The sequence below is a fragment of the Chenopodium quinoa genome, unplaced genomic scaffold (assembly GCF_001683475.1).
Source record: "Chenopodium quinoa cultivar QQ74 unplaced genomic scaffold, ASM168347v1, whole genome shotgun sequence".
NCBI classification, from domain to species: Eukaryota; Viridiplantae; Streptophyta; class Magnoliopsida; order Caryophyllales; family Amaranthaceae; genus Chenopodium; species Chenopodium quinoa.
In genome coordinates, this window is record NW_018743850.1 from 677,230 (window position 1) to 814,270 (window position 137,041).

General features: G+C 35.0%; 20 protein-coding genes and 3 pseudogenes across 25 annotated transcripts in view; 14 read left to right on the forward strand and 9 right to left on the reverse strand.

The window, feature by feature from the left end:
• The first annotated feature begins 4,565 nt into the window (after positions 1–4,565).
• LOC110685807 (laccase-11-like) lies at positions 4,566–7,439 on the forward strand. The gene is made up of 6 exons (XM_021862335.1): positions 4,566–4,764; positions 4,915–5,066; positions 5,261–5,505; positions 5,632–5,760; positions 5,861–6,790; positions 7,007–7,439. Exons 1-6 carry the CDS (start codon positions 4,651–4,653, stop codon positions 7,135–7,137), a joined length of 1,701 nt encoding a protein of 566 aa, XP_021718027.1. The 5' UTR covers positions 4,566–4,650; the 3' UTR covers positions 7,138–7,439.
• A 727-nt stretch (positions 7,440–8,166) lies between these two features.
• LOC110685808 (putative glucose-6-phosphate 1-epimerase) lies at positions 8,167–11,599 on the forward strand. Its single transcript, XM_021862336.1, has 10 exons — positions 8,167–8,352; positions 8,501–8,622; positions 8,774–8,891; positions 9,013–9,064; positions 9,526–9,663; positions 9,892–9,990; positions 10,332–10,429; positions 10,844–10,951; positions 11,032–11,113; positions 11,328–11,599. The coding sequence occupies exons 1-10, from the start codon at positions 8,276–8,278 to the stop codon at positions 11,391–11,393; spliced, it is 960 nt and encodes a 319-aa protein (XP_021718028.1). The 5' UTR covers positions 8,167–8,275; the 3' UTR covers positions 11,394–11,599.
• Positions 11,600–11,830: 231 nt separating this feature from the next.
• Positions 11,831–17,470, reverse strand: LOC110685809 (annotated as a pseudogene).
• A 4,215-nt stretch (positions 17,471–21,685) lies between these two features.
• Positions 21,686–23,583, reverse strand: LOC110685810 (peroxidase 27-like). The gene is made up of 4 exons (XM_021862337.1): positions 23,282–23,583; positions 22,931–23,116; positions 22,659–22,824; positions 21,686–22,499 (listed from the first exon to the last, which is right to left on the reverse strand). Exons 1-4 carry the CDS (start codon positions 23,489–23,491, stop codon positions 22,093–22,095), a joined length of 969 nt encoding a protein of 322 aa, XP_021718029.1. The 5' UTR covers positions 23,492–23,583; the 3' UTR covers positions 21,686–22,092.
• Positions 23,584–26,543: 2,960 nt separating this feature from the next.
• Positions 26,544–30,682, reverse strand: LOC110685812 (annotated as a pseudogene).
• A 153-nt stretch (positions 30,683–30,835) lies between these two features.
• LOC110685605 (transcription factor bHLH18-like) lies at positions 30,836–34,499 on the reverse strand. The gene is made up of 3 exons (XM_021862153.1): positions 34,371–34,499; positions 32,598–33,050; positions 30,836–32,269 (listed from the first exon to the last, which is right to left on the reverse strand). The coding sequence occupies exons 1-3, from the start codon at positions 34,401–34,403 to the stop codon at positions 32,186–32,188; spliced, it is 570 nt and encodes a 189-aa protein (XP_021717845.1). The 5' UTR covers positions 34,404–34,499; the 3' UTR covers positions 30,836–32,185.
• A 2,988-nt stretch (positions 34,500–37,487) lies between these two features.
• Positions 37,488–41,851, reverse strand: LOC110685813 (probable E3 ubiquitin-protein ligase BAH1-like 1). Its single transcript, XM_021862338.1, has 7 exons — positions 41,627–41,851; positions 40,595–40,750; positions 40,011–40,261; positions 39,474–39,731; positions 39,025–39,162; positions 38,661–38,719; positions 37,488–38,577 (listed from the first exon to the last, which is right to left on the reverse strand). Exons 2-7 carry the CDS (start codon positions 40,743–40,745, stop codon positions 38,478–38,480), a joined length of 957 nt encoding a protein of 318 aa, XP_021718030.1. The 5' UTR covers positions 40,746–40,750; positions 41,627–41,851; the 3' UTR covers positions 37,488–38,477.
• A 656-nt stretch (positions 41,852–42,507) lies between these two features.
• Positions 42,508–45,797, forward strand: LOC110685814 (pheophytinase, chloroplastic-like). Of its 2 annotated transcripts, none has more exons than XM_021862340.1 (7): positions 42,508–42,904; positions 43,009–43,113; positions 43,840–43,978; positions 44,475–44,645; positions 44,777–45,014; positions 45,111–45,202; positions 45,407–45,797. In XM_021862340.1, the coding sequence occupies exons 1-7, from the start codon at positions 42,790–42,792 to the stop codon at positions 45,693–45,695; spliced, it is 1,149 nt and encodes a 382-aa protein (XP_021718032.1). In that variant the 5' UTR covers positions 42,508–42,789; the 3' UTR covers positions 45,696–45,797. The 2 variants fall into 2 exon arrangements, with proteins under 2 accessions (XP_021718032.1, XP_021718031.1); XM_021862339.1 differs by having other exon boundaries at positions 42,511–42,904; positions 43,006–43,113.
• Positions 45,798–45,941: 144 nt separating this feature from the next.
• On the reverse strand, positions 45,942–48,622 carry LOC110686247 (ankyrin repeat-containing protein BDA1-like). Its single transcript, XM_021862867.1, has 2 exons — positions 46,927–48,622; positions 45,942–46,829 (listed from the first exon to the last, which is right to left on the reverse strand). The coding sequence occupies exons 1-2, from the start codon at positions 47,614–47,616 to the stop codon at positions 46,116–46,118; spliced, it is 1,404 nt and encodes a 467-aa protein (XP_021718559.1). The 5' UTR covers positions 47,617–48,622; the 3' UTR covers positions 45,942–46,115.
• Positions 48,623–49,238: 616 nt separating this feature from the next.
• LOC110685815 (ankyrin repeat-containing protein BDA1-like) lies at positions 49,239–52,615 on the reverse strand. 2 transcript variants are annotated; one of them, XM_021862341.1, is made up of 4 exons: positions 52,458–52,615; positions 52,230–52,334; positions 50,553–51,124; positions 49,239–50,107 (listed from the first exon to the last, which is right to left on the reverse strand). In XM_021862341.1, exons 3-4 carry the CDS (start codon positions 51,120–51,122, stop codon positions 49,436–49,438), a joined length of 1,242 nt encoding a protein of 413 aa, XP_021718033.1. In that variant the 5' UTR covers positions 51,123–51,124; positions 52,230–52,334; positions 52,458–52,615; the 3' UTR covers positions 49,239–49,435. The 2 variants fall into 2 exon arrangements, with proteins under 2 accessions (XP_021718033.1, XP_021718034.1); XM_021862342.1 differs by lacking the exons at positions 52,230–52,334; positions 52,458–52,615 and having other exon boundaries at positions 50,553–52,065.
• A 186-nt stretch (positions 52,616–52,801) lies between these two features.
• LOC110685816 (protein RER1D-like) lies at positions 52,802–56,287 on the reverse strand. The gene is made up of 4 exons (XM_021862343.1): positions 56,117–56,287; positions 54,826–55,222; positions 53,201–53,381; positions 52,802–53,020 (listed from the first exon to the last, which is right to left on the reverse strand). The coding sequence occupies exons 2-4, from the start codon at positions 55,191–55,193 to the stop codon at positions 52,964–52,966; spliced, it is 606 nt and encodes a 201-aa protein (XP_021718035.1). The 5' UTR covers positions 55,194–55,222; positions 56,117–56,287; the 3' UTR covers positions 52,802–52,963.
• Positions 56,288–62,818: 6,531 nt separating this feature from the next.
• On the forward strand, positions 62,819–66,975 carry LOC110685822 (annotated as a pseudogene).
• Positions 66,976–67,606: 631 nt separating this feature from the next.
• On the forward strand, positions 67,607–72,546 carry LOC110685820 (gamma carbonic anhydrase 1, mitochondrial-like). Its single transcript, XM_021862347.1, has 5 exons — positions 67,607–67,956; positions 69,122–69,265; positions 70,428–70,553; positions 70,638–70,789; positions 71,895–72,546. Exons 1-5 carry the CDS (start codon positions 67,842–67,844, stop codon positions 72,174–72,176), a joined length of 819 nt encoding a protein of 272 aa, XP_021718039.1. The 5' UTR covers positions 67,607–67,841; the 3' UTR covers positions 72,177–72,546.
• Positions 72,547–72,857: 311 nt separating this feature from the next.
• LOC110685821 (gamma carbonic anhydrase 1, mitochondrial-like) lies at positions 72,858–78,177 on the forward strand. The gene is made up of 5 exons (XM_021862349.1): positions 72,858–73,209; positions 74,698–74,841; positions 76,245–76,370; positions 76,453–76,604; positions 77,373–78,177. The coding sequence occupies exons 1-5, from the start codon at positions 73,095–73,097 to the stop codon at positions 77,625–77,627; spliced, it is 792 nt and encodes a 263-aa protein (XP_021718041.1). The 5' UTR covers positions 72,858–73,094; the 3' UTR covers positions 77,628–78,177.
• Positions 78,178–79,237: 1,060 nt separating this feature from the next.
• Positions 79,238–82,864, forward strand: LOC110685819 (uncharacterized sugar kinase slr0537-like). Of its 2 annotated transcripts, none has more exons than XM_021862345.1 (8): positions 79,238–79,614; positions 80,018–80,281; positions 80,377–80,448; positions 80,611–80,649; positions 81,197–81,304; positions 81,426–81,523; positions 82,062–82,200; positions 82,342–82,864. In XM_021862345.1, the coding sequence occupies exons 1-8, from the start codon at positions 79,441–79,443 to the stop codon at positions 82,588–82,590; spliced, it is 1,143 nt and encodes a 380-aa protein (XP_021718037.1). In that variant the 5' UTR covers positions 79,238–79,440; the 3' UTR covers positions 82,591–82,864. The 2 variants fall into 2 exon arrangements, with proteins under 2 accessions (XP_021718037.1, XP_021718038.1); XM_021862346.1 differs by having other exon boundaries at positions 79,247–79,614; positions 82,062–82,173.
• An 88-nt stretch (positions 82,865–82,952) lies between these two features.
• Positions 82,953–86,153, forward strand: LOC110685818 (cytochrome P450 71D8-like). Its single transcript, XM_021862344.1, has 3 exons — positions 82,953–84,543; positions 84,938–85,277; positions 85,373–86,153. The coding sequence occupies exons 1-3, from the start codon at positions 83,981–83,983 to the stop codon at positions 85,994–85,996; spliced, it is 1,527 nt and encodes a 508-aa protein (XP_021718036.1). The 5' UTR covers positions 82,953–83,980; the 3' UTR covers positions 85,997–86,153.
• Positions 86,154–96,838: 10,685 nt separating this feature from the next.
• LOC110685823 (auxilin-like protein 1) lies at positions 96,839–106,150 on the forward strand. Its single transcript, XM_021862350.1, has 7 exons — positions 96,839–97,991; positions 99,408–102,831; positions 102,933–103,022; positions 103,097–103,162; positions 103,260–103,349; positions 104,193–104,369; positions 104,832–106,150. Exons 1-7 carry the CDS (start codon positions 97,534–97,536, stop codon positions 104,865–104,867), a joined length of 4,341 nt encoding a protein of 1,446 aa, XP_021718042.1. The 5' UTR covers positions 96,839–97,533; the 3' UTR covers positions 104,868–106,150.
• A 1,154-nt stretch (positions 106,151–107,304) lies between these two features.
• Positions 107,305–108,982, forward strand: LOC110685827. Its single transcript, XM_021862355.1, has 2 exons — positions 107,305–107,992; positions 108,619–108,982. The coding sequence occupies exon 1, from the start codon at positions 107,413–107,415 to the stop codon at positions 107,962–107,964; it is 552 nt and encodes a 183-aa protein (XP_021718047.1). The 5' UTR covers positions 107,305–107,412; the 3' UTR covers positions 107,965–107,992; positions 108,619–108,982.
• On the forward strand, positions 108,619–114,774 carry LOC110685824. 3 transcript variants are annotated; one of them, XM_021862352.1, is made up of 4 exons: positions 108,619–108,680; positions 111,039–112,986; positions 113,072–113,215; positions 113,380–114,523. In XM_021862352.1, exons 2-4 carry the CDS (start codon positions 111,040–111,042, stop codon positions 114,400–114,402), a joined length of 3,114 nt encoding a protein of 1,037 aa, XP_021718044.1. In that variant the 5' UTR covers positions 108,619–108,680; position 111,039; the 3' UTR covers positions 114,403–114,523. The 3 variants fall into 3 exon arrangements, with proteins under 3 accessions (XP_021718044.1, XP_021718045.1, XP_021718043.1); XM_021862353.1 differs by lacking the exon at positions 108,619–108,680 and adding an exon at positions 109,057–110,734 and having other exon boundaries at positions 114,344–114,774; XM_021862351.1 differs by lacking the exon at positions 108,619–108,680 and adding an exon at positions 109,057–110,734.
• Positions 114,775–116,012: 1,238 nt separating this feature from the next.
• Positions 116,013–120,308, forward strand: LOC110685825. Its single transcript, XM_021862354.1, has 4 exons — positions 116,013–116,856; positions 116,971–117,686; positions 118,581–119,021; positions 119,955–120,308. Exons 2-4 carry the CDS (start codon positions 116,987–116,989, stop codon positions 120,143–120,145), a joined length of 1,332 nt encoding a protein of 443 aa, XP_021718046.1. The 5' UTR covers positions 116,013–116,856; positions 116,971–116,986; the 3' UTR covers positions 120,146–120,308.
• A 399-nt stretch (positions 120,309–120,707) lies between these two features.
• On the reverse strand, positions 120,708–124,828 carry LOC110685828. The gene is made up of 3 exons (XM_021862356.1): positions 124,790–124,828; positions 122,188–122,232; positions 120,708–121,521 (listed from the first exon to the last, which is right to left on the reverse strand). The coding sequence occupies exon 3, from the start codon at positions 121,243–121,245 to the stop codon at positions 120,856–120,858; it is 390 nt and encodes a 129-aa protein (XP_021718048.1). The 5' UTR covers positions 121,246–121,521; positions 122,188–122,232; positions 124,790–124,828; the 3' UTR covers positions 120,708–120,855.
• A 1,569-nt stretch (positions 124,829–126,397) lies between these two features.
• LOC110685829 (GTPase Era-like) lies at positions 126,398–131,886 on the forward strand. The gene is made up of 9 exons (XM_021862357.1): positions 126,398–126,824; positions 127,576–127,721; positions 128,425–128,565; positions 128,645–128,755; positions 129,644–129,769; positions 129,968–130,066; positions 130,146–130,247; positions 130,814–130,894; positions 131,439–131,886. Exons 1-9 carry the CDS (start codon positions 126,488–126,490, stop codon positions 131,523–131,525), a joined length of 1,230 nt encoding a protein of 409 aa, XP_021718049.1. The 5' UTR covers positions 126,398–126,487; the 3' UTR covers positions 131,526–131,886.
• Positions 131,887–133,805: 1,919 nt separating this feature from the next.
• The window catches only part of LOC110685830 (mannan endo-1,4-beta-mannosidase 7), a 3,690-nt gene continuing 454 nt past the window's right edge, over positions 133,806–137,041 (forward strand). Inside the window, exons 1-5 of the mRNA XM_021862359.1 lie at positions 133,806–134,442; positions 134,733–134,927; positions 135,014–135,136; positions 136,306–136,508; positions 136,591–137,041. The exon at positions 136,591–137,041 is cut by the window's right edge and continues 454 nt beyond it. Of these exons, the coding sequence (XP_021718051.1) occupies positions 134,101–134,442; positions 134,733–134,927; positions 135,014–135,136; positions 136,306–136,508; positions 136,591–137,014 (1,287 nt within the window). The 5' untranslated portion in view covers positions 133,806–134,100 and the 3' untranslated portion in view covers positions 137,015–137,041. The remainder of the gene's footprint in view (positions 134,443–134,732; positions 134,928–135,013; positions 135,137–136,305; positions 136,509–136,590) is intronic.

Sequence of the window (137,041 nt, forward strand, 5' to 3'; positions counted from 1 at the left end):
GGCAAAACTTTTAGTGGAGTTTAATTAAGTTTGGGTGGGTTTAATTAAGTGGGAAAAAGGAGGGAAAGAAGTGTTCTCTTTTTTTTTTTTTTTTTTTTTTTTTGGGGTGGGCTAAAGTGAGTGGGAAAAAGATGGAAAATTTAGGGTCCCCTTTTATGAGTGGGAAAAATGTGAAAAAGTGAGTATAATTAAAAGATTTTAAACAAAGTTAAAAAATAAAAGTAAAGGTAAGGTGGTCTCTTTACTCTTTAAAATTTACTAAAAGAGGAAAGAAAAAAAAAATCACATAATAAAGAGCACCCATTTTTGACAAATGTTGCAGATAATTGTGGACGGAGAGAGTATATAGATATACGTCATTAATCATAAATTCATAGTCAATAAACCAAGACCTCATTAGAAAACGGTGGCTTAAAAATATTGGTGTTATTCATATGATTACAAATCATGACAAAAAGTAACGGTCAGATTTGCTTTTAAGACATTGAGTTGTTCATTGACTACAGTATTAGCATGGGTGTGAATGCATTCAATCCAACCCCGTTTTTCATTTACTTAATTAAATTGGTTGATTACAAATCATGACAAAAAGTAACGGTCAGATTTGCTTTTAAGACATTGAGTTGTTCATTGACTACAGTATTAGCATGGGTGTGAATGCATTCAATCCAACCCCGTTTTTCATTTACTTAATTAAATTGGTTGATTATTTATAACCTCTTTTTATTTTGACAATTATAAAATGTTTTTTTTTTTTTTTCCTGCAATAAAATATTTAAAAATTTTATTTGACTTTCTTTTAATACGTAAGTACTGAGTTGACTTAAAAAAAAAATGTGACTTTTCTTATAAGAATGAATCATATATTCATAATCCAATAAAAAAAAGCAATTATATATGGTATACAAGTAATTGTCAATAGATGCATTGGATTGAGGTAATTTTTCCAATTTGTTAGGATAATAAAGTGTTTGGTTTAAATTTTGATATAAGAGAAATTAACTCTTCGTGTACTTGAAGTTTTCAATTTTACTTGGTATTACATTTTTTAATTTTTTTTTAAACAGCTGATCATTTACACTATTCCACGATACTCAAGGATCCATGTTCAAAAATATAAATGACATTTAAAATTTGGTTGTGAGTTTATATTTCAAGGCATGCTAGTGTTTATAATAAACATTTTTATTAAATGATCATGATTAAATCAAATTGCATACTTAACTTTTATAGGGCTCATCATCAAAAGGTAAGAGAAATGTAAATAAAGTAGAAAAAAAAGTTATGAAGTCTTTTTTAAAGCATGTATTCCCTCTTATCTACGGAATGATTTTTACTAAAGAGGTTTTATTTTATTTACAATATTGTCAATTTTTATATCCACAAATTCATTATTACTCCCCTTTGTTCATTAAAAAGACACAATTAGTAAAGACTTTGGATAAACTTTTGACGATTATGGAAATCTAATAGCACTTTTATTAAATTCATACAATAGCTTTAATAAGTTTAGCTTGTTTTATTATATGTTTAACCATTTATATGATTTTTCTAATTGTATTTTTTCTTAAAATATGATGGCAACATGAAAATTCTATTAGTACGTAGAACCGCACAAGAAGTAGGTAATTTTTCCCAGTTATAAAAGCTTTTCATGTTTTAACTTAATTTCCATATGACTTATGAGACAATCATCGTCCAAAACTACTCATTCTAGGTTTTCTAAAAGTTCTTATTTTGCTTTATTTTTTAAGAAAATAATCACCGTTCAAATAAGAAGAGCTTATAAAAACAAAAGAGTAGTTTAAATAAGTTTATCGGGAAGGAGGAAGTACCGGAAAACGAGTAGGCCCCCTTGATTAGGTAATCCGTGCCAAGATGCAACAAAAAAGGGGCAAAGAAGGACTAAGATGGGATGACTGCCCACATGCAATGTTAAAATCCATTTGCATAGAAAATACCAACCATATATAGAGCCTCAAATCCAACCAAACTCTCTATATAGAGTCATACAGATGGATCAGTTGAAGTGAATTGAAGTAGGTGGTTAGTTAATCTTGTCTTCCCATGTTTTTATCACAAACATGATAATGATCTGGACTATCTCATCATAATATATGAGGATTATGAGGTGATCAATATTTATACTCTATGATAAATGGTTAATAATTGATATGTCACGTTATATAGTCATGTTTTTTTATAACTTTTCATTAAAGAATTGCCTCGACATTTTTGGTAATCTTTACTTTTTCCGGAAAGATTTGTACTTGGCTGGAGAAGCTAGAGTGTCAGAGGGTATTCAGAAGGAAAAAAAGGGCTAAATGTATAATCTTTAGTCCATGCATGTATATCAATATATTTATGCAATAGAAGTCAAAATAATAAAGATATCCACGATCGAATGTCCGCATGTATTGCAAGTTGTTGTAGGATTTGTCAACTTTTTTTTTTTCTTCTTTTTTTTTTTTTTAAAAAAAAAGGAAAGGATCAGTCAACTATATATATATATAATGTGTATGAGTAAAAATCTTTTATGATACTTGCTCTTATAAACCAACAATGACCAAATCGTAGTCATAAGATAATTTGGCTAAGGTCGGCTAGCAAGAAAAGTCCATGAAAAGTAAATACCTATATACGATCTTTGTTATTATATATACCATTTATACAGATTTATAAAAACTTCATATTTTTCTTTTCGCAATTTGCATTATATATATGACTAAAATTCTTATTTTATTTTACAATTAGTTGTTTCAGATGGGCCTCGATTGCATGATCCTAGTTAGTACCTATTCTCAATAAATCACTAATACAGTACGTTAAGACAATATAAATTACAAATGAGTGTGAGGAATTTGAACATGTAACATATTGTATACAAACCTCAATTGTAACCCGTAGGCTCAAATGGACTCAATGAGTAATCCTTTAGCCCAATTCTGCTATACAGTTATACTCCTACAATCCTACTTGTTATTTCTTCTTAAAATGATTGGAATGACATGCAAGATGCAACTATGCAAGGTGGCGCGGTATGGCGGAAAAGTGTAAGGCAAATGGGCTAAGAACTTCAACTAACCAACAAAATGAAGTATGATTTTTGGGCCTACCAAAATGTGTGTGGGCTAAAATTTTAATTACACGTGAGTCTGTACATTTTCTGGGGATTTATAGGCCATACATTATCCAAACCCCCATACTGAGCATATGCATAAAAAAAATAAAGTTTAATTAACAATGTTTAGACATTAAAGAATTCAATGTTTATTCTAATTTTAGAAAATTTAAACTTCAATCTTGTTTCGAATTCTATTTTTGCAAAGCTTTTATTTTATTTTTTAAAAAAATATTTAATAAATTGAGAGCTGCTGCAACTTAAAGTTATTTCACTGATTACCACACTTCATAAACACAACATACAAACAAATTAAACAAAGATAACTTTGTCATTTCCAACTAATCTAATTATTTCTGTAATTGGACTTCCTAAGATAAGGAACAATAAATTTCAAACCTTAAACTAAACACAAATTCTTATATGCGACCATCATGGGGATTATTTCGTGACTGTTATAGGGGTTACTCGATCAATGTAAGAGTTACTTTGATCCTGTACAAGCGGCCACATAGTGTGGCCAGCCACACATAAAACACGCTATAAACTAAAATGTCAAAGTAACGTATGTATAGATGTGTAAAGCATAAAAAATGTCTAAAATAACTACTAATCACAAAAAGAGAACAACAATAATTATTGGTTCACACTATGTACTTTTTAATTAACATTCGTCTTCAACAAGGTTGATTCGAGCTCCTATCTACATAGACTCCTAATACAAGAACCTTATAGTAGGGCATCGTTTGATATAGTGTCCATAGAAAGTTAAGTAAAAAAAACACTAAGTCATCGACATCGACATTTTTATTTATTGTCCAAGTATGAGACCTATAATAACATCCTATATTCCTATTACCATTTCTATATACTTGTGTGTTTAGTATTTGAGTGCTTGAATAATATAGCTGGTACAGTACACTTTACAAAAGTTGCTCATAATTGGTCAGAAGGAGCTTTCATTACAGAAATAATATTAGTGTGTAAATAATCTTATACCACATAAGTAAACTTTTTCAGCCAATGGTATTGTCAACATTAACAAAATAACAAGCTAAATATCCCTTCTCCTTAAAGCCTAAGTTCTAAGGGACCAAAAGTAAGGTGGGTTGGCCCTTAGTTTCTCTCGATCATTTTACTTTTAATATATATGATTTTTTATTTGTTCATATTAATTTCTTTACCTTCAAATATACTATTGTAAATTAAATAAAAACATAATATTTTTTTTTTGACATATATCTATTGTAGGAAAAACTTGATTTAGGGTTCATGTTATCTCAGCCTCTAAGTCAGTCAATCACCTGCCAATACAATGCAAGTCATTTTCTGTATAATTTACAACTAACTGATTTATTTGTTCTACCACCCTACATACGTATAACGTATTACATATGTAAATATTCTTACATCTATATATTACAATCATTCCTTCACCTTTCTCACCAACTAACATCATCCAAAATCTCTCTATTTCTCACATTTCTAACAAGAATATATATATCAAGGAGCTTTTCGGCTCCATAAAGATGGTGGCCTCGAGCTTGAGCAATTTTCACCATGCTTACAATTGTCTCATTTTCATTTTCCTATCTACATTCTTTCTCCCATCAGAAGCAGCTGTGAAGAACTATCAATTTGACGTGGGTTTATAATTTAAACGTCTCACCACTTTCTTAATTCATATAGCTTCCTTAATTAGTGTTGCATTTAAATTAAATTGCATGTACTACATAAGATGCATGCATGATTTAATAAAATCAGATTTTAACATTTGATTTTATTGATTTCAGATACAAGTGACGAATGTAAGCAGGCTATGTCATGCAAAGCCTATAGTAACCGTGAATGGAATGTATCCTGGACCAACTATTTATGCTAGAGAAGGGGATAGAGTTGTGATTAACGTTACTAATCATGCAAAATATAACATGTCTATCCATTGGTGAGATTTTTTTTCTATTACTCGATCTTTTATTAGTTTAATTACGCTTGCTAGCAGTCGTTGACGTTTTTCGAAACTAATAACGCTTATATAGTCTATAATAAACTTTAGATGGTTTTAATATACTCCGATCGATCTTCATTTCTTTAATTTGTTATATTTGAAATAATGTTTTCGTTGGGCAAAAATTGTAGGCATGGGCTGAAACAATATCGAAATGGTTGGGCAGATGGACCAGCATACGTAACACAATGTCCAATTCAGACGGGGACTAGCTATGTCTATGACTTCAACGTTACAGGACAAAGAGGAACCCTATGGTGGCATGCACATATTTCATGGCTAAGGGCGACAGTTTATGGTGCCATTGTCATCATGCCAAAAGAAGGGACTTCATACCCCTTTCCTCAACCTCACTTAGAAGAAAACCTTATTTTAGGTGAAGTAAACACTCAAATAACTTCTAATTAATCATAATTATTTATCGTGCATTTTGTTGATTTAGTGAGTGGTTGTGCACTTTGTGCATTTTGTTGATTTAGTGAGTGGTTGTGCACTTGTGCAGGGGAATGGTGGAACACTGATGTTGAGACGCTTGTTAAACAAGGCAATCAACTTGGTTTGCCGCCGAACATGTCGGATGCTCACACTATCAATGGAAAACCAGGACCCTTGTTCCCTTGCTTGGAGAAACGTAAGACTTCTTACACAACATAATTACATGTTAGGCTTGTTATCATACAACATTAATTAGCTGACATCTTTATTTTAATTAAATTTGGTTTGTTTTGTAGACACTTATGCAATGGAGGTTGAACAAGGAAAGACATACCTCCTTCGGATCATCAATGCTGCACTCAACGACGAGCTATTCTTTGGCATAGCAGGCCACTCCATGACCGTGGTAGAAATAGACGCGGTCTATGTTAAACCATTCGCAACTAGTTCCATCCTCATAGCTCCAGGCCAAACCACTAACGTGTTGGTCCGAGCAGATCAACCCCCTAGCCGTTACTTTATGGCCACTAGAACCTTCATGGACGTACCCATCCCCGTAGACAACAAGACAGCCACCGCGATTTTCCAATACAAAGGCGTCCCTAACACCATCATCCCTTCTTTACCTCAACTTCCCGCACCAAATGACACTTCATACGCGCTATCCTACAACAGGAAGCTTAGAAGCCTAAACACTCCTCAATTTCCTGCCAAGGTACCTTTGAAAGTTGACCGAAAATTGTTCTTCACTATTGGATTAGGGGCGAACCCATGCCCTACCTGCGTGAACGGGACTCGTTTTACGGCCTCATTGAACAACATCACCTTTGTCATGCCAAAAACCGCGCTGTTACAAGCACATTACTTCAACATGTCTGGGGTGTTTAAGACTGACTTCCCGGACAAGCCTCCTAAACCTTTTAACTACACCGGGGCTCCATTGACAGCTAACCTTAGGACGGTACAATCAACAATGCCGCGGCTTAGCAAGATTGCTTTCAACTCCACGGTTGAGCTGGTTTTGCAGGACACCAATTTGCTTTCCGTAGAGTCTCATCCTTTCCATCTACATGGCTACAACTTTTTCGTGGTCGGTACTGGGGTTGGTAACTTTGATCCCATTAAGGACCCGGCTAAATTTAACTTGGTTGATCCTCCTGAGAGGAATACCGTAGGAGTTCCCACCGGAGGTTGGACCGCTATCAGATTCAGAGCCGATAACCCAGGTAATTTAATACTAACATTGTCAAATGCCTTATGATAGAATATGTAACATCTACGTACACATTTTGTTACATAAATTATACGTGACATTGACTAGCTAGGGTGTGTTATAGTCTAACATTAACATTGCACTTAATATATACACATTACTTGTACTTTGTATATATTTTGAGGTGCTACAAAATATTTGCTAAGCTAATAATTGATTATGGTTGCAGGAGTATGGTTTATGCATTGTCATTTGGAGCTTCATACGGGTTGGGGATTAAAGATCGCGTTCGTGGTTGAAGATGGACCCGGGCCCGAGTATTCTGTGTTGCCTCCACCTAAGGATCTTCCACAATGCTAATAACTCTCAAGTATAAAACCATGAAAATTGCCTTCTTTTTAATTGTTCCCTGGTCGTAACTTGTAAGAGTTGCAGCAGGGGTGGTTGAGATTTGAGCTTTGAGGAAAAATTATTGCATTGTTTGATGAGCATCGTTAACGAAAATTGTAATTTGTAGCATACTCTCAAGTAGTCAAGTGTAATACAGATTTTCAGCAAAACGTTTGGATATGATGATTGTTGGTTTATCCTATAGTTGTTCACTTGTCTTATTCCACAACATTTACCAACTCAATGTGAAAATAATATACATTGTTGTCTCATTGTATGTCTTTATATCTCATATGTTAACTTATAATCAAGCATAAGATTCAGATATCCTTGATAATCCAATAAGCTAGAATTTTGATTATTTTTTAAAAGTTGCTAAACATTATTATAGGTGACGACTAACTATACTATCTTAGTAAAAGACTTGGAACTACTCCCTACAGGTTAGGTTTGGAATGGAATACTACTCCGTATCAATTTACTTCTGTACCACAATACTGACTTTTTTACACCTAAAGTTAGTATTGTATTATCCAACGATGTGATATGTGTTTAGTAGTAGTAGATGATACCTTCCACGAATATGGTATATCCGAATCTATATTTGCAATAGGATAGGAGACAAGTTATTTGTCCACTCTTATATCGGACAAGAAGACAAGAAGTAGTTCTGTACATATGTGTGTCCAAAAAATCAAAACATCACCCAAAAAGAAAAAAAAATTGGAGAAGTTATGGTTTAATGAAAGCTTAATTATTTTTACAATGTGTTTTGTGTGTGGCTAGTCACACCATGTAGTCAATTGTAAAACAACAAAGTAATCCATATAACACTAATTGAGTTATCTCTATAACACTGACTGAATAACCCTTTTAACACTAACAAAGTAACCCTAATAATGACTGGCTACACGAATAAAAGTTGGTGTTGATTTTATACCTAAAAAGAATTAAGATAACCTTAGTTAATTACAGATAATATAGTGTCCGAAAGGCAATACAAGTATACAACTGAAAATTGACTCGTCGTGTATGTGCAGGGGCACACAATATTAAACTCAAAATCTTTACAAACGCATACTGTCCACCATTAATTCTTTTATCGAAGATGGCATCAATTTCAATGGCAGCTTCATTATCCTCTGTTACCAACCTCAAGCTCCATTGTTGTCCCAATTACAATCGGTAATCCTCTTACCTTTCCCTCTCAATTGCTCTAATCAATCAATAGAATCAAATAAATGGTCTGATTAATTGATTAAATCAGCTGAAAAAGTTTTAAATTGATGTAAGATTGAGTACTAATTTCTTTGGGATTTGCATTTTGGTGAAGATTTTCAACTGTGAGTATGAGAGTATCAGCAAGTATTGATGGAGCAGCTATTTCCACTCAAGGAATTAAGCTTACTGAAGGATTGGGCAATCTCCCCAAGGTTGTTCTCACTTCTCCTCATGGTAGGTCCACTAATATCGATTACACTGATTTACGCGTGATTTTGTTATTTATTCCGAAATTTATACAAAACCCTTTTGTTGTTGCTGCTGCTGTGGTAGTATACTAGTAGTAGAATATTAATACTGTGATTGTTTGATGAATGGGGTTAAGGCAGTGAAGCTGAAGTATACTTGTTTGGAGGTTGTGTGACTTCATGGAGAATTCCAAATGGCAAAGACCTTCTTTTTGTCAGGCCTGATGCTGTGTTCAATGGCCAGAAACCCATCAGGTTTCTCTCTTCTAAACCCAGCCCCGCCTGGTGATTTAAGGGTCTTTGAATGGCTGAATGCGGAGTACTTTGTTATGTATGCTGTATGATTACTGATATAATCTTTGATTTTGCATGGTAGTGGAGGAATCCCACATTGTTTTCCTCAGTTTGGACCTGGAAAAATACAGCAGGTATGATTGTTACTGCTTCTGCAATGCTTTTCATCATTTCCTTTTAAAAAGCATGGATTTAAGTACTGATTTTGATGTTAATTTATAATATGTTACCCCTGATATGTTATTACGTAGTATAACATTTGAAATTTTGGGTTGATAGAGTGATGCACTAAGAAATGTAAACGCTTTCTGTGTGAATTAAACATCTGGTTTTTGACAGAAATAACTTAGAATTTAGCCTAATAGTTTGGGACTGTCTAAATAGAGATTTTGCCCCTATTTTTGGCAATGGAAGGAGTTATGTTATGCCTTTTTTTTTTTTGCATTTTGCTAGTCATCCTCACGACCAACAACTTGTGTGTTGTTAACCGAATAATCATGAATTATTAACAAATCATCTTTGTTGTTGTTACTTTTGCTTTGTTCTATCATCTAGAAACTTCTTCATTATGCTGCTTTCATTTATCATTCCGCAGCATGGTTTTGCAAGGAATATGAACTGGTCGGTTGTTGATTCTGAAAGTATCGAAGGAAAACCTGTTCTGACTTTAGAACTGAAGGATACTCCTTACAGCCGGGCAATGTGGGATTACAGCTTCCAAGCTTTGTATAAGGTTAGCTGCCTTGCTTTGCTTAGTATTAGGTGAAAGAAAGAATAACAAAATGACTCAAGGATATTAGAGATTTCTATTCCTTTTCCTATTTTAGATCTCTTTTTGGTATCTTGTGTAAATCATAATTCAATTTGAATAATGCTTGTACCTATCTTTAAGTAAAAGTTAACCTTCAATGCTGTGATTTTAAGATTAGCTTAATGTTTGCGTTTCTCTTGCATATTTCAGATCATTTTGGATTCCAACAGCCTTTCAACAGAGTTGACTGTCACTAATACAGACAAAAAGGCCTTTTCTTTTAGCACTGCTTTGCATACGTACTTTCGGGTGAGTATATTACTTACGTTTTGAACTCTAAAATTATTTTTCAAAATCAAATTAGTTTGCACTTTCCTCAATGGAAGATTGAGAATGGATAAGCTTTAAGAGTAATCAAATTAGTTTGCATTTGGAGCCTTTTGAATGCTGTAAAGTATTTTGGATATAGTGCTTTTCAATAAAAGGATGATGGTCATAAATTACTAAAATGTTAGTACTCCCTATTATAAATCATCAAAAAGCTATTTTCAAATTTTCTCAATCTTATGTCTTCGGGCCTTCCAAACTTGCTCTGAAGTTAAAATGAAGAACTTCATCAGAAATTCAGATCTGCCTTGGTTATTGTGCAGGGTTTGATCAATGGGGTGGCAGTTACAGGTCTGAAAGGTTGCAAAACACTCAGCAAAGAATTAGATCCTAAAAATCCTCAAGAGGGTACAGAGGAGAGGTACATATCGTAATCAAATTATGCCAAGTGGGTTATCTATGGTCAGTTTTAGCTGGAAGATTTTAACATTGATTCAAGTGGCTGCCAAATAACGTAGACAGATTAATGTTACAATTATAAGCTGGTGCATATCTTCTCTAATTATTCTATCTCTCAACATACATATTTTTATGTAATATTTATTTTTGGTCATGATTCCACTCGAAATAGTAATTTGCATAACAACTTTATATTAGAATGTACAAGGAATGCAGTATATTTTTTTAATTTTTTTTATTATTATTTTTATTTTTTTTTCTGACAGAAGTGGTGTAGAAATGAACAATACTTTTCAGTGTTACATAGGTCAAAAGCTTTAGATTTTGCTTTGCATCTTAGTCATATGGTCAATTGACTCTTATATTGACATTTCAGGGATGTGGTCATATTTCCCGGATTTGTGGACTGTGTATATCTTGATGCACCAAATGAATTACTCCTCGAAAATGGCTTGGGGGACATAATATTTGTCAAGAATACCAAGTACAGTCTTATTTCTTATAAATCTGTTAGTCTTGACTTCCTGGGTTCATCATTCCTCACACCTAGTTAAACCTATGCAGTTGGTCAGATGCGGTTTTGTGGAATCCACATCTGCAGATGGAGGCTAGTTACAAAGATTTCGTTTGTGTTGAGAATGCCAAGGTAATTTCCTAGTTATTTTTAATGTAAACATCAGGATGACGATGTATCTGAGCTATATGCTTCTATCTGTAGTGTAGTTTTTTTCATTCATCATATGAACTCTGAAATTGTTTGTTGAGCCAATTCCTGATAATGGGATCTATGTTTTTGCTACTAGATCATCTTAGCGAGTATTCAAGTCATTATCTTATTTATGGGTCATTCTGTAATGCAGATTACTGAAGTCCAGTTACAGCCTGAGCAATCTTGGACAGCAACACAGCAACTTAGTGTTGCTTGAGATGATTTTTGCGGCATCACATTTAAGGATTAGGCGTTTCCCTTGTCAACGTCTTAGAAATACTTTTCATAGAGTTGGCAGCTTGTCATTTGAACAATCAAAATAAATTTTGTATATTGCTCAGAAATCTTCCATAAATATTTTGTATTTAGTGGATGTAACATATAACTGTTCAATCGGCAATCTAGCAATTCCAAAATTATCTACTGTCACTCTGTGAGACTAATTGTTTATGCTGAAGAAATTCCATGACAACTACTGTCAGACATTGCTATTCACCTTTATACTCCAGTACCAGATTTTGGGTCTCTTAATATGTGGTACAGTTGTATAAGACGTATAAAGGCTTTGATTCACGCTATATAATAAGGCAAAAGTTCTGGAAAATGATTGAATTCGACATAATAAAGTTCAATAATCAGAAACACGCGAAGAACTAAAAGCAGAAATTATACTTTTATTAGTGCTATATCATTGAAATCTTGTATCTAATGAACTAAAAGAATTGACAAATTAGGTAAGTAGCCAACTAAAAGAGCTCAGAAAAGCTCAAAAAAACCCCATAAACTGCATTTACATAGGCAAATCTAAACCCCAATTAACCTAAACACATGATTTATTCCTATCTCAGAGCAATTAAGGAGATGAAACACACCAACAAGATGATGAATCCTACAGCCCAAACCCAATGCACCCAATTCCTGTTTTTCTTCTTCATCTGCTTAGCATAGTACAGACTGTTAGTCCCTCCACTGATATATTCTCCTGCATTCACCACATTCTGCTCAATGTCATTGATTTGTTCCCCTTGTTTCTCGATCAAAACCGCCATATCGAGAAATACTTGATGCAGTTTATTCAAGCTTCTTTGTATATCCTTTACAACCTCATATCTTTCCTTTTCCTCCATGTCTGCCCCTCCCACTCGCCCCTCGAAAACCTCAATTTTCAGACTGCCAGATAGCAGTTTCTCCACAGCTTCTTCACTAGGTGCCTCTCCTGTAGCATTATAGTACTTCCTCCTTAGGTCATCCCTATGATCATTCATGATTGTTTCCCTTAACCCTGTAAAATCAAATATCATATCCTTGAATTTGATCCTCAACCCATTAGTCACTGCCACCCTAGTACGATCCACAGTGCTTCCTTCACGAAACGAAACCGATACTGTTCGATTGCTTAAATTTGAGTTGTCAAGGGACTCGAGGCGGGACTTGAGAGACTTAACCTTTCGAAGAATGGCAATGGTGTCGGAATCCATTCGATCTCGAAACCCTCGGAGGAGTTTAGTACTGTGAGTGGTCTTGAATTCTTGATGGAGAGACTCAAGTTCATGAAGAAGATTACTGATTTCCTCCATTTGGGATTTGATTAAATCGATTTCTTTGAAGAAAGCAGAGAGATTTTCTTGATCAATTGGGTTTAATTCCTTCCATGTTTCTGCATCAGAAAGCTCTGTTTCAAGGTCTGTTTGAACTTGCTTCTTCAAATCAACATAACTTAAGAACGATTTCGTCATCAAATCATTCATTTTTGAAACAATTCTGAAAATACACCTGCCAATTCAACACAGAATTATCAGAATTCAACAAATTTCATCAATTAAAGGAAAATCAGAGCATAGTTTTGTGATTATGTAATAATCAAATATAAACTCAAATGGGGTTACTGAATTTTATTCAAATTCTTTATTAAGAATACATAACAAAAACCAAATGAGAAATTTCATAAATTAATACCAAGATTCTGATTAATTTCAATAATAAACGTAAATATGATAAATAACAACTTAATTGTAGAAAATTACAGATATTTATTATACACCCAAATAACAATTTCAAAAATAAATTCATAAACAACTAATTTGAAGGGAAAATATGATTACCTTGCTGAAGATTGAAGAAGAACGCCTTTTTTTTTTTTTTTTTTTTAATGTGTTCTTCAAGAAGAAAAAAAGGGGTTTTTTTTTTCTCTCACTAAAATCTCTCTCTCAACAAAAATTGGGGAATTTTTTATTGTTTGAAGATGAATGATGATTAGAAGAGGAGAGATAAAAAGGGTTTAGAAGTGAAATTTTTGTGAGGGAGAAATGGAGAAAAAAGCTGTTAATGAGGGAGTTGGTTGTTTTTTGGGAGGGGTTTTTTTTGAATTTTAAATAGTGAGCCGTTAACATTTTCATAACTGCTTAGAGGCGGTGTCGCTTAAAACGGTGTCGTTTGATGGTAAAATAGATTGAAACGACAAACACTTAAAAAAGAATTTAGCCCAAGGATACCAAAATTTAAAAGAAAAAAAAAATATAGTTGTTATACTAGTAGAGTCTAGAGTATGAGATTAGAGTCATATGAAACTCGTAAAATTGCGAACTATTAAGAGTGTGTGGTATAGACTTTATAGTACATAGTTCGAAAATGTTTCATGGGTGATAATTTTATTTATTACAAGTGTTATGGAAGGTTATAAATGTAGCTAGAAGACTTGTTAGAAAATTTTCAAGGTAACTCTGCACAATGTAAATTTTCTTGTACAATGCACATCTTCAATGTCTAGTTATGAATTGAAACCATGAACTCTAACAAAAATGTAACAATGGGTAACCACAACGCAAATTGTCACACAAATGTTAATTCTGAGATATCATGTATGCAAATTTCTTGTACATGTGTATATGCCTATATGGAGTATATCTTTTCACTATGGTGATTTGGAATCCAAAGGAAGAAATTTCAGGCTTCTTGCTGAATTCCTAATTTCTCTGCCTCAAGCTTTCTTAAGGTTGTCGAACTCAGCTTATCATCACTTGTTGCGTCAAATACTAAGTCTACAACTTCAATCTGCATTTAATATATAATGCAAGCTTCAGACCAACACAAGAATATGGAAGCAATTTTTTTTATTTTTTTATTTTTTATTTTTATAAAAAAAAGGCTCAGCTTACAGAAAACTAAAAATAGAAAATGTTTGCAAGTTAATGATCAGACCTTTAGTTCTGACAGTCCCTTCTCAACTCTCTTTCGATTGACTGACAATCCTCCGGCATACGTCTCCTTACTGCCAGGAAAGCAGAAGCATAATCAGTCAGGTGTGTATTATGACTAGGATTGTGACTGAGTATCATATAAGTTATGTTTTAATCAAGATCATGAAGTCAAGACTGATGGCACAAAGATATCCTTATCAGAATCCAGCAAAAGACAAGCAATTTTAGCTGCTTCAATGCAGAGTAAACCTTCCCATTACAATACTAAGGTAATGGTAAATACCTAAATATGTATTACTCCTACTAGATGCTTCACATGAAGTATGTGCCAGAGGAAAAGAGCACAACAAGAATCAGAACAGCCAAGCTGTCATAACAAGGGATATGTGGAAATCAGTGGAATAAAGGGCTGCGCTTAAGAATAAAAGGCTGCTAGCAAGTACAATCCTTTTTTTTATTTTAAATAAAATGCTCTATTTCCTGCACCTAAATCCACATAACATACCTGACTACAATGGCCTCCAAATTTTCATCAGTAATAGAAGGACCATAAGGATCTACAATGGGTTCCACTTGAACAGTGAGCTCTGGTTTGATGGACTGCAGAAAAGAGAACACACAAAAAAAAAAGATAATTCTGATTAATAATGTGAGAAAATGGAGAATTGCGTGGTCATATGCAAATAACCAAAGATACAAAACAAAGCCAGATGGACTTCTATAGCCAAAAAAGACTCATAAGTTCTATCAAAACAAGATTGAATTTCAAAATTTTATCAAGGTACTAGTTCTTTCAAGCAATTATATGTTTCAAAATGTCATCAAGCTACTAATTCTTTCGTTGTTTCAAGCAATTATATATTGTATAAATGAGTTTTGCAGAAATTAAGTAGAGCAACAGTACTAGCATGATGCCACAGAGGTTATGCAGATAATTTCCAAGAGATATGAGCCTTTGTACTTGATGATTACAAAATGTGCACCTTAATATAATCTTGGACGTTCTGCATCCTTTTCTCGATAGGTTCTATCAATTCTGCATACTGCAATAAATTCCAATAATGGATAGAAAATATCAGAAAAAAATAGTAAAAAAAAAAACATGGATAATTCAAATTCCATTTCAGCAGCTTTCATTTCACTTGCCTGCTGCACAATTTACAGTCATTAATTAGAATAAGTTTGATGGAAACATAAGATTTGACAAGCTAATAAAAAAGACAGGACACTTGGTGATTCTCATTTGTTATTGCTCCCTTCGTCAATTACAAAGACAATCATGTTATCTGATATCTCCTCATTATGGCCAAGTAAACTTTGGTTTTCAAGATACTAAACTTATAGTGGTTTTCCAGATAGTAAACTTAATAAATGAGGCAGCAAAAGAAAAAAATTAAAAATATTTTCAGATGCATAAACATATCTCCTCATGTAGGGATTTGGGGTTGGGGTTGGTCGGGTGGAGGGGTTCACCTGCTTTTTAGCCAGCATAGGGCCATCACAAACTCCAATCACAACACGATCTCTAGCAAGATCAGCTGCAGCCTAAATTAACAATGCTCTGTCAGAAATGTTTCAGCATCCAAGTCAAATCAATCAGAAACATGTATGTCATTTAAAAACAGAATATGCAGAAGCAACAAAGCAAAAGAGGTGGTTATCTTATCTTAGTAATATCCCCCAGTAACAAGAGTTTACACATAAAATGACCACAAGGAGGTTCTTGTCACTCCGCTTTTTCCCAATACTATAATTTCCACTCTCACTGCAGTCCTTTTCTTTTCCTCCCTTTCTAGGTAAGCCAAGGTCATCGTTTCATTTGTTATCGTTGCCGTTATTTTTGTTACTTTATCTGTTCAATTACTTCATCTTTGCTTGCGTAATTCAATCTGACTGTTTCTATCATTTGATTAAGTGTACCTCTGATGAAGCATTTACAAGACCCTGACTATTGACAATAATTGTATGTTTTCCTGCTAATTATTTACCTAGATAATCAGTTTTTGCCTTTTTGGTGATATACTGCTGACTATATTGAGAAAAAAGCATCGTCCCTTGGATTAGAAACGCCTTTTCTACAAACAACACGCACAGCAGACTGGTAAGTTTGCATTATTTTAACCAGGCTCACAATCTACTCTGTGTTAAACTGGTTCTTCATGACTTTAAGATGTATTTCAACTTCATATTAGTTTTTGATTGCCTAAGGTCTGCAAGACTCTTACTTTTAAGTACTTTAATCATCTGCAAGACTCTTACTTTTAAGTACTTTAGTTTTTGATTGACTGTTGTTCGTCATTTTATGTGTAAACTCTTGTTATTGGGGGATATTACTAAGAAACAATAATTCAAGGAAATGTAAACCCAAATCCAAATTAGTCATTAGATTAGAGGACTACAGAAACTACATATCAGAGCCTACAAATTGTTGATCAAGTTCATGAAACAAATTCGGCAATATCAAGGTAAATATATAGCAACGTATCCCAGAAACTAATTACCAAATATTCCCAAAACAGCAGCTCCTTTAAGACCAAAAATAGCAACTTATCCCAATTGACCGATTACAGTTGAACCCCACAACCCAAAATCCTTTATTTACTACTAATATTAAATGGAGTAATAAATTGAAGATAAAAAAAGGAGGAATTAAATTAAAGGGTAGGAAAAGATAGAACCTTGAGAAAAAGGCGGTGACCATCGTGCAAACGGTCGAAAGTGCCGCCAAGAACAACACCCGAAGATGAATTTGGAGAAGAGAGATTCGAATTCAAAGGTTGTTGAGCATGGCTTTTTTCTTCAATTTCAATTGGATTAGTAGTTGGCATTGTCAATTTGTTTTTCCCGTGAAATTTTAGATCCTGTATTGCTCGATGTGATGGAAATTGGTTGAATGAGAGGAGAGAAAAAGGTTGCTGAAAATTTGGTGTTGGAGATATTTAACGAGGGTCGAGGTATATCAGTATTGGTAAACATAACAAGCTAAAGAACAAAGGTAAGTTACACGGAGCCAACAAAAGTGAGTATTTTCTCCGTATTAACGACCAGGTTCACTTGGTTTAAAACACCATTATACGAAGTACTACGTTTCCCAAGATAATATTTTCCAAGAAGAAAGGTGAAATTCGAACGAAAATTGGTTAATAATTTAATATGACCCACTATGACGTCAAATTGGAGAGTTGGACAAAAGTGGTGGGAGTTTTTTTGGTTTTAAGAAAATTAGGTGCTAATATACAAAAAAAAAATAAAAACCTTGAGGTATTATTGTACAAAATGTGAACAACACATGATTGTACTTTTCAAATTTTCCATAATAATATATGATTATAGTGGTAATTGAAGTAAAGTAACTAAGTAAGGGTTACTCAACAAATTTTACTATAAAAGGAATTTTTTTTTTTTTTTTTTTTTTGTATCACACACTCCCAACGTCCCTAAATGTTTGTCACTATTTTCATTTTAGGTGCCCCTAAATGTTTGCCACATTTCATATTTTCATAATTATTAAGATACATAAAAAGACTTTTATATCCTCATTTTTTTCCTTATTAAGTACTCTTCCTATTTTACCATAATATTTGTCATAAAAATTGTGCCAACTTTTAACTAATTTAATTTTTTACACTCTTGGATCTCTCAATTTCTCTTTTCCATGTACTTTAATTACTTTTTAAATTGGGAATTTTTTTTCCCATGCACTTTTATTACTTTATTGGTTGAGAATTTCGCTTTCCTATATACTTTCATTATTCCACATTCTCCACCTTAATTCTCGTGAATTTTCATCAAAAGTGACAAACATTTTGGGACGGAGGAAGTAACAAAATAAAAAACGGAGGTAGTACATCACAGAACTTCATAATCCTCAATCAATTTAGTTGAAAACAATAAACATTGAGAATTTAAGTATTGTACGCATTTATAACAAATTTAGGATAGAGTTAATAATATTAAGGCTAGTATATTATTTATCAAATCAATAGGTAGAGTATTTATACAAAACTTATACTACCTCCGCCTCATATTATAGTTTCTGTTTCTATTTTTGGATCGGATAGTATGTAAAAACCATTATGCCCTCATATTTTTTAACTTTATTTATTGAACTTCTTAATTCACCCTTAAATTATCCACTTGCCTTCTACTTTTTTCCATTTTCTCTCTCTAACTTTTGTCTATCATTGAACTTTTTACTTTTTCCCCCTTGTATTATCCACTTGCCTTGTACTTTTGTCTAACATTTTTTTTACTTTTAATGTATTTCATCCACTTTGTCCTTCCATTTCTTAAATACCGTGAAAAAACACAAACATGAACTATATATTGGGATGGAGGGAGTACTCAATAGTAAACTATTATGGATCTTGCTAACGAACGCCTCTAGGGAGTTGGATAAACATTTAAATCATTTTTAAAAGTGATATTAATTTGGGAATACATGCCAAAGTCATGTGTCAATCGGTGTAATTAATTAATATTCATTTTAATTTGATATTTCCAATTTTAGTTATCTTATCCAACTCCCTCGGGACGTTCGTCAACTTTTACTAACTATTATATCATAAAGATATACTAGATTAGCTCCCGTGCGATGCATGGATATAATGAAAAAAAGAGGCTATATAAAACAATACTTCGTAAAAAAAAGCATACAATAATGTTTCATTGGATAACGGGTTGTCAAAAGGTTTTTTAAAAAAAAAAAATTGTGAAAAGCTTAATGTATTGTATTCTGTATTAAAGTATTTTTCATTCAATATTTAGTTTTTTCCGGAAAAAAATATGGAAGAGAAAAAAAAAGTTTAGGCGGGAAAAAATTAAAAGGGAAGCTGGCACGTGTACAATTTGTGAAAATGAATGATGTCAGCAGTTTTTATTTTAGTATTAGTTATAGATTCACTAAATATTATCTTAACATAAATAATCCTAAATATATTATTAACCAGTACAAAAAATATATATTCCGACTATTGATTATCTCATATCTTTAACAATTTATCATTTACATAACATTCAATAATCAATAACCATTGCCACACAATCCATATCATAAACACATTCATAAGATATGCTCATAGACACATTTCTCAAATTTAATCGTGGATGTTAACAATAGATGTTACCTCAAACCATAGAGAGAGAAATTGAATATTCATTTCTTCTTCTACTCTCGACGGACTGTTCTTCTCGAGCTTCCAAGTTCCAAGAATCGCTTACTCTTATAATTGGAAAATTTGCCAAATTTAAATCACGTATTATTGACTAATCGAGTTAATACTATATATAGCTCTTTAAAACCTTAATCGTTCTTAGATTATAATGTTGTTTTGTACCTTAAAAACTTGCTCCATAGTAAAATATTTGCATCAAAAATATTTTATCTTTTAGTATATCTTTTAGTATATCCTTTAATAAGCTTATATTTTTACAAAATACCACATATCATTCATTGATAAAAATTGTAAATATAAATAAACAAAAAAAAAAAAAAGAAATTAGCTAAAAATAACAAAAATGTACGAAGTGACCAAGTAAGCTTAGAGTTTTTGGAAAATCATAAAATTCACTTAAATTAGTCATATTATTAGCAAAACATTTGAGTACTCTTGAGAAATAAATTCCACTGTATTCTTAATCTCAAATACTCATTAAAGAAAGCATAATATTAGATGGTTAAAAACACAATGTAAATGATACTTTATAAATCCAATAACAATAATACGATAGATAAAGTAAATTCAAATCATTATAAATTCAACGTCTTACGCGTTACGCCCCTCCTCATTACCATCACGCATTTCTCCACTAAAATCAACAATAACATCATATTTGTACCACAACAGTTAGAGAAATAAAGAGAGATTGAGATGGTCAAATTCTAGATCCTTTGGTAGTTTGGTGTCCATTCTCATATCCACAAGAAGAAAAACCACCATAGACAACCACTAAACTACCTCTATCCAGTGCTACAAACAACAAGACACATGGCCCAAATAACTTAGTTAACCGGTTTTATCAGGTTGCGGATCAATATGAGACGTAGCCATGTATAGTTTGGATTATAATGAGATAATTCTTAGTTGGGATTAATATGGGAAGAATGATCATAGTTTGGATTATTCATGTGAATTTTTCCAAAAACAAAACAAAAACTTTGGTCTTGTGTTTAAGGAAGCGAGGAAAGGAAGATGAAGGGCGGCGAGTGGTTGAAGACGGCGGCGCCACGGTGGTTTGCCGGAAGAAAGGGAAGATTTGGGGTGTTCAGATTGAGGCTTAATTTATAAGGGATTAATTGCTGCAATGTTATGGGTAAGATTGCAATTGAAATGGATGAAGTTGAAGATAAAAATCATGTTATTTAAAAGCTTGGATTGGTTGACAATGGAGGTGCATCTTGTGGTTGGGAAGAACTTGATGATGGTGTATGAATTCATGATTTTTACACGTTGATGAATGCAATTGAACAGTAACTTTGTAGTTTGAGGCTGGTATATTTGGGGAATATGCATTGACTTGAGTTAAGGAATATTGACCCAAGTAATTAGCTTAATGAATAAAGTTTAGAAAACATATTTTGATTATTTAAAACCACTTTTAAATTAAAACTACTGTTTGAACCTGGGCGATAGTTGTAAAAAAAAAAAAATAAAAAAAAAAAAAGAACCTGGGCGATGTCCCAAATTATTGCATTAACGCATAATTTAAACTCTTATATGTATTTAATTTTTTGAAAGAATAACATGTAATATGACAACTGTTTAACAATTAACACTTTAGTAATCAAACTTTGATTTGTTAATATGCATTTTTTTTGTTTTTGTTTTTTTTGGTGTTTAGAGAGCCACAAGGGCGGGTGATGAAAATTGATCCCACCATCTCCTGAAACCAAGAGGAAGCTCTAACTACTTGAGCTATCCCTCACTCTCATTTGCATAATTTATTTAATAGTTCACTCCATTTCTTTCTTCTTAATATCCTATGGGCACTTAACGTTAGGGAATTAAAAACCTAGTGTACTCTTTGATTAAATTAACAAGTACATTAGGGACATTTCCATGCCTCTATATGGATAAACAATGCATGTTCAATTATTAGTGACTTGCGTATACAACATGTCTGTAACAATCACTTTGACTTTTCTTCGTTCAACTTGTGACATGTTTTCTTTACAATTGCAATTTGCAAATCACTTACTTTTGCTCGAAGACTGAAATTAATAACTCTCAAATAACCATTGCCCCACAATCCATATCGTAAGGGAGTCTTTAGACCATGTGCTACTTTACATTCTTTAAAACAAAATTGCAAATTACATAAATGAAATAATATAATTTTTCATTGATGGAAGAGAAGCATCAGTACATAAACAAAAATAAAAGCTCAGTAATGGAAAATTACACACTCATTAAAATCAATCTTATGAAAGATTGTCCTATAAAACGGAAAAAATATAAGTGGTTTTAAACAGCATAATATACGTTGTTTATGCCATCAATTACTTCAACCTCCCCACTTGACCTAGACACAAATTCTCACTTAAACACTTGTGAAATACAAGTATGTTTTTTACCAACACAATACTTCAGGTATGTACATACACTTGTGTAAAATCTTCTTGTTTATTCATGCAAATTATATACCCAAATGAACCCAATTCAATCAATAAATATGAGGAGAATTTTGTTCCACGGTATGTCACGTGCTTTTGATCATGAATCAGTTAATCTTTGAACAAACTTTCCTTATTTGACCAGCATTACCTGTAAGAACACCAATTCTACCCATATTTACCATGGACACCCCAAAGTCTTTGAAGAAACTTTGTTGGTTACCACCTTTGTGATTTAATACATAAGCTTTAGTCTCAGCATTGTTTAGTAATGCAGCATCAGATTGAAACAATCCTCTGTTCCTAGACACTTGCGCGTAGTAATCCTCGTCGAATTTCTTGGAACTTCCAGGATCCATTTGTACGAATACATCAGGACCATTTAAGGTACATATCTTCTTTAATGTAGCGACGTAATGGGAATTCATGGATGGATCGACATCACCTTTACCGGTGAAGTTGTAGAGCCGGTTTTTGAATGCAGAACAATGACCTATGCCTATTGTGTGCGCGCCTGAACAATTACATATTCAATTGAGTTATTACAACATACAGAGTACTACCTTTATTAGAATGCTGATTGTAAAGTTTAATTTGTAGAATGAAGGAAGTTTTTGACACCAAAATGTAAATAAAAGAAATAAAAGCATCGTTGTTTAATGTGTTTACATACCTGATAAGACAACAAGATCCTTTACACTCAGTCCTTTTTGCCTAAAGACTCTCACCAAAGCGTTAATATTGTCAGAAGGTGGCGGCAAATTAGTTAGAGCATCATTAAGCAAAGAAACTACACCATCTCGTCTTCCTAGCTCAACATTCCATGAAAATCCACCGGTCTACAAAGGCAAACGATAAGAATAATTTAGTGCCAAATTACAATTTAAAATCGAATAATAATTTAGAGATTTGTTTATTAATTATTTAATATGAAGTGATATACACCTGAACCACGACGTCTCTAGATACCATGGCTATTATATCAGCACATGAAACAACTCCAGGACAATGCATTTCCAATGCGTTCTTGACTCTATCTATGATTTCATATCCTCTAAGAGTTTGATTTGGAATTGCATCTTTCTCAGCTTGCTTTGTAGGAGAATTTAGCAAGACAGAAGCATCACAACCCTGTGAATCAAATATAATAATAAGAAAATGATTAGTATGGTTGTAACTTATAAGTCGTATCTGTGTTATATAGAGTATAAAAGATTTAATTTGAAAAGAACATAGCCTAATTTACGGAAAAAAAAAAGAAAAAAAAACAAAGAGTAAAATATTATTATTACTCACCCTAACAAAACAATCATGAAAGAACATTCTCAACAAGGGGCCAGAAAGAGAAGGAGCAACAGCTAGAGTTTGTTTGACAACATTCATTGTTATGGACTCGGCTTCAGGACATGAACGCCCATAATACCCCACTGCTAGGCCGTCACCATTAACACTCAATACAAGAGGAAGAAGAAGAGCTAAGAAAAACATAAATTTTGGAGTAGCCATTATAGATCGATCTCTTAATTAATTAGCTAGTTTAGTATAAAAGAAGGAATAAATGAGGTTATTATTAATTAGAGTTGCTAAGATGAGTATTGTAAGGATAATATGAGGTTCATTATATAGTGACTAGTTTACGTACGAATTATGCCGCCACTAATTAACTTGCCAAATATTGCCAACCAAGAGGCTGCTGTACGTTGTTCCAATTTTGCATGCATCCAAAACCAAAGCCTTTTGTTTGCACGTTTGTAGTTAGTTTTTTTTTTGGTTGGTGCTAACAATTATTATATCGGTTAAATAAAACTTGACAAAGTAACACTTAGACTATGTATTAATAATTACCTAGCTAGCTATATAATATGGCTGCTTGACTACTTATTATTTGCGAGGAAGCTAAGGTTGAATAATCTCCTTTTTAAAAAAAATTAAATTTAACAAATAAAATAAAACATTATTAATCTTAATTTATATAATACGGGACTATGGAACATACATAATATACGCAAGATGCAAGCATTTACTTAGGTAGTTTGGGCTAGTTGGTGATGATATACAATAATACAAGTATGTATAACGAACTTTCGTGGTGTATAGCTATATGATAAAACAATGTTTAATTATAATAAAATCTATAGTTGTATGAAGTGTTCCTATTATGTAAGTACGTAGTAATATTTAATGTCTAGTTACAATTCATGTATGTACGAGTATATATATATATATATATGATATGTATGATTAATAAAAATTTATTTTAAATGAAGGTCAACTTGACAAATACATGCCAAGGTACAAGATGATTTGATACCAATCGAGCATATAAGTAGATGCATATGATATGGATACCATCAAGTTTGGATGAATCTCATTTATATCACCACCTTAATTTAATTCTGTCATATTATAACTCATATATATGGTACTGTATAGTGTATATAGAACATCAAATTTTTAATATCCCCTCCAAAAATAATGCAATACAATTTAATTATCGTTCTAGCTTAAAGTAAAAGATTAATTCGTACTCCATCTATTTTTTTTTTTTTTATAACTATTGATCCTCTTTAACTTGTATATTGTTTAGATTAATACAATTTTGAACATTAATATCTTTACTTTTTTTTCAAGTGATGAGAATTGTATAAAGTTGAAATATTGAAAGAAAAATGAGATATATCTAGCCTTTAGCTGCATGTAAGGATCAAAATTAAATTGTTTAAAATAAGTTAAACATTAGGTACATCATATCGATCGAATCGACACGTTAATTTATTATGCATTTCTAATTAAATTATTAATACGGGGTAATATAGTTTATATATCGGATATACGTAAAAATCTTGAAATAAATTCAATAGCATTTTACGAAACAATATTATTTTTATGTATTACGTAATAGTAGAAAATCTAATATTAAAATAAGACATGCAAATAATGTAAATATCAAAATAGATCAATTATAAAAATTAAAATTAAAAAAAAAATGTAGGCGAGTAATTGAACTTTTTAGTTGACTGCCTCAAAAAATCGAATAAAATCGAAACACCAATATAATCATCAGTGAATGAGACAACATCTAATCATGACTATCATACGGCGTATACTATATTAAGTCAATACGTATTATCGTTAGTTAGGTCTAACAGACGAATTATTGGTTAAAATTGAGGAATCTTCATGGTTTATACAAATTATTATTTATTTTTACGGTGAATAATTATTAGTTAGTTACGGTGAATAATCTTCATGATTTAATACGTCTTAACGATGACATAACTTATTAATCAACAAACATGGACAAGATGAGATGGGCATGCAAGAGAACAACTAAGACTATTATTTTTTATAATTATTTTTAGGGGCATGGCATTTATTGCCATGCAATGACATTCTAACAAACATGACATAATATAATTTAAGGTCAAGTCTTTCTTTTGTCAGCTGGTATGTTGAATGTTCTCTCATCTACTTATCTTAATTAATCATCATTTTGTACTTTTGATATTTTTTTTAAAAAAAATATATGGTTGTATGCAAAAGTACCAAAAAAAAATCCGACAAATTAGAGAACATGGATATGTGATACAACTAGCCTAGGTTATAATCATGCAACTTGTATTGCTATCATAGGTGGCTCCCTATGAGAGTGAGGGATATAGCTCTCCTTTCAGTTCTAAGAGATCTTGAAATTGATTCTCATTACCTGCACTTGTGGCTCTCTATTATAAAAGGAATAAAAATACTTCATATATTGGATCCACTTCCATCTAGTTTCTTTGCCAAATAAGAGTCTCAAATCCTCAATTTGACGGTCAAATCTATAGTAATATATAAAGGGAAAGGGGTTATGGGTGATAAATTTTATTTTCCCAAATTACCCCTTTCACCTTTTATTTTGTTTTTTATTTAAAAAAGAAAAACTACCATCCTTATTTTTTTTATTACAATAAAATAAATATATTTTAGGAACAAAAGGAGAATAGAGCCGTATAGAGATATTATATTGCACACACAATGTGCATGTATCTCCTAGCTTGTATGTATAATGAGCCAATGAGGGGAAAAAAAAGTTTTAACCGTTTTCGTTTTTTATTTATTTGTTGTAGTAAATGCCATGTACTTGTATGTATCTAAAATACAAGCTTACAATAGTACAACACCGCAGACTCAGAGAGGTTACTATTTAGGTTAGGGGCTTAACCTAGTGTTTTCTTGAAAAGAATTTCCTTTTTTAATGTGAAATCCAATATTTCTACTTATAAATCTTTGCTTGGTTGATTTATACTTGTATAATTGTATAAAGGAGTAAGTTGAAAATCATATGATTTCCTTCAAAAACAAATAATACGGAGAGCAAGTTGTACAATATTTCACATCTTGTTGTGAAGTAAGAATTTTCGCAAATTTCCAATACTAGAATGGATTGCATTGCAAAATGCTGATAGTTATACCACAAAGAAAGCAACAGTGATGGTTTCCAACTATTGCAATTTGCAAGAATGGTGTCTAATTATTCAATTAATTGATTAATAAAGACTAATTGCAATAAGCCAATAAGTGTTCTGGCTTCAACAAAGTTGAAAAAACAAGCACAAAGCTAATCAATTAATTGTCTAATAACTCAACTATAAAATTAAATTGTTACTCGTACAAGGTAATGCCCTTTTATAGGCTACAAAACTAGAAAAAATAGTAACCTTATCTACTTCTTTTATGTAAATAGGAAGCTTTAAAAAAAAAAAAAAAAAAACTCCCATAACTTTCTCAATGAGAGTAGAAAACACTCTGGCAAGTTTTCCAAAACACATCTTACTGAAAAAAGACAATTTTCGTTACATGTAAGACTGCACTTTTAAAAATAATTAATACCATGTAAATATGTAATCATCCTAATAAAGCAATAATGATGGATAAGGAAACGCAACAGAAACTACATCTACTTAATTGAAATGTGTTTTTAAAAAAACTGTTAACCTGAGAGGTATATACATCAGGAAATGCCCTGTAATGATCTACATGAGGTGAAGATCCAAAATTATAGGACCAGACATCTCTTCCCTTCAACTTTTGTTGTTCGATAAAAGACTCTACAGATCGATATGGTATAACTTTATCTGCTGTACTGTACAGATAAAGCTGAGGACACGGTGGCTGATTTTCTGAAAGATGATGTATGATCTCCATCAATCTCCTATTGAAGAAACAAAATAGCATATTCATTAAGGGTGGTTCAAAGTTATGTAACAAGAGGTATGAAACAAGTTGAACAGAATACTTACTGGTTCACAGCAGGCAACTTAAAAAGGAAGGAAAACATTCTCTCCAAAACTGCAAATACTAAAGCCTCAACTATGAGAGGGTCTTTTTCCTGCACGTTTGACTTGTTTTTATCAGTACTTGGTTCTACATTCTTAGACGATGGAACCACCACAGTATTCCGTTTCTTCAACAGAGCAGCAGTAAAACCAGCTGCCCAAACCTGAAAGATATGTGAGAATATGTGAGTCCTAAAAACGCCTTCAAGAATGTCTATATAGTTCATCCTTCCCATGCATTTTACTTTTCCAAGGGTTTTTTTTTTTCTTATAGGATCTCACTGGAATTAACTCTTCAGTCAAGATGTAATATTCTTTCTTAAGAATAAAAATAACAAGAGTAATAGGGAATTACAAAGTGAGGGGTGAGCCCCACTATCTACCTATAACATCTAAAATATTTGGTCATGATGTATTCTCTAACTTAAAAACCAAAAGAACAAGAGTGATAAGAATAACAATATGAGGGGTGAGACTCACTATATCCCTACCACATACAAAGTTCTACGAAGTATGTATAACACTTCTTAAATATGCCATACTTTCTCTGGAAAAAAGTAATGAAATAGAGCTCAAATTCTCATTACCAGTTGAGACAGAACAGTAAAGTCTCACCTATGGCAGGAAACCTTATAGGAGACAATCACTCAAGCCATCTGGGGCACAATCTGTCAACAAATAAAAATACTTTTAAAGATGGTATACAAGTCTAGACCCTATTGTCCTAGAGACTGGGATAGTGGGAGCATTTCATGTTTATTTTTGAAATGGAATCTTGCAACAAGAAAACACATTAGTAAGCATGTAGGCTAGTGTCATCCTGAATATGCCAGCTTGCTAAGCCATCCAAGATCACTTTGGTCCAGGCTCAATTTACGCCCAACATGGCTGCCTCTAAAAATCATAAAAATAGCTTAGCTTCAACAGATGCGAGGCAATCAACCAGCTGGCCAGTTGTGCGCCAGTGAGCCACTGTGGAAACTATAAACTTGTCAGACCATCCTCAGATATCCAAGGCCAAGAAAAGAAGATACATTGCTTACAATCAAAGTCTTAATGAACTCCAGAGGCACTCCATAAAGCTCTAAAAATTCTTGGCATGTCCCAAATTATGCCAAGTCTAAGACACATAGGTGAAAATTCCCCACAAACATCAGCCTTCTTTACCCGTTTAGTGCAACTTAAAGAGATTTAGGGCTTCACAGAGTTGTTCATGAACCTTGAATCTTCATGACAGCACTATCCAAAATGCAAGCCCAATCCCAATCTAGGGATGCAAAAGTTGCCACAACAAGAGAAGAACCTTAAGTAATCCTTATATGCACACCAAACTATTCCGTGGAAGACAGCAAAGACATACTACAGATCAAAAATTTAAAAAAAAAAAAAAAAAAAAAAAAAAAAAAAAAAAAGGGGTTTGCAAATCAAAGAGATTTCATCACCTCTAAAGTCTAAAATCAATAGAATTGACAACAAAACATCAAGCATCTCATAACAAGCTGAGAAGCAACACAATTACCTTAGGGTTAAGTTCAGGGTCCCCTCCAGAATCAACAATACATCCTTTTATCCTTTCTATAAGGTACGGCCTATCCTGCAGATGAACGAGAATCGATCCATATGTACAAAAACAACAGAATAACACCAAATCATTATCACCATACATTACTTGTACACATGCAAATGGCCACCACTAACGATTAGAGACAGGGAGCTCCCATAACAACCAAAATTTTTGCACCCTCAGTAAAAACCCACGACATAAGAGCTCTTGCTGATACAAATAGCCCACCAACTCTATGTCTCATACAAAGATCAAAGCACAATCAATTAGCCAATGGCTAGTCAAAATTCACAAATGCACTCTAGAGTCGAGGCACGATAATCAAAACTAAATCAACAAAACTAAATACCACCCTTAACCACGTATTGCACCTATTGCCATCATCCAATTCATCAAAAATAACACTCCTACTTCAAAATAACTGCCTTTATAAATTATGCACACAATTATACATGGTAAGTGATTGCAATAATTGCATTAGTATTCTAAACTAAAAAAATTAGACAAATTTCATCCTTAACCATACAATGCACCTAATCCCAACCATCCAATTCATCAAAAAAAAAAAGAAAAAAAAAAACACTCCCTCTACTTCAAAATAACCATATTTATATACAATGCATACAAATTTAAGTAAAGGCAATTGTGCATTAGTATTCTAAACTAATAATTTAGAAAATTAACCACATTTCAATAATCAAAGCAAAATTTACACATACAAATAAAATTGGTAATTAGGAAAATGTAGAATAAACCTACACAAGCCAACCAGTAGTACTGAATGTGTGAAAGATCAAGCGTCGTTCTCGGCCTTCCGCATTCGACAACCACGAAACGAGCTCATCTGCCAACTCTCGAATCCGATTCTCAACCTTCTTCCCCAAATCAAACCAAAGCACGTCTTTCACAGGAACAACAAATGTAATTGCATCAACCCCTCTTGAAGTATACATTTCCGCTTACCTCCTCAAATGCTTCGGCGTCGCTCCTAACCACCCTAGTATCACCGCCGCAACCTCGGGTTTCCCACCGGCGGCGGGAACTCCGGCGACCGGCGCCGATGCTTTGTGCCAGTGGAAGAAACCGCCATTGTTAAGGTGGTAATTGGGTTGAAATTGTGAATTGGAGGAGGAAGAGGAGAGAGAAAGGAAGAACCCTAATTGGGAAGAATTGGGGAAATTGAGGGGATTGAAAATGGGGTTTTTGAAGGGATTTGAGGAGAGAGAATTGTGAAATTGAGATTTGAGAGTGGGAGAAAGAGAGTGTGATTTGGGGTTGAATTTAAGGGAAATTTGACGATTTAGATTGAGATTGAAATTGCGATAACTAGGGTTTAGAATTCGTAATGGTGCTTCCATTGATTTCTGCATCAATTTGGTTGAAGATTTTTGGATTTTAATGTTTAAAGATTGAATATAATAAGGGGCCATTTGGCTGGGGGTCGTCGATTTCCATTCCCTTTGTTGTTGTTTGTTAGGCTATTTTTTCGATTCCTTTTACCCCCTTCATTCCTCCAAATCCCTTCAAGTTCATTCCTCCAAATCCCTTCAAGTTCATTCCTCACTCCCCCAAGGTATTTCCATTCCATTCCTTGGCCACCACCACACCACCACCCTCCTACCTACCCACATCACCGGAAATTGCACCACCGCACCATCACCTACCCTTCGCCGCACCTCCCCCACCCCTCGCCGACCATCCCCTCAACTCCCTCGAAAATCATCGGTCATCCCCTCAACTCCCTCCAAAAAATTCCCTAATCCCAGTCATCCCCACGTCGCACCAGTCACCACCCCTTCCTCACCCTTCGCCGGAACTCGCCACCCCTCCCTAACCCTTCGCCGCACCCGAAACTACCTTCCCTCCCCGGAAAACCTTCCCCACACCCATGCATAACCCTAGAAAACCCTTATGCATGGTGTGGGGAAGGTTTTCCGTGGAGGGAAGGTAGTTTCGAGGGGCGGGGAAGGGTTAGGGAGGTGCGGCGAGTTCCGGCGACGGGTTAGGGAAGAGCGGTGACTAGTGAGACGGGAATGGGGTGGCTGGAAAAGTGGGAAAGTGAAGAAAGAGTGGGTGTGGTGGTGGTGGTGGTGGTGGTGTAGTGGTTTCAGGGTGCGGCGAAGGGTTAGGGAGGGGCGGCGAGTTCCGGCGACGGGTTAGGTAAGGGCGGAGACTGGTGCGACGGGAATGGGGTGGCTGGAAAAAGTGAGAAAGTGAAGAAAGAGGGGTTGTGTGGGTGTGGTGGTGCTGGTGTAGTGGTGGTAGTGATTCCCATTGTTTTTTTTACAACAAACAACATATTACATTTGAGGGATTTTCATTCCATTTCATTTCTTTCATTCCCTTTGTTCATTCCATTCCGTTTACCCTGTACAAACCAAACAGCCCCTAAGTATTTACTACAGTAGTCTGCTAGTAAGTGAATCAGTTAGGCGAGTTAGCAGTGTTCCTCGAAAATCTCATACGGAGTAATAGAAAATTACAAGGCCAAAATTAGAAACTTTTTTTTTTTTTTTAAAACTCGTAATCCGTAATACTACAATGGTAGTTCGAGAGTGATTAACTCATACTAGGTGCATAAAATCTCATTGCACTCCATTTTATTCTTCTTCATTTCTTAAATACGTAGTAACTTTTAGAGAAGAAAGAAGTAGTTATTACAGCACACAAATTTGAAAGTTAAAAAAAAAAAAAAAAAATCTTAGTAATTGACATAAGCAGAACTAGTTAGGAATGGCAATCCTGTTCGGATCTGCCCCAATTTGAGGAAAAAAGTAATCCGACTCCGATTCTGTTAAAATAATCTAACTCTGAGTCGAAGGAAGGTCGGAGTCGGATCCTACAGATAATCCGAATCCAACAAATGTCCGACTTCGAAGGATCTTAGATTTGGGTGTGGGTAGTGGCAGCAATGGGTGTGAGTTGCAAAGGTCCAAATAGCCCAATTTCTCAAAGTATATTGAATAACCGAAAAAAACTCGGAGTCGGAGTTGGAGGTTGGATATTGAAGTCGGAGTCAAATTTAGCCTTCGACTTCTTGTAGGGTTAGAGTCGGATTTAGCATGAACCGCTCCGAGTCCGACCCGTTGTCATTCCTAGATCTAGTAAGAGGGGTCAGATAACACGTGCCCCTTCACTTTATTAAAATTGTTATTTAAAAAAAATGAAAGAGAAAAAAAAAAAAAAACCTAATTACAAAATTAAAACGTGATATTCATTGTACATCCGATAGTGAAAATTCATTGTACCAATTCATTGTACATCCGATAGTGAAATTCATTGTATGCATGACGCGGTTAGTGACTAAAACGTGGCTAGTTAACCGTCACGTACGGGTTCACGGAGAGTGGTGCAAAGAGTTTTAACAAAATCTTTCACATTCTTGTTGAAATTCCTCCCCATCTGCATAAAATAAAGGGTTTATTACTTAACTTCATCATGTGTTATTAGAATAAAATATGAAACAACAAGTAACATATGAAACAACAACATTTCTTTGAAAATTCTACAGTAATCATTGATCTTTTAGAATTCACAGCAATTACAATATAATTAACTCTAGTTTTTTGTTCACGCATTAGAAGCTAAACTCTTTTTTTTTTTGTTGTTGATAGGTAGAAGCTAAATTTTATAAAGTGATTTGATCTTACAAAAATTCACTAAATCTATATAATTATTAATAAATGTATGCATATATAAGGTCTTTGAATATAAATTATAGTAATGTTACCTGTGCAACTATGGTAATGATGGCCAATCTCTCAAAGGGTGTAACATTAGAATATGTAATACTTATATCATGTTTGTACAACTCTGCATATAATTTGGGTAAAGTCCATTTTTGTTTTGCACAACATACTTTTACGAGTAGCGTCTCGCCCAATTTCTTAACTTCGATTTCTGGCAGTGATGAAAGATTGATAGTGTCTTTCTCATCGTTGTTACTATCACCAATATTGGAGTTACAACCACCACTCCCATCGGCACAATTGTCACCCATGGCAGAGGAAGAATCATTATCATTATCGTTGTCGACTGTAATTTTATGGGCTCTTACCATAACAACCATGGACTCTATAACCTTCTTTTCATCTGCCTTTTCTTCAAGTACCTTCACTTTCTCTTGAAGTTGCTTCACATATTTGATTGTCTCTGTTAAGACTGTTATTTTATCAACCTGCGTCTATGACACTAACTAATTAATTATGCAGAGTGTTATTAACAATATATCGCATAGAGATTCTTTAACAGTAACTCAAGTATCTTAATCTTGTCATATATTGTGTCAAAAAAATAAAAAATCTTCCCGTAAATGGATTTTTTAGTGGATGCACACAACTAATTAAAATGGCAGTATGACAAGTTGTGCTGACATGAAAAAGACACAGCACAACAAAGGTGCAAGGTAGGCAAAACATAAGCTTATAAGCATCATATGGATTTTCAATGGATGCATACAACTAACTATATAAGATGGCAATAGGACAAGTTGCGCTGACATGAAAAAGACACGACACAACAAAGTTGCAAGGTAGGCACAACATAAGTTCGTAAGCATCATATATACAGGTTCATGGCACATTAGCTTCGGCGATATGTAAGTCATCTACCGTTTCTTATTAATTTCAATTCAACAATTGAATTTTTTATGTATCACAAGTAATACCTCTATGTAGCAATTAATAAGAAACGAAGGTAGTATTTGAAAATTTCATCACAATACATCCCTAGTGGCCTAGCCATGCCAGCGTTTCCGGCCCACAACCATGTTTACATGCAACTAACGCTTTAAAATACTAATAAAAATGTTCTCATACACTACGTATGCAGTACCTGTGTTTTTAAGTTTATTCTAATGCATCGTAAGTACATAATTAGAGATATTAATGATCGAAAACTACATTTTGAAAACCACAAACGGGGCCTATATTTCTAAAAATTGCTCTTATATCATCTTTATAAGGAATTGATTAGAATTTCACTATAATCACATTAAGAAATAATTACCTTCTTAAGTCCGGGAACAAGGGTGGAAAGAGATATGAACATCTGAGTGATTAATTCACGGCGCTTCCTTTCGGCTATAATATGATCTTATTTTGTTCTATTGCTCAGTAGTTTAGACGTGCTAAATATTGACACTAAATAGAAATTGTAACTTTTTATGTTCAACCAATTGAAACGAATGTCAAATCTTCAAACTCTACACAAACATTACATATTTAGAAATTGTTGTACAAACTTATATTACTATGTACTTATTAATTAGTAGTTTAGACGTACTAAATATTAACAATGAATAGACGTACAATGCAATTTTTTATGTTCAACCAAATAAAACAACGGCCAAAATTTTAAATTCTACACAAACATTACGCATATAGACATTATTGCACAAACTTAAATTATTATAGACTTATTAGTTACCAGATGTTATTACGTCATCATATATAGAAAAATTATGTCCAAAAAATTTGATGGAGTTAATAAAGTATTTTCTTACCAATTCAGCTAGCCATGCTTCCATAGGAGTCATCCCTCAATTTTTCTGTTCAAAAAAGAACTAAGAAAAATAAAGAGTACTAGAGTAGTTGATTGTACGAGTTTTTTTTTTGGAGAGTTGAGACTTGTGCAGTTGTGCCAACTGCCAAGGTTTTAGAAACCAGACAATATATATAGTGACTTAGCGAAGATCTCAACCTCAAGTGTTTCTTTCACATTTTTTCTTGATATTGTTGGTGAATTACGTTGATTTTTATTGATAAATCATCATTAAATCAAAGTATTCCATCGAATAAATCCGTGATTTGTTTCTAAGAAAAATACTCCGGAGTACAATAATCATTTGCTTTATATAGTAAGTTTTTAAATGATAGACTGCAGTCACTTGACATTATAATCTGTTGTGAAATATACAATAAATTAGTCAAATGATGTCAGTTCACTTTATAATTAAATTCTCTCCCTCTCATTGTTCAAAAAAAAAAAATCTCTCCCTCATAAATGATTTTATTTTTTTAGTACCATACAACTATACAAGTAACCAATTTATATATATTACCGACATTATAAGGATGAACTAACATAGTTTTATGTACCAATTCCTCATACTCCCTTTGTTCCTAGATAATTGACACGTACATTAGACTTTATTTCACTATTCATATACTAATTTTGACCATTATTTTTCAGTTAACGTATAAAAATAAATTTTATCATGAAACATATTGTTAAATAGATATTAATATACAGTTTTAGAATATTAACTTTTTTATATTTTTACTAACATTAATTATATAGATCTAAGGTTAAAGTTATGCGTTACTATGTGTCAAATTTAAATATGTAAATTATTTTAAAACAGAGGGAGTAACCTTCTCATAATTACTCATCAACAAAGCCAATTAACATTAATGTTTTTTTTTTTTTTTTTTTTTTTGGTAATTGTATACAAGTATATTATTAATTTATTAGAAATTGCCCAATGGAATTGTGACCCGTTCCCTGTGAAATGAGAACTACCCAAAAATGTCGCTTTCCTTTAATTTTTTAATTTTTTTATTTTTATTTTTAAATATGCATATGCGTATCATGTTGCATCGTTTGATTCGTTTCCTTCCTCACCTTCTGTGTGGTTATGCTCTTTTGTAGTCCTCGTATACAACACAAGTATGTTTATCTTTCAATCTTCATATCTTGCCAAAAAATTATTCTTACAACATTTATTATTAAAAAAGTTATATAAATATGTTTTTTGCCTATTTTTAGATAGTTACAGTGAAGTTATTTTTTGGATACTCGTTCGTTTTTCAGTTGTTTTTTTAAAAGCTTTATGCACTTTTTGCTTTTCTATTTGTGTAAACATTCGATTCATCATCTTACCTTACTCTGTGAAACTCTATTATACTTTGTAATTGTTCCCTATATGACAACCTTTTTATTCCACAATTATTTCAATTTCAAGTCTGAAAATTTATTTCAAGTTAAAGTAGCAAAGGATAATCGAGGCAGCAAGGGTGAAAATGAGAATGAAATGGAAAAGGAATGTTATTACCTCATTTGAGCAAAAGAGCAACAAGAAAGTGCAAAAGAGCAACAAGAAGCTCTTGTGTACATGAAAGTGCAAAAGAGCAACAAGAAGCTAAGGTGCAAGAAGAAGCTATCTTGGCAAAGGGTTCAAGTCTTCATTTGTCGATCACCTCCAAGAATTGATTGAATAAGGTCAAGAGAACACGATGTTCTAACGTACTTTCGACTATTAAGTTGTATGTCAATCAAAAAGATCGAAAAGAAGGAGTTTAACGATCATAGTGTTAAAAGGACGTGATGAGTTGTTCGCTATACATTATCAGATCCCCTCATCCATCCAAGGAAGTTTGCTCTAACAATTCCATATCATGTTAGTTTCCTAGTTCCTAATTCTGTTGCATATATAAAAGCTTAAATAAGTCATTTAATGGTAGTCCCATCAAAAGGCCGTGGGCCTTTAAGTAGTGGATACTGGATAGTATGCATTCTTGTGTTTGTTTTCTTTTTACGTAGCGTCAAAAGAATTAAAATATCTTTGTAAATCTCACGTTTTTTATCTGTCAAACGACAACTACAGTACTACACAGCTGACAGTAATGTAACTAAAACTAACCTCTTAAAATAGGTATGGAGTAGAAATTTAAGGAACTTTTGTCACAATTTTAGTATTCCGTACAATTTTTCATCGTATAAAATTTTGTTACGAATCTTTTAACAATTTTTGGTTGATCCGTAGAGGACCTAGAGGTAGCTGCCAAATTATGCCTGACTGAGTGGGCTCGTATAAAACAAAACTGAAATTTATACAATGTGGGTAAATATATATAAGTACATTAAATTAATGCCTCAATTTCTTAAAGGTAATGTCTAACCAAAGTCCTCCAGCCTCATAAATATGTGGGCATTCATCATGTGTCATCAAATGACGTTATCATAAATAATTATAGTACTCTTTTCGTTTTATATTGATTAGGCTGTTTTTGATGCGGTTTGAGATTCAAACCGCACAATTACGATTTGCATTTTTTCAAACCGCACTTGGTGCACTTTGCGATTTATTCATATTTTTAAAAAAATTTAAATTTTTTTATAAAAAGACTTTTATTTTACTTTGGGATTATAAACATATAATTCAAGTATTTAAACTTTTTTTAAACTTTTAATTAGCTAGTAGTAAAAGATTACATCATATTTTAAGTTATTAGGTTAGAACCCGTGTGATGCATGGTTTATATAAAAATTATTTTTATAATTTGTACATTTTAAAAAAAATGGATAAATATAATAAGAATTATGCACCTTGTACAAAAATATTTGTAAATTTAAAATTTTAGATTTTCATCAAAATTATGATATAATACATGTTCAACGTCGCTTAATACATATTTCAATGTAGGAGTCCATTTATAAGTGTGCTATTTACAATTGTTTCATTTTTTTTAGAATAAATTGATAGATTGTATTTGTAATGTAGAAGCTTTTTATATTCAAATTTCAAAATTGTTTAATATACATGGTAGTTTCACAAAAAAAAAAAAAAAAAAAAAAAGATGACATCATCCTTGCATTTAGGCGGGAAAATTTATTATGAGAATGACATGTGGACAGTGATGACATCAGCAACGTTTTGTTTTAGTAATAGTTAATAGATTTTATATATTCTTTAACAGAAATAGTATAAAAATGGTTTAACGGTTTACGATTTGACGGTATAAACCGCATCAAAGTATGGTTTGCGGTGCGTTTTAATCTAATTTTTTTTAAACCGCACCAAACTGCAAAACCGTGATTTGGTTAGTTTTATAAATCGCACCACAATTTTCAAAATGCAAACCCACCAAACTGCAAGCGCACTCTGAACAACCCTAATGTTGATACTCTTAATTGGAATGTTTTGGTCAAAGAGTGTAGTAGAACTTTGATCTTAAGCTCTCATCAATGTAGCATTATAATAATAGTACTCTTTCCGTTTTATATTGATGTGCTTAATTGGAATGTTTTGGTCTAAGAGCGTAGTAGAACTTTGATTTTTTTTTTTTTTTTTTTGTATGGTAGAACTTTCATCTTAAGCACTCATCAATGTATAACAAAAAGTATAGTCATGTATTTGGTCCATTTGGCGATCATGTACGTATGACTCGGAGAAGCTCCAAAACCTAACAACAGGGTGGAGAGGAAGATCGGTAGGCCCAGACGCATGGCCAAGCATGGGAGGCGGTTAAAATCAAACCTAAATCCTTTTACAATAGCAGTGTAAGCACCATTTGATCCCACAACAGCAACACAAGATTCATAAGGTTATTGGTATTTTCTCAAGTATTAAAAACAAAGATAGATACATATGATGCCATATTGCCATGTATATTTAACCAATTACAATTAAGTTAGCTAACAAAATGACATCTATGGTTATAGACATATAGTGTTATATACTTATGTGAAATGATCATATATACCATTATTACATTTACATTAGTTACAAAAAATCAGACTCTTCGAGCTAATGTTTGCAAAAATCGATCTTGTCCCAACATACACTTGCACTAGAAAGAGGGCAATTATAACAACAAAGCTCAAACTGTCATGAGAGACCATTCACTTGTGACTGCCAATGTTCCTTCACCAGCCGAAGCCTCTCTACTCTCTCTGACTCAAGCCGCTTTTCCCAATACTCAGGACACCTGCGCGTTAATAGTAATTGTCAGGATACTGTGAGTTTATATACTTCATTTTCCGAAGAGGATGCTTGGGACAATAAACACACCTTTTGCTTAACAGAATGTTTAATTCGTCCAAGCGGATGGCATTACCATACACCCTAGCCTGAATAAACATGGAAGATGATCCGAATGATAAGTTTATTAGTGATGCCACTAAAGTTAAGAATTGCCAGTCACTGTTAATTACTTTGCTCATAAAGTTATAGCAATCTATCAATTTAAGTAGTAATGATTATCTATCTGTTTTACTTATTAATATGATTACATGAAAGGTCAAATTCAATCATTAACTACCTTAAAATTATGAGTATAATGCCATGAAAGCTAAGCTTACTGCATTTTAAATTTTATGGAATTATGTTTTGTGATTATATATAGACCCAAATGCACGTTTGCAAAAGTGGTTACCTCTCGACATAGAGGACACTTCTGCTTTGGAGTAGCTGCCTTCAAGCCATCGACTATAGTCACTGAAGCAGCAGAGCAAGCACACATATAGCATAAGATATGTCCACATCTAAGAGCCACCGCATCAAAGACTATATCCTGTTCATGTCTTAACATGTCAGTCATAAGAATATTAGATACAACAATGTACAAATCTGCTAGGACAATGCAAACAATTACTACTCTATGCAATTCATACCAACTTTTGTTCTATATTACAAACCAAAAAACATTTAACAAGGTATTATAACACAAGAGGATGGTTTATAGATCGAGAATCATCCTATATTCAATATTCCTATGGCTTCTGATCATTTGGATTCCAGCAAGAAAACTTAAAGTCATAGACACTAGTTTTATTAGCATGCATCCATTATAACTAAGAAAGTTACAAGCTAAGATTGACATACCAAACAAATAGGACAGATCAAATTGACATCAACCCAGAAGGAATCAAAAAGTCCACAACTCATCGAAGGGATTTCATTGTTAAACATGAGGGCTAAATCTTCAAACAGCGACGCATCTGGGCTTGTATCTTTGAATTTTCTATCCCTCAAGTTGATCAGGAAAGACATGAGCTCATGGAACCAAGGAGATTGAAGGATCATGATGTGTTTAACCTGGGAACCTGATTTGAATTCCCGGCCTTTTTCACTCTTATGAACCTTACCAACCAACAAATCACTTGTAAGAAAACAATATATTATGCATGTACTATAGTGCTACTCCATGGACAAAACTCAAAAAAAGTCTTAACTACGTAATTGCCTAACAATTAGGCAACTAACATGGGGTGAAATGTTGATACTCCGTAGCTCCCAACCCAAGTCTAACTGAGAGTATTTCATACATTTTGCCTCATGTTTGTTGCCTAGTACTAGTTAGAATAAACATTTTCTACTCCATCTTACTAATATGCAAACTGCAAAGTATTTAGAATATACCTTGTCATACTTTTTAAGGATTTTCCTAAATGCAATGGCATTAACCATTGCATAAATAAGCAGTTCTTGACCCTCTTTCATCAAAACATGATCTTTTCGCCCATTTCCTGAGCAGTCAAAACAAGAGTACCTCCAAATGCCCCATGGGCATGACAATGGTGGGTCAAGCAACTTCCGAGCCTCTTTGTCAAAACAATCAACCACAGCTGACATTTCGTCAAAGAGGGAAGGGAAAAAAATCCCGTCACACACTGCAAGAAAGTGAAGGATTAGGGTAAACAAATAGAGAATAATGCTTCCAGATTAGAATAGGACCAAAACTAGAACTGCTTCCACATATACTAAATTTAGTCACTTTCATTATTTTTTTTTTTTTTCTGCCTATATCTTAGACATAAATTTTATGGTACTTCTACACTAAGAAAGGTGCTTGGTACAATAAGGTTACTTTGTTCAGTTTGTTGCAAAAATATGAGCTGAGTTTTATAAGCGATCTAATGATTATACCAGACACCCGTCTAGGCCATCTTATCTTAAATTCGGACTAAATTTAAGCCTTTAATTCTTTCTTCCCTATTACTTACCTGAACAATCAAGAGGACTAACAGCCTCATCTTGGGACTTCATATGATTCCTGCACTGGTTAATATTTTTCTTTAGCCTTCTGTATCCAATCCCGGGAAGGGTCTTCCCCAATTGCTTCATGTATTTTTCATAACTCTTGCAAAATTTCATCCTCCCTAATATAAATCCAGCAATCCAAGAAAAAAAATTTATCAAGCTTGTCGATCATTAAGAAAACAAAAGGCAAAAAAACAGGCAACAACTGCTGGATCACTCTAGCACAGACCGAAAACAGTTAAACTGATTATCACAAACTTGACAAAAATATATTAAAAAAATTAATAATAATTCAGGCTGAAATTCATAATAAATTTTCAAAAAGGGTCTCTATATATAGTGTAGAAACTTGTTCTAAAACAATAAATTAATGAAAATTATATACTTTACACCCAAGTTCATGCCCATGTTATCTCTAAAGCATGCTTTTACTCATCGTTTCTCGTTGTCTCATGAGTCATGACCAAATCAGAGATGAAACCTTGTAAGATTCTTGTGAATATTGTGATGTTCATATACAGGGTCAACGGCTATAAGCTGTATCAAATGCTAACTGATTCATCTTACTTGCATTTCTCTCTTCCATCCTTTTACGCCCTCCGCTTTATATTAATTATCGTTTATTGTTTAAGGTTATACACAAGTCGAGTTTTTCTGTACACTAAACCTAACACAAGATTAGTCCATTAATTTATACAGTGTTCTAAACAACAAATTAAAAATTGTGAAAAATTAGAATTCTAGTTTCCCTTTTCAAATTGAATCAAGTTATTCAAGTAAATGTCAAAGCAAGTTGGTTCTAACGAATTTGGGACTAACCATATTATTCCTCAATCGAAGGATTCGGAGCTCTTATCTAGTTCTCTCTTCATTTTTGTGGGGAGAAAGGTAATAGAAATTGATTTTTTATTTAAAAAATTTATAGAATTGAATTGAATGAATGAGTATAAAATTGAATGAATTTGAAATGAAATGAAATTAAACAGAAAACTTACAGGTTTTAATTTTGAGAACCAGTCCAATGCCATGGTGGTTTCTCCGGGGACATATTCTTTCCTATTTTCCTTCATCTTTTGCTTTAAAGTTACTTTCTTTTTATTTATTTTTTGGGAAAGAAGTTACTTTTTTTTTAGGCTTCAACTGCTTCACATACATTTCACACAATTTTATTATTTTAATATTTGTAACATTAAGATGATAATTTTATTATTTTTTTAAAAAATACATTAAAATAATAATTTTATTATTCCACAATTTTATTATTTTAATACATTTTTTTTAAAGGATTTTTTTTATTATTATTTTAATATTTGTAACATTAAAATAATAATTTTATTATTTTACATACGTTTCACACAATTTTATTATTTTATAATTTTATTATTTTAAAAAAATAAATTTAAAAAAACTCATGTAAATTTTATAACATTCTTAATGAGTAATTTATGCAATTTTAATTAATTAGATATGTTAATGATTAAATTGTGTGTTAACAAGCTTCAAAATTATAAAGGTAAGAAGGCTAAAAACAAGTGAGATACTTCCTTGGTTTGTGATGTTCTAAATAATTTGTCCAATATTTTCCACATTTTGTACGGAGTATTTAAGGTTTCCTAATTTAGTTTTTTTTCTATACAAGACAACACTTAAATTATAATGTAAAATTGAAAAAGTAAGAAAATTCCTCTACTCTTAAGCATATATGGTATAATGAGTAAACAAGATCTCTCCTACCATTTTCAGTTTCCACTAAAACTAACTTGTCCCGATTTAGTTTTTTTTTACACAAGTCAACACTTAAATTTATAAGGGAAAATCGAAAAAGTAAAGTTATTCTGCTACTCATAAGTACAAAACGAGATCCATAACCTTGGTTTCTTAGCTCTAACCCAAAGTTTAGACACAAAGGTGAAAATGGTAGATATTTTGCTAAAAATTGGCAAGAATTGGCTTACATTTGGCCACGCCTAAAAATTTCCCTCCAACCTCTATCCACATAAATAGTTAATCAAACCCAGAAAATTAATAAATAAATAAAATTGGTGCTAATATAAACTTCAACAGAACTTTTCCCCAGCAAAAATTATACCAATTGAAATAGATTTTACAGAAAAAAATAGTTTTCCTTAACTTGTTAGTATTCATACCTGGGTTTTCAATGTTGTCTTCTTCATCATGCCTTACATCATCAACTCCTGCATTCAAACTCAATAAACATCAATTATTTCTTCATTCTAGGGGCTTTTCTGCTCCTTTAAGATTCTGTCACCCAGGTATGCTTAATTCAATTCCTACTTACAAATGTTGATTTATTATTTATTTTTTTGAAAAAAGTTATAATTCTTATTTTTATTTTTTTTTACTGGGTTTAAAGAAGGGAGCAAATACCAAATTAGTAGGAGGGGTATTGCTTTGAGAGGAATTGTAGCTGCTGGAATCACAGCCATGGAGTCGGCTTCCCTTGCTATAAAACCTGTACAAGGTACTCCACTCGTACCCTTTAATTTATACTCTCTCCGTTTCGAAATAATGGTTACACTTTACTTTTTCATCAAAAGTAGGAGAATGTTGACAAATAGAGAGAGAATTGAAAAAGGTGTAATCTTGAAAGAAAATGCAATACATGTAGCTAAGAAATTAAGTTGAAGTAATATGTATAAAAAGAGAATGGAAATGCATAAATGTAAATCATATGTTATTGAAGATAGATTAATCATAGTCCATGATCTGAGTTATAAGAACATTAGGCAAAAACAATTATATCTCATTAAAGAGATTTTAGATGTGTATGGATACTTCTAAAAATCCAAATTCTGTAAAATCTTGGTTATTAGACTGTAAGTGAGCAAGATATACCATGATTACCAAGTATTGAAGGCAATTTGTATGTGTGCGCGCGATTGTATTATTGTATATTGTTTGAGATTTACCTGTCATATATATGTTGTGTACTTTTGTATAAGTTAGTATATGAGTTGACACTTTAATTGAGATTCCAATGAATGCAGCCACTTTGTCACAAAGGCAAGAATGTGTAATGGCATGCTATTTTCATGCTACAAATGACATCTTTGCAGTTGAATTATAAATTTGGGGTTAAATTTTTCGTTTCTCCCAGTGTTCATTTAGATCAACATTAGTTTTCTTTTTGTTTTTCGGAGGGTATGAAAGTGATAAAATGTTTTATGAAGATTCATTGTCTTTCCAGGGCTGGAAATACTGACATACAAGCCAGAAGGATATAATTTTTGGAATTGGAGAGGTCACAAAATACATTATGTGGAGCAAGGAGAGGGTCCCCCAATTGTTCTTGTACATGGCTTTGGTGCCTCTGCATTTCATTGGAGGTTTGTTGTTTGTTTGATCTTAGTGTTTAAGCCATATTAAACTCTTTAATAGCTCTGAACTTCTGAAGTCAATGTCTGACACTGAATAATTTGTAAGCTTTGTCCAAAATAAATTTCACAAATTCCCCCATCATGAATCTTGTAGTCTTGTAAGGTGTTGATTTGGTGTACACTTGAAGGTTAAAACTTTAGACGGTTGTGTGTATCGTGAGCTTGTGACCAATGTTAGCAGGGCTTGGGTATTGGTGTCAGACATTGATTCATGTCGTCCAAGTGTGAAACTTGGCTATTATTTGATAAATTTCCATGGTTTGGTTTGTCCTTATTTATGTTGAAGTCTTTAGGATCCGACGAACACATAAGATTATTACATGAGAATGCTAAAATCTACCAATGGATCATATATGGGATCTGTTGTTGAACAAGCTAGTGAGACCTTGCTTCCATTACAAATGTAACAGCAATAAGTGTGTATGATCTCTTCTTTCATGTGCAGATACAACGTACCTGAGTTGGCCAAAAAGTATAAAGTCTATGCAATAGATTTGCTTGGGTTTGGATGGAGTGAGAAAGCAATCATTGACTATGATGCTATTATTTGGAGAGACCAAGTGGTTGATTTTATCAACGAAATTGTCAAGGAACCTGCTGTTCTGGTAGGGAACAGGTAACTGGTGGATTAATAGGTTTTTTTTTTCCTTTTAATTCTGAATGTAGCTCTTCAGAAACTTTACATGTAAAGCAAAGCGCTTCTGATTTCCTATTTCTTCTGTTTTGCAACACGCGGTCTTTCCACAGCCTTGGAGGCTTTACTGTACTGGCATCAGCAGCTAGCTTGCCTGAAAAAGTTAATGGAGTTGTACTTTTAAACTCTGCTGGGCAGTTTGGAGATCCAAATGCCAAAACTGAAGAATCTGAGGCGAATATCTTGGAGAAGCTTATAAAGCCTTTCAAAGAAATTTTTCAGCGTGTTTTTCTTGGATTTTTATTCTGGCAGGCAAAACAGCCAGCTCGCGTTGAATCAGTGCTTAAAAGTGTTAGTTGCTAACCTTGTAAACTCAAAGCTACTTTCAAGATTTCAAGCACTCTTTTACTATACTGAAGTAGTCGATTTTGGATCACTATTGTGTAGGTGTACATAAATAGCTCTAACGTGGATGACTACCTCGTGGAGTCCATTACCCAACCAGCATCAGACCCTAAAGCTGGAGAGGTTTATTACAGGTATGCATGCTGTCATGCTCTGATGTATTCCCTTTCATAATTTCACTGTAATTATTTCATAATAACTATGTACCTAAACAGCCTGTCCAACACCAACCCCCTAATTCCCCTAGTAATTGGCTATCCAAATAATGGAGCGTCAAACTCCTTCATTTTGAGCTTGTGAGAATAGAATTGCTTCTTATTTTGGTGCTTTGGTGATAGATTGATGTCTCGGTTCATGTCAAACCAGAGAAAGTACACACTTGACAGCCTCTTAAGCCAATTGTCTTGCCCGTTATTACTGCTCTGGGGAGACCTCGACCCCTGGGTTGGTCCTACCAAGGCCATGAAGATCAAGGAATTTTATCCCAATACAACAGTTGTAAATCTTCAAGCTGGACATTGCCCTCATGATGAAGTCCCTGAGCTCGTCAACACAGCTTTATTGGATTGGTTGTCGAGTTTAAACCTCGAAAAATCACCGTTGTCAACCCCTGTAAATGTATCATGACATTTTGATACGAGTATATAGTTTGTACATTTGTATCAACTCTCTAAGTGTAAGTATACTGTAAATTTTAATTAAATCGTTAAAAAAAAGTTATTGCTTTGACCTCCAAAATTTCAAGCCAACTACGGAGTAAGATCATTTGAGGATCCCTAACTAAATAGGTAATGATGAAATATCAGGATATCCTGCTCACAAGGTCGCAAGGGCATATTTCAATTCGAGTTTTTGATAAGATCATGTAATTATGAAAAGCTTTGCAAGTATTACTTCCTGTATTCAAAAGACAAGTTTTCAAGAATTTCTTAGTACAATACAACAATATACAACAAACAGGATGGGTTCCAAATATCTACTACTACAATGAAATATGAATAACATTATGATTTCTTGTCTCATTTGCAGCACCCCACTTCAACATTCTCACCGAAATTTTCGAAATATGCCCCTGATACGTTTGAAAACTTCATATTTTCGGAGCAAACCACAGCATACAGGGACCGCAGTAGGCAACACAGAAGTGAACACGTTTGAGAAAACTCTGGCACCCTTGGGTGAAGTAGCAGTTACAGCAACATTAAATGTTATGTAAAGCGCTAAGAGACATATTTGAAGCTCTGTCTGTAAGGGGAATTTCGCCGTTAATTTAGCTATCATGTAAGCAGAGACATTAAATCCAATAGAATTGCAAGAAACTAACAAGATGAATGAAGTTAAGTCATGGGTGCCCAAGACAGAAGTCCCGGCAAGATGGCCTTGACTATCATCCTGCCATACACTACCAGGAGGGCTGATACCAACTTGGTATGTTGCTGTTGCTACCAACACAGCTATAACTAGGAGTGCACTTCGTACATCACTTGGTGAATCTCTTCCACTGTGAAATCTGAAATAATCAATGAGATCCTTTGAATGGTCGTTTACTGAAGGATCGTTAGTTGATGAGGTAAAAGTTGTGTCATCGAGGGTAAGATCTTGAGCTTTTAATGCCCCAGCACCCTGAAGTATTTCCTGAATTTCTCTGTCACCCGCTTCACTTGGGAAAATCAACAACAAATCCAGTGCTGTCAAACCACTCTTGTTTACTGCATTCACTTCCAGAGTCCTAGAATTGTTCCCCAGAAGCAAAACCACAGCCTAAGCTACAATCAATTTTAGAAATTTTCAAGGAAAGAATCAATATTTGTTTGGCAGAAATCTAAATCTTAACAAGAAAAGGAAAAAAAGCAGATCATAGTTCAAAGACGGCAATGTAAATATGCACAACATATGAATTCCTTGAGTTGTCAAAAAACTTCACAAAGATGAGACTTGCCTGTCTTTGCTTCTTCCAGATTGCAAGATGCAGGGCGGTATTCCCATGTTCATCCTTTCTATTAAGAATGTCTTCTTTGCCCATTTGCCTGTTCCAATCCAGCAAAACCCGCAAACTCTCAAGCTGGAAGCTCTTGACAGCAAGATGCAAAGCAGTCTCTTTCTGAACCGTCTCATCCTCTATGCATTCTTCACAATTAGCTAGAATTTCGCTTATTAAGTCAACCCTCCCTCCTAGCACAGCAAGATGTAGAGGTGTTGCACCTTCTTTGCCTACAAGACGACATATATTTGAGTCAATTCTGATCATCTCTCTTGCTATTTGTATGTGCCCACATCCAGATGCTAAGTGCATGGGGCTATATCCATCTGCGTTCACCTGTCTAGCAAATTCAGGCTTCAGTTCCAGTATTTTCTTTGTAAAATCCAAGTGCCCCACGGCAGAAGCAAAATGTAAAGGATTCTGAGCACATATAAGTGGGACTTGATGAAGGATAAGGGGATTCCTTTCTAGCAGTTGGAGCAATTCCTCAATATCCCCTGTCTGCGCGGTCTGGAACAATCTATCCATTACTGCAGAGGAAAACTCATTAACCATTGCATCAAACATCTACTTCTTTCTTGGAAAATGGTTTTGGTTTGCAACTGAAACTTAGAATGTTATTCAAACTAATGATAAATGGAACATATAAGAACTCAGAAAAAGTCAAACAATGAATGTTAGATAGAATGTAATCTATAAATGTGAAAACGTAAGCTGATTCCAACATCTCACAAGTACATTGAAACTTTGCGCTATGAAATATTATTAAAATATTACTCAATTCGAAAGTCTTTGAATATTTTATATTATTATGGTCATAATCATCGCCATGTCAAAAATTATTTGGTCAGAGTTCAGATGATAGGTGTAAGAAGCTAATGGGGTTTTTAGCATGACACAATCATACTCTATATTAAAATAGCTTAATCAACTAAATTAAGTATGGTTTCCATTCTTTCCAACAAATACGGCTTTGAAAGCTACTATATTTTGTAATATACTAGGAAGAAAGTAGCAACAAGCAACATCACAAAACATTTATTTTGTCAGACGGGCTTTTCCCTATTACCCAAGCAAGCATTTTTTGAGCAGTAACAGCGTGCGATGCAACTTAGGCAAATGCCAAATGGTTACTTTTTTACTTAAAGTGGAGGTGGCAGCATCTCTTAATTCTTCACAGAAGGAAGATGGAATCAAGAGAAAGAAAGAAATTGGTTTTAGAGACCCTGAGCAGCTATTAAAGTGACACCAGAGAAATGAAGCTTAGGGCGAGGTAAACACTAGGCCGGAACACTTACATTTGCTCAGACAGCTGGGCTGTGCCAAGGGCCAGGCATGATGTTCATGTGCATTCTTTATCAAACAAATAGAAGCATTTTCAACCAAGTTTTTAGTTCACCAAAAGGTATTAGCAGTGACTTCTGGGAGTTGTGAAAGCGGAAGTTAATGACTTTGCTTTGCAAGTATATAGCCTAAAACCAATCACAGAATGAGATATTTCAGACACCGCAGTCTGAGTCACTGGCTCACACATTCACACATCTTGCAGCAGGAATATTATCCCACCACATCTTGCAGCAGCGCCCCCCCCCCCCCCCCACACACACACACACACACATCCACCACCACCACCAATTTTTTGCCGTAAATTGAGTACATGAGTCATGGTTGAGCAATATTTATAAGTGTTGGCAACGGCATTCGCACCTGTAATAAGCAACAATTTGGAAATCACAAATCAAATCAGCCTCTATCTCATATGAACGTTTGTTTGAAGAAACCCACAAAAATTGTTAACAGAAGAAGAAATGTCTCCCAACAAACCTTTTCTCTGGAAGCTGATGAATTGGAAAATGTATACTCCAATGTCCATCTATATTGCATTACTTTGGATCTCTGCCAGCTCCTCCTTCACTGTAAGTACATAGCTCCAGCATTCGAGCCAATATCGGATCGATTAGAACATGCCACAATTGAAGAAGAGTAAGGTTGACACGTCTCAACTTGCAAAATAACTGTACAAAATTTTTTTACATGATTTGGTCTAAAATTAAATTAATCACATTGTCCATGAAAATTCATCAGAATATTATCAGGTCTAATGACAATGTTCTGCAAGGAACCAAAGCCAACAAAAAGGTAGACATCATATTAAGTTCAACTTATTTTTTGTTAATCAAAAGGTAGACTTATTTTGAGCCGCACAAAAGTTGGCTTATTTTTGATAAATTTTCCTTAAGAGTAGTACAATTACAACAAACAATGGGTTCCAATAATATCTACCTTGAATTATGAAAAAGATTATGATCCCTATTCCACTATTCTAGCACCCCAATTCAACATTCTCTTCCAAATATGCAACTTATGCGCCTGTACGTTCAAAAACTTAAAATTTTCGGAGCAAGCCACAGCACAGTGGGATTATAGTAGACGTCACAGACGTGAACACAGCTGTAAAAGTTTTGGTGCTTTTGGGTGAAGTAGCACTTACAGCAACATTGAATGTGACGTACAAAGCAAAGAGACAGATTTGAAGCTCTGTCTGTAAGGGGAATTTCGCTGTTAGTGTAGCTATCGCGTAAAGAGAGACATTAAATCCAATAGCATTGCACGAAACTAAGATGATATATGAATTTAAGTCATGGGTGCCCAAGACGGAAGTTCCAGCAAGATGGCCTTGACCATCATCCTGCCATACACTACCAGGAGGGCTGATACCAGCTTGGTACGTTGCTGTTGCTACCAGCACAGTGATAACTAGAAGTGCACTTCGAACATCACTTGGAGAATCTCTCCCACTATGAAATCTGAAGTACTCAATGAGATCCTCTGAATGGTTGTTAACTGAAGGATCGTTAGTTGAGGTGGTAAAGGTTGTGTTGTGGAGGGTAAGTTCTTGAGCTTTTAATGCCCCAGCACCCTGAAGAATTTCCTGAATTTCTCTGTCACCAGCTTCACTTGGGAAAATCAACAATAAATCCAGTGCTGTCAAACCACTATTGTTTATTGCATTCACTTCCAGAGTCCTAGAATTGTTCCTCAGAAGCAGATCCACAGTCTACATTCAATTGTTTTGTAAATTTGAAGGAAACAATCATTATCTTGTTTGACAGATATCTAAATCTAAACTAGAAGAGAAAAAAAAAAAGGAAAAAAAGGGGGGGGGGGGGGGTACCACATTTGGAAATAGCTTTTGATGTAAGAATTATTTTACTGATTTATATGTACTGATTTTGACGTGGTTGTTATTAGTTGTAACTGAATTTTACTAACTTTTCTATGACTGCTTTTTGTTGATTCACTAGTGTTTTTGTCATATTCAGAAAATGCAGTTAGCCATTTCCTGATTTATTACGGATTACAACTGACCTTTCTTGATTTTACTGATTTTATTTAATAAGTTGAAGGGAACGGTTGTAGCCAAGGTCCTTGTATACTAGTTTTGGATACGATTATAACATGGTAATAATTCTAAAAAAAAACTTCATAAAGATGAGACTTGCCTTTCTTTGCTTCTTCCAGATTGCAAGATGCAGGATGGTATTCCCATGTTCATCCTTTCTATTCAGAATCTCTTCTTTGTCCATTTGCCTGGTCCAATCCAACAAAACACGCAAGCTCTCAAGCTGAAAGCTCTTGACAGCAAGATGCAAAGCAGTCTCTTTCTGAACCGTCACATCCTCTATGCACCCTTCACAATAAGCTAGCATTTCGATAATTAAGTCAACCCTCCCTCCCAGCACTGCAAGGTGTAGAGGTGTCGTCCCTTCTTTGCCTTCAAGACGGCAAATATTTGAGTCAATTCTGATCATCTCTCTAGCTATCTGTATGTGTCCACATCCAGATGCTAAGTGCATGGGGCTATAACCTTCTGCATTCACCTGTCTAGCAAATTCAGGCTTCAGTTCCAGTATTTTCTTTGCAAAATCCAAGTGCCCAGCAGCAGAAGCAAAATGTAAGGGATTCTGAGAACATATAAGCGGGACTTGATGAAGGATAAGAGGGTTCCTTGCTAGTAGTTGGTGCAATTCCTCAATATCCCCTGTCTGAGCAGCATGGAACAATCTATCCATTTCTGTAGAGGAAAACTAATCAGCCATTACACCAAACATCTAGTTCTTTCATGGAAGGTGGTTTGCAACTGAAACTTAGAATGTAATATAAACTAATGATAAAAGGAGAAAGAATGAGTCAAGCAATGAAAATCAGAAGGTAGAATATAATGTGAAAACCTTAGCTGGTTCCAATATCTTACGTCTTACGAGTACTTTCTAACTTTTGCGCAAGAAAATATAATATAATATAATATTACTATTCAAAAGTTTTCAAATTTTTTATATCATCATGGTCATAATCGTAGCCATGTCTAAATTATTTTGGCATAAGCTTGTAAATAGTTGGTCAGATTGTTCAAAAGATAGGTGTAAAAGATAATAGGATATTAAGCATGAGATGGTCATGGTCAAATCTATATTAAAATATAACTTTGAATGCTACATTGCCTTGTAAAATAATTAGTAGAAAGATGCATCATCACAGAATTTTTTGTCAGGAGGACTTTAGCATTGGGAAAAATGTGTAAACTTCTAGAAACAAAACAATATGAATTTAATAGAGTAACAGTCAACCCCATTTTGCAGTAATAACCATATAAAGGAATCAGTTTAAGAAACTTTCCTAGCAGACTGCAGACCTAATTATAGCCTGACCAAAACCCTATCACTTGCCACATTGTGAATGACCATTTTGCGGCAAGGTTGATTGTAGCAAAACTAGTAATTTAAAGCATTTTCAATCTAGTGTGAAAATTTCACCAATTTAAGGATAATAGGTAGTAGGTTCTAAGAATCGTAAAAGCAGATGCAACTCACTTTGCAAGCTTCCTATAGCCTAAATACACTCACAGAATGAATTTTCAAGCACCGCAGTCTGCTTCACAGGCTCCCACATTCACATATCTTGCAGCAGGCTAATCAGTATTCTCCCACCACATCTGCAAATTAATCAATAACCCCCCCCCCCCCCCCCACACACACACACACACACACAAAAAAAAAAAAAAAAAAAAAAAAAAAAAAAAAAAAAAAAAAAAAAACCCATCACAATAATTTTAAATAATTGCTTCCAGCCATATAAAAAAATAAAAAACTACTGCATAGATCACAGTATGGGATTTTTACCATCTTTCTCTCAAATACCATGCAAAAGCCTCTGTTGTTGCCGTAAAATGATTATATAAATCATGCATGAGCAGCAATTTTTAGTGTTGGCTACTCCGTTCACACCTGCAATAAGCAACAATTTGGAAATCACTAATCATTTCTACCTGTATCATCATAAAAAATTCTGACTGAAAAAATTCACAGAAATTGTGAGCATAAGACAAGAAGATATGTCCCTCAGCAAACCTTTTTCTCTAGGAGGTGAGAAATAAAGGAAAATGTGTACTCCAATGTCCACCTATATTGCATTACTTTGGAACTTCGTCAGCTCCTGACTGTACAATTATATGCATGTAGCTCCAGCATTCAAGCCAATCTTGGATTGACTAGAGCATTCAAGCCACAATTAAAGGGGAGTCAGTGTGACATGTATCAACTTGCAATTTAACTGTAAAAAATGTTTTATACGTTTTTTGTTTAAGATCAAAGTAAACACGCATTGTCCAGGAAAATTCATCAAAATAATATCATGTCTAATGAAAATGCTCTGAAAGGAACAAAGCAACTAACAGGGTAACATACAAAAGGAAAAAAAAAAAAAGAGAGAGAGAATCATATATAGACTATAAAAGGCAATGTACTGATTATGTACAAGCTCGTCTTAACAATTAGTAACACCACTTTCTACTGACTACATTTATTCTTTTAGACACCATGAAGTATACATGTGTTATGCTTTCTTCAATTTCTGGTCATTCATCTCTAAGTATGCTACTGTTGCTAGTTGATTCCTTCTTCACCTTGTGCTTCTGTGGGAAAATTCAAGAGAATGAAAAGACCTGATTAGAAACATAGGTACACGCAACAAAATGGTTCAGAATATAACCTAAAAAGCAACAACTGGAGCTCTGAACTATTATATCACTAAACAATGAAGAATTCAAAAACTGAATCACATAACAAGTAGCAGAAGTGCAGAACATCCTCACCGGTTTTGCAGTGCTGAATGGATTATACTTGTATTTGATCATATGTACAATTTGACGTATCATTGTGAGCACAAAGAGAAAGGCCCAGTAACTTGACAATATTGGCCAGAAAACCGGTACATCCAACACAGATATGAAGGTCAACATAAATGCAACGATAAAAGCCTTGGTGATGGCATACCTGAGATTGAAATTGTAAAATGGTCAAAGACATGCCAATGTACACCAGAAATTCCAAATTTTAGTTTAAATTAAAAAAAAATGTAAAATTTGAACTGATTGACCACAGGAAACACGAATTGAGCAATATAAACATATTCATCTTAAATTAGCAGTTAGCGACACGATTCTTCAGATCACAAGATCCATGATATTTATGATGAAAAGGAATAAGGCCTGTAAGCTGGCCTAAATTAGGAACGGAGGGAGGACAGAGACAATAGGGATCACAGGTTTCATGGGCCCTATCAAACATTTTTCTATCCATAAACATAAGCAGTGCCTGCATGTAAGGCTCATATGGAATGTGCCAAGTACCATTCCATCTGGGCATCCTGTAGAGGTAAAATCAACCTTCTATGGTGAACGATTCAACACCTGTCGAGGGCATTCACTTCCACAATCTGTAACAGGTTCATTTTTACATTCTATAGTATAGTCATACCTCTTCTCAAATAATTCCCCCTCTATTTCATAATTTAAAGCCTCCATGCTTTCATTAAATCAACTGTCACCCTTAATTTCTCTCAAAAAACATTGATAAAATTTAAGAAATCTATACCATAAGATTTGTATGATATAGTAATGTCATAATATTATTTTGATAAATTTGTGGAAAGAAACACCTAATTATGGCTAGCTTTGAGAATAACTACCTATCTTTCTTTTTTTTTTTTTTTTTTTTTTAAGACCTTACAAGAAATTTTGGTATTGGCAGCAACGCATCATTCCAACTAACGATAGGTGTTAGGATTGAGCCGGTTGACATGTAGAGTATTAACATGACTATTTGTAATTCTCCATGATCTATGACTAATCAAATGAAAACCAAAGAGCCTACCCAGCAGGCTAGCAACCATTATTAAGCCCGAACAATCGAACAAGAGCAGGAAGATATTTCCCGCTAACATAATTTCAAAAAACACCAAGCAGGTTTGAAAGGAAAAAGTAGTAGGTCCTAGTGGACGCTGTGAACCTTACAGAAAGATTACACCCAAAGTCTGTCATCAGCAAGAAGGCATAAAACGAAAGCTAAATAAACCTAACCAAAAGGATGAACAAACACCACACGACTCATCACTCATCTGATAGAAACATAATGTGTTGGTGCTTTGGGGGGGGGGGGGTGATCCACGTACTAACAGATGAGTACAATGAAAAATGAATCATATGGTTTTCATAAAACTAATGTACTCTTTAAAATTTACATATGCAGTTTTGAGTATGGCAGTGATGTCTGCTGTGGGGATAACAAAATATTCATGACCGAGGACAAGGCAAACATCAATGTCGCAATGTATATAATCTAGATGGTACCTTTAGGAAGATAAGTGTTTAAGCTAGCATATCAAAAACTGTCCTTAATAAGTTAATGATGACCTTATGAAATAAGAGAAATACATTACCAAAACCGAAACTCGGGCACTCGTCTCTCAAATGGCTTATATTCATCACCATCTCTGCCCGGAGAGGCCGGAGATGGAGGAGCTCCATCTAGTCCTTCAAGCCCTGGATCAACATTTGGAGAAAAAAATCCAATCAACAAGTTCAGCACATAAGTGGCCAAACCATAGGATATAACATGGAATCCCCTGACCCAATAAACCCTCAAAATATAGATCATTGCCACCCCTATCGTTACAAGCCATCTCCGCAACAGATGAGGCACCGATCTATCCAAGTAGTGCTGAAATTTCTTGTGTAAGTTGCTTCTCCAATTTGGAAGAGGCATAGGCTCTTCACTATCACCAATCTCTTCATTCTCAGAGTTCATTTAGGCTAAATATAAATTCAAAAGCCTCGCTGTAGCACACACAATAAATTGTAGATTAGTGAAACAAAAGTCCGAATGTCAATCCTGCCTACATGTTATGGAATAATCTGAAACCTTAATACATCAACAACAAGGAAATAGAGTAATAACAAGAATTTGACTCGTAACCTATGTAATCAGATACATTTATAAACGGTAATCACAATTAACATTCTTAGTTAATCCTCTGTAACAACTTTGTGGTAAATTAATATTCCTTCTTTAATAATATTACATCATTTCCTCCCTGCAATGTTCTTTCCCAGCATCCATCCAAATATAACATCCATTAAACCCCTACAAGGCTACAAGTACAACGACCACGACCACTCCAGCCCGGCCCACGACAAGCAAAATAAAGAATAGAAAAACAAAAAACTAGGACAACTGATCAAGCAGCACTTTCAGGATCATGAAGACACATTAATATATAATCATTTCTCTTTTCTAAGGATCCATCAACTCAATCTGATTATCCACAAAAAAAGGTTTATATACCCATGAAATTGATATTTTAACTAATCAAATATAAATGAGATTTCCTGCAGCCCTAATTATTGAGAAATAAGCTAGTTTTTCTTTCAAATCACTCCAAATGATGCTCAAACAAACAAAATTACATGTGTGTATATGAGTAAATTACGTTTTAAGCAAACATAGAATCATAATTACTTAATTAGTTCTATACTCCGTATAAAATAAGCAAAGAAAGTAACTAATTACATACCAAAATAATGAACTAATCATGTGGAATTATAGCATCAACCCTAAATTATAATGAAATGAAACATGATAGAAAGCTTGTCATTGAAGAATGTCAATGATTTGCAGCTAAAATTAAGCACATCAGAACATTGAATTTGAACAGATTAAACATCTCAAACCTTTAATTTTGAGTTGTTGAAGAGAATCGTGCGATGAAGTTCAAAATAGAGGATAGAGAGGGAAGACAGAGTTGAAGAGATTTGGGGGTAATGCTTTTCCCAGCAAACTTAATTAAGATGGTTAATTTTGTTGACACTTCGTCAATTTTTCTGGATTTCTTAATCCGTTTTTCGCTTCTCTTATACGTAATAACATAATGCTAAATTGCTAATTTCCTGCCTGAAATTTAATATATATCATATCATATCACTAATAAATAAAGTCGGTCTCGCATGTCAATCCACGAGAAGCAACACTTGGCATTTCAGTTTTTTGTCAAGGCGCCACGTAACAGAAGATATATAAATATTATTGTGACACATATGATGCTAAGTAAGCGATTTTTAATAGATTTTTTAAGATAAAATTGTTGTATAGAGTTTTATTATCAATATATACTTCTAATATTTCATATGTACAAAATTAACCATAACTTTTAATAAATATCCTATAACTCAATTCTATTTTCATCATTAAATTCGTTTTAAAAAGTTCTTTAAAATAAAATCCATTTATAATATATATTTAATCACACATTTATACGTACCTGGCTAAACCGTGTCACCAACCATTACAAGATCAGAGTTACTTCATTAGTGTTATAGCCTTATGGAGTTACTTGATCGGTGTTATAATAGTTACTCAATCAGTGTTATAGACATGAGTTACTTAGTCAGTGTTAGAGGTTACTCAGTTAGTATTACAAGGGTTACTCGATCAGTTTTATAGGAGTTACTTTGTCTGGCCAGATGTTGTGGTTAGCCACATACAAAATACATTGTTATTTAATTTATTTAAAAAAATATTAGAGAATCAGTAAAATAAGTTTTAATCAATAAAAATAATTTTAGTTTGGTAAAAATACTTTCAGTTCAGTGAAAATAATTTAAGTTCAATAAAAATAATTTCAAGACAATAATAACATAGATATCTATTTACAAACAAAACTACACAAAGTACACACCTTATGATATCGTATGTCTAAATATCTTACATTATTAGAACGAATTATTTGACTGTATTTAACATTCAAGTAAAAATGTTATCTTAAAATTTTATCAACCATCTGGGCATCGCCCGGGCACAAAACTAGTCACTAATAAATAAAGCTGGTCTTGGAGCCAGGCCATAAGACAGCGACACTTGGCATTTTAATTTTTCTCCAAGTGTCACGCCACGTAGGCAACAAATTGATATAATTGTGACACCATGATGCTAAGTAATCGAATTTTGAATAGATTTTTTAAGATAAAAAATTTGTATAGAGTTTTATTAAACATATACTTCTAATATTTCATATACACAAAATTAATCATAACTTTTAATAAATATCCTATAACTTGGTTCTATTTCCATCATAAAATTCAGTTTAAAAAATTCTTTAAAATAAGATCCATTTATAATATATTTAATTTATTTAAAAAAATAATAGAAAATTAGTTAAATAATTTTAGTTTGGTAAAAATATTTTCAATTCAGTAAAAATAATTTAAGGTCAATAAAAATAATTTCAAGTCAATAATAACATAGATATCTATTGAAAAATTAAACTACTAATTTTATCAACAATTTGGGCATCGCCCGGGTACAAAACTAGTATATATATAATGGAGATTTTTTCCCAAGATTTTAAAAGCCACCTAGGATTTTTATTTTTAAAAAAACATTAGAGCGCCATGTAAGATTAGTATTTTAGAGCGTTACTTATAGAATTATGCAACGTATGATTGTTATTTTAAAGCGCCATGTAAGATTAAAATTAAAAATTTAAATTTATTATAAAAATAAAATACTATCTTTTTAAATTGAAAATTTTATCTAAGAGAAAAGAAACAATTTATTTTATTTCATATATATAAAAAAATACTATTTAACTTAAAAAAAAATGAAATTCACGTTCAATTGATATTAGATAAAATAAAATAATGAAAAAAATATTTTATATAAATATATTAATAAAAAAAATTATGTTAAATTATATAAAAGGGAGTTTTTTCCCAAGATTTTAGAGAGCCACCTAGAATTTTGATTTTTAAAAAATTATTAGAGCGCCATGTAGAATTAGTATTTTTAGAGCGTTACGTATAGGATTATGCCACGTATGATTGTTATTTTAAAGCGCCACGTAAGATTAAAACTAAAAATTTAAATTTATTATAAAAAATGAAATATTATCTTTATAAATTGGAAATTTTATTTAAGAGAAAAGAACAATTTATTTTATTTCGTATATATAAAAAAATATTATTAAACTTAAAAAATAAAAAAAAATTCACGTTCAATTGATATTTTAAAAAAATTGGATTGGATAAAAAAAATAATGAAAATATGACAAGTGATTATAATGAAATATTTTACAAAAATATACTAATAAAAAAAAAAGGAAATCACATTTGTTAAAAAAAAAATCAGTTTCTCTACAAAAAAAAAATAAAAAAAATAAAAAAAAATACAGTTTTAAATTAAATACAAAATATGAAAAAACCATTGAAATTAAAAATATATCCTTTCTCTTTTTCTAGCAAAAAAAAAATGTTCATCATTTATCATTTATTTGTAAATTAAGTTCTACGTTAACAAAATAAAATTGGCGAATGAAATTTTAAAGTTTAAATTAATAAATATAAAATATTATCTTTTGATATTCGGAATTTCATTTAAATATATATAACAAGTGAGAGAAAATTCACAATTTATTCTAAAATAAATAAAATAAAAATATTAAATGATAATATGATATACTACGTACAACGAATAAATAAAGTAACAAATTTTATCACAAACATAGGAAACAAATATAAGTTGTAAAAAAAATACAAATATACAGGTGTTTTCATCTAGTTTTCTATATATACGGGTGTAAGGTACACCCAAGAGTATACACTCGGACATTAAAAAAAAATGTACACTCGAGTGTATATAGAAAGATCTCTTTTTCAATTTTAATACTACGTACAATATATTTTTTGGGGGTGTGCTCTAACTATGCTATATTGAAGATTTAAGTTGATCTCATATCAATTTGGGACTAAAATTTTGTTGTTCTTGTACTCCGTGAGTAAGATTGATAGATCATACGGACTTATGCCCTGTTCACTTAACCTTATAAGAAAAAATCAGTAAAAATAATTTCAATTCAATAAACATATTCCAGTTCTATAAAAATCAATAACTTTTAAAGAAATATAATAGAAAATCAATAAATGTAATTTCAATCCAGCAAAAATAATTTAAGTTCAATAAAAATAATTTATTTTAGTAAAAATTATTTCAATTCAGTAAACTAACATATAGTGAAGTGAACATGGTCTTATTCTTTAACTTGTTTCAGATACTTATCACTTAATTTTGACAAAATTGAATTCGATTAGACTAGATCAAAGCTTTTAATTGTTGATGAGTGACATTTATGTCACTCTTAGGGGTAGTATTTAGGTCTTTTTCCTCCTATTTTTCTTAGGTTTTTCCACCTCATTTCTCCTCTTATGGCTTCTTTATGTGTTGATGATGAGTAATGCTTATTTGCGCTTGTTTTGATAATCTTTATGCATTATTTTATCATCCCCATACTCTCGTGATCTTTTCTATCTTTTGCAGGTTCCATGGCGGTCCTAAGCACGGTGGGAAGCCCTTGGCCAAGTATGGAGACATGGACAAAGGCAAGAGGAACAAAAAGGGAAGGAAAGGAAGCAAGAAAAGGAAGTGCAAGAGGAGGTGTGGCCGAACCTCTGAAAGGTTCAATCGAACCTAGGTGTGGTCAAACTTTTGAAAAGTTTGACCGAACCTCCAGGGTATAAAGAAGGCAGTGTCAAACCAATTTTCAGCAATTTTGCAGGAGGGGTCGAACCTCAAAAGTTCGGCCAAACAAGGATCAGGGAGGTTCGACCGAACCTACCCTGAGTCCGACCGAACCTACCCAGAGTTCGGTCGGACCTTTTCCCGATCTCAACCAACTTTGTACGGACTATTTAAGGTCCTTTTTAGATCATTTTTGGGAGAGAAGAAAAACAGTAGAATAGTTTTCAGCAAAAACTCTCTTAGTTAGCACCTTAGTTCATAAAAATTAGTTGATGATCTAGTTTTAAAACTCAAAAATCTAATCATTGTAGAAGCAAACTTCAAGGATTATTCTCATATTTTCAGCAATTATTCAACATTTTTTAAGCTTCATTTTAGTAACTTTTCTCTTTCCACTTTACTTGGTTTCTTATTTATCATGTTGTACCTTGTTATTTGAATCCCTTTTAGTTCTTTGATGATTGTTGTTGAATGTTAGTTCTATTTTTAGCAAGTTACTATTCCAAGTTTGTTGAGCAAGATAGAACCCTAAATTTTTATTTTGTGCTTTTCAATATGATGTGTGAGTAGTTCCTTAGCTAGGGGTTGGGTGAAACCCAACCTAATTGTGATTATGTGAGTTTGGGAGTGATTTTGATGATGGATTGTGATTAAAATGGATTATATGAGATTGCTTGTTAGTTCTTCATGATAGGAGTAATTAACCTAGATTATTGAACTTGATGGCATGAAATGTTTGGTTCGACATGGAAGTGTGAGTTGAATGTTTCATTACTTATTACAATATGATTATGTATCTTTTGTTGCTAAGTTAATGAGGGATCTAAGCTTAGTGATTTGAGTTGTTCTCATATCGTTTGAAGTTGGTCTTGCATGTGGTCTTTGGTATTCCTTTATCCTTGCTCCTCCCTATTTGCCTAATTGCTATTGGTTGAGTGAATCCCATTCCCCTAGTGTTTTAATTCCTTGAATTCAATCCTTAGTTGTAGGCTGTTAGTTAATCACCACTTATACCTTGATTTCAATTTAGCTTGAGCGTTAAGATTATTTAGCAATTGATTCCCGTTCTCTGTGGACCGAACCCTTGCTTGCCATTATACTTGTTTGAGTGAGGTGTTTGTTATAAATGTGTTTGACCTAGCCTAGATTGTGCGACCGATTTAGCGCTTGTCACCAAGCCATATCATTTTTGGGTTAAATTCATTAGAGATAAATACCTCCAAAATTCATCCTTTTTTGATTATATTCCTGGCCCAAAGGATTTCAAAATATGGAGAAAAATTCTAGCTCAACGTGATCTCTTACGAAAAGCAATTAGATGGAAAATTGGAGATGGAAAATTGGAGATGGAACTGATATCTACTTCTGGTTAGACAACTGGATAGATAATCAGAGCTTACTCAAAATGCTTAAAAAAGACCCAAACCAAGTAAACATTGATGCTAAAGTCTCAAAGTTTATTTTACCGAACAAACAGTGGGACAAAGTCAAACTACACCCACTCCTCCCTGACGGAGTTTTGGCAACAATATTGGGCATTCCCCTACCAAGAATGGCACTAAAAGATAAGCCTGTATGGGGGCTAACTACTTCAGGATGTTTTTCGGTTAAAACTGCAACATGGTTGGCCCATAATCTTGAGCCAAATAGCATTAAATGACAATATCGTTGGATCTGGGCTCTAGACATCCCCCCTAAGCTTTAGATTTTCTTATGGCAAATCTTTCACAATAGTCTTGGAGTTCGTCACCTTCTAAAAAAGCAAAATATTATTCCATTTGAAAATTGCATTCTATGCAATCAACTTAGCGAAACTCTGGATCACCTTTTCCTATAATGTGACAAAACAATAGAAATTTGGTCTAACCCTCTTATAAAGAAATGGTTAGACTGCACAATCCCTTCTCAGTCACTTGTTGAATCTATGTTGTTTCTTAGAAAACACAACTTTATTCTAAGGAAATTTATTTTCCTTATCTGGAGCATTTGGAAAGAACAAAATTCTATCATTTTCCGAAATGAAACTATAGACATGTTACGAGTTTACCATCGAGCGTACTTTGCGTTCAATGAGTGGACACTAAAAAGTCTCATAGATATCTTCTCTTCCTTGGGATCTCTTGATCTTTGGGATCTCCCCTCAAGAGATCCCATTCCCCCCATTCCACTCCCCAACCTCAACTCCTAGTTTCTTGGAAGCCACCTCCTTCAAATTTCTATAAACTCAACTTCGACGGGTCAGTCTACAACAACTCAGCGGCGGCAGGATTCATCATCAGAGATAACAACGGTTGACTTATCAAGGCTACCACCTTCAACTTGGGTAGTACCAAAGTCTTCATTGCAGAAGTTACGACGCTCCACAAAGGCATTCTCATAGCTCTTCAACAAGGTATTCGCAATATTCAAATTGAGGGCGACAACCTTTTAGTTATCAACGTAGTCCAAGGTATTTGGTTCATTCCATGGGAGATCGAGCACATTATCTTCGATATTAGAGCTCTTTTTTCTCAGTTTCACAGTTGGAGCATTCACCATATCTATCGAGAGGCGAATAAAGCAGCAGATTGGATAGCAAATGTGGGTCATTTAGTTAGTGACAATATGGATATCATACCTTGTAATAACTCTAGTTTAATTCCCATTCTTTCCTCAGATGCATTAGGAATTCCCTCGTGAGGAGGGTTTTCTAATATTTTTCCTTTATCTTACTTTGGAAATAAAACTAAAAATAAAAATAAAAATATCATTGGAGTGTTATCGTAATTCGTAATCTACCAGAAATCTAGACGGACGGTTGAAAGTGGAATCTTAGCCTAAAAATGGACAAACTTTTTTTAAAAAGGAAATCGACAAACTACTCGTACAACAAATTTCCTTAATTCTAAACCCCCTATCCCACACTCATTCATAAGGGGTGGTGGAGTACAGGAGTGTTCTAGCAAATATGTTAATATTGTTTTTATAAAGTAATTTTTAATTTTTGGGTATTACAAAGTCATCCTTTTACGTCTACAAAGGTCGGAAGCATTTCAGTCAGAGATAGAAAGAGAGAAAAAAAATAAAATATAAATCTCATAATCATACTTTGCTTTCAGTGATACTCGTATTCTCTGTAAGTTATTTTCATCGCCTCTCTCATTTTTTCGGGCTCCTGTTCAAATTTTTATGCTAATTTATGATGAAATGCTTGTTTTTATGGCTATATTTTAACTTCTAATCTCATATTTATGGATGAATTCATGTGGGTTTTTTTATTTTTTATTTTTTATTTTAAATTTTATTTATTTATTTATTTTTGAATAATTGCTACCTTTGTTTATTGTTTTTATTTTCTTAAAATATAGTAGCATAATTTTTAGTGGTACTCCAGATAATCAATTCATTCAGCTGTTGGGTGATTTTTATTACTGTATTGGACAGTTGTAAATTTGTAATTGCTGTGGTTGCTGCTTAATGTTTAAATGCCAAATTTCATGTATCATTTTTTTCCCGGAATAAGTTTTTGATTAGGCCTTCTGTGTGCTTTTGAAGGTGATAGTGTTATTGGGAACTTGGGAGTAGGTTATTTGATTATCAATCGCTGAAGGGTTTTATCTAGTTACTCATTTGATGCATAAGAACTAGAAGCTGGTGCAATTCCTGTTTTAGTTGGAATCTCGGGTGGTCTAGATGACTAGACACGCCGTCTTTAAATAGCAGGCCACATTTGCTTCATTTGATTTGTATTGGACTAGTAGGAATTTGGCCGACTTACTGGTGTTTTTTGTTAGGTACGGAATAGTTACTTGTATTTGCGGATTAAAAATGATTGGTTACTGATTCGATAGAATTGAAGTTGAAGAGCACAGGGCCTAACAATCTAGTTTAATCATCAGATGATTGTCATCTGTCAAATATCTTTTTTTCGCAATCCCCTGCATTGTTATTGAAGTTTTGTCATTGTATTTGATTTATAGTTTCATCATGTCTATGTATATAGCTGATGTATTGGTTTTTGTTTTGGTCCTGTAGAAGGAAACAATGGCAAGCAATGAAGGAGAAGCGAGTAATCAGGAAGGTAACCAGTATTCAGGGTTTCCTCGTGTCACCCTGAATGAGAGAATCCTTTCCTCCATGACCCGACGATCTGTGGCTGCTCATCCCTGGCATGATCTGGAGATTGGTAAAGTGTAGATGACATTTTGCTGTTCTTTCAGCCATGATACATATGTTTAAACCACTTGCTCATTGTTTTTAACCTTTGCTAATCTTGAATTTCTCTTAATTTCTGTGCTACTCATTGTGTTATACTAAAGGTGCATGTACAAATCTTTCTCCAATGCATATTGTTCATCAATTATGTCTGGTTGATGAGAATCAGGGAAATATCTTATCACATTTGCTCAGAATAGTTAGGCATCTGACAGATTGAAATCGGTTGGTACTTGGGACTGCTATCGTATAATTTATTAAGTTTACTATGCATAATTTATCACCTGTTTTGCAATGAAATATATGTTTTCCCTAATTGAGTAGTTGAGTACTGCTATCATATGTTGTTTCTGTCTTCATTGTTGGTGGTGTGGGCTAATTTACATCTCTGTGTTATTGATTATAGTTATTTGACAAGTTTATCAATCTTTGTAGTCTGTGTTTCTGACTTGTGTGTGGTTTTGTAGGACCTGAGGCTCCTACAGTTTTCAACTGTGTAAGTACAATGCTAATAACCAATTCATCTTGTTGTATGATAATGATTTTCTACACTGGACTTGATTTTGCAGTGTATTGTGTGGCTGACAGACGAGAAACATTATACTTATAGCACTTAGTTATTTGGTGAATATATGATGTAGAACATCAATTGTGATATTCAGATCTTAGATTCTTAGGTTAAGTATGTGATGGTACGAAGTATGGTTGTCAAATCATCTTTCCTCAAGGGCATTTGCTGTTATATGTCTGAGCACGGCAACCTAGTTTCCTTTCCTCTTCAGGAATGATTTTACATTGGATTTTTTTATTTTTTATTTTTTATTTTTTTGGGAAAATGTGTGGTGTCTTGCTCATACTCTACAATTATTTGCACTACAGGTTGTGGAGATAAGCAAAGGGAGCAAAGTCAAGTATGAGTTGGACAAGACAACTGGGTTGATTAAAGTAATGCTAGTTTTGAATTTTTTGATTTATTTTTTTCCTTAGTTAATGTTAGGTGCTTTATGATTTGTTCTCATTTTCAATCATTAATTTTTGCTGCTGTTGTTGGAACATTGTTTTCTAGGGATACTATTTGCGAATGGTTTGCCCTAAATATCTACCTTCAATGTGATAACACCCCTCCTCCACCTCTGCTGTATATCTGTTCCTGTTTTACTTCTTGGAGTCATTTGTGAGGACATATTGGGAGGGTTGTGTTTATATAATTAGGAGTAAATGGATCAGGGGATTGACTTTTTTTGATGATCTATGGGTTGGTGTGGGGAGTGTTTGTAACTGCATTTTCTATTCCTTTTTTCTTTCCCCATTCTGAAGGATTCCGTGATCAATCATGGCATTAAAGCCAATCCACTCCCTCCCCTGGGGGATATTGGCAAGAACTTAAAATAGATGCTTCGTTGTATGGCTGCATGGCCTGTATCTTATTACGCATTGCACAAGTACAAGTTGTGTAACTGATGCTGATCTTTACTTGTAGGTTGATCGGGTTCTTTACTCATCAGTTGTTTACCCACATAATTATGGTTTCATCCCGCGTACCCTTTGTGAGGACAGTGATCCTATGGACGTGCTTGTACTGATGCAGGTAGCAAATGAGCTATGTGAATCGTTATTTTATGTTACGTGTGTAAGATAGCCTTCATAAACTCATGGATGAAAGTATTTCATGTTTCTGCAATTTTCAGGAGCCTATACTTCCAGGTTCTTTCCTTCGAGCTCGGGCTATTGGACTCATGCCTATGATTGATCAGGTGAATGTCTTTCCTCCACCTTCACCTTTCCTGCTTTAGTAATGTACAGCATCCTACAATTATTTGGTCCTACCATAAACTGAAATGCCACAATCAACTTTCTAAAATTTAAACTTATATTATGTGTTGCAGGGTGAGAAAGATGACAAGATTATAGCAGTGTGTGCGGATGATCCTGAATTCCGTCACTACACGGAGCTCAATGAACTTCCTCCTCACCGCCTTGCTGAAATTCGTCGTTTTTTTTGAAGACTGTATCCTTTGCTTATCATCTTTATCTTTTGTTACTTAGAGATTATGGGTCCCGTTTTTGACCTTTTATTTCTCTTCCACTTCCATCAAAGGTTTCCTTCACAGAAAATATAGACAAGAAGAACGAGAATAAGAGTGTTGCAGTGAATGATTTTCTGCCAGCTCCAGATGCAATTGCTGCCATCAAATATTCAATGTGAGATTCTTTGTAACAATACAGTACATGATTCTGCAATGTCTTTATTCTCCAACTCTCCACTACTCCAATGTCCTTAGTACTTTTTTCTTCTCATATTGGACGTCCATAATAACTTGTGTTTGTTGTGCTGTGTCCCAGGGATCTCTATGCTTCGTACATTGTTGAGGGCTTGAGGCAGTAAGGCACACAAGTTGACAAGTGGTTATGATTGTTATTGTTAACGGCATTAATGCTTCATAAGTAGAGGCTGAACACTGATGAATTGCATTCTAACTGGCAGCTTATGTCTCCGTAGTTAAATGCTCCAAGCCTCTGGATATGATAACGATGATAAATAGATTGTGTTCATGTTTTATTTGACAGGCATGTAACCAATCTGGAAATCTTAGTGCTGGTTTTGAAATAGAATCTGGCACGCAGATCTTGATCTGTCGTACTCTATTTGTATGTGCTTTAGTTTTAGAATTCATTGTTCTGGAGAAAGAAGATTAGGCTTAGCCAATTAGGCATGCAGTGCCCAAATAAACCTGCCTGAAATCAATTTTGATAGAACAGAGTTATTAGGATGGATGTTCACAGAATTCCGCTTTCGTCCTCCACGAATGTTAGGATTTACGGAGTAGTTACTACTTGCATATTGTCATTGCTGCAATTTAAGCATATGGCTTTACCATCATAACAAATGAGTAAATTTATGAGATTTCATTTGAAGGAACCAAGAAACTATTATGTAGATGATGCATGCGATTAGTTTATGAATTTTAAAACAATACGAAGTAACTTGGTTGCTAATTAGCAGCTACTTCAATTGGTGGGTACCAGAAGGGAAAGCTTAATTGGGTTCTCCTACAAGTATTATAAAATATTAGGTTCAAATCTAATGTTGTATAGTTGTTATATACAAACCGTTTGTTTAAAGAAAAAATAAAAATAAAAATTAAGAGATCGTTCTTTTGAATGGTACATCCAAATTGCTTGTATTAGATGGGTTACATTTACAAATGTGCAACTTTTGTTCAATGTATGTAGTACTCCGTATTGAGATAAACCAAACATTAAACGGAGTACTTGTATATGAATTTAAAATGATGTGAGTAATTGTTTTTTTTTTTTTTTTTTTTAATAGAAAGACTAATTCAAAATAAAAAGTTTTACTAGTATCATAAAAGAGTAAGATTTTCATCTATTCGTGATAATTGAATCAAATACAGTACTTGGCAATATATTTTGAGCAAAGCTAAGATTGTTTGTTGTAATTCACGAATCTAATGAACTCCGTAATGAAATTTTTAGACAAAGTAAATAATACTACGGGGATCAGTCGTTAGTTTGCCCTTTTTATTTCTCTCTCCTCACTCTTTCAGTCACTTCCTCTCCATCTTCCCCAAATGCCCCACCCACTCTACTGATAAACCCTAATTTCCCCCCCTTTCATCAAATCCCTAAATCGACGAACCAATCAAATCGGAGTAAAACAACAAGAAGAAAATGGGGACGCTAGGAAGAGCCATTTACACCGTCGGATTTTGGATCAGAGAGACTGGTCAAGCCATGGATCGTCTCGGATGTCGTCTTCAAGGAAACTACTACTTCCAGGAACAACGTAAGCTTCACTTTTTTCTCTGCATTTTCATTATTAGATCTGCTATCATTTTCTATCTTATCCGCCATTTTTCGTAGATTTTTTGGATCAAATTCTTTATGATTCGTGGAAATGGTGAATGAGGTTGACTATGTTCTTGAATTGATTTTTCTTTCTATAAATTGGGAACTAGAGCTGTTGTTTTTATAAGGAACATATATGATTGGAGAAATTCTGGTGGATTGAATCATAGAACTTTGTTGTGGGGTAGCTGTTTTGAGTCATTGAAAGAAATTAGCTCTAATTTGCAATTGGAGCTTTATTACGAAATGCCGCAATTTGTTGATGGTTTAGGATGTATCTACATGTACAATGATTCACTTGAGGTTTAATTCGAAAGTCGAATTGGTAGCCTATGACGAGTGTGTGGGATTTTGATTGTTGAACTTTGGCCCTGTGGAAATGTGATCATGTTTTGGTGGCTGCTGAGCAGCTGAGATTGTACGGTGATGGCGATGTGGTTGATTGAGGGGTGGGTTGCCTTTTATTCTTTGAAGGTAGAAAAGTAAGTGACATGTTTTTAGCTGAATAGTGTGATGATTTTAGTTTTGGACCAATGCTTTAAGGTTTTGAGAAATGTTTGGGTTACTCTCACTAGGGGATTCTATAGGGAGTTTTGTCCAACAGTTGTTATTCCTGATAAGATATGTTAGATGTGGGTGTTTTGCTGGAAGTTCTATATTCAAATAATCAAATATAAGGGCATGACATTGCTGGCGATATTGGATGGAATTGAATTGAGTTTCTAATAGTTCTAGTGTTTTTCAGGGATTATTTTCTTGACTTTTATCTTTGATTGACAGAGAATTAAGTAGAGACTAGTATTGATTGACAGAGAATTAAGTAGAGACTAGTATTGATTGTGTGTTATGCTGCTGGGAGCTGCAGGAATTTCTTTTTGAAGTGTTTGCTAGAGAAAGATCATAATCCCTCATTTGCACGAAGCTGAAAGATGATCTGGTGTTTTGTAATCCTATAAATTTCATTGACAATATCTCACAGTAAAAGATATTCACCGTGAATTGAGCATATATACTTACTTATCTTATAATATGATGCCTCTAATGTTTGGTCCTAATATTGTCATCTGTGTCTCATATTTATATGCTGTCTTTCTTTTTTTAAGTGTCTCGACATCGGACCCTCATGAACATTTTTGACAAGAAGCCCATTGTTGACAAGGAAGCATTCGTGGCACCAAGTGCATCTGTTATTGGTGATGTGCAGATAGGACATGGTTCTTCCATTTGGTATGGCTGTGTCTTAAGAGGTAAGGTGTTTAAATTTTCCCTCCTTTTCCAACCTTGTATGATAGTTTGTTTTTGCTTTAGACTCACATAAACAAAAAGCATGTGTTTGTTAGTAAAAGCTATGATCTTTATTATACCACCTCCATCTTTAATTGATATGTCGCATTTTACTTTAGTTGCCAAAGCTTGTTAACTTTGATCTTTAATCTGCCTGATTTTGTATTAATTTATTTGCATAATTTATTTTTTAGAAATAGCACTTTCGTAAGCTATTTAATAGTTTTAAATTACATTGTGATTAAATAATACTGGTCAAAGTTGAAGAGATTTGATCATAAAGAAAATTGTGATCTAATATTTTTAAACAGATATAATTTCAAATATTAGCTTTAAGTTACTGAATTTTTATTTATCTAATAATAGGGTTTCCAGCTTCATGCACTATTACGGAGTATTATTAAACTATAACAGTAGGATCTAGGAATCTAGGATGCATGAGCTCTTTTCATAAGTAGCTTTAAACACACAGCAGGGTAATGAAGCTGCACAAGGCAGCTTTTTTTTTTTTTTTTTTTGTCTCTAGTGTTTTAATTCCTAATATATCTTACCATTTGCTTTGCCTGGACATTAGCTCTTTGTAAGGCCTGTGATACATACGATGCACGCCGTTGGGTGTTCAGTAATGATTGTAGCTTAATTGAGAAAGAAGTTTTAAATCTTTTGTTGCTGGAGATGATGCATTGCTGTTAGAATTTTGTGATACTTTGCTAATTTTTTCGAAACATGATTATAGATTGATATTCTTTAAATGAATGACAATATTTTATTGTGGAATTGTGCGCTTGACTTAGTCTAGGCGTGAATCTTTGCCTTTCTTCTCCTGCATTTTCCTTTGCTCACCTTTTAAATCTTTAACAGTATTGCATTATTATTTTAGCTTTCTAAGTTCTAACCACTTCCTTAAAGTAAGTGGTAGCTTCGTAGGAGACTTTGGATTAATGTTATGAATATATGATATGATTGGCACTTGGATGTCATATTTGCTTTTTGTCTATTTCTACTGTTAACCTCTGTTTTCATTTAAAATATCCCTGCATGCACTTATGCACTTTTGGCTGCTGCTGGCAATGTTCCTTAAATTATGTTCTGCTGCCTAATTTGGCCTTAATTAATCTTATGCAGGTGATGTGAACAACATTAGCATTGGATCTGGGACCAACATTCAAGACAATTCTCTTGTTCATGTTGCAAAAACTAACTTAGCTGGGAAGGTATTGCCGACCATTATTGGTGATAATGTTACTGTAGGTGAGTTAAAAAAGATGAACAAACTACTATACTTGTTTTCCAGTATGTAACAAAATTGTGTGACCTTTGATATGCATTGACCAGGTCATAGTGCTATCTTACATGGCTGTACTGTTGATGACGAGGCATTTGTGGGCATGGGTGCCACTTTACTTGACGGGGTGGTTGTTGAAAAACACGCCATGGTTGCAGCTGGAGCTCTTGTAAGACAGAATACTAGAATTCCCTCTGGGCAGGTAGTGAATTGCTCCCTTTCTACTGCTTAGCTAGTTCTGTTTTAGTTATTCGAACTGAAAGGTCTGAACCATTTTGTACTTTCTCAGAAGTTAATGCACGGATTGCTTAAGAAACCTTTTCACTGTTTTGTTGTGAGAAAACCATGATGATCAAGGATCATGAGTGATGGTTTTGATAATTGTTAAGGAACGAATGCCAAGTGGAAAGTAGGTGTTTGGGTAGAAATTGGAGTTTCTGTGTGCATGTGTTTGATATAGTCTGGATGCGAAAGATGAAATTCGGACTGGATTTGTGAAGTGTTTTTAAAGAATAAAAAGGTTCTTTGTCTTTTGAAATTAGGGCAGAGTAGAAGTTTTAGATTGGATAGAGCATTTCATTGATGAATAATTTGCTTAAAAAATTTCTGTTTAATTTCCATTTAATTAGTATTTTCATTTTCACATTATGTTCTGGTTTTCTATTTTAGTTTTAAGCAAATATACCCTGTTTTAGACTTTTGTGTGATTGAGACCCTCCAATGCATGAGATTTGCCTGAGCCACTTGCTAAAAACCTGTGCTTCTAGTCATTAATGTGGTGTCACATGCATCATTGGTGTATTTGAAGTGGAACTCGAACCTTATGTTGTTGCATGCCTACCACTTAATGTTAGGATTTTGGGCCTTCTACCTCCACCTGTTAAAATTAGTTGGGGCATGACATAAAGCAGAAAGGTTGGTCTCAGTTTTCGAGTCACCTTGTCTTATGTCTTAAGGGGCTTTTATGATAAGAATCCAATTAGTGTGCTTGTTTTATATGTTCTATAAATTGTAGTAGTTATTTTGGTCTGGGCTGAGTCCTATCTGGTTATTTTTGCCTGTAGGTATTCTGTCTCCAATCCAATGTGTAGCATTTTTAAATAACTTGACTAATAAATTGATGTTTTTCATCTGAGAAATGCCTGGTCAGAGTGGTTGCTGCCACATCTCTTCTGCCCTTTGGGAGGGGCAGTTCAACTTAACTTCTTTTTTTAACCGCCCTCTGAAGTATCATAGGTTCAATTGGAGTGTGCAGGAATGCAGGCTCATGCTTGCTAATATATTTGTATGCCACTTCTTGAATACAGGTGTGGGGTGGAAATCCGGCTAAATTCCTCAGGAACCTTACCAAGGAAGAGTTAGCTTTCATATCTGAATCTGCCATTAATTATACCAATCTTGCTCGGGTTCATGCATCCGAGAATGATAAGGGCTTTGAAGAGATTGAATTTGAGAAGGTTCTGCGAAAGAAATATGCTCGCAAAGATGAGGAATATGACTCAATGATCGGTATTGTCCGAGAAACACCCCCAGAGCTCATCCTCCCTGATAACATTCTGCCAAACAAAGGCGAACAAAAATCTTCCTAAATTAAACTCTCTTGCAACTCTTGCTGTCACATTGCTGGGGTTTGTTAATGTTATTTTGTCAGCTATGCTCAGATATTACCAAGGATGGCTGTTTCAGTTCCAATAATTCAAACAATTGTTGCCTTGCAATTTTGGGTTTGACATCCATCAGTTGTTGGTTGTATTAGAAATTTGATTCCTTGTGCTCTGTAATGCCTTGATGATTCATTTCGGATGTCAATTCATACATAAAGAATCCTTTTGAGTTACCATGTTTCATCCTATTCACAGGCCTTGGAAATAATGTGGACAAAGCTAAGGATAATGGTTTGTTTTACAAAGCCAAAGCATGTTGAGCTATTATGTCTTGCAAACAAACAATTCAATCAAATTTTCTTATCTTCTTAATTGTTACAATTTATACAAATAATGAAGTTTCTAAATTGAGTTATGTACTGGACCATGGAGGTTGTGTATGAAATGCAAGTCATTGTGTTGCATGTAATGCTCATGCTGTCTTAAGCATACCGTTCTTTGGTATGTTAAGGGGTAAGATCTAATTTAATGAAATTTACCGAAGAGAATCCAACTATTCAAACCAATTGTAACAAGAAGCAGTGAAATCGCGGAGATAATTCTAGTTTAGTCTAACCTACAAATTCTATTTAACTCGCGGGTGTTACAATTTTCTTACGAGTTATGAGCTTCAATAAGCAAGAAATGAAATAAATCGAGCAAAGGGCTTCGTGTGAGCAAGAAATAACCGTAAAAAGTGAAAAAAAAACAAAAGCAAGGTGAAAGGAGCTATAAGCAACTGAGCTTTCTCCATAGCACGGTCGGTCGCAGCGCTGTCTGTCTTCTCTCTCACAGCTTTCTTCTTCCTTTTCACAAAACCCTAATCATCATCTCTCGCAATTCGACGAAGAAGAAAGGGGGAAAATGGGGACAATGGGAAGAGCAGTATACACAGTCGGATTCTGGATCAGAGAAACTGGTCAAGCACTTGATCGTCTCGGTTGTCGTCTTCAGGGAAATTACCACTTCCGAGAACAATGTAATTTCTCTCTCTTCTCGTTATTTTTTCTGGATTCAAAAATTTATTGTGTTTTGATTGTTGATTTCATTTATTAGTCTATTACTGTGGAATGTTGCTGATTAATTTGACCTTTTGTTTTTGGATTAGGTTAATGTTTTTGAATTAGGATAATTTTTGTCCAATTTTTGTTGTTTGAAAATGGAAAAGGAGATTCTTCGATTTCTGCCTTTGAAGTTTGAATTCTATGGTGGAACATATTTTATGAACAATCTAAAGTGTACTACTACTGTATTATTTGGTTATTGATTTTATCCATCCAAGTTCCCGCTGAAGGCAGACGGAAACCAACTTCCGTGCCACTTCTGAGGTGATGCAGTGATAGGAAACAGTAGACACGGAAGTAGCTTCTATCATAAGTGGTTTGAATCCCCTAAGTTCTTTATAAAGTTTATGGGGTGATTTATACTAATCCTACCAGTAATTTTCTTAGCTTGGTGAAATATTGGTTTTTGTACATGCATTGAGAAACCTGTTTGAACCCATGCTCAAGTTATTAGTTAGCAATCGGTTAAGGTGGTGTATTCTACTATGTATGAACTCCAAGCTAAAGAAATTACTATTTCCCAATAAAATAAAAACCATAGAAAATCCCGCAAATTAAGTATAACAAGTCATTTTTCATTTCTCTAATTATTGCAAGTTGTTTTTAACTGTCCTATAACAATTGATCTACCGACTATATGAATTCGGAAGATATAATACACAAATGTATAGTCAAGACATTTAGTATGAGTAACTTAAAAGTATTCTGCCTCTGCCCTAAAGGATTAAAAAAAAGGGAAAAAAGAGGAAAAATTATGTCTTTAATTGAGCATTATGTAATCAATCATATTAATGCCCTAGAGTGTCAGGATTCAGGAATAAAGATTAATTGTAAGGACGGAGGCAACCGATTTCATTTCCCCAATGTATTATCCTCTTTAATTTTAGGATAAACTTCTGTTTTCATTGAAGCTGAAAATTTGACACAAGGACCAGAAAGTTTTAATGTGGATTTGAAGTGGGTGGTGCAGTTTTGATAATTTGTTCTGAATATTCTTCATTTACTGATGTCTCAAATAAGGAAGGCTAGCAAATAGCAATTGCCTTAGGGACAAGTATCAATTGGGGATTTCTCTTTAGTTAACTGGTAATAGAAAGTCCACCATGAAATTTTTGTATTGGCACATGAGAATCAGGAAGTGGTGCATTGGTGATTGCTTCCATCTTCCCCTTAGTTTTAGGGGCTCAACTCTTGCTCTTGTTCTTGCTCTTGCTCTCTCTCCCTCTTTTTTTTTTTTTTTTTTTTTTAATTTCTTGTTATTGTTATGTCTTTTGGGTTCTCTTTTAGCTTTTACTGTACACACATATAATTGGACTTTGCTGACCTGGTCTTGTGAAATATCTTGTAAGTGTTACTGCAATAATTGCTAACTTATTTCTTTATCTAACTTTGCCTTGTTTCAGTGTCACGGCATCGAACTCTAATGAACGTATTTGACAAGAAGCCTTTCGTGAACAAGGAAGCATTTGTTGCACCAAGCGCATCAATCATTGGAGATGTTCAGGTTGGACATCGTTCCTCAATTTGGTATGGATGTGTTTTGAGAGGTAATGCATTGCCCAACATGTTTGACCTGTTCATAATTGGCTCAGTTTTGCATGTGCACCCTAGGGTAATATGCCTTATGTGTGGCAATGATGCGTATTAAGTTACATTGCTGGACTTAGTGGATAAAAAAAGACTAAGTTGAGTAAAGAATGTTTTCTGAGCTTTCTAGAAAGGTTAGACCTATGGAGATATGCAGATATCATCAAGATTGCATGGCTGTGTGAGAGGTTGTCTTTTCAATGCATCTTGTCTTGAGAGGTCAGAAAAAGGGTCCTGATTAATAATGAAACTGATAATCTCTTTAGCTTTTTATTAGTCTATGAATTAGTTATAAGATGAGCTTACACTGCTGATGGACGATATGAAGGTTGAGTTATAAGAGTCTATATTTCACTTGCAACTATGCACTTCTATGCTCTGAACTCAAATAGTGAGGTATATTTATATATCAGTTTCAGTTTGTATACTGATATGCTATCAGTTTATTGAATAATCAATTTTATAAAATAGTTATAAATTAGGTTGATTGTTTTACAGAAGCTGTCATGGGTAATCATGTAGGCCTGCAGGATTAAGGGTGTCAAGAGAGGAAATAACTTAGTTTCATTTAAGAGGTTGCCAGAAAAATGGGACATGCCAGCATTAGGATTTGGTAATATTGTATTTTAGGATGGCAATTATTCTATCAATGGGCTTTGGCTACATTTGAAGAGACAAGATTGCGCTGTCCTCCTAGCTATGTTGCAAGCTCTTGACATTTCTATAATTGTGCCTTTCTACAAAAATAAGTGATTTAGCATTAAAGTACAAGATGTTACCCCATCTCTAAATAATTGGAATGTTGCCTTTTGGAACAAATAACATGGAAGAGGGGAGTGGTAGCTTTTTTTGGATGAGGAGAGTGATAGGGAGGAGTAGAGGACCCATGCTCTGATCAAGGTGGTTTCAATTAACATGATAAACCTGAAGAGGAATGTGCTCCAATTATTCAATGTCCAAGTGTTATAAGTCCTACAAGTAGCCACACCTTTATTTTTTCTCATAAGCTCAACCATGAAAAGGAACTCTTTTGGGGTGGCATCAGAGATGAAGAATTGAATACATACCCACTTTACTTGAGTAATGTCACAGCTTCAAGTCTCTATCTCCCCTAGAAAGTTTAATTTTCATTTATTTTCCCTGGTCCTATTTGTAATGAGCTCCACTGCCTCGTTAAACAATGGTATAAAATGATCCTTCCAAATTCCCTCTATATTTAATACTTCATGTCATCTCTTTCATGTCTAACCAAAAGTGTCTCATCATTCGAGGAACCACATACACACCATTATTTATAAATGTCTCGTGATATATGCTGTTTTTCTTTTACCGGCAACTCTTACACGGCTTCAATTTTGTGCAGGTGATGTGAACTACATTAGTATTGGGTCTGGGACTAATATTCAAGATAATTCTCTCGTTCATGTGGCGAAAACCAATCAATCTGGGAAAGTACTGCCGACTATTATTGGAGACAATGTTACTGTGGGTCAGTGTTATATAGTATTTGTTTTGCAGATGTATACTTGTATATAGTTTCTGTTGACGTGACCTAAGTTTGGACTTAACAGGTCATAGTGCGGTATTACATGGCTGCACTGTTGAGGATGAGGCCTTTATTGGTACGGGTGCTACTTTGCTCGATGGTGTTGTAGTTGAGAAGCACGCCATGGTTGCAGCTGGATCTCTTGTACGACAGAATACAAGGATACCTTGTGGGGAGGTTTGTCCTTAACTTATGCTGCTTTTTATTTTATTTTTCTCCAATTAAATCTGACATGACAGTTGTTTGAGGAGGATAAAGCAAATGTTTTTACATAGGGTTCCAAAGGGGAAAAAGTTGCTTCGAGTGGAATTTAGAATTAAGGGTTGGTTTTTTTATCTAACCTTTTTTACTTATGGGCAATTAGTAGAGTAAATGATCCATTTAAAGCTAATTTTTTTCCCCTTGTCATTGTTGTTAAATTTTCATTATAAATGGTACATATCTGAAATCTGGATAGAGTCAAGTTCCAATAATCTGTGCCGTGACAATTGAAAGGTATTCTCATCACATTATGCGATCCTTTGCTTGAGTCCAGGTAGTACTAAGTACTAACACGTATACATGATAGAAGTTGATTTTTTCCGAGGACTCAAAAAATATAAATATTCCCTCCATCCCTGGATTGTAGGCCACATTTGATTGGGGATCCTGTTTAAGAAATTGAGTTAAATTCCCTACCTATTCATCATTGTTCAAACTTTACAGCCCCACCAGACCAATGCAATTCTTATTTGATAGAATGCTAAGGGTAATATGGGGAAGTACTAAGTTTAACATACTCGTCACGTAAGAACTTGCTTGGCCTGTTCTCAAATGTTAACTTCAAAAATATTTTTCATGGGAGTCTTCAGATGGACAAACTAGGTGCTTATATAAGTTTTTCTTTGGAGCTCCGTATGCAATTGTAAATAGACTGTTGATTGCATTTTGAAACTTGTAAAACAGGTTTGGGCAGGAAACCCTGCAAAATTTTTGAGGAAGCTCACAGAAGAAGAGATGGCTTTCATTTCTCAGTCAGCCAATAATTATTCTAACCTAGCACAGGTTCATGCAGCCGAAAATGAGAAGAGCATTGATGAGGTTGAATTCAAAAAGGTGCTTCATAAGAAATACAACCTCAAGAATGAGGATTACAGCTCAATGCTAGATGCTGTTCGTGAAACTTCACCAGAGCTTGTCCCTGACAGCACTGCCAGATAAGTCAGCTATAAGGGTTTTTCTAATTGGGAGCCCTTCCCAGGCTAATTGCCATTTTGGATTGTGTTGTTACCAGGTGACTTTGGTTATCCCCAATTTTGGGCAGTCTGCTTTCCTATTTCAAATAGTATAAAAATGTTGGCTGATTTAATGGCCAAGACACAGCAAATCTTGAGTCTTGCATACCTCAGAATCTTAGCATCTACCTTTGACGATGTTATGACAATGAACTTAGGTGTCAAATAATCTTCGACCCTTCATAGCTACCTTTGTTTCAAATATGGCAGAACAAAAAAAAAAAAAAACTGTAATGAGGTTGAGTGTAGCTTTCTTCAATGGTTGATGAAGAAAAATTAGAGGCAGGAAAACATTGAAAAGTGTACTATGGAGAAAAGTTTAGCTTTCTTTTCCTATGCTTACTATTTGTTATTCTCCTTTTGCGTGCAAAAATTAAGGTTACTTTCTTAATAGTGATTTGCATTATTGTGATAAAGTCATCTTTTGTGTGGTGGTGAATAATAATAATACTAGGCTTTGTTGCATTTGCATATTACTGCAAGCTTTCGGCTGGATTTGCATATTTTTTTTTCATTTCGCTTTGTAATATTATACTGGAATTGAGTAGTGAGAGCTTGTAGCTTGTAGGCCACACCCTTATCTCGATTCATCGTTGTCTTACCCTAACCTCAGTAGTTAGCACATGGGTTTGATGTATATGGAACAGGTTGAACATTCGAGCGTATATTCATTTTGTCCGTTTATGAAACTTTTTTTCATGTTTATCAATGCAAAACTTTTAAGCAATTTTTATAATTATGTTATTATAAGAACTATAAAAAGTTGATATGTTAAAAATACAAATTGAGAGAAGTGGGTACATAATAGATCAATTAATACTCGGCTGAAAGAAGATTACAGATTAAGGCAATAGCCCTACATTGCTACATATGTGCCCTATTAATCTATTATGGACTGTAGGGTGCACCTTAAATGGGCGCACCAGGCAAGAACATAATCTTCAAAGATTCTCTACTTAAAGTGCTGATTAAGAATGAGTCACGAGGCATCTTTTAATTAATTAAGTACAAAAGAAGGCAATTATGGGCTTCTTTTTTCTAATTTGATAACATTAGAGGCATCTTCCACGCATAATTAACGGAAAGGCTTGATTAATGGAACTCCTTTCGATGACAATATGGTCAAGATGAGATTATCCTATTTTTTGTATATCAACTCTAAAACAATATCTACCAAATAAGTTGACATTCTTAAAAATTTCGTCTTTTGTAAGATTAAATTTCATCCTTGCCGCAACTTAAAAGAGTGAATAGCGTAAATTGTAAAGAATTAAACTAGTATTTTCTCAATCCCTATTTATTTGCACTGTAAGCTCACTTTTTGAATCAAATGGTGCAAACAATAAGGGACGGGAAAGTACATTGCGCATTTTATGACCTTCACAAGTATTTATATTTAAAGATATTAATGATAAACCAAAGCATCTGCAAGATTCTAAAAAACCGAAAAGCGATGAAAAATCTGAATGGGCCTATGTTGCACTTGCCGCAGCTGTATATATATATAAAAAAAAAAAAAAAAAAAAAAAAGGTGAGGCTACCACTCCACTATAATAATATACTGAGTAAGACCTTATAATGTAAGATCCCCCTTAAAAAGGACCGAAATAAGTAATCTCATCATCACTTTCTTTCACTGCTAGTCGTCTTGAAAGTGTGTTGAGGGAGTGTGGAGTTTTCTCCCAACTTCTCCGCCGCCTCTTATCCGCTTCTTTACCCTTTAAAGCTCTTTTTATAAAATGGGGGTTGAGGCTAAGGTTGAAGCAAACCCAATTTCGAATGGAAATTCGATTGAAAATGGTAATTTTCCAGTGGTTTTGGGTCTTCAGCCCTCTGCTCTTGTTGATCATGTTGCCAGGGTTGATTGGTCTTTGCTCAATCATTTTCCCGGTGAAATGGGTGGCTCTATTCCGGTAATTCTATCATAAAAATCCCATCTTTTTTGAATTATGAGGAATTGGATTGTACTCCGTATTTGAAATTTGTTTTGTGTATGTTGCAACTGGAATATATGTTTCCGTCGTACTTTACTTGCCCCATAACCATATACACGGAATTTTTAGCAAACGAAAAAGTATAGAAAAATTATGTTTGGATGAGGATGAGACCCAATTCAAGAGAAAAAAATTATAGGTTTTGGAATTGTTATAAAACATTACAATTCACATAATTGGTGATGAATGTAAGGTTTCATGTGTTTTTAGTGGTGATTTATTAATAATATAAGCTTGTGTTTCAATTGTTGCAATGATTTCCCTGATATGCTTGAATCCAATAAGACTTTCTTTTGTTTTATGTCTTTTTAATTGTAATTAGGTTGCTTTTGCGGATGTAGAACGCATACTTACTGAGGTCAAAACCCATATATCCCTAACCCAAGATGACTTATCTCCTATGAAGACCCTTGGTGGAGGTAGTGTAGCGAATACGATTCGAGGTTTGTCTGCTTGCTTCGGTGTGGCTTCCGGTCTTGTTGGTGCTTGTGGTGATGATGAGGAAGGGCAGTTGTTTATGCATAACATGAATTCTAAAGATGTTGATCTATCAAAATTGAGAACAAAGAAGGGAGCCACTGCCCAAGTGAGATTTACAAATATTCTGACACTTGGAGTAAACCTACTCTACATAGTATTTTTTGTAGTGTGTATCTGAATTGTATCTCTTGTGCAATACAGTGTGTCTGTTTGGTTGATGCAGTTGGAAATCGCACGATGCGACCGTGCCTTTCTGAGGCTGTTAGACTTAAGGTGCTTGATTTTTCTCATTCTGTAATAGTGTTTGTGATGCTATTTGGAGTCCTTTGTTTGTGCTAATCGACGTAAGAAGAGCACCAAGCTGTGATATTTGACCATTATGACTTACATGAATTACCTAACATGTCGTCTCTCCTCATTTCTTATCTCTTTCAGGCTGATGAGTTGATTGAAGATAACTTCAGAGGATCCAAGGTAGTAACCTGTATTTTCTGAACTGTTTCATAAATTTTTATTCTTAGAAATTATAAGCGTGTTAGCTGGCCAATTTTACAATGTAATTTAGTTATATATTTCTATATTTCTAAGCAAATAAAAAATTATATACTTTCTCCGTTCTATTAATATTGCAACAATGGACTTTTTGCTCTATTCATCACTCTTGTTTGACCATATAATATAATATATATGTTAAGCAAAATATAGTCACGTGGGATCTTGTTGGATTCGTCTTAAAATACTTTCACAATATCAACTTTTTATAATTTTTACTCTTACATAACTATAGATATTTAGCATATAAAATGTGATATGGGATGCGTAATTTTATCCTTGTTGCAATATTAATAGAACGGAGGAAGTATATAAAAGAGACTTGAGGGTGTTTTCAATATTTCTGACTCCCCATTCCTTAAGGCAAGGACAAATAAGTATATCAGCAATTGGCTTATGTTGCAGAGAAATTTTTTGTTGGGGCAAGTAGATTGAGCAATTCACTAAGCTATCTGTTTCTTCTCTTCAGTGGTTGGTTATGAGATTTGCAGCAATCAATTTGGAACTTATACATGCTGCTGTTAAGATAGCAAAACGGGATGGCCTTCTTGTCTCCTTGGACTTAGCCAGCTTTGAGGTATATAGTTATATACTTTTATTCTTTCCCTTCGCTTTCTTGTTTGCCTTCTTTTACTCGTGATCTTTGCTGGCACCTCCAGGCTCTTCTTCTTTAATGAATTGCTAAAACACTTTGGCAGATGGTGCGAAGCCATAAGTCAGCTTTGATAGAACTGCTTGAGTCTGGAGATATTGATCTTTGCTTTGCCAATGAAGATGAAGCAATGGAGGTTCTGAGGTAATCAATAGATTCAATATCTTCCCTACAATATGTCAATACGTATGACATGTTGCTTGTTGCTACTGTATGAAACTGTGGTAGAGCTAGTTGAGTATATTAGTTTTTGTCTGAAAACGAAAACTTTGCTGTAACATTGAAAGTGTAGTTCTCTTTCTCAATGGATCTGAAAGCTTCCCTGAAATCACTAAGTTATTTGGTCTGACAAAGGAGCAGATGATTTCTTGTTAATTCAAGCTTCAGAAACATAATTTTGTTCAGAAGGGATAACATTCATCAAAAGTGAAATCCCAGCTTCAAGGAGAGTTTTGCTAGGCATATACTCCTACAGTTCATTCTAATCTTGTTGCATTATTTGCATTAATCTTATTACTATCATAAATCCGTGGAGTCAAACCTATCTCACTATGCTATATTAAGGCTTGGTAGGTTCAATTCATCAGCTATTTTCCAAAGTTAATACTGATCATGAGTTTATGACTGAGAATCTGATGGTCTATACACATTTAAAGCATCATATTGTTTTCCATGGCTGTAGGGGCAAGCAAGATACAAGTCCTGAAGCTGCTCTTGATTATCTAGCCACACATTGCCAATGGGCTGTTGTAACGCTTGGCTCTAAAGGTTGCATCGCTAAACATGGAAAGGAGGTCTGTTGGGTGTGCTCAGATAGAATGGTGCATCATGACTTTTATATCTTGCTTTTTAATCATACTTGCTTCATGACATCAACCTCCTCATGTCAACCAATTATTTGTGAAATCTGTAAGCACTAAATATCTAACATGAGATATTGACAACTGGTTTTCCTCATGCAGACAGTGAAAATCTCAGCCATAGGGGAAGCACAGCAATGCGATACCACAGGAGCCGGTGATCTCTTTGCCAGTGGGTTCATATATGGTTTGATAAAGGGTCTATCCCTAGGAGATTGTTGCAAAGTGGGCTCTTGTAGTGGTGGGTCTGTCATTCGTTCACTTGGGGGTGATGTAACTCCAGACAACCGTCAATGGATGTACAAGCAGATGCAAATCAAGGATCTTCCCATTCCCAAAGTCTACGTATGATGCTTGCTATTAGTCATGTCAGCTCGCTCCCATTGGGAAGGAATACATGAAGAGGTAACATACTGTGAGTATTACTGATCCTGTATTGAACCAGCAAGTTACACCCCTTCTTATGATTACTTAGATTTGCCCTTATAAGCCCGAGGCCAATTCTGTGGTGTTGTAAACTCCTAATATGAGAGTAAAAGTTGACGAGTCTATGTAAACATCATTCCTTTGATAGCTGGGGCAAAAGCTTCACCCATTAATAAATGAAAATTTTCCATTTTTATCATCATTTTCTCAGACTCCAATAATGCGTGCTTAACCTCAATAACAGATGCCAAATATTACATTTGGGAAAACACATTTTGACAATCTGACCTGTATTTTGTGTAAATGGGCAAGGTTTCAAATGGGTTGGGCCTACGGAACTTAACCGTGTTTATGTTGTCATCTTATTGGGCTTATGTATAGCTGTACATACAGCTTAAATCTGTTTACATTTGCTTCATTATCAACCTGCATTGGGCCCTATTATTCAGACTCATCCACGGGTCTATTTTTCTGCTCATTTAATATTTCTTTGATTATCTTAATTTAAAATCACGTCGTATGAATTCTGTGTCAGTCACATTGTCTTTGTTGTGGTTGTACTCCGAATTTCTGTAAAACCGTTACTGTAAAATTCAAGTGATTTATTACGATAAGCAAGCTTACATGTCATTTTCCTTCAGGAGGTCACGACTCACCGCTGCAATGACAATGTATTAAGTTAATTAACAACTCTAGAGCCAATTCAAAGATCTTAGTAAGATCCATAGACTTTTTGTAAATAATACTTGTGTATAAAAAATAAATCCAGATATACGTTCTTAGACCACTTCTAAGATGTAAGAATGTAATCATATTAAACTACTCATTTACTAGAACTCTATGAAGATACGCAATCCTTTTTTTTTTTTTTTTCCCTCTTAGTACTAATACGGTTCTTATAATGAGTGTCTATAGACGCTTGTTTTAAAAAAACTACAGTAGTTTTAATGAGACATTGATATATATACCTCTGCTGTTTTAATAAGGTCTCAAAAACGACGATTTTTATTGTTCAATTAATTGTATGAATTAAAAAAAGTTTATATCGCTTTGGTCCTGAGACTCACGTCTAATGGCAATGAATTGTTTATCCACCAAAAAATAATATTTCAATCCAGCAAATACATAGGTGGCGAATGACAATTATATTTTACTAAGTGTTGAACTTTATTAGGAACTCCCTTTCTACGTAGTAGTTTCAACTATATAATATGACCAATATATATCCAGTCCATCAGCTAAGGCAAAGCAAAGATAAGAAATCATAAATACAGTGTTAGCAACTTTAACAAAAAGTAAAGTTAAGTAACAAATAATGGAGATATCTTGGATACTCTCATTTTTACTGTTGATTATTTCCCTCACCATATTTTTGAAGCTTTTCAAGAAACAAAAAACACCTACAAACTTACCTCCAGGTCCTCCAAAGTTACCCTTAATAGGCAACCTCCATCAACTTGCATCCAAGAACACCCTCCCACACCGCCGTCTAGCCGAGCTAGCGGCAGTGTATGGCCCTATCATGCACCTTAAGCTAGGAGAAGTTTCGACCGTTGTAATATCATCACCCGGGATGGCGAGGGAGGCGCTGAAAACTCATGATGCGGTGCTTTGTGATAGGCCAAAGTTGTTGATGCCCCAAGTTGTGTTCTACAAAAGCACTGATATTGCACTAGCCCCTTATGGTGAGTACTGGCGCCAAGTCCGTAAGATCGCAACCCTCGAGCTCTTTACTGCCCGCCGTGTTCAAGGGTTTCGATGCTTTAGAGAAGATGGGGTCATGGATTTCATCAAGTCGTTACTTCCTGAGGCGGAGGCTGGGTCTGTGATCAACCTCACTAGTAAAATATTTGCCCTCAGCTTCGACATCACCTTAAGGTACATATATTTTGAAATTACAGTTTATAACGTACTCCCTCCATTTTGTAATAATCGGAACACTTTGGCTTTTGCACTACTCATATGTTTATTTTGACTATATATTTTACCATGAAAAACATATATTGCCATGTAAATAATTTTAGTATATTTTTCATTATATTAACCATTTATACTTCTTAATAATATATAATTACAAATATTGATGGTCAAAGTTGTAGGTTGACATGTGTGCCAGTCAAAATGTTACGATTATTAATGGAGGGAGTATATAACAAGATCACATGTGACGCTGTATTCACTTAAATCTGTAAATCACATAACACGTTCAAATTAAAGTTTACTTAGTATGACCTCATGTATAGTTGAATTGATTTGTTTAAACGTACACTAGGTTAGCTTTGAATAAGAAAGCAGATGACGGAGAAGAATTCAGAAAGCTAGTAGCAGATATGGCAGCATTACTCTCCGGCTTTTCGATCGGTGACTTATATCCATCGATTGAGTTCATAAGTGTGGTTTCTGGTATGAAAAGGAAACTTCAAGATATTGTTAAGAGAGTTGACAAGATAATGGATCCCATTATAGAGGAGCATTTGTGTAACAAGAGACTAGGTCAAAACGAGGGTGACGAAGACATTGTTGATATTCTACTACAATTTCATAATGATAATTTACAACATCATACAAATGAATTTTCGCTCACCACTGATAATATCAAGGCTATCATTATTGTAAGTTGATCAATTCAATACTTAAGCTATCTATAGCTTTAATCAATTCATATATGTTTAGCACGCGTTTAATTTATATATATGGTTTGTAATAGGAGGTGTTTAGTGCTGGAGGAGAGACATCATCTACGACAATAGATTGGGCAATGTCCGAGTTGTTAAAGAACCCTAGAGTAATGGAAAAGGCACAAAATGAGGTGAGACGAGTTTTTCAAGGAAAAAAAATAATGATCGACGAGGCAAGTCTAGACAAACTCGTGTACATGAAACTTGTAATCAAAGAAACGTTAAGGCTTCATCCTCCTGTCCCTTTCTTGGTTCCTAGGGAATCCATGGAGAGATGTGAAATTAATGGTTATGAAATACCTCCAAACACTAGAGTTTTCGTCAATGCATGGGCTATTGGAAGAGATCCCGAATATTGGCAAGACCCTGAAGTGTTTAGTCCCGAAAGATTTGAAGATTCACCGATAAACTACAGGGGAACTTATTATGAATTAATTCCATTTGGCGCGGGAAGGAGAATGTGCCCTGGAATGGGACTAGGGTTAGCCACCGTTGAGCTTGTGTTAGCTATGTTGCTTTACCATTTTGATTGGAAGTTACCTCATGGGGAAAGACCTCAAGGTCTTAACATGGATGAGACCTTTGGCATTGTAGGGAGGAGGAAAAATGATTTGGAACTTATTCCTGTGCTTTACTCCTTAGGTTTCAAATAATATAATGTATGGTCTTCTTTCAAGCAGATGAAAGTTGCCATTTATATGACTGGTAATTTAATTTGTATTTGTAAATATGTTTTGTATGGTGCATGGAACGAACATATTGGGTATCATTAATAAAATCATCAATCAAAACTAAAAAGTGGTTAGAGGACTTAGAGCTTCCTTCTCAATTCCAGGAAATTATGGAATCGATTCTCATCACCCGCCCTTGTGGCATATTATGCATGTATGGACGCATCGTGTGGATCAAGTGCTTAAAGTCATGTATATTTCTCTAATTCTTTTGCTCAAAGTCATGTCTAATTCTTCATATTTGCTTATAGTACCTACAAAAACTACAAAAATATATTTGGTTTTAATAAAGTACAATACTATTTGTTTGATAAACTTTCGCCGTTTTTATATGCATCTTCAGTTGTCTCTTTTATTATTGTCATACAAAGTATTTTGTAAAAAAAATTATTGTATCCATTCTAAAACTATCCTAAAAACAAATAAGCAGTAGAAAATTTGCAACAGTTGTGTATGCCTGTATAACGAACTGCACTGTATTGAAGTATATCGCTGAAGATTATTGTTCGTGCAATCGTGCTACACATTTTATTTCTCACGTGCATACGTGATCTTGAACTTGTGATGTATTCAATATTCATCCTTGAGTATAAATCTGAATTAACATGTCATTTTCCTCCACCGCTAAAAACATTGAGAGAAATAATATTAAAACATTGAATCCAATTCATAAGATCCGATAAGAAATTCAAGTAATAAATAACTATATTAGTCTCTCTCAGGCATAATAAATAACTATATTAGTCTCTCTCAGGCTAATTGTAAACAAATCAACAAATAAACCAAAAAAATAAAACTATGAAAGTCAATTTGCACTTGTACTCAACCACATCGATCCATGCAATCCCTATTTTGCCAATTCTAAACACTAATTAATTATTAGAGAAATCTTGATGATATGTTGATTAAGGGAGGGCGAGAGATAATATATGATAATTACGTGTTTGATTTGCGCACTTAAACTTGTTAGCAAGTTAGTTGAAAGTAGTTTTCTCACATTAAAATATAGAGGGAGAATCGGAGAATAAACTAGTAACTCCACGTATTACATATTTATCTTACTAGATTGTATCAGGCCAGACTCTTCTTCGACGTAAATAATGTGAGATTTAAGGTCGTGCTTCTACTAGATCATGTGAAACCCCCTAGTTCTTCATAACCCATTAAAAATACACTGTTGTAATTAAGTATATATTCATCATTTTGACTAGCTTGATGATGTCAGATTAATTGCATGAGTGGGACAGAATGAGTTTTTTTTGGAGGAATTGTTTATGTACAGAATTATTACTGGTCCTGACGAATTTAATCATAAATTTTCCCTGCAAATACATTCCATGTTAAGGCCTTGAATTACAACTTACGTTAACACAATACCTAATTGATTATGCACATAATGATTATCTCACCCCTTAAAATAGTTTATTTTAATTTTAGATGAATAAAAGATATTCAACTAGATTTAATCTATGCTTTTTGAGTTGGCAAAATCTAATTGGTTTATCCAAGAAGAAAACTTTAAACAAGTCAAAAACTTTTTATTTTCTTTGTTTATTTATGGTTAATTGTAGCATTTTGACTTTAGCATTATCAACGTATAACTTTAATTATTACTCTGTAATATATTTAAATTACCTTTTAGTAACCAAATACTTATAAATAAATATACATTGACACTAATTCAACAATGTTTTACGGAATTTAATTTGTGCGTAATGTCTTTGTGGACTACTAAATAATGCAGATAAAGATAGCAAATGAATAGTGTAAAGGTGAACATATTGTGATGCCGTCAATTTATCATAAACAAATTAAAAAGAGTATGAAGTTTGAATCTTGTTTTCCTCACTAATTGTTATACTATCAGATGATAAAGTAAAGCAGAATCCTCGACTAAATGCGAAAGTGTTGTCCTTTTTAATAAAAAGAAAAACGGCTGGGAACAAGAAGAACAAATACCAAAGTAAACTAATTAATTAATTAAAGGCTTAAAGCATCTACTTTAATTTAATTTGTTTTGGGTTAATACCCTTTTCCTAATGTTATGTGCTTACCAAAAGAGCTATGGTCCAAGGATTCGAGCTAATGATGCTGCATAATTGTAGGGCTTCTTGTCTTATGGAAAGATTTCCCCTAACAAAAGTGTTGATAAGTATATTAGGTGACTCGTACTTCGTAGCTTTGTCCGCCCGATCGGGCGGACATTGCCCGGTCTGACCGGGCGGAAGAAGAAGAGGTGCCTGGCAAATTCGTTGAAGAAGCTGCTCTCGCGCCCGACCGGGCGAGCCTTCGCCCGACCGGGCGAGCCTTCGCCCGACCGGGCGAGCCTTCGCCCGATCGGGCAGACCTTGCCCGGTCTGACCGGGCGGAAGGGGTTTTTTGGAGTACTTCGGTTGTTGGAAAAGACGTGTTCTCGCGCCCGATCGGGCGGGCCTTCGCCCGACCGGGCGATCTGGGTTTTTTCAGCGATTACGAATTTAATATTTATCATATTGTGATATTGTAACCTAAGTATATCTTAATTAGGAATCACTACTATATAAACTTCCTATTATCATTATTAGGGTAACGGAGAGAGAAACACAAGAGAGACAGAGTGAGAGCCGTTCTTGAGAAATACAAGAATCATCTTTGTAATCTTTGCAGTTTATAGTGAAATCATTCGATCTCGGTGCCCGTGGACGTAGCTATCACATCGATAGTGAACCACGTAAATTCTTGGTGTTGTTCTTATTGTTTGCATTGAATTTCTTTATTGTTTTCTTGTTTGTTTTCGACCTTTGCTTCCGCTGTCGCACAACAATTGGTATCAAGAGCTCAGGTTCAATCCTTGGAGAGTTTCTTGAAGATAACAATGGCAGGAGATTCAACAATAAGAATTGAGAAGTTTACCGGGAAAAATAGTTTCGGGCTATGGCAAATTAAGATGAAGGCTCTGTTAAAACAACAGCAGATATGGCGTCCGTTGGCTCCAAAGAGTACTACTTCGGAGTCAGGAGACGGACCGACTGACTCGCAGTTAGAAGTTATGGAAGAGAAGGCACACTCTACCATATTACTTAGTCTTGATGATCAAATCATCACGGAGGTTGCTGATCAGGAAACGGCGGCTGGATTGTGGCTGAAGCTGGAGTCATTGTATATGACTAAGTCGTTGACCAACAAATTATTACTGAAACAGCGGTTGTTTAGCCTCCGGATGCAGTCAGGTACTTCCTTACGGGAACATCTAGAAAAACTTAACTCTATTTTGCTTGATTTACGTAATTTAGATGTTAAAATTGATGATGAGGATGCTGCGTTGATTTTACTTGTATCTCTACCGTCTAGCTTTGAGAATTTTGTAGAGTCTTTTGTTGTTGGTAAGGATTCTATAACCTTAGAAGAAGTGAAGGCAGCACTTCATACTAGGGAACTCAGAATGAAAGCTACGAGTGATAATGGGGATAATGGTAGTGGGTTGTTTGTTAAGTCCGGAAAGTCTAAAAAGAATAAGGGGTTTAACAAGGGGAACAATGCTGGGTCGGGTGCTGGAAACGGCAAGGATGGATCTAGTAAAACTACTACTAAAACATGTTATTACTGTAAAGAACCGGGTCACTTTAGGAATAATTGTCCGGTGAGGAAAAACAAGTCCCAGGCTGCTGTAGTTGAAGAGAAACCGAATGAGAGCTATAATTCAGAGGAAGATTTAGCATTAGTCAGTTCTGCTAGGTCTGATGATTTATCTGATAACTGGGTTCTAGATTCGGGGTGTTCGTTCCATATGTGTCCACGTCGAGATTGGTTTGATACATATGAACCTCGCAATGGGGGTATGGTTATAGTCGGTAACAATGCTCCATGTAAGGTCACAGGTATTGGTTCCATGAGGTTGAGGACTGTTGATGGGCGGAGGTTAACTTTGACTAATGTACGGCATGTTCCTGCTTTAGGAAAGAATCTGATTTCATTGGGTACCCTGGATGAATTGGGGTACAATGGTGTGTTTTCAGATGGGGAGTTGTGTATTTTCAGAGGTTCTGAGTTGGTACTTAAGGGTATCAAAAGGAACACCCTCTATGTTTTTGAGGGTGTTACACTGCCTAGTTCTGCGGTTTGCGCATCTGTATCTCACCAGGAGATGACTAAGATTTGGCACATGAGGCTTGGTCATATGGGGGAGAAGGGGATGCAGCTATTGTCCAAGAGGGGTCTTCTATCCGGGGTCAAGGTTGCCAACCTTGAATTTTGTGAGCATTGTGTGTTTGGTAAGAAACACAGGTCAAAGTTCAGCAAGGGTGCTCACATTACTGATGCAGTGCTCGATTACATCCATTCAGATTGCTGGGGTCCATCTAGAGTTGAAGGTATGGGAGGTTACCACTATTTTGTGTCATTTGTTGATGACAAGTCCCGATACACATGGCTTAGGTTGCTTAAGTCAAAGGATGAGGCCTTCAAAGTTTTCAAGCAATGGAAAGCTTTGGTGGAAAATCGACAAGGAAGGAAGATCAAGAAGCTACGAACGGACAATGGGCTAGAGTTTTGCAAAGACGAGTTTAATCAGTTCTGTGCAGATGAGGGTATAGGTCGGCATCATACTGTCAGGAAGACACCACAGCAGAACGGTGTAGCAGAACGGGTTAATCAGACACTGCTAGAGAGAGTTCGATGCATGCTCTCTAATGCAGGGCTTGGGAGGAGGTACTGGAGTGAAGCTGTGTTAACAGCTTGTTATGTCATTAATAGGGGTCCTCATTCTGGAATTGATTCCAAAATTCCGTTTGAGATCTGGAGTGGTAAGTTGCCTAATTTTTCGAATTTGAAGATTTTTGGTTGTGTTGCTTATTATCATGTTATTGAGGGTAAGCTGGATCCACGAGCCAAGAAGGGGTGTTTTGTTGGGTACGGGGATGGTGTGAAGGGGTTTAGAATTTTTTCACCTTCGGAGGGTCGGGTCATTCTTAGTAGGGATGTTACTTTCGATGAAAACACCATGTATTCAATTAAAAATGCAGAGATTTCAGATTTGAGAAGGGAAGGAGACAATTTATTACAGACAGATGGGGTACTTGAGGTACATCAGTCTACCATTGCTGATTTACCTCGGGTACAATATATTGATGATGATGCTGATGTTCCAGTGCCGGGTACTCCTGAACCTGAGATTACTCCTACTCATTCTAACTCTGGGGATGAGGTGGAGCAATCTAATCAGGGGTCATCTAGTCAACCTGACACCATTCTTGAGATGCCTAAACGAGTTATCAAGAAGCCTGTTAGATTGATTGAAGAGATGGAGGGAAGAAATTGCTGTGTTGATGCGATGACAGGTTATGCATTGAGTGTAGCTGATGATGTAGAGTCATTTGAACCTGCCACATATAAACAAGCAATTAGTTGTAGTGAGTCTGCGCAATGGCTTGCCGCAATGGGTGAAGAGATGCAGTCTCTTTACAAGAACAGAGTGTGGGAACTGGTAAAGGTACCGGAAGGGAGGAAGCTTGTGGGTTGTAAATGGATTTACAAGAAGAAAGAAGGGTTGTCGGAAACTGAGCAAATACGTTTTAAGGCTAGGCTAGTTGCTAAGGGGTTCAGTCAGGTAGAAGGGGTTGACTTTGTTGAGATATTCTCACCTGTGGTTCGACATACTTCTATCCGTGTGTTATTGTCAATTGTAGCACATTTTGATCTTGAGCTGGAGCAGTTGGATGTTAAAACGGCTTTCCTTCATGGCGATTTGGAGGAGGAGATTCTGATGAAGCAGCCCGAAGGATTCGAAGTTCCTGGAAAGGAACACTATGCCTGCAGATTGCTAAAGTCATTGTATGGACTTAAGCAATCCCCCCGACAGTGGTACAAAAGGTTTGATTCTTTTATGGTTTCACAAGGTTTTGACAGGAATTCATATGATTGCTGTGTGTATCATAGTAAGCTGGATAATGGTTCCATGATTTATCTTTTGTTATATGTTGATGACATGTTGGTTGCCACAAAGAATAAATCTGATATTGCTAGATTAAAGGAGATGCTTAACTCGGAGTTTGACATGAAAGACTTGGGTGCAGCTAGGAAGATTTTGGGTATGGAGATCTACAGGGATCGGGCTAGAGGTAAGCTTTTCTTGACTCAGAAAAGCTACATTGAAAAGATTCTGTCTCGTTTTGGGATGGAAAAATCGAAGCCTATAAGTACGCCAACTACTGTTAGTTGTAAGTTGTCTTTGTCTATGTCACCTCAATCAGAGGAGGAGTTGTCTTATATGTCTAGAGTTCCATATGCAAACGCGGTTGGTTGTTTGATGTATGCTATGGTCTGTACTAGGCCGGATATTGCGCATGCTGTTAGTGTTGTAAGCAGGTTTATGGCTCGACCTGGGAGGGAACACTGGCAAGGGGTGAAAAGGATTTTTCGCTACCTGAGAGGGACAGCTGATATTGGTCTTGTGTACGGGAATGATAAGGAATGCTTGGTCACTGGGTACAGTGATTCTGATTATGCAGCTGATGTGGATACCAGGAGGTCTGTGACTGGTTATGTGTTCACTTTGGGTGGTTCTGTGGTTAGTTGGAAGTCTACATTGCAGTCATCAGTTACGTTGTCAACTACTGAAGCTGAGTATATGGCTTTAACTTCTGCAGCTAAGGAGTCTATTTGGCTCAAAGGCCTAGTAGGTGAACTGGGTATTGCACAGGATTTTGCTACAGTGTATTGTGATAGTCTAAGTGCGATTTGCTTAGCTAAAGATCAAGTACACCATGATCGGACGAAGCACATTGATGTCAGGTATCATTTCTTGCGTACTGACAAGAGGATTAAGGTGAAGAAGATTGGGACTGCTGACAACCCGGCTGATTTCTTCACTAAGCCTGTTCCGTTTAGCAAGTTTAAACATTGCTTAGACTTGTTAAATATTGATTACTACGTGATGTAGTAGGCCCTGAGGGGCGAAGTTGGGGAGCTCCTGGTGTAGGTGTGTTGGCCTTAAGGTGGAGCTTGCCCGGGGCTTGTGATGCAGGTGGAGCATTATGAGTTGTTATACTTGGAGACGAGTATGTGATGGGTCTTGGTTGAAGACTTATCGGGATGTATGGCTTATGCATGAGTCTTGCATCGGGTTTGGCTTGAGATGTTTTTTCACTATGTCTTGATGGGGTCGTTTGCTGACTACGAGTTCTCGTCAAGGTGGAGATTGTTGATAAGTATATTAGGTGACTCGTACTTCGTAGCTTTGTCCGCCCGATCGGGCGGACATTGCCCGGTCTGACCGGGCGGAAGAAGAAGAGGTGCCTGGCAAATTCGTTGAAGAAGCTGCTCTCGCGCCCGACCGGGCGAGCCTTCGCCCGACCGGGCGAGCCTTCGCCCGATCGGGCAGACCTTGCCCGGTCTGACCGGGCGGAAGGGGTTTTTTGGAGTACTTCGGTTGTTGGAAAAGACGTGTTCTCGCGCCCGATCGGGCGGGCCTTCGCCCGACCGGGCGATCTGGGTTTTTTCAGCGATTACGAATTTAATATTTATCATATTGTGATATTGTAACCTAAGTATATCTTAATTAGGAATCACTACTATATAAACTTCCTATTATCATTATTAGGGTAACGGAGAGAGAAACACAAGAGAGACAGAGTGAGAGCCGTTCTTGAGAAATACAAGAATCATCTTTGTAATCTTTGCAGTTTATAGTGAAATCATTCGATCTCGGTGCCCGTGGACGTAGCTATCACATCGATAGTGAACCACGTAAATTCTTGGTGTTGTTCTTATTGTTTGCATTGAATTTCTTTATTGTTTTCTTGTTTGTTTTCGACCTTTGCTTCCGCTGTCGCACAACAAAAAGTTAGGGTAAGGGGTTAATAAAACTTTTTGTTACAGTATGTCATTAAACTAATAATTAGCGATTATGACTATATTATTTTATACAACAGATTACTCAATATTGTGAAGAATAATCTCTCAAGATTATTGAAAAAAAAAAAAAAAAAGATAGCTTACTAATTAATACTTGGAAAACTTAACTATTTGTATTACATGTGGACAAGGTATGTGACTTAATCCATTTCTAAATATACGTAAAAGTTAATGCGAAATATTTGACTAATACTCCATAATTATCGAACGTAATATTATTTTATTTTATATGAAGTGTTTAGTAACGTTTATTTATTTTATTATTTTGACACAATTTAAACTCACTTTATGTCAAGTTTCAAAAATTGTAATAGACACACATATATAAAGTATACAGTATATGATCAAACAACAAAATACCTTAAAATTTGAAAAAAAAATTCAATCAGTGCAATAGACACATATAAAGTATGATCAAATAACAACAATATACCTTAAATTTTAACACAGTTTAAACTTATTTTATATCAAGTTTCAAAAGTTGTAATAGACACACATATATATAAAGTAACTGTATATGATCAAACAACAAAATACCTTAAAATTTGAAAAAAAAATTCAATCAGTGCAATAGACACATATAAAGTATGATCAAATAACAACAAAATACCTTAAATTTTGAAAAATTTCAATCGTTGCAATAGACTCCTATAAAGTATGATCAAACATCAAAATACCTTAAATTTTGAAAATTTTAGACTGTTTTAGTGTTCAGAAACAATTGAACCAGAAGCATATATATCCACTCCTTTTTGTTTGAAGTAATGGAAATAATGGACAAGAAACAGGTTGAGGTCAGGTGATAATCCAATATTGCAAATTGCCAACTTTCTCCAAACTCTGCAGCTTTCGGTACCTTCAACAGTTCACCCCATCTACGTAGTACTTATACTTAACACACTTATACTAGCTTGTCTTATTATTCGGACTTTTTATTTGGTCATTATTTTTGCTCATACCAACTTAGTGACTTACCAAATTACCCCGTATTTTCAAAGACGTAATACATTGATCTATACTATCTTATCTGCTAACTATGAGTTGTCTGTATGTTTCATAGAACATTTCATGTGTGACAATTATGCATGCATAATACATTGTACATACATACGTATTTCATTTTAGATTATATCACTTATCACTACTATTTTATATATTGAAAGTACATATCAGACTATCATCGGATCATCAAATGAATCGAACACACTATTTATCAATTATTATATAGTAGGAGACTCGATTATTTATTCCGGAACATTTTAGGATTAAAAAATAAACAAGAACCATTGATGTGATCTCTACGTTATCCATCCGCATGAAGTATATAAAGACGGATCGACCGACCACGATGCAGCAAAAGTCCAGTAGGCTTTTATTATTCTCAAACTCATACTCCTATTAGTCGTCCTACAATCAATAATAATCTTACATTCCTACTTTAATTCGTAGTATTACTTTATAACTATACTCACTTTTTATTATTTTCCTCCAATAAACTGGTGTTTTTTTTTTTTTTTTTTTTTTATTATTATTATTTATTATTATTATTATTATTATTATTATTATTATTATTTCCTACTCTACCAGTCTACCCCACCTTGCCACCACCCCTTTAAAAACTTTAAAATCATAATTTAATTTAAAATCAAAATTAAAAATTAGAAATTAATTATATATTTTTTTTTCCATAAAGAAAACGAAGAAACAAATCTGTCACGTTCTGCATGATGGTATCAATACACCTACCCTTCCAGCAAATTCCTATGGATTATGGAACGGTAACAACTACTAAAATTTATTAATCAATAAAAATAATGTACTATTAACAACTAATCCTCATTTATCATATTCCTAATTAATCATTGAAAACAACTTGTTAACTTATTGGTTTGAGATGTTGACACATGATAACGATTATTTATAATGCCTAACCGCTTACCCATGTCCACAATTTATAATTGTATACATACTCACCAATGCTAATCTACAATATCCTAAGATTATATAATTAATTTAATTTATATACTGCAATATACTTCTCTATTGGTTTTTAGATGCAATAGTTTGACAAGCATATTTGTAAAGATATAACTTTGGACACTGTTGGTGGTAAAAAAATAAAAAATAAAAATAAAAATAGAAGGAGTAATATAAACTAAAATACGTACAAATATAAGTCATAAGACTCAATCGATCATAACACAACTTTAATAAGTTCAATTAAAATTGGGGTCAATAAGTTCGAATGTAATCAACAAGTTAAGTTTATGGCCAATAAATATAACCAGACAATTTAACATAACGTAAGTTAAAATAAGAAAATTGTCTTTGTATCGTGAAAATTTGACATTAACATCAATGAATGAACTTGAGTATAGAGAGTGGCTAACGGGACCAGCTGAAAATTTCTGCTTGAAAACAAAATTATATGATAAAAATTTCTTATGAATCGTCTTGTTAATTCGTGGGCATGCATCAGTGCATGAGTTTTTGCTGTCTCAATCAATAATCATTAAATTGCATATATACAAAATAAAGAACAAATTATCCATGCATTTCATTACCTCCACGTCCTCCAATCCATTACCAGCAATGGTGGAAGCCTAGGAAATATTTTTTGTGTGTAGTATATTTCTTTTGATGGGAAATAATTTTTGTATTTGACGCAAGGGGAAAGATAATACGAAGTATAAAAAAAATGTATGCATCATTTCTAACGCACGTTTAAATGAGTATGTACACCTAACCCTCGGCTATTGAAAACTATCCCCTAACCCCTATTTCGCTCATTTTTAAGCTGTTTTTAAAAGACTGTTCAATTTTTATATCAATTGATATGTTCCTTACAACCCCTGTCTATTTTATTAAGTATCTAAATAGTACATATTAATAAAACAAACATACACATTAGTACCGCCATCCCCATAGTGTATGAGACAAATGTATGCATTTCAGAGCTATTGTTTTTGCGAACTTCCTTCTTGGGAAAACTCTCCCCCGTGGACTAATTCAAAACAAATCTTAAAGAAAGATATTACATTTACACCGTATAATATATAAAATCATAAATGGACGCATGTATAAGTCAAAGTACAGCGAAATAGTGATTAATCTTAAACAAATGGAATACTTAAAAGTTGAGAGTGAAGGGAACAAATTTGTTGTATCACTCCAAATGAAGAAACAAAAATTTACTCCCAAATTCCCTAAATCAAAGAAGTTACATACACATTTAAAAAAAAAAATAAAATAAAATAATTCCGAATATACCCTTCACCAATCTCTACCTTACCAATGCAAGTGCAGGCTGAGTCTCCTCATCTCCCTCCCTACTCCTTTCTACAAGTCCTTACCACCTGCACACTCCTCTGTAACCCAAACAAAAGTTCTGTATTTCACAAAAAAACATCAATTACAGATTTCCCTTTATTTTTTTTAATAAAGCAAAAGTAGAATATTTAGAGAGAGAAATTGAAAGAGACGCTACTATTACCATTACCCAACCTCAAAACCCTACTCACTCTCTTTCGCTTTCTCTCTCTAAAACTCACTCACTTTCTCTCTCCTCCATGGAAAGACCTTACTCTACCTCCCGACCACCTACATTCTCTTCCAAGAAGAAACCGCCTCCTCTTTCTTCTTCCTCTTCTTCTTCTTCCTTCCTCAACAACAATGGCGGATTCTTCACTAATACTTCATACGACGACGTTTTTGGTGGTCCTCCTAAGTTTACTTCGTCTTCTTCTTTAGCTCCTCGTCCTGAAGATTACACTGAAATTTTCGGCGCTTTTAGGTCGTCGTCTTCTTCTTCAAGGTCGTCTTCTTCGATTCCTGTTCTTGATCTTCCTGCTGTTCCTGACGACATTCATTCTGCTGCCGCCGCGTTTTTCGACTATTCCGAGGTTTTCGGCGGTTTTAATGCTGTTGATTTTGCTGTTCCTTTTGATGAGCTTTTCCGACCGTGTGATGGCTCGTTTTGCGACGGTGATGCTGACGGTGACGGCGATGGTTCCTCCGATGAAGCCTGGTAATTATCCTTCTTCTTTCAATTTTACTCCTTTTTTGTTTAAATTTTGTTTCGAATTTTAATTTCTATTTTTAATTTAGATGATCCTTTTTTCTTCCACTATTTGCTGATTAGTGAACTTTTCTATTTTCATTTTTTTTTCAATGCTGATACATAGAAGAATTAGAAATTCAATTCAATTTTTTTCTTGTTTGCCTGTAATCGTTTACTTTTAGTTTGGTTTAGTTGAAATTTGACTTCAAAATTCCAGCTTTTTTTATTTTCTTTTATTTTTTTTTTAATTAGTTTTGTTTTTTCAATTTATTTTTTAATTAATTTGTTGTTGATCTTTTTAGACGTGTTGTGTTTAATTTGCATTATCTTAAATGAGATATCATGTAGCTTTGGAGTACCGAGTTTGGTGGGGAAGAGGAGGGAATGTTTGAGGGTTGTGGCAAAACAATGATACATTCCTTAGAATTTCAATTTTTGTTGCTTTAGCTGGGTGATTTAATTATTAAACAGGTCTATTTTTGGTGTCTTTTCGTGTCTTGCTTAGTTGTGAATCTGATCACCAGTGAGATAGGAAATCAGTTGCTTGAGATAGTATCAAAAGAACTGGTGTGAAGCTGTGACGTACGCCTTTGGAATTCCAATTTCCGATTTGTTGATTTTACATGTGGACAGTTGCGTTGTTCACTGTTTCTAACTTATGATATACAGTTTTGTGGCTTGGTTATGAATCTTATGATTATTTTTGTGTTCATTTCTGGAGTATTCAGGAGTTATTAAACACTGCTTAGTGCTTTAAAAAAGTGTAGTTTTACAATCCATCACCAATTGTGAATTGGGAAAAAAAAAGGAATAATTTTGAGACAAAACAGACGTTATAGAAGTTCAACAGATTTTCAATTGTGAAGAGACCTTAGTTGTTTAATCACTAGCCTGTAATATTTTGTACCATGAGTTTAGGCTGAAATGTAGCATATTGTCAGATTAGCATGTGTTCGGGCTATCTCTATAGCCTATGCATCGACTTCATGCATTTTATGCTGCGTAGCAATGGTGGATGGAGGACTGAGGAGGAAGGGAGAAATGCACTATTGTTTCTCTTAAACTTCTGTTGGGTTGGATTTTGTTTATTACTCATATTAGGGAAAAGAAATTTACTTCTTCCATCTCCCACCCTCTCTTCTCTCTCCAGATTTTCTTATCCAAGCACATTGTCAGTGTTTGTTTTACAATCTTGAAGCAATTTTGAAAAGAAATTATCTTTCATGATGGTGGGTTGTTTTTCTAGTACAAGTCCATATGGCAGTTTGCAAGCAACTCTCTGCTTGTTTTTTCATTTCACCTCTTACCCACCCTCTTATTTCTTCTGTGCACTCACTAATATGAATAATGTGTTGAGCATTTGCCTTTTCTTTTCATGGACAGGACCCCAGTTGGTACAGAGTCTCTCTCTGATGATGATTCAGATCCATTTGCTTTTTCTGAAAAGAGTGGAAACTCTCATCAACCTTCGGAAAGCCAAGAATTTAACGTTTCTTACCATAAAGTTAATCCGGGAACCAGCACATATGTGCCAAACATGACACATGTAGCTAAACTAAATGACGTGTCTGGATATACTTGTGTATTTGACGAAGCCACATCTTTGAAAGAGATGGGAAATGATGTGTGCTCACCAGTTGTTGATGACGTTGTCATTAGCATGGGAAATGAAACTATGTCTCATGCCTCATATGATAGTGACCAGAGATCTGGAAAAGCTTGTGTGGATAGTATGTCTAATATAAATTCTATATTTGCATCTGTATCTGATGCCAACCTCAGAACAGAACCGTCCCAAAAGTTCCAATTGCCGCCTCCATCAAGACTGCCATCTGTGTTAACAGACAGTAATGAAGAATTTCACGAGATGAATTCAAGTCCTATGGCTTCTGAAAGATGTGGTTTGGAGGCAAATGTTAACTATAACTTACCACCATCTTTTGACATGGAGGTAAATGCAAGTACTTCTGCTGCTGCTTCTGCTGCTGCTATGAAAGATGCAATGGAGAAAGCTCAAGCAAAACTGAAAGCTGCGCGGGAGTCAAGAGACAGGAAGGACAGAGTTCAGAACAGTGGAAAGCTGCAATTAAAGACTGATGTAAATGGCGGCGGTAATGTTCAAGGGGTACGTGATGAAAATTTGGCTGAAGAGACCAAAGTGCACGCAACAAGTGATAGAGGTCTTGGTAAGATAAAAAATTCTGCTAAAACTAGGCATGATAAAACTGCCTCACATAGTTTACCAGATAACCTGGTTGTTGAACAGCCTACTGCGGGATCTGTAAAACCAGCTGAGACAAAACAAGGGAAGAAAAGTAGCTTGTCCATGGATACAGATGTGGCTGGTCAATGGAAGGAGGCTAGGCAATATTATGAATTTGTAAATAGTGACAACACTAGATTAGTTACTCAACCACCCAGTAGTAATGGTGATGCACAGATAGGAACCAAGCGGCAGGACAATGATAATCATGATTCGGATTCGGCTGGGGAGGCTTGTGTAGCAGGAGAAAATCGGCGAAGGCTAAAAGCAACAAAAGCAGTATCTAGACAAGAATACTATGAGAAAATGGTCAAGGTGGCTCAAGACGTTCATGACAGTGTGATCTGTGGGCATGTGGAACCTGACAAAAGACAGAAGCGTAGGTCTCAGGGAAATCCAAGACAGCTGAAACCTGAGTTGGTCTATGAACAGGAAAATAATGACATTCTACCTAGCAAAGCTCAAAAAAAGGAGGAATATCCTGGTGAGGTTATTCATAAACAACCTGGGAAGCGATCAGTAACCGTGCTTGAGAAAGGAGAGCATAAGAATGAAAGTGAGGCTTGTCATAGTGAACTGGTTGACAAGCATGATGACCCCTCTGAATTGAACGAGGAAGAAATGAGAGGATCATGTGAAAGGGATGAGGGTGAATTAAGAGTGCATGATCCTGTAGTGAGAGGAGAACATGAGCAGAAAGCAGAAGAACCCTGCGACAGACCAAGGACTGAGACTAGACAGCCAGAGGCTCATAAGAAGAAAATGACCAAGGAGTCTAAGGAAGTGGCGGACAAGAGATTAGAGGAAACTTTTGTGGATGTTTTAATGGGAGATAGATTGCAAAAATCATGTGACAGTGAAGAAAAGGACAACACAAGATACTTGCAGCAAATGAAAGCTGCAGATAAGAGATTGAAGGATGCTTTTGAGGATGTCTCTGGCAGGGAGAGGTTAGAAAGAGTGTCTGAAAGCCAAGAAAACGAGACAAGAAATTTGCAGCAAAGAGATGAATATGAAAATCATCGTGAGCAAGCATTTGATGGCCAAGAATCTAAGAAGCCGCTAGAAAAATGTGTAGTACTGGAGAAGTCTGAGATAAATAAAGCAGCTTCTAAACAAGAGGCAAGGAGACAAAGGTTTAATGAGTATCCTAATCCAATTGTAGACTACAATAGCTCAGCTGAGGGTCAGAAACAAGATGAAAGTAAAGAGAAGCTTGAGAAGACTACTGAGCTGAAGCATACTTCTTTGCGGGGATTTGAGATGGAAAAAATTGGAAAAATCAATGAGAATGCTGATGACAGGGAAGTTCAGAAGGGTGAAGACAAAAGTTACATAAAGATCGAGTTGGAGGATGAGAACCAGGGGCCTCATAGCTCCCCAGATATGAAGCTGCCTACGAAGGATAAACATGTGAAGTCTTCTGACGGGGCTAACCTGTACAAGATGGACGTGGAACTGAATATGTCTTGTAAACTTAAGAAGTCACAAATGAAAGTTGATGGATCCAAGGATGTAAGTTCTCAGAAAGGGAATGAAGAGATCGACTCTGCACCATCAGATGACAAAAGCAAGTTGGAAGCAGTTAAAACGGCTGATGTTCTGATTGATGAAAGACAAGTAGAAGCTACTGCTGCTCAGGTGGGCCCTAATGAATGTGAGCTTGAGGGAAGGACAATTCCGGCCTCAAAAACACTTGATTTGAATGACAAAAACACCTCGACACGTACTGATTGTATTAGAAATGAACAAAACCTGAAAGAGGCGAGTAGGAAAGTTGCGCAGTCAGCCTCAAATCCTAATTTGGTGAAGGATCCTAATGTAGATATAGGAGGAAAGAGAAATCTAGTAGGGGAGGGTCAGGCCCACATCGTGCACAAGGAGAAAGCTAGATCCACAGTTGCTGATGATATTAATGGGTTTAATGAGCATGCTAGTAAGGTAGAACCTGAAGGTCATACTGTACTGTCTGAGGGGAAGGACAATTTCCAGAATATATCTGACCTGCCTAATATAGGCCAAAGCATTGAAAGAAAGGGGAAGATTAGCAATCATAATTTCACTTCAGAAGAGAAAGATGAAGACAAAAAGCGAGACCTGGAAGAGGAACGTCTTCAGAAGCTCGAGGAAGAGAGAGAGAGATTGAGAGAAAGGGAAAAGGATAGAATGGCAGTTGAATTAGCAGTACGTGAAGCCCGTGATAGGGCATATGCAGATGCCAGAGACAGGGCTGAAAGGGCTGCTCTAGAAAAGGCAACGGATGAAGCACGGCAAAGAGCAATGACGGAGGCCCGGGAGAGGTTAGAGAAGGCCTGTGCAGAGGCTAGGGATAGGTCACTAGCTGACAAGGCATCATCAGAGGCCAAATTGAGGGCAGAGCGTGCTGCAGTAGAGAGAGCAAATGCAGAAGCTCGACAACGTGCCATTGAGAAAGCAGTGGCTGAGAGGGCTACTCTTGGGGCACGAGAAAGAATTCAAAGATCTGTTTCTGAAAAGTATACATCGGAGAGAGATGTGATCATGAGGCAGAGCTCTTTCCCCACAGTGAGTATATTGCTATGTAATCATTCTTTTGAACGCCAGTTCATTAAATTTTTTAGTCTCATAACTCTCATATTCACATTCATTTGCAATTGGATTTGTAGAGTAGTGAGAGGTTCGAAGCAGCTAATGGCGAACCTGCCGAACGGTGCAAGGCCAGATTAGAGAGACATAGACGAACAGTGGAACGGGTGGTAAGTTTCTATATTCTTTCTTTGTACTCGATTACTATCTAGCAGTTTGCTGCAAATTTGTTTCAATGTTTCAGGCAAAAGCACTTGCGGAAAAGAATATGCGTGATCTTCTTGCTCAAAGGGAGCAAGCAGAGAGGACTGTGAGTATTTTATGTCCCTATCTGAAAAGTTAATATTTTATATTTGAAGAATTGTGTTTCAATGGATTACATTATCCTGGTTTTTATTTATTACCAGCGGTTTGCTGAAACTCTTGATGCCGATATCAGAAGATGGTCTGGTGGCAAAGAAGGCAATTTGCGAGCTTTGTTATCCACATTACAATATGTATGTATACTAGTTTATATTATATACATGTCATATCAATGTTGTATGTATGCTACTCAATTTTCTGGACCGCGGTTAGGAATTGACCATTCTTACATCAGCAGACTATTCGGGCTTTGAATTCTTTTATATGCGTTGACTGTTTGTGTACACAAAATGTCAACTGTTGCATAGCTGTTCTAGTTCTTCAACAATTGTTGTGTTCTGGCTCCTTGTCTGACCATCTGGGTTGTGGGTCAATTTGCTTCTCTTTGTATTGAATTGTTCAGTTAGCTGATCAAAAGATGAAAACACAGCATCAAATTATTGAACTTGAAAGCCATCAGAGGCTTCATTTTGCTCAGACATGATATTATACTTGATCAATCTTTAGTCTCAGACTACCACCAAATCACTTATACCTGTTGAAATTGATCTCTCCCTTGCATACTCAGAAGTCATAGTAATGACAAATTCCTTGATCAACCATCAGAAATTTCTGGTGATTGATACTTTTGAGAAACTTTTGCTCTGATAGATTGATGTTTATGTGAATTTGTTGACTTCTATTTATAAACTATTCAGGTAGCTTACAGTGTAATGCTGTGTTTTACCTATTTTATGTTTGTGTGAACTATACAATATTTGGTCATTTTATTAACCTCCTCCTGTTTCATGACCTAGTAATCTAATATCCATCTTTGAAATTTTGTTGCTTCGAGAGTATGTTATTTTGTAGGCAACTTGTTCATTTCATTGATTGCTCCTCTTAAAAGGTGGAGCATGTGAAAGATCTAAGATGTAGCCATGTAAGCATGTAGCTCAAAGTATGTTATAACTTAAATCTCTATTTTGCATTGGCAGATCCTTGGGCCAGATAGCGGTTGGCAGCCAATTCCGCTGACAGAAGTAATAACTGCTGCTGCGGTGAAAAAAGCTTACAGGAAAGCCACTCTTTGCGTGCATCCTGACAAACTACAACAGCGCGGTGCTACTGTCCAACAGAAGTATATATGTGAAAAGGTTTTTGATCTCCTGAAGGTGTGTTTCCTTATGCTTCGTATCTCTTTGAACCATTTGTTACTTCGGTTACTATTTAAACTTGCCTTCTGAGATTGGAGCCAAAGCAGTAATTAGCTGTATATAGTGCAACTTTTTCTTTTGTCCCTCCCAAGTGCCAATATCAGTCCAGATTACCTGCTTGGATAATGATGTGCCTAGCCTTAATATTTGGAAGTTTTGCAAGTGTTAAGTTCGTGGTGCTGAATCCTAATTGAAATGTCTGCATTCACTCGTAAATGTTCTGTCATCATCTGATGAAATGTCTGTCATTTTTTTTTTCCTTCTGGTGTGTTGCTCTTTCGGGTTTATATGAGTAAGTTATTCAATTACCATTTACCACTAATCTATTGTTCTCATGTACTTGGAGGAAATTTAGGGCTGTCATTTTATTACTCTTAACATCATGTAACTCTCGTACACCTTTTTCCTTCCATTGAACAGGAAGCTTGGAACAGATTCAACTCAGAGGAGAAATAGAGTAGGCTATTAAGAGCCGAGGTTATGTATTTGGTATTTCATACTTTTGAAAGTGTATATATGTATAGCCATCAGTCTTGTGAAGATATCTTTAGAATGTAGAAGCTGATCTGTGCTGTTTCACAGAAGGAAAGAAGCACAGGTTTAAGGTGCATCCGCCGCTAATTCTTGTCTGGTTTGGGATCACACAAAAGTATCAGGTGATTATGCTTATGAGTTCTACATAATAGAAGTAGCTCATATCTTCCTATAGCCCTATTGCTATGTACGGAGTACTATATTATGTTCCAAGCTAGATTTCTAATTCTTGCTATATACAAAGTATATGCCATTAATGCCAATCTGACTGAAACCAGTGAGTTTTCGATACATTTACCTTTGGACTCAATCGTCGGGACTTTTGAACACCAGCTAATGTGAATGGGTGTGACGAAGTCACTTCTGGCGTGATGGGGTTTGGGGATACATGATATCTCCATCTCAAAGTAGAATCATAGTCATGTGATCTTTGCCGGAAGATAAGCATAAAAATTCAAAAATTGAGGGTTAGCATGAAAGAAAAAATCATAACTTTCCATGACAATTATTAGACCCAGCATTATGTATACCACTAGGATAAGTAATTGGTTTTCTTGCTCTTTCTACTATCTGATTATGTTGTGTAGTAAGTCACACACTAATCCATTTGACCAATTCCATGATTATGTTGTGTCGGCCTAAAAAGACTTACGGAGTATATCTTAACCTATAAAATATTTTCTTTTATTGATAATGTAATACTGTACGAGCTTTCTAAAGTTTTAAAAATGTATTTTAAGAATGTGTTGCTAGTGATATGACTTCTTACCCTTGTTTTGACGAAGATTGAAATAGAGTTTTCATTATGTATCTTGGTTGGTTATTTGTTGGCTTGCGACATTGGAAGGGCAATATCGCTTCCAGGGTTGAGGCGGAAGGAGAGATCCAAATCCATTGGCTATAACCCGAATCAAAGGTTGGCAACCGAACATCTTACCTTGTGACACCCCATTTGATAGGAAGGTGAGAGTCGAACCTCCAACCTTTAATAGAGAGGTGGGAGGTTGAGTACCTATTTCATTTTCATTAGGTCTATCAATATGCATTTAATTTTGGAAATTGTATCGTTTTTCATGTTTCTTCCACGCACCTAAAATTTATGATAAAAATGTATAGCTAAGAGTTACGTATTAAAGAATTCTTTGAGACTAGGTATTTAGCAAAGGCTATTCAATTACGTGTGGCCTGTGTCAACTTTTCCCATACATCTGCTCTAAAGTCAAACCTTCTACTATATATATGATATGATAGCTTTTTGTATGAAGCATAATATTAATATGAAATGGGTATTGAATAAATCACTGAGCATTTCACCATTATTTTTATAAATTAAAAAACATAGAAGGAAGCTGACAAAGTAATCGTGCATCTTTATTAAATATGACCAAGTCCACTTCTAAGTTCAAAGTAAAGTACAAGTGATCAACTGATTATATTATATATTGTGATTCAAGATTAGGAAAATTGTTATGGTTAAATCTAACTAATATCGAACAGGGAAAGAGAAAATTGTTATGGGAGCATCTAATGAGAACATGGTAGAAACAGTAGTCTAATAGGAGAAGTATAATTGATGTATGATGGAAAATCTTTACCAAAATGGGATTTTTTGTATAGGTAGATCAAACAAATGGCTTGTAACTTTTTAATGATAGTGTTGACTTAGTAAGGAGTTTCACCCATAAAGTATGAATTGTGTATTCACGAATGTCATTTTGCAATCAAACAAGAAAATAAAATAAACCACAACTCAATAAATATATTACGAATACTTCGTAATTATTTTCCAATCAACCATTAAATTGTCTTAATTTGTGAACGATTTGAATTAAAAGCTACTCGATTTAAACTTGACTTGGATTAATTTACTACATCATCTAACTTCTAGACGAAAACACAAAATCGGACATAGCTACTCTTCTGATCACAAACTGCTGCTCATCAATTTGGTAAAATTTGCTTCTATGGCCGACTATTTTCTTGCATCTCCATTATTAATTTAAATGATATAATCATATAATCATTACTTTCATAAGCACTCTAATTTAATATTATTGTCTATGTTTCCAAATTACTATGAACAAGTCTAAACTCAAAATTAATTAATCTAATACTCGTACTAATATATCTACCCACTACTAATCCTCCCCAACAACTCTACTCTAACTTCATGCCTTTTGGTCTCTTCCTTTTCTCTTTTAATACTAACTTTGACATAATTCTATGAAATTAGTTGCATACATACTTAAATGTGGGCCAAATATGATTTTCCCATGCTATCTTTGTCACTAGGATAAATGTTACTTATATTATTTTCTTCACATTAGTTGTCCACAATATTACAAATTTACAATAAGTCAAATTTGGATGATCTAAGGGCCCTAATTATATTTAATTCAACAAGCATACCAAATACGACCAAAGTTTATGCATATAATATTTTATCAAACCCCCCTTATATAGTTATATGATATTACTTCACCCACTTATCTTTTTCTTGTATCTTCATTTCTCTACCTACAACATTTTGGTATTTTCAGACAATTTACTAAAAAAATTGTCTAAGAACAACACCAAAGACACAAGTTTAATAATAATGGCTTTGTTTAGAGCTTTGAGCACGAGAAGAAGTCGTCGAGATGGGTATGACAGGCTTTTAGACGAGACTAATACGATTGGTGTCAATGATTATAGTTGTGCTGGTACTGGTGGTGGTGGTGCAAATCATGCTGTGTTAAAGAGGGTTACTAGTGTTCCTGCTAGCATGTTATTCGGGTCCTCGTCTAAGAAACTCGAGTTCGAAACGGGTCATCTAGGAAAAAACTCTAAGCCAAAACAACAACAGCCAGCAAAGAGTAAAAAAAGTGGCAAGAGTCACCCTGTGTTTAGTTTGTTTGATGGGAAGTGGAGGAAGAAGAAGATGACGGCGAACCCGGATTTTTCGCGGTATATTGAGTATTTGAAAGAAGGAGGGGTGTGGAACAAGGATACAAATTCACCTGCAATCTATTACAAGTGAATATGGATTATTAACTTTGTTATGGATGGTACTCTTATTTCATTTGTTGGTTCAAATTTCATTTTTTTAGTGTGTACATACTGGGAATTTTGTTGCTTTTATTGGTTGAAAAAGTAGAGCAACAATTTTATGAATTCTAATATTCTATAGGTTTGCCTTTACTTGATTCAATTTGTTATCAGAGCCCAGATTTTGTAGTGAATTAAGGTTAACTCTGTTGTAAATAATATCTACTTTGTATAAAAAAAAAATGTCATTATCAATAATTTCGATCTTGGCCTTAGTATGGCATTACATGGAGATCAGACACCAATTAGCAATCTGAGTGTCTAATTAACCCGACTTATAGAAAAATCATTTGCCTTATTGTAATACTCGTTAGTTTCAACAAAAGGAAAATTAATCAAAATGAGTAAAAATAAGTTAGGTGCAATGAAAGTAAGATGAGAATAACAGGGTATTCGGTCTATTATTGTAAGTTGAATTATAAGTTGGTGCCTAGTCTAGTTAGCCAATTTGTCCTATATGGTTTGATTATAACTTTTCTAGACAATCGAGGACCCAAACTTTTCTAGTCTAGTAATTAACCAAGAGTAGTTGATTTGGTTTAGCTATAGCCATATTTCTGAATTATGATTATCCTGTTATTTGCAGCAATATAATAAGCCAGTGGACAAGATGGTATGGAGCTTCAAGAATTTTGACAAATAAGGTCGGTGAGTAGTGATACTTTGATGTGAATTTGCATGTGCTCTTCTTTAATTTAGTGACTTCCAAGTTCCAACTATATGCTGTCGTTGGCTTTTCACTCTTGCCACTTACATTCTTCATTTCCCATATGCAACTTCTAAGTCAAGAGTAATGGTGAACAACTATATGACTTAGCTTGTATATATGACATTCTAGATAGCTAATAGCAACATTATATTGATATATGCTTTGATTTTATTTCTTTGGTGAAAATGTGGGCAATGTTTTCTTTGATTATGGATTATCTCAAGCATCTTATATTTTGGAACTCAATCTTCAAATCATACTCAACATGCTAAGTAAGCTACGATAATTAGTCATTACCCAGTGTTTACTTATGCGATGCATTTCATTTGAATACATCTAAAATCACCATCATCTTGACAACTACAACTAACTTTACCTATTGTATGGTTGTATACTTATATACCCAAAGGCAAGCCGAATATATAACAAATTGGTCAATAAGAGAGAGTTAAGCAATCTCAACATTTGAAATTTTCCAAGGGATGACAACTTTAAACTTGGTTAAGCTTTGCCATGATATGTGATATGGTGATAACTTTTATTGCTTGTTGTATTATTTTAGGAATTTTATATATTTCAATTTACATAATGTATGATGTACCATACAATATTGAGTAAACAATACTATAACAATTACAAATACTAAAATGCAACACATAAATTTTAACAAAGAAAGCTTAAATTTTTTAACTTTTAACCCAAAAGTCTTAATTTTGTCATTTATCTCCAAAATTTATTTAAATCGAAGTTGACACAATTGCAACCTACCTATTAGGACTACCACCAACCTTTTTTCCCATAAGATCACAACAATACAATCAATATAACTACTTTTTACACGGGAGTGCTGATTTTACCATGTAAGAATCGAGAAGGATGATAACATTAACAAAGTTCTTTCTCAATTAGTTTGCATGAGCAACTACAACTACAAATCAAACCAATTTTTAGTTTGTTCTAATTGAGATTGAGAAGAATTGTTAGTGTTTGAGATAGCTTGGGCTCAAACAAACTTTTAAAATCATTGTATGATTTGAGCTTTGTTTGAACTTAACTAGATTTTGCTCATTTGCATTATTATAAGTTGGGAAAAGCTTGTCAATAAACATGCTCATTGAGGATTATTTTTTTGTATTTCATCTACATCCACTTGCTTTAACTCACGAACAAGGATTTTCTCATGATCATTTCTTTTAATAAAAAGTTATGAACAAATTCTCGTGAATTTATTATAAAAATAAGCTAAACCTATGATTTATTTGTAAAAGATGTATACTACTAAAGATACAAATAGCAAATCTAATTTATGGAAAAACAAAAATTTGACTCTTGTAGCACAAAAAATTGAGCCATTTTTCTGTTTCATATAAATCTATAATTTGTAAAGGATTACATGTAATTAGTCATTGGGTATTTAATGAATTGACATGATATAGACCTTCTAAATTCAAATATACCTAAAAACACTTTTAAAATAAATTATAGGGTATTTTCATTTTTACCACCTTCAAATAATGACTTTGTCGAATTTACCACCTCCAAAAAAAAAACATTTACTTCACCACCTCATAAAAAAATTAAACATCAGTTTTACCACCTCATCTGAGCTCAGGTGACGGAAAACGCTTGTGGGGCCCAGTTAACTGTCACTTCCCTCCAATTTAATTCTTTTAAAATCGATTTCCCTCTGTCTCCTCCTTTTCTCACCTTCCACCTTCCATAATCAATGTCTCACCAAATTTCTCACTTCCTCATCAATTTTCGTCTCTCTTTCCTTTGATTTTTCTTGATTCTCACTGTAACTGCTTCTCTCTCCTTTGAATTTTCTCTTTCTCTCTGTAAAAACTGAAACCCTAGATCAATTTGGGTGGTTGAAATCGAGCTGGAACCACAAAATTGCAATACATCAGCTTCTCTTGTCATCTTCCACAGGGTGAGGGGACCAAAAGCTTGGTAATTTGCTGACAGAAATCGAGATTCCTGACTACAAGAGGTACTTTAAACCCTTTATTAGTACATTTCGTTGGATTTATGGTTGTCAATTGGGGTAAAGTATGCCTTTTTGGGGAATCTGTGAATTAAAGTATTATAAACCCTAATTATGCGAATCTTTGACTGAATTAGAGTGTGCATTTGTTAAATAATTAGTTAATTAGATTTACTTGGTTACTGTTAATTTAGTGCATAGTCAATGTGAATTGCTTTTACTTGTTGTAATTGGTGAATTGGTTTTTGTTGTTTATTGTAATTACTGAAATTGGTTATTGTTGTGTGTGCTTTTGTTGGTGTTGTTACAGAATGGACACAGTGGACTTAAAAATTACAGTAGGGGGTGCCTTTATACCTTCTTTAGCTGGTAAAAATAGGAGGGTGTTAACTTGGGATGGTGGGTGGGTTTATTGGATGAGAAAGGTGGAAAAAAATAAGATAGATGTACACTTTTTGAGGCAAGCAGCTATACATGGGTTTGTGTATGTGAATGTGAAGGTTCCTAGGGGGTTTAGTTGCTGGTATAAACAAAAGGGCAAGTCTTGGGTGAATGGTAAAAGGGAGCTTGTTGATGGTGAGGTGAATGGTTTCCTAGAGTCGGTGAACAAAGAGGGGGCATGTGAGATGTATGTTACCAGTCATGAGCCAATTGAAGGGACTAACAAAACACCCTTCAAATGTATATCTGGGAATGAGCTAACCCCTGCACAAAGGAAGGAACTGAAAAAGAGGTTTGGTGGGCCTAAAGTATACAAACCCAGCCCAGAACTTAGTAAGCCCACTGAAGAAGAACCATTTAGGAGAAGCCCTAGGTTAAAAGGCATTGTTATACATGACAGAGAGGCTGAGGAGAGGCTTCCTAGGGCAGAGAAAGTGAATGCTAATACACATAAAGGGAAGGGTAAACTCACTGCTGCAGATAAGGGTAAGGCTAAGGTTGGGGATGAGACTGGAAATTTTGCTAATTTAGTGAGAAAAATAAAAGAAAGAGTGAGGAGATTAAGGGATGACAGTGATGTGTTTAGTGATGAGGATGGTGATACAGAGTCTTCTGATTCTGAGTTGAGTGATTTTGAGTTAGAAGTTGATGAGGGAGAGGAGGACTTATACTCTGATGATGATGAACAGTGGTTGAAGAAAAATGTAGACCATATTAACAGTGAGGTGAAAGGCAGTTTGAGGGGAGTTACTGAAGGAGGGGATCAAAGTGATGATGAGGACACAGGGTTTGACATAGAAAGAAATCTACAGAACATTGAAGTGAGGGTTGAAGAGAAGGCAACTTGTGATTCTGATGAGCTAAAGAGTGTGGAAGGTGATTCAGATGATGATCAGAGTAGTGTTACTTGGTTTAACCCTGAGACAGACTTTGAAAGGGCTATCAAATTTGTAGTTGGTCAAAGGTTCAGTGATGTGCAAACAATGAGAAAAGCTTTGAGACAACATGCAATTGAAAATAGGTATGAGTATTACCTTCTTCACAATGATTCAAAGAGGCTAACAGCATATTGCAAAAGGAAATGCAAGTGTGTGTATAACAAGAACAGTTGTAGGATAGTGAAGTGTACATGTAGTAAGGGTGTTAGGTGTAGGTTCAAGTTTTATGCAACAAGGCTTGTGAAATCAGAGGCTTGGCAAATTAAGACACTAAGGCTGAAGCATAGGTGTGTTAGGAGTAAAATGAACAACAAGGTGACAGCAGAGTTCCTTGTTGGCAGGTACTTGGAGGAGTTCAGGGGCAACCCCAGATGGAAGATTAAACAGATTCAGGACAGGGCCTTGAATGACTTGGGGATCAAAATTACATACTCCAAGGCTTGGTTGGCTAGAAGCAGGGCAAAGCTTATAATATATGGGTCTTCATCAGAGCAATACTCAAAGGTTTGGGACTATGGGAAGGCACTGCTGAAATGGAACCCAGGGAGTGAGTGTAATGTGGTGGTGGATGATATTAATCAAATTGAAAGACCAATTTTTATGAGGATGTTTGTGTGCTTAGCTGCACTTAGTGATGGATTCATTTCTGGTTGCAGACCAGTAATTGGGGTGGATGGGTGCCATCTAAAAGGGGCATACCCTGGGCAGATCTTGGTTGCAGTTGGAAAAGATGGCAATAATTCCATCTTCCCAATTGCTTGGGCAACTGCAGAGATTGAGAACAAGGACAACTGGTGCTGGTTTCTGGAGAGCTTGCTCAAGGCACTTTGTGTGTATGACCAAGGAGATGGCTTGACTTTTATGTCTGACAGACAGAAAGTAAGTGGGTTGTGTTTGTGTTTAAATTACTTTGCTTTATTTGAATTTTCTGTACACTAACTTGTTAGTTTTGCCTTGTGTGTAGGGTCTCATAGAAGCATTTGCAGATGTGGCCCCCAAAGCTGAGCTCAGATTTTGTGTGAGGCATATTTGGTCAAATTTCAAACTGAAATTTCATGGTGCAACTTTCAAGGAATTGTTCTGGGTTGCTGCTAGGGCAAGCACTCTGGTAAGCTTCTATTTAGGTTCTTTTATGTCAGTTTTATGGTGAACTATAATGTATGCTAGGAACATTTAGTTTTGCACATATTTACATGTCTTTCTATTTTGTGAAAACTGTATGCCATGTGTCTATGTTGTGTTGAATGGTTGTCATGTGTGTGGTTGTATCAGTTTGAGTTTGAAGTTGCTATGGAAAGTATCAATTTTTTGGATGAAGAAGCATACCAGTGGTTGTCAAACATTGACCCCCAGCACTGGTCAAGGCATGCTTTCTCTACAAACTGCAAGTCTAACATGTTGTTAAACAACATGTGTGAGACATTTAATGCAGTGATTAGAGATGCCAGAGACAAGCCTATTCTAACTCAAATGGAATGGCTTAGAAGATATATGATGAAGAGGAGTAATGACAAATGGGAGGCAGCAAAGTCTTGGGAAGGTTTACTAACCCCATTTGTCAACAAAGTCTTTGCTGGGTTGGAGAAGTATGCCATGACATGTGAGGTTACAGCTTCAAGGGATGAAATTTATGAGGTGAAATACAAGGATGATCAGTGCATTGTGGATCTGCAAGAGAGAAAATGCACTTGTTATAGATGGGAGTTGACAGGAATACCTTGTGTCCATGCATTTGCTTGCATAATGGACAAAAGGGATGATCCTGAGTTGTATGTGCACCCACATTACTATAGGGTGACATACTTGGCTGCATATGAGAACCCTATACAGCCAATGCCTGGCCCTAAGAATTGGGAAAAGGTCAAGCTCAGACAGCCTTTGCCACCTATGCTGAAAGTGCAGCCAGGAAGACCTAAGGCAAATAAGAGAAAGCTTGAACCAGGGGAGGGCACTTCTGCAGCACCTGAGGGCAAGAAGCCAAAGGTGATGAAACAATGCAAGAACTGTGGTGGGTTTGGCCACTTTGCCAAAACATGCAAGGCTGAAGCAGCACCAGAACAGCCTAACCCACCTGCAACAAATCCAAAGGGTGGGAGGCCACAGATGCAGACTCCTTGGCTTAAGGAACAGAGAAAGAAAAGTGAAGAGAAAGCAGCAAGACATGTATTTTGTGTATTTTGTGACTTGAGTGTATTTAGTGGCTTTGTTTCTGAGTCTTGTCATACTGTGATTGCAGGCTGCACTGAAGTTGCCACAATATCAGCCTCCAACAACAGCACAGGCTGGGTCAAGTAATGCTGCACCTGCAAATGCTGTGTCAAGCCAGCCTGCAACAAGAACAAAGCCTTTGCCAACTCAGCCTGTTACCAGGAGCAACAGGAGCCTGAGTCAGCCCACAAGAGTGCCAACAACTACTCCTCCCAAAGTCAAAATACAGACCAGGTCCAAGCTTCATGTAATGACAAGCAAGAAGGACAAGGATCTCAATCAACTGTGACCCTAGGTCTACTCATTAGTATTTTGTAATAGAACAATGATAGTTGAACAATGATTTTGCACAAAGGTGCCTTAACTTTTGTCTCAGCCAATGTAAAACAATTTCAAACATTGTGTTGCAAGTACTAATACGAATTGTGATATGTTTCTACCAAAAAGTTCCATTTCTCATTGATTTTGTTAAAAGTAGTACAAGAAATGTCATCCCAACATCCACACATAATAATTCAACAAAACACAACATAAGTTGGGGATTTTTTTTGTTTCTAAGCATTCCTAAATGAACCTAAGATCTAAAATACATAGCCAGTACCAAACCAAAACAACAAAACACAACAATAGCATGTACTGTGAGCATTTTCTTTGTTGGTGCATTGCTGCCATGCACTTCCTTGATCATCTTCTTCCTGTCTGAGCTAAGAGCTTTGCATTTCATCTTCAAGCTGTCAATCTCATTGAGCAAGCACCTCCTTTGTCCACTAACATCATCAACTTCCCTCTTCATGTCATTCAGCTCTCCCTTCATTAGTTTCTTGTCCAGCAGCAAGTTGTTAATCACCTCTGTTTGCCAAGGTGTTCCATCTGGTTGATCCACCCACTCAAAAGCTTTACACCCCCCTTGACTCAGTCACAGGATCATAGAATTTGCAGGTCCTAAACTTGCGTCCTGGGTTCTCCCTAGTCCAAGCAGTCAGCCTAGACATTGGAACTCCACATTGGCATTTTTTCTCCTTTGAGGGTGACATGCTAACTGAAGACATTCCCTTCTGAAATTCAGTAAGAACAAGAATGAAATTAATTGTATTTGAACACAATGACCATAATATAACCCTAATTTCAGTAGCCAATTCACATAACAAAAACCCCCAATCTAATTTAATCTTACATGAACCCTAAGTATTTTAATTCAAATTGGGGTTTAATTGACCTCACAAAACGCCCAATTTCAATTACTCTTAGCAAATGCAACATAATCACGCAACGAATTGCCAAAAAATTACAACAGAAATCACGAAAATTGCTAGAGAATTAACGACAATGGCTTACCTATTTGATGCTTGTTGTCGAGGAGTCCAATTGATTGTTTGATAATTAGAGGGTTTGGGATTGTTAAGGTTGCCCAAAAATACTGATTTGTGAAGAAAATCGCAAAAATTAATCTCCAATCTGCAAGAATTTGGTGTACAAATGAAGAACTAGGTTTAAATAAAAGGGAAATCGAGAGAAATTTGGAAAAAAAATCAAAAACTAGCCGTTATGCTGGGCCCCACAAGCGTTTTCCGTCACCTGAGCTCAGATGAGGTGGTAAAACTGATGTTTAATTTTTTTATGAGGTGGTAAAGTAAATGTTTTTTTTTTGGAGGTGGTAAATTCGACAAAGTCATTATTTGAAGGTGGTAAAAATGAAAAAACCCTAAATTATATAAATACTATGAAGTTTACTTATTAATAAATTTAAAATAATTTATAGAAATAGCCCATGGAAAAATGAAAAGTCAAATATGGCTTATGTAACAGAAGTGTATTCACAATATTCCAAAATACTCCGTATTTCAAAGTATGAATAAAAAAATCGTAGCTTAGTCAAATATTCAAAACGTGGAAATATACATACTCATTTTCCTAAAAATTTAAAAATTTAAAGGAACCTAATGTTGCCACCTACTTCTTGTTGGACCTCACACTTTCTTACGAGTAGTTTCTTTTACTATAAAAAATTAAAATTAAAAAAAAAAATTAAAACTGTTGAGTTTTTTTTTCCCTCTCATAAAAATACCGTGACTCACTTTCTTTTCGCTCAAGATTCCCCCCACACTCTTGGCCACAAACCAAGATTCTACCCAACCCAAACCCCTTCTATACGACACCGTTTCATTCCTGACGTCATCCACATTTTCTTGTCTTTTTCCCCAAGTCTCCTTCCTTTATTTATTACCTCACACATTTCCAATTTTTCTCACCAAAAACCCCATTTTTACCCTTCTCATTCCCCCCTCTTCTTCCTTCCCACCTAAGGGCATTTCAGTCTTTTCACATTCAGAACCTTCTTCTCCTTTAAAATTAAACAAACATTCAAAAGCCAACAGAAGAAGTAACACACAAACACCTCCAAAACTTAAGGAGAATCAAAACGCGTCGTTTTCAACCCTCTTTCCCTCTTCTTCTTTCTCACCGCCTTTTCCTCTTTCTCTAGGGTTCTCTTTCCATTTCAAATCCCCTCCATTTTCACTTTCTCTCTCCTCCACAACCCAGGTAATTACTCCAGATTCAATCTCAGATTCTTCAATTGTTTTCTTCAATTGAATGAATCTTCTTCTTTTCGAATTTTCCAGATTTCGATTGATTTTTTTGGTTTTGAAATTGCAGAGATTGGAATCAGACGATGCCAACCTTCGCAGCAATACAATTCGATCGGTTTCTGGAACCAGGAGCTTCCAAAACGACGTCGTCTAACAACATTTCAGATGTTTCACGCAAAACAACGTCGTTACCGGTTGACGATCTCAAATCATTTTCTAGAAGGAAGGATATACCACCGCCGCATCCTCAGCTACGTCGTCTGAACTCCACCTCATCTCCGGCGACGGCGCCGCCGTCGGCAAGACCGCAGATACATCCGTCGCTTTACGCTACGCCGGAACCTACACCTATCCCTGACTCAGCTACCTCTTCCTTTCCTCCGTCTTCTCCTTTTCTAATCAACCACAAAAGGCGGGGCCCGCGCTTGCTTAAGAGCCTCTCCGACCAGAACGTAGCGGCGGAGGCTGCTGTTGCTTTGGAAGGGGGGCATGTAAGAAGTCATTCGGAGGAAAACGTTTCGATTGAGGCGAAAATTGAGAAGTTTGATGATGAATTGATGGTTAATGGATCGAATGATGATGGGTTGGTACCCGAGATTGAGGCTGAGGAAGCTGAAGTTAATGGGGATGTTTTGGTGAGAGAGAATTGTGAGAGTGAAGATTTCTATGACCCGCAGGAATCTATGAGTTTTTCGGCTTCGGCTGATAGCGAGGATTACGGTGGTGAGAGGTCGGCTAGGGGTAATACTCCCATGGGAGGAGAGTTTTACGATGCTTGGGAAGGTAAATATTTTTTTTTTTTTGGAAATTTTCATCGAATTATTTGGTTTTGGTATGTGATTGTGTTTTATTGAGCATGTTGTTGTGTAGTATTATAGAATTAGCATTATCTTATGGCCCTACTTTGTTTAGTTTAGTAATGCAAAGGTAAAGAAGGGAGAAATGATAAATTGGAATGTTAAGATTGGTCCCACTGGTTTGTTTTTGGTGAATTTAGAACTTAATCATGGCTTTTTCTCACAATAAGCTCTATAATTCTGTAATATTGTACAACTGTAGTTTATAGTGATAATGATTTAACTTACTTTTTATAGAAGGGAGAGTTATTTGAAGCTTTTAGGTTGAAAGATACATTATATTGAATAAATTGTCAAATCGATGTGCTGCAACCTTTGGGTTTAAGAAAAAAATGGTTGCTATAGTGAGGATCTGTTTTCTAGTTCTAAAAAGTCATAAGTTTGGTTTCTTTTTCTGGTTGATTTTGGAGTAATTTAGGTTAAATAGAGCTGAAAGTTAAGTTATTGTTCATGGGATTACATTATGACAGATATCAGATTGCCTTGGTGATTATCATTTGTAGGTTTTGCAAAGTAGTCATTTAGTTTGAGATAGAGCTTCATTTATTTACGAGCAATGCTATTAGTGCTCTGAAATATTATGCATAGCTAGCAGCCAATTGAAGATAGATTGAGTGTGACTGTGAAATAATTATGGCATAAATGACGTATATTATGTAATTATTTCAATGGAGAATGGATGTGTTTTTGTATGCTACGGTGCTACCCTATTTGTTAGTTCAGCTTGTCAGTTGTGGCTATAAATCTGCATAAGTGTATTTGCATTTGCTAGCATATGGTATTGATGGTTTGTTTTTCCCCTTTCTTTATTTTGCTTTAGAACTCTCTTCTGATAGTGGGCTACAAGCACAGCGTTCTCTTAACGAGGTTGAGACCGAGCTACGAGAAATGAGGCTGACCTTGTTGATGGAGATTGAAAAGAGAAAACTCTCAGAAGAAGCCTTACAGAATATGGAACAACTGTGGCGAATGCTGCGGGAGAAGTTAGGGGCTGTTGGATTAATACTTCCTGAAAATCTTACTGCCTTAACGGAGGATGGCCAAGCAGATACTGGTCCTATTGATGAAATTTGCCGACAAATCCAACTGGCACGTTTTGTGTCAGAATCTATAGGGAGAGGGATTGCAAAGGCTGAAGCTGAGGCAGTTATGGAAGCTCAGCTGGAAATGAAGAACTTTGAGATTGCACGTCTGTCTGATAGATTGCATTATTACGAGACTATGAATCGGGAAATGTCTCAGAGGAACCAAGAAGCCATGGGTGAGTCTCAACTTACATTGGTCTTCTATATGGCCACCTTATTTCAATCTGACATGATTATGCTTGACTGATCACCAGTCATTTTGTGTTTGTTATTCTCATCTTTTGCTTGCACTCTTCCAGTCATATATGACTTCCCATGTGTTATACTTTTATCCCCTTCTTTGTTATGCCGAACCACATTGCTTATGCTTCTTTTGTGGCTATCTTTCAATTTATAATCAAATGATTGTGCTGCATATCTCTTATGCTTATTGATACTCTGGTAATGCCTGTTGATTCATGGTTTTGTTTCTTGAGGCTTTTCTTTTGCTGCTCTATATCCAATTTCTTTGTCTCTTTTAAGCTTGAGCTTCTTGAAAAGGAATGGAATAGTTTCCCATGTGCGAGGATTCACTATGGTGAAGCTATAGTTTGTATGCTTTACAAATTGTTTGAAAATTCAATAATGTGACAGATAATGTAATTTATGATAGGAGTATTTGGCAATTGGCAATAGGATCAGGTATCCTACTCAGTGCTGAGGGATACACTACATAACATGATGCTGGAATTAGTATATTTTCCAAAATAGCTCTCTTTATATTAGTGGTTAATATTATGAACCAAAATATACAACCTAAAGTAATTTCATTAAACTCATTATCTGGTAACAGTTGCATCAATACTTCATAAATCCTCACGGTCTCAGCTTTGTATGAACAATAGATAGAGGAGAGCTGTGTGTGTGTGTGTGTGGGCTAGTTTGTGCTGATGATGAAGACTCATTTCAATTAATTGTCATTGTGGAGAAAATATCTCACTGGATTATTTATGAATTCCCCTTGGTTGCTTCTGTGAGGTTTTTGATAGTTAAGTGCTGCTTCTAGATAATATTAATAAGAATTGTCCTGATTGACAGTATGCTGAGCTTTCTTGTGTGTTTATTTTCAGAGATTGCACGGCATGAAAGACAGAAGAGAAGGATAAGACAGAAATGGGTTTGGGGATCAATTGTTATTCCCGCAGCTGTTACACTCAGTGGTGCAGCTTTGGCATGGTCTTTACTCCCAAGTGGAAGTGGAAAAGTATCATCTTCAAGTGAATGTAACAGAGCCTTTCAACCTGACAGTGATAAGCAGTGATTAGGCCATACCTAGAATTATACAAAATAGGAAGAAATAATTTGACAAAGTCTGATGCATTGTGCAATGTGCATTACAGCCTTTTTCACATTCCAGGATGCATATTTTTGTGCTATGCAGAATGTACAGTTTCATGAATATAATGTACTTTTTATGATCGGCATCTTTTTGAGCAATGCTGAAACGCGTTGTTGTAAAACGAAAGAAAAGGTCGAGCCCCTTGTGCTAGGCCAGGATGAGGTATTCTGATCCTGGGTTCTAGATACTTGGGGAACTCTTGAGGGGGTGTTTGGTATGGAGTTAATGTAGGAAACGGAATGGAAATAAATTAGGAGGGGAAAGGGTAACAAATAGTGTTACCCTTAGTAGTTGTTTGGTACATCAAAGAAAACGGAAACAATTATCACCATTCCGTTTCCTTTTGTTTGGTATAACAAACGGAAACAAAAAATAAGAATGAATAATACAATATTGTCTATGCTCATATTTTACGGGTAAAAAAATAACCTAGATAAAAAATATTGTCTATGCTACATATTTTACGGTTAAAAAAATAATATATATATACAAAGCAAAGTTGGCACTCATTAATTATCCAAACATTGACTAATAATATGTCCATCATTATATGAATAATCCCAACACATAACTTGTATTGCTCAAGTTGCAAATGTTCAACAAAAAAACAAAGACATGACAACAATCAAATGCTACTTCTTCTTAAGAAGATCAATTGCATATTGATTTTTCATGTTAAATGGTGCTTGATAGAAGATACGAAGCTTATGTTCTTCCGCCATGAGAATAGTAGCAACCTCTAAAGCTTCGGATGGAGAAATGCCATCTAACTTCATCACCTCATCCAATACCTTGTTCACCTTTTCATCCATCCTTTGCTCCCTTTCTTCCGCTTTAGACCATGCACTAGCCATAGTCCCGAGATTAACATTGATATTTTCAAATATCTTCCCAAAATTGTTGGAAACATCATGGAGAGAGGCCACCAAATCATCATCATCATTCCTACACAAACTCTTCAAATTTACCTTGTTCTTTCCTTTCACCTTAACCTCCTTTGCCTTTATAGAGCGTTTTGCCATTTTTGAAGGAGTTATATGATCATCCTCTATCTTCACGGGGCGTTTTCCGGATTGACTTGTAGAAGAATAAGTGTCCGAATTAGTAGAATTCACATCATCTTCTTCATCACTCTCGACAATCAATGGTTGCTTATCAATCTCTTGATCAATACCTTCTATGGCATCAACGAATGACTCACTTACATCTCCGGTAGCTTTGTCTTTTGCATATATTTCTGCTAGAGTTTCATAATGAACGAATGGAACTCCATACAACCCCTTAGCTTTCTTATGAGTCTGCCATATAAGAGAATGTAAAATTAAGCACTAATTCTCATATAAAGTACAACTGAAACACTACTCCCTTCACTGCGAGGGATAGGACAAAATTCAGGAATAAATCTAAGAAAACCAGCCAAAACCAATTGACACCAATATTAGCTAAAAAGTCACCTACAAACATACACCAACCAGGAAACCAAAACAAATGCTCCTGAAATCACAGCCTGCAACAAAAGACAGAGCAACCACACTGACAGATACCAGCAGGCAGACTCACAGACAACACAGCAGTAACAACATAAGGACAACAGCCACCAACAAGCAACAAGACCGACCACAAAAAACAAAGCATAAGCAACAAACAACAGTCTGAACCAGCAGCAGTAACCTCATGGCACCAACAGCTCAGAGTTTGCAAAAGCAACTTGAAAACATGGATACTAATCGTACTAATCATACTAATCATACTATACTTGCTGTCTAAATTTTCTTCTGAATTATAGCTAGTATACCATGTCAAGTGAGTATATAGTTTTTGAAAAACTCAGAACACAAATTTAGATGAATGGTCATCTGCTGGTAATAATACTGATTTGTTTCTCATTATGTCAAGATTTCAAGATACATTCACAAAGTTAGTATGAAACTAAGAAGGTTAGTGTAATAAATAGCAGTTCATACCTTCACCCATTCATCGTACACGGCCTTGTCTACTTGCAACAATTTCTTTTCAGCATCCCGTCCAAAAAGAAAAACACTCAAAATCAATTCAAAAAAATAGAACATCCCCTTGACACAGAACAAATCAAGGCACAATTCATGAGCAAACAAAATAAGAGGCAGGATAATAAAACAGGCATAATTCCAATTTCAGAGTACAATATGCTAATGGAAGCTTATTAAACAAAAATAATCTAAAAGAAAATGCCACAAGCAGATATATGAAGAAACATATATTAAAGAAAAAGCATACATTGTTTGCTATTGACCATGTCTACCTCTCGCCCTCCAATCATTAAACATATCTTGGGCTAATTTATTTCTAAAATTGGTCCAATGATCCGAAGTAGCAACACTTGTAATAAATTCCCTTTCATCATCGGAATCACTTTCGGAATCATCATCGGATTCATTCAATTCATCTTCGTTTATATCATCCGTAGGCATGAATTTTCTAATTAGATTATGCAATAAGCAACAAGCCATCACGATACGCCCATGAGTTCTAATAGGAAAAAATGAAGGACTTCTAAGAATACTCCATCTTCCTTTAAGCAGGCCAAAACATCTCTCAATGACATTTCGCACCCTAGCATGTTTCATGTTATAGAACTCCTCGGCACTTTCGGGTTGTTGATTCGTCCATTCTTTTAAATGGTATCTTTGACCTCTATATGGAGCAAGAAAGCCCTCACAATTCGTATATCCCGCATCAACAAAATAATAATTACCTTCAAAGTTATTAAAGAAACGGATTACTACCTACCAAAACTAACAAAACTTATACACTCACAAAAGAATGATGAGCTTCACTTACCTCGAGGTACCCTAAAACCGTTTGGTCTAGAGAGAGCATTGAGAAGTACACGCATATCATGGGCCGAACCTTCCCAACCAGGAAGAACATAAATAAATTGCATATTCGGTGCACAAACACCCAATACATTCATAGCAATTGTTCCTTTTCTTGTTCTATACTTTGGTCGTTCTTGTGAAGGCACATTACATTAATGTAAGTCCCATCTAATGCCCCTAAACAATTCTACAAAAATACGAAAAATATTACTTACAAACAAGCAAAAATAAGAAAATCCTAGCAAAGGGCTTAGAAAAAACCAATACCTTGTAAGATTTCCACCTTTCATCTTCACAATCATCCGATATTGGCGTGGGATTGTAAAGTAGTACTTCATGAAACTTGAGAAAATCCCTTAAACAAAGGTGAAATTGCCGGCTCACGGTTTCTCCACTTCTAAAGAAATATTGTCCAATAGATCTATTCTTCTTATGGTGAGCCAACGTGTATAAAAACATGGCTACGATCTCTTGAAGCGACATGTTTTTTGTACCACTTAAACCCCCAATGTCTCTAAGCATCTCACAAATAATATTGAAAGTTCTTCTATTAACGCGAAGCTCACTCTTGCATTTCACATCACTCTCTCTATAAAGCCCTCTCAAAACTAACATTCGTAGCAATTTTTTGTTTCTTTTCCTTTCTTTTAATTGAACACCCCTTATTGTAACAACACACATCATATGCCACATCCAATACATCATCAAAATAATAATAACCATTGAAATAACTAGTTGTATTTGTTTTAGCTTTTTCTTCCTTATGGAACGCATAAGTCGGGGCATTGTAGAAACCTTGAAAAACCAGTCCAAAAAATATACAATAGTATCAATATACATAATGCTTAACACAAGCAATAATTGATATCAACCATATAAACAACACTTCGTATGACTGACAGTTTTAGACAAAGTCTTGATGTACACAGATTGGTAATGTAGATTAGGACTAGTTCACCTAAAATTGGTAATAGCAGCAGGGGGGAGGGGCAGCATCAGGGGAATAGCAGAAGGGGGAAGGGGGAAGCAGTAGGGGAATAGCAGAAGGGGGGAGGGGCAACAGCAGGGGAATAGTAGAATTCCTCGGCACTTATGGGTTGTCGATTTGTCCATAAGCAAAACAATAGCAATCAAGTAACAAGAATTAGAGACCCAATATGCCTTAAAAACCAGCAAAGCAATAGCAATCAAACAACATTAACAATCTGCCTCAAAACATTGATTTTCGCTTAACAAAGCTGATTATTTACCATTGACATTTGCTAAACAAAGCTGATTTGCAGATCAAAACATCAGTAAGTATTACTATTAAGCATAAAATCGAAATTTGGGGGAAAAGAAGCCAAATAATAATAGCAAATTATAATAGCATAAAATCAAAATTTGCATGACAAAACATCAGTAAGTATTATTTCATAAAATCGAAATTGATATCATGTTAGCAATAATGTCATGAAGCAAAAAACAGGAGAAAATAAAACTCAAATAAAACTGAAAAATTAGGATAGAAAACCCTAGAAATTAATTAACACCATAAATCGAAAATAGCAATCAACACAAAGAAAAAATATAGATCGCAAATCAAATTAAATAGCAATCTTTCAATATACAGTAGAAAAATCAAAACGCAATCAATAAGGCAAAATTTTTATAAATTCAACACAACTCAAAAACTAGGGTTCTTCAACAAAAAAGTGAGAGATCAAACCTTGAGTTTGTTGATTTCTGGAAATTTGAAGTACGAAATTTAGAATTCTTCAGTGAATTTGTGGCTTCGATCGATCAAAGTTGAGGATTGTGGGGAGATCTGTTGTATGAGAGGAGAGAGAATAGATAGAGGAAAGAAACGGGATTTGTTTCCCCAAGTTTTACAGTGGAAACAAAGTAATGGAATGGGTTAGAGGAAGGAAACGGTTTCTATTACTTAACTCTTTAACCAAACATCTTCTAACGGAAACGGTAACCCGATTCCGTTACTAACCCCATAAAAAGCCCATACCAAACATGCTCTAAGTGTGATTATATTTTTTGCAGGGAATTTTTGATAAAGAACGAAGGGGTCTAAATTTTGGTAACTTCAAACTCTTGTGTGGGTCTATGTAGATGTGTTTGTGAAATGTGGTACAAAAGCTTGTGAATTTTGCTGCTTTAGATTGTTGAAGCACTCTATTAGCTTGGGTGTTGCGGTGTTACTGACTTGTTGTGATGTTGATGAGACAATTAAAGTTCAGATTTGGGCACTACTGGCTCATGATTTCTGAGTCTCCATGCTTTCAACCGAAGTCCATTTATTAATAATCCTAATTGCTTATCAATTTTACCTGATTTAGCAGTGGCCAAGGTGAGGTGCGCATCATATATTCATACCACCTGTTGAGTCTGGTTGTGTGATAAACTGCCAGCTTGCTAGACAGGGTTCTGTGGTCTGTGGAATAGTAGGCATGGATTTAATTAATAAATTACTTAACCAAAACTAAATTAATAACTGTTGTTTAGGCTACAAAATACCCCATCACGTAATCCATTCTTATGGTGACACGTGGCGACATGTGTCCCTATTGGGAAACGACACATGGCAACATAATAGCACCTGAAGGATGAGAAGACTCTTATTACGTTGTTTTGCAGGTGTCTGCGGTCGTTCGAACGCTATTGAAGATTTGTATCCTGAGGGTTTCTCAAAAAAATCCCGAAACAATTGTCATTCAAGGCTTCAAAGAGATATTTGTTGGGGTTGTTTTACTACTTAGATGGTACGGAGTATGTTTTTTACCGTGTGACTATAATGATTGATTGATCTTCTACTCCATAGATGTTATGGCTTGATGCTTGAAACTTTGAAAGCTACCTTTGTCGGAGCTTTTTATTCCATAGATGATTGATACATGATCGGTGCCTTTTACTCCGTAGGTGGTTGATGCATGATACTGGCCTTATTTTTCACGAGTCTAAGAAAGACAATATAAGGGATTCGTGCACCTAATGTGAGTTTGTGCGTCTTGGAGAGTACTTCCAATTGTTACAAGTGTATAAATTGGGGCAAACCAACACTAATCACATAAGACGTCTTATTATCAAATTAAACTTTCTCTTCACTTTTAGAAGATACTAATTGCATAAAATCTTGGACAATGTGGATAAGGCAGATTGTAAGATTCGACTCCTCGCCTCACGCCTAAAAGTCGGATTGCAATCCTTACCATTAAACTCAAGGTTGTGTACGAAGTACCTTTTCTGGTTAATGGAGAGTTTATTTTCTCATGGGCCTACATTTATGATATGACCCGTTAGTCCAATAGCCCAAATAAGCTCCGTATTATTTTATCAAACAAAAGGAGGGAGAAAAGAGGATAACATTACATACAGTTTTAGTGTTTTACAGAGCAGTAGTGTCGAAGCTCCAACAATGGAGGTTTTAGCAGTTGGCATACCTCATTTAGGAGAGAGAATACTCTCTCATTCCTCAAACCTAATTTCTCTATCTTCTTCTCCTTCGCAATTCACTCGATTCCCAACCATTCAATTCAATTTCAGAAATTCTAGACTCAAAAATTACAGTAGTATTAGCTTGCACGAGAAGCTTCCATTAATTGAAGACGAAGAAGAAGATAGAAAGTATGAAGATGAATTAATGGCGTCTTCATCATCGTTTCTCTCTCTAAGTGAGAAACCAGATAGAAATTTAGCGTTGCTGGATGATTATGAAATGGAGGAGAGAGATTTTGACCCTAACCATAAAAGTGGTTAGCATTCTTTAAACTTCCTGCTTTTTTCCTTTTTTAATTTAGGGTTTCGTAATTTTGCATTTCGAAATTGAAGTTTAGCTTTGTAATGCTTGATGTTGGTTCTATCTTGGTATCTTCAAATTTAGGGCAGTTTTAACTGAATTTGGTTGTTTAATTGATTTTAAGTTGTTGCTGATTTTTAAAGTACTACTTGTTGAAATTGGGTTCATGTTTTGATAGATTTTAGTGATTTTAGCTATTTATGATTATCAGTTGATATTAATTATCCTGTGCTATTTTAGAGTGTTTGATTGCTTAATTAATTCACTTTCGAGTTTTGTTAAATTGTGATGTGTTAAGGAAGTGTTGGGGAGGATGCTAATGTAGCAAAAGATTATGCTATTCAGGTGATTGTATTGGTGAATTGGTTGTGCACTTGTGCTAGAGCTTTGGCAGAGAAAACTGTAATGTGTCATAATATATGCTCCATAGTCCATACCCTACTAATGTTGCCGGCGATCAATCGGGGTTTAGTTGTTTTGTTTAGGACTATTGTAATATTCGTAATGCACTTATAAGTTTTTAATCTTCGGTAGATACTAAGATAGGGGATTTGAGTTATTGAGTGATTCCTACATTGCCACCATTATCTTCAAATTTTTTGGGCTTCTGTGTGAGTCTATTCTCCAACTTTTTTGTTGGGGTTATGATTAGATGTTCTGAAAAATATGCTTCTTTTTCTTGAGATTACATTTAATTTCATTTACAGGATATGTGGCTGTGGTGGGCAAGCCAAACGTTGGGAAAAGCACTCTTATAAATCAAATGATTGGTCAGAAGCTGTCAATTGTTACAGATAAACCTCAAACTACCAGACATCGAATCCTTGGTATATGTTCTGGCCCAGATCATCAGGTTTGAATTTCCCTGTAAATGATGGCCTTGTGACGTCTAATATTTATTTATACAAGACAATAGCACTACTAATGGCTAAATGTTATTTCCTGTGCGGAATCTTCTAAAGCATTTTTTTTGTTCTTTGAACTTTTGAAGTGTGATTAAGCATGGTGGTGTTTTGATAACCCCTGGCCTGTTTTGTGTTTAATGTGTAAACTTTGGCTGGTGACATTCCTATTTCATGATGGTATCTTCAGTTGACATGATTGACACATGTAGCTTGTATTTCTTCTATTTTTCGTGATAGCATTTTATGGTAGAATAGGGAATACTTGACATCCGCCTAAGGTGCTGCATCGTGTGATATTTTCCTTGGCAAAAGGGAAACAAATGGCATGTATCAATGTATTGTCTATAATTCTATATAGTAAGTTAGTAACATATTGATGCAATTAAATCATGAGTACATCAATTTGAATGAGTACATGGTGACTGATTACTTGCTCCTCTAAATTTGAATGAGTACATCAATTAATTGCTAATGACATTGCTTGTTAAGGTTTGCATTAATCTAGTCTATTTTATTCAATTTTCATCTTAATTGATTTTCTTTCCAAGGGTAACTCTTGAATGTTTGTGTTTTCCTGTTCACAAAGTATATAGAACCCACTACAATTGTTGCTATGTAAAATTGTTAAGTCCAGCTGTTAATAGCTTGCAGATTATACTTTATGATACACCTGGAGTTATTGAGAAGAAGATGCACCAATTGGACTTTATGATGATGAAGAATGTCCGTAGTGCTGCCATCAATGCAGATTGTGTAGTTGTTGTGGTTGATGCGTGTAAGATGCCTGAAAAGGTTTGCTCCTCAGATCTTATCATCTATGAGCATCTCAAATTTCTTGATTAACTGACATACTTTTCCTATAATTTTTCAGTTAGACGAAGTGCTTGCTGGTGTAGGGGAGTTGAAGGACAAATTACCCACCTTACTTGTTCTAAATAAAAAGGATCTCATTAAACCTGGTGAAATTGCTAAAAAACTCCAGGTTTGTATATTCCTAAATGAGCAAATGTTTATGTATGTCTTTGCTGTCCATCGCACAATGCTCACACTGTTGAACAAAGGAGTAATTTCATTTTTAATTCTGTATGGTGTCCAGTTACAGAAAGATTGTTTTTTTGCCGTAATCTACAAATTGCTGGGTTAACATTTGTTGCACAGTACCTTCTATTTCAAAGTGTTTGCACTTTAACTTTGGAGGTCAAAGTTTAAATTATTTGACCAAATTTTTCCACTCATACAAACATCAAAATATAATCATGTGAGGTCTTATTTGATTTATCTCAATGAGTATATTTTGAGAGTATAGAATTTGTATGCTTCTTCCATCCAGATTACTTCACTGGATAACCAGTAAGCCAGTAAGAAGGTTAGCTCTTATGAAATTGTCGAGAGGGGAGAAAATCATTGAAGCAGTAAGAAAATATCATGCTGCATAGTAAAATGAACAAGACCAACTCATATAGGGTTAGTAGTCATGGTTCTTGGATTGCCTGCAAATGTGAATGAATATATATCCGGCCTGGTCCTTTGACCCTTATAATGATAGGAAGTTATTTCAGGATATCGTACGATGTGTTTCAAAATTAAATGTCGTTAGATGGAGGAAGGGATCATGGAGTTCTGATGAACTTTATAAAGGTAATTTATTTGTAGGGTGTTAATAATGTCATGCTAGTATAAATGTCTGTTATGCATAAAAAATGATGCAATGTTGTATAGCCATAATGGAATTAATTTTCATAAATCAGACAGAATATATGTGGTATATGTTTTCTGGTTTAATTGATTTATGTAATCTTTCCTCGCAGATGTGTTTGAAATTATTTCATAATTTGATGCTTGTTTGACACCCTACTCCTGCTTGTTTCAGTGGTATGAGAAGTTTACCGATGTGGATGAGGTTATACCTGTGAGTGCTAAACATGGACATGGAGTTGATGATGTCAAAGATTGGATTTTATCAAAACTTCCCCTTGGTCCACCCTATTATCCAAAAGTACTAGCTCATGCCTTTAGCTTTTTGTGAGATGATTGTTTTTTTCCCCGTTTGTATGTCACCAATGCGTTCAGCACAACTGGTCATCTTGGAGGATGATTTGCTTGTTCTCAGTTGATGTAATTTTAAAATTTATAAGTGAAAAAGATGAATAATTTTCAGCCAAATCTTAGTATCTTCTTCTTACTTGATTGGCAGGACATTGCCAGTGAACACCCTGAAAGATTTTTTGTAGCTGAAATTGTTAGAGAAAAAATCTTTTTGCAATACAAGAATGAAGTTCCATATGCATGCCAGGTAATTTTCCACTATATTGCCTGAGGCATTTTTCGCTGCATGCAGTCCTAAGTCCTAAGTTTAATGCCAAATTCTGCAGGTTAATGTTGTGAGTTACAAATCAAGACCTGGTGCAAAAGATTTTATTCAAGTGGAGGTTGTTGTTGAGAAGAACTCACAAAAGATCATCCTTATTGGAAAGGTAAGGGATTACCGTTTACGGCCTTATCAATGGTTGCTATTGCATTTTGACTCTTGTATGCAGTCAACACAACCATCACCTCTCCTTTGAAATCTTATCTGACTTGGTGGTTTTACATGCAACTGCTCGAGAAATCTTTTCACACATGATGCAAACTTGATCACAACTAATTAAATTTGCCTCTTTAATTTCCCCCCAAAGTTTCATGGTGGGGGACTTTTCATGGCTTTAGAAAAGTCGGTTATGTATGGTAGTTTTGGTTTGGAAAATGACCTGCAATGCACATCTGGGTATTACTGTTATACTATTTTTTGGAAGTGATACCAAATTCAACTTATATCATATGCTGCACTAGCCACCTAAGCTGTCGCAACACGGTTGCATTAGCATTATGTCATGGTGTGCTTGATTTTGAAAATTACTGAGCCACTGACTTTTTAGGGCAGTCTTGTTTGGCACGCATAGGTTTCTGATTGCTTTAAAAATTTGCATTGTTTGTCATTGCTGGTTAGGACCTTGCTTTGTTTCCTTCTCAGAATTTTTATATTGATTCTGAGTCTTTGTAGGAGGGAAGAGCTTTGAAATTGCTAGCTACTGCTGCACGCCTTGACATAGAAGACTTTTTGCAGAAGAAAGTGTTTCTAGAGGTAACTGATTCAGAATATCCTATCGACCTATCCCCCTCTCCCCTGCACACACAGGCGCATACTAAAAAATTGTGGACAGAATACATGAATGTCCATTTTCATTTGAAAGAGTCCAACTTTTTGGTGAAATTTTTATTTATTGTAACAAATGCAGAATTTCCAAATACCTGACTACATTGTTCTCTGTCTCGTTGTAAACTGGAATCAATGTCGCTTCAGTTTAGTGAATATCTTCAGCCTCTTATTTTTTTATTTTTTTTATTTTTTTTATTTTTTTTTTTGTGTATGAGGAAGTGCGGAACTCCTCTTAACCGTGCTGATTCTCTTGATAGTTTGTTCATAAGACACAAGCAAGAGTTTGTGCGATTTGCACGTGGGGACCAGGCCTTTCACTTTTAGAATGGACTAGTATCATTTTTATTTAAGTTCAAGTATTAGCATATTGGGTTTTGGTTATTACAGTAATCATATTATCATATTGCTACCGCTTCCAAATGTCGTTTTTTGACTGAAATTATTAGTGACTTGGAGCTATTGTTTATAGGTGGAAGTCAAAGTGAAAGAAAAATGGAGACAAGATGAAGGGCTTCTCAAACGCTATGGATATGGTGGCCAGATACAAGTTTTTTAACAACAGGATTCATCTTTACTGGCTCACTGGCTATATTGCTCCCCTCCCTGCTCTATGCACATCTTATGTGAAAAAGACCAGGTGGGAGATCCCTGTAACTGTTCTCTATTTAGATTGTAGATATGCAGCAATTTGTTTTTTAATTTATTAGATTGCTTCTACATCTTTTGTGTCGTAATATCTGTTTCTTGTATGCTTTTCTTTTTCACTCAATTTTCCATTTTCCTTTTATTCATACTCACTTGGTAGGAGAAATTAAAGTGTAATTGATATGTAGATGTACTATGTCTTGTATTTTGAGTTAGCTCACATAATTATCGTCCTGGGGTTTTCTCCCCACACATGTTTCATCTTTAAATCATACGACATTCATAATTTTCTTAGGCAATTTATCATTATGCGTACAACATACGCAATTTCTTACATCTGTGTCATATTTTAAATTTCTAATCATACCACAGTACAAATTATTCATCAGCTTCTCCTTAAGGGCTTTTTTTCTAAAAAATAAAATAAAATTATTCTGGCATCTGAACAGAAATCATGATGGATGGATTAAGTAAAATTTACCCTATTTATCTCGTATGCAATTGTTCGTTTATGTGTAACATGAACATGTTTTATAATGTTTAAATGAATTGCAGAGCTTGTTTGATAAATGAGTTTGAACACTAATATAGAGATGCTTTTGTTTATGTTTGTTGATTGTTGAAGAACATTTTGTGTATTTATGCTTGTGAAAAGTTTAGAGCTAATGAGCTTGGAAGTGAATATTCACCTCAGCTTGGTTATGTTACCGACTTGTCGTAGTAGTCATGAATGATCGATAGATCCTCCCTCCAGCATGACCAAGAGTAAGTGATGTATATTTGAGTACTACTGTACTGGTAGTTGTATGACCGGTTGGTAAGAAAAATATAGGACCAGGCTTTAATTTAGCGACAAATAGGGAAGGCAAATTAGGGTCGGATACACAAAATCTCACGTGACACCAAAAAACAGCCTCTTAGTACACAAAATCTAAAGCCTCACTCACATGGTAGAGTCGTGTCACTCGGCCTCATAGTAGTAACTTCTATTCACTCCTTTGGTCCCCTTACTTTTTCCTATTGAGATTATTTTAGTAGGGTGGATTTAACGATAGAAAATAATAAGAAGTAGATCAAAAATATTGAATGTAAGAGTAAAGCTTATGTATATGCAAAAATTATATATATGGTTATTTAAAAATACGTAAATAAAAGAAAAATGAAGCAAACAAAAAAGGAGTGAAGAGAGTATTGGTGTAGGAAGAGGCCCTACATTACATTGAGAAATTTTGTAGTATCTTTAAGAAAAGGGGAAGCTTCATTGTCCACAATATTGGATGGACAACATCACGAGAGATGTTTGTAGGAAAAAGTATGGGAATGAGGATCCGCGGATTACGCCATTAACTGCTTCTGATTTCACTAGACCTAAAAAGTTAGGGACAATCTCCTATATTTAACTTGTTGGAACCCAACCCACCGCAACTGCCGCATTGATTAACTCCTCTCTCTTTACTTTGAAACTTTTGAAAAGTTGAACAACAAATTAACTCATACTAGTATTCAACTATTCATAGTAACTTGAAAATTAAGTCAGCCTAATATTGGTTCCTCAAATTAACTTGTACTCCGTATCTGATTCATTCGAATCGAAGTTGCTTATAAAGACTTGATTTCAAGCTCTCAACTCAACCGCATCAAACGATACCTCGAGCTAAAGTATGAATTATATTAAATGATACAAGCTTAAAGTTAAATTCATTTGAAGTTCAATCTTATTTCGACTCCATTTGGGGGGGGGGGGGGGGGGGGAAACACTAATCAAGGTGAAAGCAACATCAAATGCTGCCCATCTTAGGTTCTATCTTGTAAATATTGATCAAAGTGAAAGCAACATCAGTTGTTGATGTAATATACTCCGTACTTTAGTGTAATAGTGTGATTAACTAAAATAAAGATAAGGTAAATCAACACTACTCACTTCCCTATTAATGAAGAGTAATTCATAGTCATTAATACGGAGCGGTAGAACACGAGGTGGGCCTCTAGGATGTGTTGATGCACATGGGCCACTTCAATATCGTATGCCTCTAATGCTTTCAGCTTCATGCCGCGTGTTTCCTCCTAAATTGACACCTTTACACCATTTTTAGTTTTTGCTTCCCTAATCAGAAAACTTAAACATCTCGTTGAGCTGTATTATCAGTTTTAATGCACTCGGTTATATCTAGAGTTAAGGCAACAAAATAACTTAAGCCTTCATAGAATCGCATTTAACCTCGAAAAACTCTCAGAATGACATAAAATTTATTTAATTTTTCAGGACTACTATAAAGTAAATAAAGGAAAGGATTCAAAACTTGAGCACCACAAAAGACAGGGGGATCCTACCACAGTACTGCACAAGCCACAAAATTCAAGCTAACCCTGATTCCATTCCTTGATAAAAAGACTTCAATTGTCTCTTCAACTTTCCCAATTTTCCACCCACTTTCTTCCCAACAAACCCAACTAATTTTCTCACTTAGATTTTCTAGAGAGAGAAAATGAAACACCTGAAGTTGTTTCTGACAGTCTTACTAGTAATCCAACAATGTCATACATTCTTCAAAGTTGATGCTAGTGTAAGAAGAAGAGAAGGAGATGGGTTCATTAGAGTTAGAGGAACTCGGCTTTTATTAAATGGTTCGCCTTACTATGCAAATGGGTTCAATGCTTACTGGCTCATGTACATGGCTACTGACCCTTCTCAACGTTATTTAGTCTCCAATGTCTTCCGTGAGGCTTCCTCCCACGGCCTCACCGTCGCCCGAACTTGGGCGTTTAACGACGGAGGTGACCGCGCTCTCCAACTCTCCCCTGGCTCCTATGATGAGCATGTCTTCCAGGTTCTTTTTTGCACCTGTGTTTTTTTATTTTATGTGTCGAGTCTAATAGGTTGATCTTAGAGATCAGTAAAATTTTGTTAATCTCAACTACTACTACAGGTTTGTAACACACTAGAATAACAATCATAACATGTACAAATGTTCCACCACAATATCCTATATTCGTATGTACTTACCACTGTGAGTGAATATGAGATTAGACTGTTTTGTTGATCCCGAGATGAATTACGAGTTTGTTATTATTTGTTGGGTAATGGGTGTGACCATTGTTTATTAAATTTTTATGACAGGGGTTGGATTTTGTGATAGCTGAGGCAAGGAAACATGGAATTAAGCTGATATTAAGCTTTGCAAATAACTATGAAAGCATGGGAGGGAAGAAGCAATATGTGAACTGGGCTAAGAATCAAGGCCAATATCTTTCTTCTGATGATGAATTTTTCTCTAATTCTGTTGTTAAGGGTTTCTACAAGAATCATATCAAGGTAAATAATTTGAAGTTTTATAGAAAATTTTGAATGGTTGAATATATTAATGCTTGAAATTTCATCTAAAAAATGTTTTTGTCTAGGCTGTTCTTACCAGGCGTAACACCATAAATGGTGTGGCATACATGAATGACCCAACAATTATGGCTTGGGAGCTTATGAATGAACCTAGGTGTACATCAGACCCTTCTGGAAAAACCATTCAGGTTTTGCTCTCTTTCAGCCTTTAGCTTCTCTGTTTTTATTGTTTAAGTGAATTGCCCATATACTATCGTGTGCTGTCTTGTTAGATTTGACATAAATGTACATTTTGAAATATTAAATTTTTATAATTTTATTAATACTCTACATAACTAAAAGTTTTTGGACATGCTTTGTGAATGTAAAAAGACAAATGGAGAAAATAATTAATTTATTTGAATAGTCAATATTCTCGGATGTCTTATAATTGTTGTTAGGTTTTTAATCACAAGCAAAAGCTTTTAATATGTCATTATATTATGTAATGTTGTATGTTACTCCACATTATCTTAAATTCTTAATTACTCCCTCTGTCATTCAACAATTATCATGTTTAAGAAATGGAAAAATTAGCAAATACAGAACATGTTGTTTCCGATATATTCTTTGCCTTATCACCAATACCATCTAACGTTTTTATTTGGTGTTTAGAGAGCCACAAGGGCAGGGGTGAGAATCGATCCCAGGGTCTCCAAGGATCGGGAGGAAAGCTCTAACCACTTGAGCTATCCCTCACTCTCACCAATACATCTAACGTAGTATTTGATCTTATATACTATGATGCTCATCATGCTCTCACTGCAAGCGTTATGTTCAACGCATTTATGATTTTTTTTCCCAGAATTTAGTACTTGTGTTGGTGGAAAGTTCAGCTGAGAAATTTTTCTAGTTGGTCTTTTTTCTGAATTTCAATCAAAAAAAGAGTGAAAATATCATTAGGTTTTTGCCTGCCGACACTATGTATTGCATACTTCCCAGTGAAAAAATTTAATGGGGGTCCAACTTTACTACATGCTCCACCTAAATCTAGAAAAGTTTACTCAGAGTCATAGTAGTCCCACTATTTTAACTTTAATCTTGAACTTTGATCTCTCTCTTTATGCTTATATAAAGTGCAATTGGTATATGTTTACACAGTAAATAGTTGTGCAGTACAATAGATACAAGTTGAAAGAAAAAACAATATGATCATGCGGGGTGGAACAGTTCAAATTGTATCATAATTATACTATATTATTATAGTCATGAAAACAAATTTGAAATAAGAAGGATCACGAGAATAGTTGCCTGAATGTGAGCTATGTAGGAGATGCAAGTTGTTGGTTGGAGACTAAACTGAGTTGTTTACATGTAGGCCTGGATCACTGAGATGGCTGCTCATGTTAAGTCCATTGACAAAAACCACTTGCTTGAAGCTGGTTTAGAAGGATTTTATGGATCTTCTCATCCCGAGAAGCTTCATAACAATCCAAACTTCAACATTGGGACGGATTTCATTGCCAACAATCAAGTTCCCGGGATTGATTTTGCAACTGTCCACGCATATCCTGATCAATGGTAAAGCATCTCGAAAATATATTATTTCTTTTCATTTACTGCTTTCAGGATCCTGGTTTTTGATTTTATTGCACATCGACAGGTTGTCTAACTTGAATGATCAAACTGAGCTTGCCTTTGTGAACAACTGGTTGACTTCCCACATTGAGGATGCTCAAAACATTCTCCGAAAGCCATTGCTTTTGGCAGAGTTTGGAAAATCAGACAAAGATCCTGGATTCAGTACTACTAAGAGGGACCAATTATTTGCAAATGTTTACAGCCAGCTATACTCATCGGCCAAGAGGGGAGGTGCAGCTGCTGGTGGATTGTTCTGGCAGCTCTTAACTGAAGGAATAGAGTCATATGGAGATGGTTACACAATTGTTCTTAGCAAAAATCCTTCAACTGCCAGCCTGATTGCCCAACAGTCCCGTAAACTCTTTCTAGTCAGGAAGATTTTCGCGAGAATGAGGAATGTTGAGTTGTGGAAAAGGGCAAGGGAGATAAGGAATGGAGTAAATTAATCCATGATTGACCTGTGAAAAAGTAGA

What these genes read in the sequence shown, in the direction of transcription:
- LOC110685807 (XM_021862335.1), top strand. Translation starts at nt 4,651, where the DNA reads ATGGTGGCCTCGAGCTTGAGCAATTTTCACCATGCTTACAATTGTCTC. An exon ending in TGAAGAACTATCAATTTGAC is followed by an intron (nt 4,765 to 4,914) that starts GTGGGTTTATAA and finishes TATTGATTTCAG; the next exon opens with ATACAAGTGACGAATGTAAG. An exon ending in AGAAGAAAACCTTATTTTAG is followed by an intron (nt 5,506 to 5,631) that starts GTGAAGTAAACA and finishes GCACTTGTGCAG; the next exon opens with GGGAATGGTGGAACACTGAT.
- LOC110685808 (XM_021862336.1), top strand. Translation starts at nt 8,276, where the DNA reads ATGGCATCAATTTCAATGGCAGCTTCATTATCCTCTGTTACCAACCTC. An exon ending in CAAGAGGGTACAGAGGAGAG is followed by an intron (nt 10,430 to 10,843) that starts GTACATATCGTA and finishes TTGACATTTCAG; the next exon opens with GGATGTGGTCATATTTCCCG. An exon ending in ATATTTGTCAAGAATACCAA is followed by an intron (nt 10,952 to 11,031) that starts GTACAGTCTTAT and finishes AAACCTATGCAG; the next exon opens with TTGGTCAGATGCGGTTTTGT.
- LOC110685810 (XM_021862337.1), bottom strand. Translation starts at nt 23,491, where the DNA reads ATGGCTACTCCAAAATTTATGTTTTTCTTAGCTCTTCTTCTTCCTCTT. An exon ending in TTCATGATTGTTTTGTTAGG is followed by an intron (nt 23,117 to 23,281) that starts GTGAGTAATAAT and finishes TTTGATTCACAG; the next exon opens with GGTTGTGATGCTTCTGTCTT. An exon ending in CTAGAGACGTCGTGGTTCAG is followed by an intron (nt 22,825 to 22,930) that starts GTGTATATCACT and finishes TTGCCTTTGTAG; the next exon opens with ACCGGTGGATTTTCATGGAA.
- LOC110685605 (XM_021862153.1), bottom strand. Translation starts at nt 34,403, where the DNA reads ATGACTCCTATGGAAGCATGGCTAGCTGAATTG. An exon ending in AAGCATGGCTAGCTGAATTG is followed by an intron (nt 33,051 to 34,370) that starts GTAAGAAAATAC and finishes TTAGTGTCATAG; the next exon opens with ACGCAGGTTGATAAAATAAC. An exon ending in TCATTACCATAGTTGCACAG is followed by an intron (nt 32,270 to 32,597) that starts GTAACATTACTA and finishes TATTTTATGCAG; the next exon opens with ATGGGGAGGAATTTCAACAA.
- LOC110685813 (XM_021862338.1), bottom strand. Translation starts at nt 40,745, where the DNA reads ATGAAATTTTGCAAGAGTTATGAAAAATACATGAAGCAATTGGGGAAG. An exon ending in TCCTTAAAAAGTATGACAAG is followed by an intron (nt 39,732 to 40,010) that starts GTATATTCTAAA and finishes TTGGTTGGTAAG; the next exon opens with GTTCATAAGAGTGAAAAAGG. An exon ending in AGTGTCCTCTATGTCGAGAG is followed by an intron (nt 38,720 to 39,024) that starts GTAACCACTTTT and finishes ATGTTTATTCAG; the next exon opens with GCTAGGGTGTATGGTAATGC.
- LOC110685814 (XM_021862339.1), top strand. Translation starts at nt 42,790, where the DNA reads ATGTTGTCTTCTTCATCATGCCTTACATCATCAACTCCTGCATTCAAA. An exon ending in TGCTATAAAACCTGTACAAG is followed by an intron (nt 43,114 to 43,839) that starts GTACTCCACTCG and finishes TTGTCTTTCCAG; the next exon opens with GGCTGGAAATACTGACATAC. An exon ending in GCCTCTGCATTTCATTGGAG is followed by an intron (nt 43,979 to 44,474) that starts GTTTGTTGTTTG and finishes TTTCATGTGCAG; the next exon opens with ATACAACGTACCTGAGTTGG.
- LOC110686247 (XM_021862867.1), bottom strand. Translation starts at nt 47,616, where the DNA reads ATGTTTGATGCAATGGTTAATGAGTTTTCCTCTGCAGTAATGGATAGA. An exon ending in ACATTGCCGTCTTTGAACTA is followed by an intron (nt 46,830 to 46,926) that starts TGATCTGCTTTT and finishes ATTGTAGCTTAG; the next exon opens with GCTGTGGTTTTGCTTCTGGG.
- LOC110685815 (XM_021862341.1), bottom strand. Translation starts at nt 51,122, where the DNA reads ATGGATAGATTGTTCCATGCTGCTCAGACAGGGGATATTGAGGAATTG. An exon ending in TCTGGAAGAAGCAAAGAAAG is followed by an intron (nt 50,108 to 50,552) that starts GCAAGTCTCATC and finishes AATTGAATGTAG; the next exon opens with ACTGTGGATCTGCTTCTGAG.
- LOC110685816 (XM_021862343.1), bottom strand. Translation starts at nt 55,193, where the DNA reads ATGAACTCTGAGAATGAAGAGATTGGTGATAGTGAAGAGCCTATGCCT. An exon ending in GTGCCCGAGTTTCGGTTTTG is followed by an intron (nt 53,382 to 54,825) that starts GTAATGTATTTC and finishes TTTCAATCTCAG; the next exon opens with GTATGCCATCACCAAGGCTT. An exon ending in CATTCAGCACTGCAAAACCG is followed by an intron (nt 53,021 to 53,200) that starts GTGAGGATGTTC and finishes ATTTTCCCACAG; the next exon opens with AAGCACAAGGTGAAGAAGGA.
- LOC110685820 (XM_021862347.1), top strand. Translation starts at nt 67,842, where the DNA reads ATGGGGACGCTAGGAAGAGCCATTTACACCGTCGGATTTTGGATCAGA. An exon ending in CTACTACTTCCAGGAACAAC is followed by an intron (nt 67,957 to 69,121) that starts GTAAGCTTCACT and finishes TCTTTTTTTAAG; the next exon opens with TGTCTCGACATCGGACCCTC. An exon ending in CTAGAATTCCCTCTGGGCAG is followed by an intron (nt 70,790 to 71,894) that starts GTAGTGAATTGC and finishes TCTTGAATACAG; the next exon opens with GTGTGGGGTGGAAATCCGGC.
- LOC110685821 (XM_021862349.1), top strand. Translation starts at nt 73,095, where the DNA reads ATGGGGACAATGGGAAGAGCAGTATACACAGTCGGATTCTGGATCAGA. An exon ending in GTATGGATGTGTTTTGAGAG is followed by an intron (nt 74,842 to 76,244) that starts GTAATGCATTGC and finishes AATTTTGTGCAG; the next exon opens with GTGATGTGAACTACATTAGT. An exon ending in CAAGGATACCTTGTGGGGAG is followed by an intron (nt 76,605 to 77,372) that starts GTTTGTCCTTAA and finishes CTTGTAAAACAG; the next exon opens with GTTTGGGCAGGAAACCCTGC.
- LOC110685819 (XM_021862345.1), top strand. Translation starts at nt 79,441, where the DNA reads ATGGGGGTTGAGGCTAAGGTTGAAGCAAACCCAATTTCGAATGGAAAT. An exon ending in AGAAGGGAGCCACTGCCCAA is followed by an intron (nt 80,282 to 80,376) that starts GTGAGATTTACA and finishes TGTGCAATACAG; the next exon opens with TGTGTCTGTTTGGTTGATGC. An exon ending in GAAGCAATGGAGGTTCTGAG is followed by an intron (nt 81,524 to 82,061) that starts GTAATCAATAGA and finishes CCATGGCTGTAG; the next exon opens with GGGCAAGCAAGATACAAGTC.
- LOC110685818 (XM_021862344.1), top strand. Translation starts at nt 83,981, where the DNA reads ATGGAGATATCTTGGATACTCTCATTTTTACTGTTGATTATTTCCCTC. An exon ending in AGCTTCGACATCACCTTAAG is followed by an intron (nt 84,544 to 84,937) that starts GTACATATATTT and finishes AACGTACACTAG; the next exon opens with GTTAGCTTTGAATAAGAAAG. An exon ending in ATATCAAGGCTATCATTATT is followed by an intron (nt 85,278 to 85,372) that starts GTAAGTTGATCA and finishes GGTTTGTAATAG; the next exon opens with GAGGTGTTTAGTGCTGGAGG.
- LOC110685823 (XM_021862350.1), top strand. Translation starts at nt 97,534, where the DNA reads ATGGAAAGACCTTACTCTACCTCCCGACCACCTACATTCTCTTCCAAG. An exon ending in GACGAACAGTGGAACGGGTG is followed by an intron (nt 103,023 to 103,096) that starts GTAAGTTTCTAT and finishes TCAATGTTTCAG; the next exon opens with GCAAAAGCACTTGCGGAAAA. An exon ending in AGGTTTTTGATCTCCTGAAG is followed by an intron (nt 104,370 to 104,831) that starts GTGTGTTTCCTT and finishes TCCATTGAACAG; the next exon opens with GAAGCTTGGAACAGATTCAA.
- LOC110685827 (XM_021862355.1), top strand. Translation starts at nt 107,413, where the DNA reads ATGATATTACTTCACCCACTTATCTTTTTCTTGTATCTTCATTTCTCT.
- LOC110685824 (XM_021862352.1), top strand. Translation starts at nt 111,040, where the DNA reads ATGGACACAGTGGACTTAAAAATTACAGTAGGGGGTGCCTTTATACCT. An exon ending in TTATGTCTGACAGACAGAAA is followed by an intron (nt 112,987 to 113,071) that starts GTAAGTGGGTTG and finishes CCTTGTGTGTAG; the next exon opens with GGTCTCATAGAAGCATTTGC. An exon ending in CTGCTAGGGCAAGCACTCTG is followed by an intron (nt 113,216 to 113,379) that starts GTAAGCTTCTAT and finishes TGGTTGTATCAG; the next exon opens with TTTGAGTTTGAAGTTGCTAT.
- LOC110685825 (XM_021862354.1), top strand. Translation starts at nt 116,987, where the DNA reads ATGCCAACCTTCGCAGCAATACAATTCGATCGGTTTCTGGAACCAGGA. An exon ending in GTTTTACGATGCTTGGGAAG is followed by an intron (nt 117,687 to 118,580) that starts GTAAATATTTTT and finishes ATTTTGCTTTAG; the next exon opens with AACTCTCTTCTGATAGTGGG. An exon ending in GAGGAACCAAGAAGCCATGG is followed by an intron (nt 119,022 to 119,954) that starts GTGAGTCTCAAC and finishes GTTTATTTTCAG; the next exon opens with AGATTGCACGGCATGAAAGA.
- LOC110685828 (XM_021862356.1), bottom strand. Translation starts at nt 121,245, where the DNA reads ATGGCAAAACGCTCTATAAAGGCAAAGGAGGTTAAGGTGAAAGGAAAG.
- LOC110685829 (XM_021862357.1), top strand. Translation starts at nt 126,488, where the DNA reads ATGGAGGTTTTAGCAGTTGGCATACCTCATTTAGGAGAGAGAATACTC. An exon ending in CGTGTAAGATGCCTGAAAAG is followed by an intron (nt 128,566 to 128,644) that starts GTTTGCTCCTCA and finishes ATAATTTTTCAG; the next exon opens with TTAGACGAAGTGCTTGCTGG. An exon ending in AAGTTCCATATGCATGCCAG is followed by an intron (nt 130,067 to 130,145) that starts GTAATTTTCCAC and finishes CAAATTCTGCAG; the next exon opens with GTTAATGTTGTGAGTTACAA.